At 49.6% G+C, this 140,387-nt stretch overlaps 3 protein-coding genes across 9 annotated transcripts; all 3 read left to right on the top strand.

Annotated features, from left to right (window-relative positions):
* The first annotated feature begins 15,943 nt into the window (after positions 1-15,943).
* Positions 15,944-53,628, top strand: Scube3 (signal peptide, CUB domain and EGF like domain containing 3). Its single transcript, XM_070023922.1, has 22 exons — positions 15,944-16,028; positions 27,146-27,268; positions 28,818-28,943; positions 31,703-31,837; positions 32,828-32,953; positions 33,145-33,261; positions 37,486-37,602; positions 39,418-39,540; positions 39,972-40,088; positions 41,215-41,340; positions 41,630-41,746; positions 41,879-41,983; positions 42,185-42,301; positions 42,686-42,844; positions 43,301-43,516; positions 43,862-44,023; positions 44,231-44,398; positions 45,488-45,649; positions 46,064-46,261; positions 46,725-46,877; positions 46,985-47,064; positions 49,708-53,628. Exons 1-22 carry the CDS (start codon positions 15,944-15,946, stop codon positions 49,855-49,857), a joined length of 2,982 nt encoding a protein of 993 aa, XP_069880023.1. The 3' UTR covers positions 49,858-53,628.
* A 3,218-nt stretch (positions 53,629-56,846) lies between these two features.
* On the top strand, positions 56,847-93,295 carry Znf76 (zinc finger protein 76). 7 transcript variants are annotated; one of them, XM_070023916.1, is made up of 16 exons: positions 56,847-57,150; positions 64,779-64,883; positions 66,034-66,116; positions 77,258-77,426; positions 80,845-80,925; positions 81,038-81,115; positions 83,190-83,389; positions 86,181-86,297; positions 86,545-86,620; positions 87,103-87,228; positions 87,343-87,522; positions 88,277-88,510; positions 88,593-88,756; positions 89,357-89,521; positions 91,652-91,765; positions 92,471-93,295. In XM_070023916.1, the coding sequence occupies exons 4-16, from the start codon at positions 77,354-77,356 to the stop codon at positions 92,573-92,575; spliced, it is 1,713 nt and encodes a 570-aa protein (XP_069880017.1). In that variant the 5' UTR covers positions 56,847-57,150; positions 64,779-64,883; positions 66,034-66,116; positions 77,258-77,353; the 3' UTR covers positions 92,576-93,295. The 7 variants fall into 7 exon arrangements, with proteins under 7 accessions (XP_069880017.1, XP_069880016.1, XP_069880022.1 ...); XM_070023915.1 differs by lacking the exons at positions 64,779-64,883; positions 66,034-66,116 and having other exon boundaries at positions 56,847-57,036; XM_070023921.1 differs by lacking the exons at positions 64,779-64,883; positions 66,034-66,116 and having other exon boundaries at positions 83,277-83,389.
* Positions 93,296-94,864: 1,569 nt separating this feature from the next.
* Positions 94,865-118,115, top strand: Def6 (DEF6 guanine nucleotide exchange factor). The gene is made up of 11 exons (XM_070023913.1): positions 94,865-95,024; positions 105,988-106,128; positions 106,616-106,801; positions 108,519-108,755; positions 108,830-108,976; positions 112,591-112,699; positions 112,847-113,145; positions 114,434-114,600; positions 114,717-114,915; positions 117,255-117,345; positions 117,526-118,115. The coding sequence occupies exons 1-11, from the start codon at positions 94,929-94,931 to the stop codon at positions 117,747-117,749; spliced, it is 1,896 nt and encodes a 631-aa protein (XP_069880014.1). The 5' UTR covers positions 94,865-94,928; the 3' UTR covers positions 117,750-118,115.
* The last annotated feature ends 22,272 nt before the right edge of the window (positions 118,116-140,387 follow it).

The following is a 140,387-nucleotide window of genomic DNA, read 5'->3' as shown; positions in this document are numbered from 1 at the left end:
GAATCCACCTCAGGTCATCAACTGAGTTCAAAACTCAAGTTTCTAGAACCTTGGGTTGCTTCTTTGGGGTTGATTTCATTTTTTATGTATCTTGGAAATAATCATTATACTCCACCTAAACTGCTTTTGTTGCCATCTATATATTATACTTATTTCTTTGGGTATTGATTCCTCAGTGCCATAGTTTATAGTTATGCTATCCAATAGAATAACAACTGGCTAATTAAATATAAATTCATTATTACAATGTAAAATGGGTGCCAAGGGCTCACACCTGTAATCCTAGCTACTCAGGAAGTGGAGCTTCAAGGATCCAGGTTCGAAGCTAGCCAAGGCAGATAAGTCCATGAGACTTTCATCTTCAATAAAGCAGCAAAAAGTCAAAAGTGGAGCTGTGCCTTAAGTGGTAGAGTGCCAGCCTTGAATTAAAAAGCTAAGCAAGAGCAAGAGGCCCTGAGCTGAAACCCCAGTACCAGCACACACACAAAACATCTTTGCAATGCAATGAAATTAAATTAAAAGTTTAGTTGTAACAGCCACATTTCTAGTGCTCACTAGCCATACAAGCTGTGTATTCAAACACAGAACGTCATCATAGAATGAATGTCCTGTAGATTCGAGTTAGCTTAACAGCTCTTCCTATTGTGGTTTTTTTTTTTCCTTTTTTTTAAAAAATCAGTCATGGGGCTTGAACTCTGGGATGGGCCCTATCCCTCAGCTCTTCAGCTCAAGGTGAGCACTCTACCACTTGAGCCACAGCACCACTTCTGGTTTTCTAGTGGTTTATTTGGAGATAACCGTCCCGTGGGCTTTCCTACCTGGGCTGGCTTTGAACCGCAATCCTCAGATCTCAGCCTCCTGAGTAGCTAGGATTACAGGCATAAGCCACCTGTGTCCATCTTTTTTTCCAGTGACATTTGATTCTGCTCATCCTCATTGCAGTGTTCTGTGTCTCCGGTGATGGAGAATGGGGAGGGTCAAGCTGCTCCCCTGGCTGGCTCCCCAGCCCCCCTCTTGGAATGCCTGTAGCTTAGGAGTATTGCTCAGCTCTAGCCCCAACACCTCCAGGCATGTCATGGTGGCCAGCTGCTGAGAACACGTGTTGGGATACCCCCCCAAAGCCCCCCACAGGAAGGGAGCATCTCCAATGTGTTTGAGTCTGTGGTTTCAGCCATGGAAACCCCCAAACCATTTCCCCTCCACAGCCATCTTCTCCTTCACCTGCACTTTCCCACTTGTGCTTCTTTATAGCTGTGATGCTGTTTCATCTTAACCTCTCAGGCAGCCAGGTACAGATGGTTCACCATTGTCCTCTCATACCATAGCTGATTATTCCCATCAATTTTCTGTCATGTTGTGGTCTGAGGCAGGAGAAAGGGTCTCCTGCCAGCTTGACCCCACAGCTTCAGCAATGCCTCTGTGTAAAGCATCACGTAGTTCCAGGTAGACACATTTCACAACCAATGATGAAACACTTGCTGAATGCCCAAAGCCGGACTGGTGTTGGGGCTGGCTGAGGTACCATTTCCCTAGGCTCACCTGAGAGTCCATGAGTCCCAGTCTTGGGGGCTTTGGATGCACAGCACAGCTTAGGGACCAGCCTAAGAAATGGGAGGAGTGGGAGAGACTCAAGTATTCAAGATGGCAGGCTTGTTTGTAGCCAAGGCCCAAATCCCCAGGGTTTCTAAGGGCCGGGTCATTCTGTGAATGACCAGGGCGCTGGCTGGCTGTGGAGATGGGAATGGGGAAGTATCTGAGGGACTTTTTTTCTTTTAGGATTGAAGGAAGATGAGAAATTCCAAAATCCACTGGGGACAAGAAAGATACAATGAGTGCCATTGAATGGCGCTGTAAGATGGCCAGAGGCCTCTCCCTCCCCCAGCAATATCAATTCTGCAAACGCCAGAGATCATAATGGAGCCAGAAAAATTCCCCCACCTAGAGGTTGTTGGATTCTTGTTTTTTTTTTTTTTTTTACTTTTAATTGCTATCCTTCTGAGGGGGCCCCACTTGAGCTTTGAGGAGATATATTTACTGGTTAGATTCGCAGTAATGATTATTATTGTTTCTGTGCAGAAGAATGCACTCATTGTCTCCTGTGAGCTCAGAGTGCTGCATAAACATAACCTCATTTCTCCTCAGATTGGGCAGGTATTGTTAACTCTGTTTTTTCAAAGGACGCGGAGGTTCATTGCGGTCCAGCGCCTTGAGCAAGGCCACACATCGAGAGAGGAAGGCAGGATGGAGCAGACCTCACGCCTCTTCCATTTGAGTCCCAGGACTCTTTTGCACTAGTCTTGGCTCATGTGTCTGTCTGGTCAGTGCCTTCACTTCCCTGGTAGTCAAGAGTTGATTCAAGGCACCCAAGGAGATCAGAGCAGTCAAAGTAACCAACCGAAGACACCAGGGAGCTAGGCACCCATGGCTCATGCCTGTAATCCCTGCTACTCAGGCAGCTGAGAGCTGAAGATCTCAGTTGGAAGCCAGCCCAGGCAGACAAATCAAAGAGATTCTTATCTCCAATTATCCAAGCAAAAAAAACTAGAAGTAGATGTGTGGCTCAGGTGATAGAGCCACAACCCTGAACAAAAACGTCAAATGAGAGTACCAGGCCCTCAGTTCAAGCTCCAGTGCCAACACACACACATGCACACACACACACACACACACACACACACTCACACACACACACACAATCAGAGGAGGAATTGATTCTGGTTCTAGGAGTGTCCATCTGGTTTCCTTTCCACTGTTTCTACAATTTGGGAGACTCTGGCACTTTCCCCCTAATTCTACCCAGACCGAACAGCATATACAGGCCAGCCTGGTCCTTCTGCCCCACCACAGTGTGTGCTACTTGTTCAGCACAGCACCTTTTAGCCATGGTGTCATTCTTTTGGCCTTTGCTTTGGCCATTCCCTTAACCTTGTCCCCAAACACTTCTTGTCCCCCACTCCATCTCCCCAAGAAATCTGCTCTTGACTTTGCAGAGCTGCCCTCTCCCTTCCCAGCTCTGACCAGCCCACCCATCGCTGCTCATCCACAGGGAAATCTGGGGACACAAAGGGGAGCCGGCTAGACATGCCCCTGCCTCCCATGCGTTTGCATTCTAAAGTAAATCATCATTCAGCAAATCAAATATTTACAAGTTGTCCTGAGAGCTTGAAAAGGCCTCCAATAAGTGCCAAAGAAACCAAGCCTTCTCCGGCAGATCCTCCATTCTGTATGTGGGAGACAGAGCTCAGTGGTAGAATACATGCCTAGCGTGCATAAAGCCTCGGGTTCAATACCCAGCATTCACAAGAAAATAAAACAACAGGGCTGGGAAGGTGGCTTAGTGGTAGAGTGCTTGCCTCGCATGCATGAGGCCCTGGGTTTGATTCCTCAGCACCACATAAGCAGAAAAAGGCAGAAGTGGTGCTGTGGCTCAAGTGGTAGAGTGCTAGCCTTGAGCTGAAGAGCTGAGGGACAGCGCCCAGGCCCAGAGTTCAGCCCCCATGACCAACCAGAAAGAAAGAAAGGAAAGGAAAAGAAAAGAAAAAGAAAACAACAAACAACCAGAGTACAGACCCTCAATCTGCCCATATCTGCACCTTCTTCCACAATATGGCTGGGTAGTGAAAGCGGGGCTGGTGAACAAGAACAGACAGGCACAGGATGGTGCTAGCAAAGGAGACAAGAGTACATCACGCAGGGCCTTGAAGGCCACATCTAGCAGATATGGCAAGCTCAGAGCAATGGGAAGGACTACTTTGCTGGGGAGTTGGGTGCATGGGGGAGAGAGGCAGTGCTGGCACTGGAACTCAGGGCTGTGTACTTGCTGGGAAGCGCTCTATCACTTGAGCCACACCTCCAGCTACATTGTCAGGTGTGACACACAATCTGACTTATACTTCACCACCTAGATTCTCCACAGGGCTTAATGGGGAAGAGATGGGGGTGTAATGTTGCTTTCTCCTTCCCTAGGGACATTCGGCAGTGCCTGGTGACGTTTCTAGTTGTCACAACCGAATGGCGGGGGTCGGGGTGGAGTGGGGTGTCCTCTCTTGAGAACAGGAATGCTGTTATACACCCTAAGCACACATGGCAGCCCCCAAACAAATGTCAGTACTGGGATGATCACCGGTGGCTCATGCGTGTCATCCTAGCTACTCAGGAGGCTGAGAGCTGAGGATCCCAGTTCAAAGCCAGTCCAGGCAGAAAAGTCCATGAGATTCTTATCTCCAGTGAGCCAGCAAAAAAGCAGAAGTGGATCTGTGGCTCAAGTATTAAGAGTGCCAGACTTGAGCAAAGAAACCAAGGGAAAGCTTAAAGCTCTACTCACACACACACACACACACACACACACACACACACACACACACACACGTGTGCACGCGCGTGCCAGCAGCACTGAGGTTCTGGAACCAGCCCTAAGGTGATTGGCTGTTGTGGGTGGGAGAGGTGTGTGATCATCAAGCTGTTGCTTCAGCCTCCTTGGAACCTCTGTCCATGGGCCCCCAACTTTCTCCTCTCGGGTCTGGGGTGTCTTGCTCTGGTAGCTAGTTGACCACTGGTCAGTCCAACTCCTTCTCCAAGAAGCTCCCTTCTTGCGACAGTGCTGTGGACCAGAAGTTGGGTTCGGTTGGGTCGGGCTGGTCGAGCAAGCACAAGACCTTCTGGGCATCCCTGTCCAAGGCTATCTGTTCTGGGAGAGAGGATGGGGGCCTAGAGGTCAGCGCCAAGTGTATCCTGGACAGCCATAGTCACAGCCAGCTCCACTCCTGCCGGCTGCTGCCAGCTCGGCTTCTCCCCCATGCCAGGCCCGCACCCGGCCACGAGGATTTCAGCACCAAAGGCATGTTATGCCCTGCACTTCCAGCGAGTTTATGAGTATTTACATCAGCATGTAAACCTATCATTTACGGCCTGGGCATGTAAATCAACACAGAGCTAAAGGGCTTCCCTCCTGCTTCCCCCACACACTTGAGGTTGATTTAGGAGAGTCTCGATTGAGCTATGTGACAGGGGGAGGGCTGGGAATGAGGAAATGTCTCCAAGGCACCCATCTGCTTAGGGGTAGGGCTGGCCAAACAGAGAGTAGGGGGGTTGGGGGAAGTTGGTCTTCTGGGCCGTGTCTCCTACTACCCTTTGGGATACGGGTGGTGATGTTATGGAAATTTTGAAGAAAGCTCTAGAAAACTTCACTCTGGCAACTTGAACATGGGACAGCAGGGGGGTGGGGTGGGGCAAAAGTTTGTAAACAATTTTGTAGACAATTCCCAGGTCTTCTCAAAGCCTAGGTATACAGATACCACATGCTAAATCATACCAGCATGTACATGTTCATTTTAATGGACACCATTCCATCCAGTGGGTTCAAGCACATGCTGAAGCGAATAGGAAAGCATCTCATATAACTTCTGGCTTCCTTGCTAGCCTCTATATAAAACTAGGGCTGGTGGTAGGGAAAGAATAGAGGGAAGAAAGGCAACAGGAGCTAGTTCTAGGCTAATTTGGAACCAAAGGCTGTCTGAGATGCTTGCCAATGGGACTCATTGAGACCTGGGTACCAGATATTTCTTGTCAGCCCAGAGCATCTGATCTTGTTAATGGGTCAATAAAAATTAGGGGGGGGGGGGAACAAAGGCCAAGCCCTGGCAGCTCTTCTGTGAAAGGGAGCAAACTCATAAAGAGCTGTAACTGAGCAAACCAAGGCCTCATTGCCTTTCATTAACTTTAATAGCCCTGGTTAGGTTGTCTTCCAAGGGCTGTGGGCCGCTAGGGAGAAACCCAGCCTGTCCTCACTCGGACTCCCCAGTGCTCCCCAGTGTGAGCCGGGAAGTGGCTGCTCTTGCTACCCCCAGAGGCTGCCTAACCCAGCACCACATCCTGGCTCTCCAGGCAATGAGCCTAGTCCTCCAGGACTAATTCATTCCTGCCAGAGTGGGGAAAGACAGGGACAGGGAGCCTCCAGCAAATCATCTGCAGGCTCCGGCAGGCCACCTGGCCCTGGAGCGCTCACATAGAGGCCCCTCCTGGGGACAGCAAAAGTCCAGCCCCAAGCCCAACCAGGGACCATTGTCAATGCCTACCACACCCCTTTCCCCCTCCTCCTCTACCCCAGACAGGGTCAATGCCAGCAAAGCAGAAAACAAACAAACAGGGCCAGCAGAAAACACATCACCAAACAAACCCGCCTTACATTGTCCTCTGTGGTCGTACAGGGCTTGGAGCCAGAGGCCGCTGGCTTGGAAAAGCCTGGAAGAGAGGAACAGTGCCTTGTATGCCTTGTATTCGGCCCCTGAACAGAGCCTCCCCGCCGCCTCCTCTTCCCCCTTCTCCTCCTTCTCCACCTCTCCTTTCCCTCTACCCATTATTTCTGTCCGGATCACATCTCCTCATGCTCCTTCCCCCCTCCCTTCCCGTGTCCATGATGAAACTCATTCACTGAAAATCAACACATTCTAGATGCATGCAGGGTTCAGAAAATCAGTGGTTTCTACCTTCCTTCCTTTCTGCCTTCTTTCCTTCTCTCCCCCTTTCCTTCCTTCCTTTTTTAAGCCATCCAACCTCATTTCACTTTTCAGAGCTTTTCCCACCCCCCTCAGTACAAATCTCTTCCAGGCCCCACTGGCTCATGCCTGTAATCCCAGCTACTCTCCAAGAGGACTGAGGATGGTGGTTCAAAGCCAACTTGGACAGAAAAGTCTATGAGACCAGAAAAAAAAAAAGCCAGAGGTGAAGGTATGTCTCAGGTGGTAGAGTACTAGCGTACTAGCTTTGAGTGCAAACGCTAAGGGACAGTGCCCAGGCCCTGAGTTCAAGCCTCAGTACTGGCTCGTAAGTAAATAAATATTGATCTGTTTTTTTGGACCACATTCTGAACTCTCCGGAGACACCACACGCACACGCTGCAAGCCCTAATTCCTGCCACCTGCACAGCCCTCACGTTTTCCCCAACTCCGTGTATGGAAATTCAGCGTGTTTTCAAGCACAGCTTTAAACCCAGTCCTCTTTCATGGGTCCATGGCTCCAGATGAAATTAATCTGTCTCCTTTATACTCTTATTTTGTGTTGCCATCTCCATATTTGTATAGTCACCACATATCCCGCTTTATATTCTAATTATTGTTAATGCAAATTTCTCTCCATGTTATAAGCTTGAATGGAGAGACCGTGCCAGCTTTGAATCCCGACATCCCTTAAATCCCTGGCACACGGTAAGGGAACAGTCGATGTCAAACATTAGAAATTGGATCTATGGTTAAGGAAAAACACACCACCAATTCTGCATCTCAGCTTCACCAATGAGACTGTATTTGGTTTTTATCAAAAATGAATATGTAAATTTGTTTGCGGTTCTGGGCCTGGAAGTGGCTCCCAGAGGTCTAATCAAGGACTGCACCTGAGGCTGAGGATGGTATGTTAGATGGTGGCACCTACTGGTGAAGGCTGGAACTGCAGCTTGGGTCAAACTGGCAGAGGTGGATTTCGCAGTGAATTCAAGTGCAGGGGATGTGCAGAGGACTAGAGTAAGTGCCTCTCCATCCTCAGGAGCCCTCTGAGTTAGGGTCTGTGTCTCTGAAGAGATAGTTCTCCAGCCCACTGCAGTTTCCTGAAGACTGAATTCTCCTAGTAAGGAGAAACCAAGAGACCTCAGCCTGACGATGATGATGCCCCCCTTAGTTTTGCCAAGTCAGATGGATGAAGAGAGGTGGCATGAAGAAAAGAGACCCTCTGAGCAGAGTGTCATGACCCACTGCTAGCCCTGGGAGCCAGAGAAAGTGGGGGTGGGGGAACAGAGGATGAAGGGTTCTAGGACAGCCTGGTCAACATAGAGAATTCAAGGCCAGCCTAGGGCTAAATATTGAGAGCATGTCCAACAATGAATGAGTGAATGAATGAAAACAACCTCTAGCAAGAAAAAGAGAGGCAAAAAGTTGTAGATATCAGGGGCTGGGAATGTGGCTGAATGATAGAGTGCTTGCCTAGCACGGGTTTGTTTCCTCAGTACCACATAAACAGAACAAGCCAGAAGTGGTGCTGGGACTCAAGTGGTAGAGTGCTAGCCTTGTGCAAAAGAAGTTCAGAGACAGTGCCCAGGTCATGAGTTCAAGCCCCAGGACTGCCAAAAAAATATTTGTAGCTATTGGTGCCAGCCCCTGACTAGCAAACAGCCCTTCTTCTTCGGGGCTTTCAGTATCTTCAGTCCTAAGGGAGCCTCTCTCTGAAAATCTAATAAAACAATGGGTACCAAGGCTTTGTTTTACAGCAATTCACTTTAGGGGCTACTTGAAGCTGCTTCATTAATAATTTGAGTTTTGTTCAGTACCTCCACCCTGCCTTCCTTTAATTCTAATACCAATGGGAATGGTGTTGGCAGGTGGAGAGATCTTAGCAGCCATTCCTCTGGGAAGGGGAGACAGTCTTAAAGAAACTCTGCTCTCAGCCAAGTGAAGGCACTCATGGGGAGTGTACACTAGCCCCTCCTCTGCCATTGAGAACATGACTGTTAAGGCTTTCACTCGGCAACTAAAGTTTCAACAGTCAAAAGCTTAATCCTGCCAACCTCTCTAATGAGGGATATTTGTATTTGGGACCAAAGGACATAAGGCTTATCTCAAAGGGGTGACTAATGATGAAGATTTAAGCATCAGTAAGAGAGATCTGTGGGGCTGGGAAGGTGGCTCAGTGGTAGAGTGCTTGCCTCGCATGCATGAGGGCCTGGGTTCAATTCCTTAGCACCACATAAGCAGAAAAAAGCCAGAAGTGGCTGTGTGGTTCAAGTGGTAGGGCACTGGGCTTGAGTTCAGTCCCCATGAACAACAACAACAACAAAAGTGATCTTTGATGAGGTAGTGAAGATTTTTTGTGGGGGGGGGGGATTAGGGAGTCAGTCATGGGGCTTGAATTCAAGGCCTGGGCACTGTCCCTGAGCTCTTTTTGCCCAAGGCTAGAGCTCTACCACTTTGAGCCACAGTACCACTTCTGGTTTTTGAGTAGTTAATTGGAGATAAGAGTTCCATGGGGACTTTTCTACCAGGGCTGGTTTCAAACCAAGATCTTCAGATTTCAGCCTCCTGAGTAACTGGAATTATAGGCGTTGAGCTGGTGAGCACCAGGTTGGTCATGGAGAATTCCCTGGGGACTTTAAAGAGTTCCCACTCTGGGTTCTTCCGAGTGGTTCTGCCTCCTAAGCGTTCAGATGGGAGACGCTGATGGGTCTCTTTCTGTCCCCTTTGGCCCCAGGGCCTCTGGCACTCAGGCTAGTTCTTGTCCAGTCTCCAATTCTTCATAACTTTGTGGGAGATCTACTGCTGTGGCTTGGAAGGGGCTAATTCATCTTTGTCTTCCAGAATCTGACTTTTCACTAGAGTCCCCCTGCAGCTCCCAGATGCCCCTGCATCTCCCAGGTCTACTTAACATTTGGTGTCTATACTGCCCTTCCAGTCAACACCTTCTGCTGCCCTTTCTGTCCTTCAGGAAATCCCCAGGCATCCTCAGGCTAGTGGGAGACAGGGACAAGCTCAAAACCTCCTCTTTCGGGTTCCTATGAGTCACTCCTTCCTTCCTTCCTTCCTTCAGCCATTCAACAAATGTTCACTGGGCACTGCGATGTACCAGGCATATGCTTGGGGTGGAAGATTCAGCATTGCCCACAAAGGTTTTGTCTATCGATGGGAGGTAAACAGACCTGGAACAATAGGTCAGGACCACCACTGGGGGTAGATTTCAAGTTCCTCTGAGCCCCAGTCTGCTGGCACAGTATAATGACTTTGTAGATGAGGTGCCATTGACACGGTATCTCAAAAGGGAGAAGCAGTTTACCAGCTGCCAAGTTTATGCCGTGGGCAGGCACGGGGAAGCAAAGTCTGGAAAGACATATGAAATGTCACTGGAGAGAAAGGTTCAGGAACGACACATAGGGCCACAAATTCCATGCTAAGGAGTTAGCCCTTCATGCCGATCGGGCAATGGTTACAGGAGACATTCAAAGGCCTGGACAGTGCCAGCAGTGATAGGACCAAATGTACAGAATGAGAGCTAGAAGGAAAGTAGACTTAGGGCCATGGAGATGGGGGTGCTTGCTGGAGTCACAAGGTCCCCCTGGTGCTCTGAGCTGCGCTCTGCTGGACTCACCCCAAGTCATCAGTAGCAATCTTCCCACAACCTGCAGGCTGGACTGTTAGCCTTCATTCTCTAGGGAAGGAAGTCGATGCATGGCAAGGGGAAAGAAAACAGCTGCAGCTTCTCCCATGAATGGGGCTGGGATTTCATCTTGGGAGTGTCTGGCTGTCCACACAGTCAATATCTTTCCCAGCACCCTGAGTGTCCCTTGGGGAACGTCCCTAGGGAGGTCCTCCTGCAGAAGGCAAAGTGAAGCTATCCAGCCTGGGCGTCGCGTCCCTCCAGCTCACCACTGGCCAGGGGAGGGAGAGCCTGCAGGAAGAAAGAGCCCGGAAAAGGGAACGAAAATTTTTCAAAGGTTTCAGATGACATGAAGAGGTCAAGCTAGACTCGGACAGGCAGGCGGGGGAAGAATGTGGGGACAGGGAAGTTGCTGGAAAGCTTGGGGAGGGGTGTTGGCGGGAACCTGAGCCATGCGGCCCTGCAGCTGAGGGGTGAATGGGAGGCTGTGGGAGGGGGTGGATGGAGCCTGGGACCCAGGAGGATCATGGGGGCTGTCACAAACCTGTAGATTCATGCATGGCCAAAAGGAGGGGACCCCTCTTCCAGCCATGGAGGGGGGACCAAGGGGTAGAGGATACCAAGTGGAGGCCAGAAGTCTTCTGGTTTCTCAGTGACCCAGAGTAAGAGGCCCGGGGTTGGCGGACTTTGGGAAAGCTCTGTTTGGGAGAGCAGCTGTGCCAAAGCAGCAGGGCACAGGCTCTGGGCAGACTGGAGGCGCACCTTGCCACGGGCAGGAGTCTGGCACGCCATGTCGGTGCTGGGGCCAACTGGCAGATTGGAGATTTCTTTATTCCGTCAGGGAAGCAGCTGGGGAGCAGGTGAAGAGGACGCGGTGTCGCCGTGGACGGGAAGGGTCCCTCTTCTAGAGAGCATGGGATGGTGTGTGGCAGTGTGTAAGACAAGTACCACAAGCTGCTTGAGACGGGGAGGAAGAGGAGGAGGAAGAACTGGCAGGGTCCAGGCAGGCAGCTCTGAAGAAGTAATCCAAGTTGCTCAGGAGGCTGAAGATCTTGGTTTGAAGCCAGCCTGTGCAGACAAATCCAAGAGACTCTTACATCCAATTAACCATCAAAAGCCTGCAGTGGAGGTGTGGCTCAAATGGTGGAGTGCCAGTCTTTAGTAAAAAGGCCAAGAGAGTACCAGGCCTTGAGTTCAAGCCCCAGTACCAACACACACACACACACACACACACACACACACAGAATCAGGTGACAAGGATGATGTTTCTAGCTTTGCTTTTAGTGTGACCTTGGGCATGTCATGTGACCAACTGTCAGCTGACAAGGGTGCTGGCTGAAGTCTTCCAGAGCAAGTACTACCCTCCATGTGAAGGTGCTGGTACTGGGTAGCTTGTGGATTCAGAGGCTGAAAAAGGAGAAGAGGCAGCCTATATGCTTGAGAGTCAGGCCTGCCACCAGTCCTGGCTTTGTCCTTTTGTAGTCTGTCATCCTAGGCTAATTAATCTCCCTGAACCTCCATGTTCCCATCAATAAAATGGAGCCCATAAGTCCTGCCTCCAGTCCTATGCTGGCAAGCCTGACACGGTGTGTCCAGGTAAAAAGCCTTTGGTAAGTAGAAGCTATGAAGCTATGAGCCTCAAAGTATGTCTCTGTGTGTGTGAGCCTTCTTAAGGAGAAGGAGCTGCAAGTGAGCGGGAAAGGAAAGCTTACCACCCCCACCCCCGCCACACACACACACACACACACACACACACACACACACACACACACACACGCACGTACCCCAACTCCTGCACTGTCTGCTTGGCAGGTGAATTTCCTTCAGACTCTCCATAATGTGGAGGCCTGTCCACAAAGGTAATGTGCTGGAATGCATGGAATCTTTGGCAGCCTCACAGTAGGAATGTGTGACGGACAGGACCTGTTCACAGTGGTAGGAAGCAAGCCCGCATGGCTGCCCTGACACCCAGCAGCATCAAAGCCTGGCCTGGGCCATGGCTGCCTCTTCCCAGGCTATGATACCTTGACCGTCACACACTGCAGTCTTTGTTCCTTCAGAGAAGCAGCACCAGTAACAATGACCCCCACCCCAATCTCTTGAATGCCTGCTATGGGCCCAGTGGTTTCCATACTTTATCTCACTTAAGTCACATCCTAAGTCTGTGATGCTTTTGTCAGATGGAGAGAGGAATCACACTAAGGTTGAAAAGTTTCCTAGAAGTTACACAAGCAGGAAGGAACTGGACTGAGACTCATCTCTACCACACAGTTGTTTAACTCTAGCGCCCATAGGGTTAGATGCTGATGGAGACCTCACTTTGGAGAGCTTGTGACCATAGCCATTTTCCAGATGAGGCAGTTGAGAAGTGAAATAACTCACCAGGAATAGATAAGTGGCTGGGAAATCGTAGGGCCTGACATTGACCTTGAGGTATTCTAAGTCCAGCTCATCCCTGCTACCCAATAGACTATACTGCTTCTCGAGGTATGATCAAGGCAGAGGCAGGAGGATCAAAAAGTCCAAGGCCACAGCCAAGCACCAGCGGCTCTCGCCTATAATCCTAGCTACTCAGGAGTGTGAACTCTGAAAGATATCCATAGAGAAGTCTCCAGGACTCCCATCTCCAAAATAACCAGCAAAAAAGCTGGGCTGGAGGTATGGCTCACGGGGTGGAGCACCAGCCAAGCAAGCAAATAAAAGGCCCCGAGTTCAATTGCTCTTGAATGTTCAAGGCTCAGAGAACACTGGACACTTGGTCCTGCTGATTGTGCTATGTTGTAAGCTGTGTTATCTCAGTATTCCTTTCGTATCATCTTTAGTTAGTCTCAGGGTAAGTCCACAAGCCCCTGAACATGGTGGACAGGACAATGTGTCCAGTGCTCCAGTTTATAGTGATATAGCATCTGCTTCTCTCACAGAGTACAAAGGGCTGGAAAGGGCTGGGAGAAGGCTCTAGCCAGACTGTGCAGGTGGAGCGGGATGGGGCGGAGAGGAACCCACCTGGTTCCGGAGGAGACAGAAGGAGGACACTAAAGGTAACCAGAGGGGAAGGAGTGGAACCCATTGGGGTATAGTGGCTGAGGGAGCCTCCCACCCAGCAAGCTAGGGCAACAGCCACTTGTGGGGACCAGGGAATCACAACGGGGCTGGAGAGAAGATACCAGAACACCCACCACTGCCCTACAGATGGTTGGAGTTTCTGTCCTCACTCTCAGCACCCAGAAGAGAAGCAGAGAACATTCTCCTCTCCACTTTGGGACCTCCTTAGTTTCTCTGTCTCTCTGTCTCTGTCTCTCTGTCTCTCTGTCTCTGTCCCTCTTATCTCTGACCCTCCTACTCTCCCCTGTGCCCCAGGTAGATCATTGGCACTGTCTGGCAACCTTCAATTCTTTTCTTCTTTTTTTTCCCCCATTTAAAACTGCTGTCTTGTTTGGGGCAAAAAGGATGGCAGGTTTGCACTTGTCCCCCAGCCCTCCGCATAATTGGTGGCAGTAGGCAAAGCGGCCGCAGGGGAGGGGTTTGCCCCTGGAATGAAGAAGGGAGGGAGTCTCAGAATGACAGGGCCCTTGGAGATCACGTGACCCAACCTTTCTGTGGCCTCCACACCATTCCCATGACCTGAGCGCTGGCCTCCCCACCGGCACCTCCCACCCCCACCCGGGGCCTCCGCCTCCTCCCCCAGGGCTTCCTAAGGGCACTGCCCCCCTTTGCAACGCCGACTGAAGCCACCCTGTTGTTTTCTAGATGAGGAAACTGAGGCTTATTGAGATGGAACTTCCCAAAAGTAATCTTTGTCCCAGGATAAGGAACCCCAAACCTCGGTCTGTTTCTGTCTTCCTATTGCGCCCCCCCCCCGCCGCCCACCCCCATCCCCACCCTTCCAGTCCCTAGAAAAGGAAGGTGCGAGCCCTCCCCGGAGGCGGAGGGCGTCCTCTGCGAAGCGCACCCCCACCCCAGTCACGCCGGCTGCCAAGGTCAAGGGTCTGCGCGCCGAGTGGTCTTGGGGGAGCTCTGGCTCGCTGCCCCTTCCTCCTGGGTACCCGGGGCGGCGGTGGGTTCTAACGGTCTCCGGGTCTCCGTCCCGCAGGAGCGCGGCTCTGGGACCTGGTGCCTTTTCGTCTGACCCTAGCCGCACAGCCCTCTCCACACACCTTTCCCCTTGGAGAAGACGCAGAGCCCGTGCACGTTGCGGGGCGGGGTGGGGGTCCCCTCGGCAGTTTGCCTTTTTTACTTTGAGGGGCTGGGCCGCCGCTCGCAGCGCCGGGCAGGCCTGGGGGAGGGCGCGGCGCGCTCTTTGTGTCCCGGGTGGCGGGCGTGGGCAGGGCGGAGGGGTGGCGTTCGCGCCCGTGCGCCACAGGTAGCGAGCGTGGCACGGGGGAACTCACCGCCAGCGCCCGGGGCGGCCCTGGAGCGGGCGGTGTGTGCGTGCGTGCGTGTGCGTGAGTGCATGTGCGTGCTACTTTCTTCCTGGCCGGGCAAGTGGATTCAGACCCAGGTCGGGGAGTAGATCCACCGAGGGCGGGGGGGGGGGGGGGGGTGGTAACTAGGAGGGAGGCCGTCAATGGCCCGGAGCTAGAAATGCCATCTAAGGTTTCGAGGTGCCATGTGGCCGCGTGACGGGCCGTGTCAGTGGGCAAGCCGGGCGCCCGGGCGCCCTCGTCGGCTGCAGCCGACACCTCGCGCGCCCTCTTTGTCTCCCAGCGTCTAGAGGTGCGCGCGTCCGGAGACCCCGGGGGGGGCGCACACCCTCGCTCCCCGGGGGGCGCAGCCGGGCTCCCCCGCGCGCTCTCTCGGGAGAGAGAGGCCCGAGCCCGCGCCGGGTGCTGTTTGGTCTGGAGCGGAGCGGGGCTTGCATTGATCCATTGATTGCGCGCAGGCTGTGCCTGACCCCGGTGCTCCCGGGAAGCCGTCTCCATGGAGACCGGGCCCGCGCCCCCGGCGCGGATTGTAAATTCCTGCCGGCGGCGGCCCGGCAGCCGGGGAGGGGGCCGCGCGCCCGGGCGCAGGGGGGCGGCTGCCAAGCCCAGGCCCCAATTGAAAGAGAAGGAGAAGAGAGAGAGAGAAGGGAGAGGAGAGAGAGAGGGGGGGGGAGAGAGAGAGAGAGAGAGAGAGAGAGAGAGAGAGAGAGAGAGAGAGAGAGAGAGAGAGAGAGAGAGAGAGAGAGAGAGAGAGGAGAAAGGGGGGCACGGAAAAAGGAGGTGGTGGAGAAGGAGGGGGAGGAGGAAGAAACGAAAAGGAGCGAGGAGAGGAGGAGAAAGAGGAGGAGGAGGAGGAGGAGGAGGAGGAGGAGGAGGAGGAGGAGGAGGAGGAGGAGGAGAAAGGCGAAGAAAAAGAGCCGGAGCCGGGAGCCCGGAGCGGGCGGGGGACCCGGAGAAAGGGCGTTCCTGGCGGCGTCTCCCCTCCTCTTTCTCAGGTCCCTCGCCGGGCTCCGGCGCGGCTCCCTGCGGGCGGGCGAAGCTGGGAGCAGGGTGGGATTAGACGGAGCAGCCCCGCCGCCGCCAGCCGAGCCGAGCTTGGAGAGGAAGGCCGGGGTGGGGTGGGGGGGTCCACGGGGTTCCCCTCCGTCAGCCGCTCCGGGCGCCCCTCGCCTGGATCTCCGCCCTCCATCTCCCCCGACGTCGGGCCGGGAGGAGCCGGCAGCATCGGGAGCCTCCCGCCTCGGGCGCCCCGCGATCGCTCGGCGCCCCGCGACTGCAGCCCTCCACCGCCCCCCCCCGGGCCTCCGGCCGGCCCCGGCGGGGCGCCCTCCCCTCCCCCTCCGGCGCGCAGGGGCCCCGGCCCGCTTCCGCCCTCCGGGGGCTCCGCAGCCATGGGCTCGGGGCGCGTGTCCGGGCTCTGCCTGCTCGTCCTGCTGGTTCACGCCCGCGCCGCCCAGCACGGCAAAGCAGCGCAAGGTAAGCCTGGAAAAGAGGGGCGCAGGGCGGGTGAGGGGCGCGGGCCGGGGCGCGATCTCCCCCCCCCCACAGGGGCAGGGCAGGTGCCGGGCAGCGGGCTGCGGCGCTCTCCGAGTGCCCGACACCGGCGAAAAGCCACGGATAGCTGGGGCCGGGTGTGTGTGTGTGCGTGGAAAGTTCTGGGGGGCGGTGGGCACCTCCCAATTCTGCCAGACTTCACTGCCGCCCCCCCTCCACACCCCCACCCCAGCATCTTCGACGAGACTTCTCGTCCTCCCGAGGCAGAATCTCCTCTTCTCCCACACCGTGCCAGAAACTTTAGTCTGTGGCCTGGGGAAGGAGAACTTTTCAGTCTTCGCCCGTACCTCCCTCCCCTCCCTCCTCCCCGCCCCGCCTGCACAGTCAGAGGATTTGAAGTTGCTATCTTATCAGTGGGGGGAAAAATGTTCAAGAAAAATAGGATCTTTGGTGGAAAATCCAGCTCTGTCTCAGTAGGGATGGTAGGGGGTTGAAGAGGAGAATTCTTGTGACTGGCTTGTGGCAAGAATGTCCTGTTTCTGCCCCCCCCCTTTTTTTTTGGAGGGAGAGGGAAACCTCTTTCGTCCAGCATGGCTTTCGTTTCTTATCATAATATTTATTTATTAAGGCCTCGGGGTTTCCAATTCCATTTAAATCCAGGTCAGAGTGGTATTAAAATAACAAAGTAAAATTCCAGGCTGGGGAGCTCTGACAGATCCCTCTAGGAATTAGCGAGACTTCGAGGCCCTCCTCCTACTTCAGTCCCGGACCCAGCCCAAAGCCCATGGCTTGTCCAGTCGCAGGGCTGTGCTGGCAGAATCCGTGCTGGCATCCTTGAGTTCTCTGGGGACAGATAACCCTCTCCCCATTGTGTCCTCACCCAGAAGAGATTTATATGGACAGAAAGAAAACTGCTCCTGGCAAGCTTTTTGCCTATTGTCCCTGGGGCTCCTGAAGCTAAGCTAGCCGGGGTGAGGCGGTGGCTGGGCCAGAAAGAAAGTTGAACTTGGGAGTTGGGAAAGCCTGACTAGTCTGGCAGTCAGGTCTTGGTGTCCCCTCTCTCCTAAAACACTGGCTCTTCAACTAACCCTTCTTACCCCTCCTCTAACCTGCCGGGTAACAGAACCAAACATGGGGGACCCTCAGCTGTCAAAGACCAGACCCCAGCCTCATCCTCTCTCTACCTCAGACAGCCTCTGCTCCAGGTCTGGTTCCAGACAGTTCACCCTCCCTCCCCTCCCCCCCACCCCCACCCCACCCCCACCCTGGGAGCAGCCCCTCTCCTCACTGTGGATTTGCTTGTGTTTTCATAAACAAAGCTGGCTTTTGTAGTGCCTGCTGACTTGCTCATAACATGGAATTAGCTGGGGAGTTCAGTCTGAAGGAAGGAACAGATTTCATGCAGTAATCTAGAGACAAGATAAGGGCCTCTTTCAAGTTGGAGCCAGTGTCTGTAGTGGTCTAGAGAGACCGGGAGTAGGAGCGAGTGGCTGGGGGCTAAAGGAGAAGCAGTGTATCAAAGGGGCCCTAAGGGCAGATGGAGACCCCCTAAAAGGGAAGGTATCATCAAGCAAAGCTCTCGAGCTGAAGATCAGCCCATATTCCAGGAATAAAAGAAGTCAGACTCTCTTCAGGTTACTCCAGGACACCCTCTTTCGCTGGACACCTTACTGGGTGCTGGGTGGGGCGTAGCTGCTGGATGGGGGCTGTCCCCAAGGAACTTACCCACACCTGTTCTGACTGGGCTTGCAAGAACCTACCTGCTTGCTTACTGCCTGCCTTCTTTGCTTTTCTTCTTTACTTTTTTCTTTTTTCCTTACCTTCCTCCCTTCCTCCCTCTCTCTCTTCCTTCTTTCCTTCCCTTTTTTTTTCTTTCTTCTTCCTCCCTCCTGCTGCTTTCCTTTCCCTTTCTTTCTCCCTTCCCCTTCCTTCCCTCTATTCCTTCCCTCCCTCCTTTCCTATTTTCCCTTCCTTCCTGTTCCTGAGTCTAGCTTGGCACAGAGTGGAACCTCTCATTGACCCTGCCATTCAGGAAATCTATAAACTCCCATTTACCAGAGGTTGCTTAACTAATCCACACGCTTGCTGAATTAGAGAGAGAGGTCTTTGGCCCCAAGCTTGCAAGCAGATGCTGTAGGACGGATGGGCAGCCCTGCCAACTTACAGCGTGCTGTGGGCTTCGAGGACACCTCTCTTGCCCTTCAATATATCTTCCAGGTATCATCAGTGCCAGGAGGTGTGCTAAAGGCCACATGCTTTTTAACCATGCTCTAGAAGTCTTTAACATAAAAATACCTTGGAAGAGAGTTACTCTAGCTCTGGGGAAGTCTATGTTGCTGGCCTTTTTTTTTTTTTTTAAACTAGAAAAGCCAAAGTCATGTGGAATGGGATAGTGGGTAGGGACAAGGATGTGAGCTGTAGGTGTAAGGGAATGTGTGTGTGTGTGTGTGTGTGTGTGTGTGTGTGTGTGTGTGTGTGTGTGTGTATGAACATAGCTGGGTGGCTGCGTCTGCTGTAACTTAGTCATTACTGACATGAATGCTGAGTGTGTACGAGTGGGTGTGTCAGCTAGTGGGACTGGACGGGGAGTGAGTGAGCTTGAGGGTACATGGTTTTGAGTGTTTTTCAAGTGCCTGTCTGGTGTATCTTAAAGTAGACAGACAGGATAACCAAGATAATTGTTAACTTAAAAGCATTAATTTGCTTTGCTTTTTTTTTTTTTAAGGTGGGGGCAGCCGTGGTTCAGGAGAGCTAATCCTGGCTGGGGGCTCAGGTTACAGCTGAATGAAAAAGGCTCCCAGCCTCCAGGGAAACTCTGCCTCCGGGCAGACGCTGCGGGAGCCAGCTTGGCCCCTTTTCGTTTTACCTGGTTGTTTTCTCTCCTCATTAGGGATAGAGTTGTGCTCAAGTCATATATTTACTGGTTCCAAGTAACACCATTCCTGGGGCTGAGAGTGTTCATCTGGCGGCAAACAGTGTCTCTCTGTCTCAGCGCGTCTCTCCGGGTCTCTGTCTGGGTGTATGTGTCTCTCTCTCCCCCACCCCTCTTCCTCTTTAATGTGGCTGTTTCCTCTCCTCCCTGCTTCCCTGGGCTCCTGTGGCCAGCTCTTACAGTGAGGGGACTGTTCCTCCTAGCCCCTCCCTCCAAAATATGAAATGAAAACCATAACCGTGGCAGCCGGTGAGGGGTGGCTCCGTGGGTAGCCGGCTATGGCCTGTATCCCATCCGGGCCATACAGGAGAGAGAGAGGGGCGGGGGGGGGGGGGAGAGGAGGCGAGGGAGAGGGAGAGGGGAGGGGAGGGGGGAGGAGATATACCCCACTCTTGGATTCTGATCTTTAATTAGCACACACACACACCCCAAGCCCCATCCCTACTTTCTTTTTTTTTCCAGAAGGGTAGATGGAGGAGGGGACTACTCAGAAATTCCTCAGGAATCCTTTTGACCTCTTCTTCTCTGGGTGACTGGCTCAGGTGGTCGGGGAAAGGAAGCCTGGGGCCCTGAGCGCAGAAACTTTTCCACCCTCACCTCTCACCCTTAAGTGTGTGCAGGGTGGGGTGAGAGGGAGGGGTCTGGAAGACCCTGGGGCCACACTGGCTGCAGGTAGAGCTAGGAGAAAGTTATCAGCAAGCTGCAGACTTGTTTTCTAGAACCTTTTGGAATCCGAGAGCATGAGAACCGGTTTGAGTCATGAGCAGCCAGGACCTGTTGTAAAAGGAGCTGGTCCTGGTGTGAATTTGGGAATGTGAGGTGTGCGTGTGCATGACTCAGTGTGTGTGTGTGTATGTGTGTGTGTGTGTGGTGTGTGTGTGTGTGTGTGTGTGTGTGTGTGTGTGTGTGTGTGTGTGTGTGTGTGTGTGTGTGTACGCCTGTGCTTGCGCGGTGCTCCGGTGAGAGGAAAAAGGAAGTCGGGTAATATGCGTTTTGTTTTCATTGGAGGAGTAAAGTAGAGAAGTGGAATGGCTTGGTCCAGCGCCTTAAGTTGAGGACGGGGGATGGGAATGGATGGCTTTGACCCTCTAGAAAAGATGGAGGTGGAGGATCTGCTGCCTGATCCCACCCCAGTCCCCGCTCCCAGCTCCTGTGTCCCGATGTGGGCCTCCTTGGCCATCCCATGCCTCCAGCACATGACCACCACTTACAAGAAAGAGTCCCTGTCAGGGCTGGAAACTGCAGAGCTGCTGGGAGGCTGGCACTGCCTGCAAGAGGCCCAGACCTGGGGACAGCTTCTGCAGGAGTCTGGGAGCAGGAAGCCTGCTGGCCTTGGGGAGAAGGGGAAAAAGTCAGTCAGGGGTTCCTGGGAGGCATGGCTAGCTATTCCCCTGAGCTAAGAGGGGACATGATTCCTTCTCTGTCTGTAGACTAGCCACACGCCTCCTCCCAGGCCCACACCCTGCCTGACTCTGGTGGTGCTGGGGACCCTGATGCCAGGGGCTTGGACAAATATAGAATCTGAGCATTGGGGCCTCCGAGGAAATTCTCTTCTTCACTTGCAAAACCAGTAGGGCCCCCTTCCTGCTGGAGAGCTCCAGTCCTGTAGCCAGGCCATGCTGGTTACTCAACCAAATGCCAGGCCCTCTCCGCCTGACCCTGCTCCACTTCTTCCTGCTTGGGTTTATGGCACTTGGTTACTTTTCTTCCCAGGGGCCCAAGTACCTGATAGTTCTGTGTCCTTGCGTGGGCATTTGCCCCTGGAAAGAGCCACAGGAGAACCTGCGGTGCTTGTCTTTGTCAATGTCCACCCAACCAATTGGGAGGTTAAGCTGAACTGCCCCATGGCCTGGGGCTCTGTGAATCTGTTCCACCTCACCCTCTTCCCTTTTCCATCAGGGCTCTGCTTTGGGGTAGAAATTGGATGGTATGGTTTACTCGCTGCACAGACAGCATGATGACACCCTAAATAGGGCACTGGGGCCCTTGGCTCACCTATGGTTTTTCCCTGTGGCTGGAAACCATAGCCCTAGAGAGCTCTGGGGTTTGGATTTCAAGCCCTGTGCCAGGAGCTGGCCAGGACTGGCCACTGACAGCGATGAGCTGATGGAGGGACCTGGGCCAGCGCTGCTGGGCTGAAGAGTGATGCAGGATGAAGACACAGACTTAAGGAATGCCTGGCTAAGGGTGGAGTGTGAGGGTATGTGGGCACTGGCAGGGGGAGGAGGGGCTCGAAGGAGGGGCACTTAAAGGGTTGAGCCTGGGGAGCAGGTTTACAGAGAGTACGTCTTTACAAGTTTCTAATTATATTTATTTGGAGCTTTCCTCTGGCGGTTTGAAGCTGTTAACAGCAGGAACCAGTGTCCCTTGTGTTTGTTTTTGTTTCTAACCAGCTGCTCTGCCCCAGTGTAGTGAATCCAAGGGCAGGCGACACCTGCGCACTACCGCCCCACCCACCCCTTCCCTCTTACAACCATGCGTGTCTTGACTCCCTGCCTGGTCCTGCGCCCCGCTTCTGCTTCCCTCTTCTGATGTCCAAATGTTCTGCCTCTGTCTGTTCTAGAAGATAGGTAGTGTAGTTGGAAAACCTGGGTTCTGGCTTCATGCTGGCCATTTGTTCTTTCCTGAGATACCCTCACTCAGCTTCAGTTTTCTCATCTGTCTAATAAGAGATGCTTCCCCTCTCCCCCATGAGGATTGAAGCACCTGAGACTCATTGTCCCCAGCATTCCATCACATAGATCCCATAAGTATGGCCTTTGAGTTTCCTGGGATTGCCCTTCACAGGGAGCAGTTCGTGGGATCGGGGGAGAGTGGAGAAGCTTCATCTCTGAGGGAACAAACATAGGGAGAAAGGATGCCGGACATACAGCTCCCATCCACTCACCCATCCATCTGCTTCGCAGATACTTCCAAAGTGACTTTGATGGATTATTTGTCTTGTTCACGACAGTGCTTGGCATGTTCTAGGTGTTCAGTAGTGTTTGTTTGAATGGCTGGATGCATGTGCAAAACTCCATTCCCTTCAGAAATTCAGAAGCTGTAGCCCTGAGGAGTGTACAGCATTGAGTTCAGCATGAAGCAAGCATCCAGTAGGATCCTGAGGAGACTAATGGAGAGGACCAACAGCCTAACCCGTTTGCAGAGCCCTTACTGTATGCCCGGGCGCCCTGAGGAGCTGAGCACCTGGGTGTGAGCTCTCAATGCTCATGGCAGCCCCCCAGGGAGAATGCTGTGATTCATATTCCAGGAGAGCACACAAGCGCGAGTCTAGACCAGGACCACACAGACTTGGGCAGGCCTGCTGTTTGAACTGCTACTATGTCACTGCAGGACTTTTAAACCATGCTGTCAGGTGGCTAGCTCCCGATTTCTTCCCCATTGGTGCAGGTAAATCATCCACATTCCCGGAGCTGGGGAAGGAAGATAGACAGCAGCTCTGGCCTCCCCTTGAAGGTCCCCTTGTGGTGAGGCTGAGGGGGCCCAGAGACATTTTCAGACCTTCCCAGGCATTCCAGTGTTCAGCCAGAGTTGAGACCACCAGTCTAAGCCAATCCATAGCTAGCAGTGCTGACTGCTTTGCCGGGTTGTGCGCTAGGAGAACGGGCTGAGTGCTCCGCCGAGGCTGCCCAGCCCTCCGCCGAGGCTGCTGGGCGCGTGCGTGCTGTGGGGATCTGTGAGGACAAATTCTGGCTTGGCGATGGTGAGAGGGAGCGCTTGGAAGAATGAGCTGGCAACGGGGAGAGATGTTGGGGATAATTTAGGGTCTTGTTTCACAGTTCTCTGCCTTAGGCCTGTTTTGTTTCAAAAGCTTTCAACCAAACAGTTGAAAGGTCCCTCCTCGACTCTCGTGCCCAGCCAAGTGAGGAAAGCGGAGCCCATTACACGAGAGAGCTTCAAAGGATTCGCAGAGCAACTCAGCAGGAGTTGCAAATAAGTGGAAGCAACTGAGTTGGCCAGGATCAGGAACTTGCCAGAAATGGTTCACTGGGAAAGCTTTAGGGAAGATAAATGTGTATGTGAGGGAGGGGGTGTTTCTCTTGCCAGTACTGGGGCTTGAACTCAGGGCCTAGGCACTGTCCTTTAGTTTTTCACTCAAGGCTGCTGCTCTACCACTTGAAATATAGCTCTCCTTCAGCTTTTTTTTTTTTTTTTGGCGGGGGGGGGGGGGGTGTCCGGTCGTGGGGCCTGAACTCTGGGCCTGGGTGCTGTCCCTCAGCTCTTCAGCTCAAGGCTAGCGCTCTACCACTTGAGCCACAGCACCACTTCTGGCTTTTTTCTTTTTGCTTATGTGGTGCTGAGGAATCGAACCCAAGGCCTCAGGCATGCAAGGCAAGCGCTCTACCACTGAGCCACCTTCCCAGCTCTCTCCTTCAGCTTTTTGATGGTTCATTAAGAATAAGAGTCTCATGGACTTTTCCTACCTGGGCTGGCCTTGAATCACAATCCTCAGATCTCAGCCTCCTGAGTAGCTAGGATTTCAGGCATGAGCCACCAGCACCTGGCTGGGAAGACAGTTTTGAGCCAGATTTGGAGAGTGGCTGGAAGGAGAGGAGTATGTGAGTCCAGTGTGAGTGTGAAGAACACATGTGTGTGTGTGCACGTGTGTGTACACACGTGTGAGGAGAAGAATGGTGAGGTGTTCCAGAGAGAATGGGATTAGGGTGGGGGGAGAAAATCTTCCTAAGCACTCAGCTGGAGAGGGCTAAGTCTGCGGGCAGAGTGATGAGGGAGACAGGTAGGACATCAGGGAAGACTGCAAAAGCCCTGGGCTGAAGGGTCTGAGGTCTCCACCTTTGCTGGGTGCTGCTTCACGGGCCCCTGTAGTACAGGGAGCGTTGACTGGGAGGAAGAGGGAAGAACTGGGAGCCCAGGGAACCTTGATGCAGGCCCTAGTGAAGCATCCGCAGATTCGAGGGGCTTCTGTGTAAATCTCAATGCCTCTGGGCCTTGCCAGGGCTACCCTCTACTTAGAAGTAGAGCAGTGCTGTCCACCGATTGTCCTGTCCACCAACATAGCTACTGGCCACATGTGTCTATGGAGCATTAGGCCTATGGCTGGTTGTGAACTGAGGAGCTGTGTTTTAAGTTAAAATTTAAATAGTTACCTGTGGCTGGTGGCTGGTGGCTGGTGTCTGGTGCCTGGTGCGGTGGATGGGCCCGTGCTCCAGCTTCATCGTCAGAGCTGGCCGTTTCATAGTACCCATCCCAGGCTTTCTGGGTCTGGGACCTGCTGTCTACCTCTTGTCTCCTTTATTAGGCAATTGACACAAATTAATCTCATCAGCTGCTCACACCTCCTATGGAGAGGTTCCGTCATCCTCATTTTAAAGGAGAGGAGCTGGGCATGGAGGTACAAGAGTGTAATCGAGCTACTAAAGAGACACAGGAGGAGGATCAAAGCCTGAGACCAGCCCTAGGCAGAAGCATAAAATCCTGCCTGAGAAGTAGGGGCGTGGCTCGTTCTGGAGCACCTGCCTAGCCAACACGAGGCCTGAGATCCAAAACGTAAATAAAAATTAAAAATGAAGGGAAGGAGATTAAAAGAGAAGAAAGGCTTCCCTAGAGAGTGGTAAAGCTGGAGTTTTAGCTGGGAATGAGTTTTTAATCAGTGCAATTTCATATTAAAGAATAGCCGGTTTAAGCCAGGCGCCGCTGGCTCATACCTGCAATCCTAGCTACTCAGCAGGCTGAGATCTGAGGATCACTGTTCAAAGCCAGCCCGGGCAGGAAACTCTATGAGACTCTTATCTCCAATAAACTACTCAGAAAAAGCTGGAAGTGGTGCTCTGGCTCAAGTGGTAGAGTGCTAGCCTTGCATATAGAGAGGCAAAGGGATAAAGCCCAGGCCTCAGTTCAAGTCCCAGGATTGGGGGGGGAAAAAAATCAAATATCTACCCAGGCAAGCCCCAGTGTTCAAGTTCCAGTACCATCACATACACACACCCACACCCATGTAAATATGTACATACACATATGCATACACAGTTATGTATGTGTGTATATATATGTATTTAGTACCTTAAGGATCTGGATTTATTCAGTCTAGCATAAGGCCTGGGAATCTACATTTTAAGAAAGCCCCACCAATTTTACAGCCCACACACCTCAGTTGGAAGTCAGAGTGGCTTGGTGTCTAAGCCTATGTCTGTTACAGGCAGGATGCTACTTACACAGTCCTTGATTTCCTCATCCACTTGTAGAAACAGATCTTCCTCACACCTTCCCAGTCACGCAGGTTCTGAACCCTGGTTACACAGCAGTGTTACCCGGAAGCTGCAGGGAAAAAAAATACTGAATGCAAGGCCAAGCTCCAGCCCAGACTGGCTGGCCAGAATGTGGGGACTCCGGCATCCCTGGGGGAAGCAGTCTCTCATGTGCAGCCAGGGTTGGGGATGCCCTCACCTTATCTCTGAGGCCCAGGGCAGACTTCACATCTTGTCCACACCTGTTAACTTATCTCTCCTTTTGGCTGGGCGGAGTCACCTGGAGTCACCCCCAATAATGTCTTTCACAAACTCCGTTTCAAATGAGCAAAACATTCTTCCTTATTCACTTCAGCTTCACAGGAACCATACTTTTGCCCTAGAGTTCAGAATCTTTGGCTCAGATGCTTTCCTAGGACCTTTTTTTTTTTTTTTTTTTTTTTTTTTTTTGTCGGTCGTGGGGCTTGAACTCTGGGCCTGGGCGCTGTCCCTCAGCTCTTCAGCTCAAGGCGAGCACTCTACCACTTGAGCTACAGCGCCACTTCCGGTTTTCTGGTGGTTTATTGGAGATAGGAGTCTCATGGTCTTTCTTGCCCGGGCTGGCTTTGAACCGCGATCCTCAGATCTCAGCCTCCTGAGTAGCTAGGATTACAGGCGTGAGCCACCAGCGCCCGGCTTCCTAGGACCTTTTTTAACTAGCCTCACTGTCATGCCAGGTCTGGGGAGGACTCTTTCTTTGGTGTAGCCGTGGGTCCCACAGGAGCTGAGGTGGTGGAGAGCTGGGCTTGCATGCTCAGCTGAGGCAGAGAGGGCTGCACTTAGCATGCTGGGATTCGGGTGGCTGGTGCTCACTCCTGCGAGGTCCTAGTCCCTCTACAGCTGTTGGCAGCTCAGGGATCAAGGAAAATCCGGGATCGAACTTTATTCCTACAAGTTAAATTGAGATCCCTTTGTACAACTACTTAAAGATGATACTGATGATGTTAATAATAAAAAGAACTTTGTGCCTCTAAAATTTCTGGGTGCCAGGGTGACAGATAAAGGGGCAGGCCTTGTTTTTGTTTATTTGTTCTTCTGAGATAATCTTAATAGGTAGCTCAGGCTGACCTCAACACTGGAGATCCTCCTGCCTCAGATTCCTGAGTGCTGGATTACAGACATTCGCCATTGTGCCCTATAGCAACAGGCCTGTTCTAAAGCAGAATTCTGAGGCAGATGAGGAGCCCAGTAATGCCAATCTCCCTTTCTTCATTCTTTAATTACCAGTGACCATTAGACACTTCTACCTTCTGAAGGTCACTACCCCCATGCCACTTCTTCCTCTTCTTCCTCCTCCTCCTTCTGCTGGTGGTCATGGGGCTTGAACTCAAACTTGGGCTCTATCCCTGAGCGATTTCGCTCAAGACTAGTGCTCTACCACTTTGAGCCACAGCTCCACTTCTCATTTTTGAGTAGTTAATTGGGGAGTTTTCTGCCCGAGCTGGCTTCGAACGAACTGTGATCCTCACATCTTGGCCTCCTGAGTAGCTAGGGTTACAGTTGTGAGCCACCTGCGGCTGGCTAAATCTGCTCCTGAGGAGGTAAACCAATTCATACTAGGTTGATGGTTTCTAATCTTGTTAAGTATGTTAGCCAGTCCTGAGGAGTTTTGTTTGTTTTGAAGTCAGGGGAGTGCTCCAAATGACAGTTTAGTTGTCACTTGGGATTAGGCATGCGTGAGGACAGTGGGGGTTCTTTCTGAATTCCTGAAATTATAGTCTGCTCTCTGGGGAAAAGCAAAGGGCTGTGGGAGGAGGCTGGCTATGTTTAGAGAAGAGAGCATTTTGCCCACCTTCAAGCCCCACCCCCATGAGGAAAGGGAGGAGGTGGCTAAGGTGGTAGACTGCTAAAGGCCTGAGTCCAAATCCCCAGCATGGCGGGTAGGAAGGGGAGATTTATGTACCCCATTCTGCCTCTGTCAGATGTAGATGAGTGTGTGGAGGGGACTGACCACTGCCACATTGATGCCATCTGCCAGAACACTCCGCGGTCCTACAAGTGCATCTGCAAGTCCGGCTACACGGGAGATGGCAAGCACTGCAAAGGTGAGGTGGGCAGGGGGGCAGGGGCAGAGCAGGGGCACCACTGCCACAGCCTTGTGCTCACCATACTACAGGACCCTCAAGCCTGCAACCCCCTCTGACTAAGGGTGTGGAGGAAAGGGTCTGCATCTTCTAGAAAGCACGGAGTTCTAATTCACACCAGAGCAAATCCACCATTGAGGCCCTGGTGGAATAGTGCACAGCCATGTAGCTGGCTGGGGTGAGCTGAAGCCTTTACCATTAGATAGAGACAGACAGTATGCCCTAGGGGAAATGCCCCTGTACGTGCACACACATGTGGACACACACACACACACACACACACACACACACACACACACATGCTCATCCTTCTTTCCCTGATCATTAAAGCAATACACACTAATGTAGCCTTGGGATATTATTTAAAAATTATGGAGTATAGGTGGGACTTCAGTGGATATATTTGCTAATTCCTGCTGGCATTGCTTGGTGTCTGGGGAGAGAGGAACTGGTTCCAAAAGGTTATCAGAATTAGAGAATACCTAAGTCCCTGATACAAAATGGCATAGTTTTTGGATATTACATACATAATCCTCCTGTAGACTTTAAATCATCTCTAGATTATTTACATTACCTAGGTTATAGAAGTATCTGGCATACTGTATTGCTTAGGGAATAATGACAAAAAATCTGTACGTATTCAGTAGAGACATAATTTCTAATTTGATTTTTTTTTTTGGTCAGTCATGGGGCTTGAACTCTGGGCCTGGCACTGTCCTTCAGCTCTTCAGCTCAAGGCTAGTGCTCTACCACTTGAGCTACAGCACCACTTCTGATGGTTTACTGGAGATATAGAGTCTCACAGTCTTTCCTGCCCGGGCTGGCTTTGAACCACAATCCTCAGATCTCAGCCTCCTGAGTAGCTAGGATTACAGGCGTGAGCCACTAGTGCCCAGCTCTGAATATTTTCAACTCATGGTTAAGTGAATCCGTAGCTATGGAAACCATGGATACAGACAGCTAACCTGGCAGGAACCGTAACAAGGGTTTTGCCTTTTGACTGAGATTTCATTTTACCCTTTGTGACTCATTCAAAGGAAATTGAGCTGGACTCCAGTAGTACATATCTGTAATCCTGGCTACTCAGGAGGCTGAGATCTGAGGATTATGGTTTGAAGCCAGCCCAAGCAGGGACAGTTAGTGAGACTCTTATTTCCAATTAATCTCTATCACTTGAGCCACAGCTCAAGTGGTAGAGCACTACCTTTGAGCAAAACAAAAAAAAAAGGCTGAGATAATGCCCAGGCCCTGAATTCAAGCCCCAAGACTGGTACCAAAATCACAAATAAAAATCCCCAGCAAAATGGCTTATAGACTATGAATGTAATTGTATACACACACTATCTATCTATCTATCTATCTATCTATCTATCTATCTATCTATCTATCTATCTATCTGTGTATATATATATATTTTTTTTTTTTTTAAAGCAGCCACAAGGCAGAGCCCAGGGGCCAACAGCAAGGTACACTGGTGGGCTTAGCTGTCTCCACTTCTTGTTGCCTGCAGATGTGGATGAGTGTGAACGAGAGGACAACGCAGGCTGTGTGCATGACTGTGTCAACATCCCTGGGAACTACCGCTGCACCTGCTATGATGGGTTCCACCTGGCGCACGATGGTCACAACTGCCTAGGTGAGCGAGGGGGCAGTACTGTTGAACGGGTGTCTTGTTGGGAGCTGGCTTCAGCATTTCCCAGACAAGGAGAAGTGTTCAAAAAGGATCACATTCCTCCAAGAGAACAAGGTCTGGCTGGTGAGGACACCCCTACATCTGGAAAAAGACACCAGGAGAGATGCTGCTAGAAGTACCACAGGGCAAGGGCCAGGAGAGGAGAAGAGTAGGTTTGGCCTCGGTGGGTAAAGCAGGGTGGGAATCTGACTTGGTTCCCGATAGATCTTGATTCTGCCACTTGCTGCCTGTGCGGCCTTGGATGAGTGAGCTAGTCTTTAGGACTCTCAGCTTCTCTGTCTCTGAAGTGGGCGTGGTAATAACCTGCTCAAAGGCTGATGGGTAGAGCATCTCAAGAGGTGTGAAGAGCCCTGTAAAATGATCAGCATCTGAGAGATGTGATCAACAGAAATGGCGAGGATAAGGATGAGAGGCTTCCCTGGCTCTTACAGGCTGGTTTCCTCCCAGCTCTTCCTGCGCTCTCCACGCTCACCTTCTCCACACTCCTGTGGCTTTAGGCTGACCTGATCTCCTGTGTCCTGGCACCTGGATCTGATGTACGGCATCTCTAGGGGACTGAACTCCCTCACCTTTGGTCTCTGTCATTTTGGAAGATTACTACAATCAATTAAATTCTTCCCTAAGCAGAATATCTGGAGCCCATAGCAGAAAAGGGTTTGAGATTTGAACCCTCTCTCAAACTCTCTCTGGTGTCAAAACAGAAACAGGACACTGGAAGCATAGAACAGAAAATGAAGAGACGCCAGAAGCAGAGATGCCTCAAATCAGCCTGGGCCCCACCAACCTCACTAAAGCAGATTGATGACTTGTCCAAGGCCCTGCTTACCCAGGAACCTCCTGAATACCCAGCAGCTTCTAACCGCCATACCCATCCTGGGACTCAGGCCTCCAGTCCCTCCTGGTCCCTTCCCCAGCATGGCCATCTCCCCTGCTACTTCAGCCTCTCCCCTCCCTAGTCACCCCAAGGGGACTCTTGTGAGACTCTTTCAGGAAGAAAAGCTGGGGCACTGGAATAGGACAGGGAGTTCTCACAGAACTGGGAACATCAGCATTGAGTTCTTTAGTTTCCTTTAACCTTTGGAAACAGCGGATTTCTCATCAGATTCCCATGTTTTCAAAAGAAGCAGAAAGAGGGAAAGAGAAGGAATCAGTATGGAAAGGAGCAGGTCAGAGGTCTTTCTTGACCACCTTGAAAAAGCTGTGTATGCTGTAAACCTCAATTTCCCCATGGAGACCTAGAAGAAAGAACTTGGCTAGAGTATCATAGCCTGTACAAGGTTGGAACAGAAGGAAGAAAAATAGAATGTAGGGTGAGATAGAGTAGGAATAGAGGGCTGGGGTGTAGCAAGTGATAGGTAGAAACAAAGACTGCACATGGAAAGCACACTCTGCAGCTTTTCTAACAGGTGCATTTCTTAGGGAAGAGACAACTAGATCTGAGTCCCTTCTGTCCTTGGCCAGAAAAGGAAGACCGGGTTCTAGGCTTCAGCAAGATGGAGAGAGGGTAGATGAGGCCCTCAGAGCCCAGATTCTCACTGCTCCTTTGGCCTCCAGTCTTTCCTGCCTTCTGGGTCAAGTCAAACAGAGGAACTGTGGATGTGGGAGGGAAGGAGCTGGCATGGAGACGGAATCAAAGTGTTGAAGTGGGAGCCCCAGGGTGAGCTTAGCTCTGGGACTTGGGGAATGGTGATTTCTGGGACCTCTTTACCCTCTGCCATCTACGGTGTGGTCTGGCAGCTCTCTCTCCCCACTCCTTTCTGCCAAAACGGCCAGACTTTGTTTTGTTAAACCAAAAATAGGAGAAAAGCTAAGCAATATGGCAGCAAGCCAAGGCATGGGGAGGAGGGGAAGGGTAGAGCCAAGGTCTGTCCACGGAAACAGTCCCTGTCCCAAGAGGAGACAGCATGGGCTGAGACTCAGCTGCCATCCTCTGTGCTCTTTCCTATAACCTCAGCACCATGGCCATAGCTCTAATGACCGGGCCATATCTTGGCTGCTCATTGTAACCAGCCACTACCTCCCTCTCCCCCCGCCCCCCGCTTACCTCTTCCCAATAGATGTGACCCCAATCATCCTCTTGCCCTGGTTCCTTCCCCGATCTCTGCCCTCAGACCCAGTTTCTACCCTGAGGGCCAGAGAGGCAAGTCATCACCAAATGTCTCCTGAGGTCTACTGCTTCGTTCCCAGCTCTGGCCTGTTCACACTTAGGAATATTAGCTGACCATCAAGTGAGAACTGCCTAGCCAAGCTGGGAATGTGGCTCAGTGGTAGAGCGCTTGCCTAGCATGCATGAAGCCCTGGGTTTGATTCCTCAGTCCCACATACACAGAAAAAGCCAGAAGTAGCGCTGTGGCTCAAGTGGTAGAGTGCTAGCCTTGAGCATAAACAGGCTCAGGGACAGTGCCCAGGCCCTGGTTCAAGCCCCAAGATTAGCAAAAAGAAAGGAAAGGAAAGGAAAGAAGGAAAGAGAGAAAGGAAAGAGAGAAAGGAAGGAAGGAAGGAAGGAAGGAGAAAGAGAAAGAAAGAAAGAAAGAAAGAAAGAAAGAAAGAAAGAAAGAAAGAAAGAAAGAAAGGAAGGAAGGAAGGAAGGAAGGAAGGAAGGAAGGAAGAACACTGCCTAGCCTAAGGCGGGACTTCGGTGGAGGGGGAGTTGAGTTGGTGACTGCACCCCATGGACCCCCCCAATCACTTGTCTTGCACAGATGTGGATGAGTGTGCGGAAGGCAATGGCGGCTGTCAGCAGAGTTGTGTCAACATGATGGGCAGCTATGAGTGTCACTGCCGGGAGGGCTTCTTCCTCAGTGACAACCAGCACACTTGCATCCAGCGGCCCGAAGGTCAGCCCGTCCCCCGCTCCCCTGCCCTTCCCGAACTCTGCCACCACCTTCTTGTCCAGCTCACAACGCTGAAACCCCAAGGGCTCCCTGGACAGAGAAACATCTGGTGAAATTGGTTTGGGATGGGGGCTGTGGGGGTTAGAGCTACTTTGGGGTGTTCCCTAGCACAGCCCTGAGACTCCCACTTCTGTGAAAGAGTTCACCCAAGTATCCTCTGTGACCTGGACCAAGAAGGCCGGGTGGAAGAGTTGGGGTATTTGTTGTCTATTTTTGTGGCTCAGCATATGCTCAGCATGCTGCCCTAGTGTGTGGCCAGAACTAAACAGTGTTTGTGGCATCATGATTATCTGTACCAATGATTTCTTCCTCATGTGTGGATTTGATGGCTGTTTCTCTTCCCAGGCTTGAGAGAAGAGATCATGGGTTGGGAATGTGGCTCAGTGGTAGAGTGCTTGCCTAGCATGCAAGAAAGCCCTGGGTTCAATTCCTTAGCACCACATACACAGAAAAACCCTAAAGTGGTGCTTTGGCTCAAGGTAGAATGTTAGCCTTGAGCAAAAAAAGATCAGGGATAGTGCCCAGGCCCTGAGTTCAAGCCCCAGGTCTGGCAAAAAAAAAAAAAAAATGCCAAGAGAGAAGAGAATCATGTCTTAGATGTTTCTAGATCTTTCCTTATTCCCAAGTTCCTAGCATGGTGCTGGACAAGTCTTAGCCACAGTGTGGGTTGTTGGAAAGATAGGGAACCCATGTTCTTTCAGGTGGCTATTAGCACTCATGAAGCCATCACGCCAAATAGCATGGCACCCTGCTCCCTGGCACCCAGCTCTGTGGGCCAGACTGGAAGCCTGGGATGGAGATGGGAAAAGATATGCCCTTCTCCGGGTTGCAACCTTGCAACCTCCTCCACTCCTCCCCATTTCCCAGGTCTCCTCTTTGTTCTAATCCATCTAGGCCTCCAGGGTACAAACAGCATCTTCTCTTCCCTTTTAGAAGGAATGAACTGCATGAACAAGAACCATGGCTGCGCCCACATTTGCCGCGAGACCCCCAAGGGGGGTATTGCCTGTGAATGCCGCCCTGGCTTCGAGCTCACCAAGAACCAACGGGACTGTAAATGTGAGACATTGGGATGGGGGTGGGAGAAGAGGCACATGGGAGAGAGGAGGGGCTTGGGCGGCAAGGGGATGGCGCTGGGAGGAAATGGGGTGTGGGGGAGCTGTCTAGGAAAGAGGGCCCCATTTCCAGTTGTGGAGCCCCGTGAGGCCCTGGAGAAGCGAGCTAACAGGCCTCCTGCCCTCTCTGTGCAGTGACCTGCAACTATGGCAATGGTGGCTGCCAGCACACGTGTGATGACACGGAGCAGGGCCCCCGCTGCGGCTGCCATGTCAAGTTTGTCCTCCATACCGACGGGAAGACATGCATCGGTGGGTGAGGTCAGGGGAGAGCTCAGGCTACCTTGTGATGGGGCTGGGGGGTGGGGCGGGCCCCAGGGAACTGTGGGGAATGAGGAATCCTCCCTCCCATTGCGGGCCCCAGAGGACTGGGGAGGGAATGAAGGCCCAGACAATGCCAGCTCTATGAGGAGCAACGAGACTGAAGGACATACTTGCCCTTCTTCCTCCTTGACCAGCCCATGTGCCTTCCTCCACCTGCCCCGGGAGCCTTACCACACCCTCTTCCTCCCAGGAGGCCATTACCAAACTGGGAATATGACGAGCAAAGGTGCTGGCTGACCAAAGCTGAGGGAGATAAGGCAGGGGAGAGCTGGAGAAATCAGCTGATGAGGCCCTGGTTGGATGGTAGTGGGAGCTGTACCTGTCAGGACTATGTGCAGGATCCAGGGCTCTTTCCTGGAACACCCAGTCCTGAACTGACAAAAAAAAGAAGCGGGGGAGGGGGAGGGTCCTAGCTCCATGTGTCTCCTCTATGCTTTTCCTCCTCACTTGCGCCCCACTCCATCCCATTTCCTTCTCCCTCTGCCTCAGCTCCACCTGTAGCCTGCCCACTGCCTCACCTACTCTAGCTTTCCATCCTTCTCAATAGCTAAACCTTTTATTCCTAGGCCTTAACTCTACCCACTAGCTACCCTAGATGAGCATAATTCCTTACAGTTAGTTCTTAATTCCCTCAGTCTTTAGGTCTTGAGTGCTGAGATGATCCTGGAGCCGTTTAGAGAACATAGGGAGAGCTATGGCTGGGGGTGAGGCTGGATCTTGGACCAGGCAGGGGTGCGCTTGCTCCGTGGGCATAGGGTGTGCATACAGGGCCATCCATCTGGTGGGCTTTGACTGGCTGAGAAAGGAGAACTGTGGGCACAATCCTCTCTGAATTCCTGTGTGTCAGAGATGTGGCATTCAGCTTAAGAACCAACCCCCCTACACACACACACACACACACACACACACACACACACACACACACACACACACACACACACACACACACACACACGAGATCTGTCACCTTCACTGAAGATATTAGGATGGGGGACAGATAAGTACTCTTACAAGGTCCCCTTAGGCATCTGTTACAGAGACATGCTTCTGTAATTGAGAAACCTGCACACCTTCCCTCCCTGCTCCTAAGAGACCTCAAAACATGTTTAGATCTTCATGTTGTCTTCTTGGGCCGGGCTGGTTGTTCTAGCTCCTTTCATTCTTTCCTCACAGGTCTAATTCTGCTTTCAGGCTCCCACCACCCCTTGGACAGTTAGATGTCCCTAGAGTCTTCTCCACCCCCCAAAAATGCATGCAGCTGGAGTGGTAGTTATGGCTCTAATCCTAGCACTTGGGAGGCTAAAGTGGGAGGAAAAAGAGTTTGAGGACAGGCTGGGCTACTCCGTCTTCCCCATTAAAAGACTCTCCTCTAATAAAAAAGAAAAGAGTCAGACAATGGTGGCTCATACTTGTAATCCTTGCTATTCAGGAGGCTGAGGTCTGAAGATTATGGTTGGAAGGCAGACCAGGCAGGAAAGTCTATGAGACTTTTATCTACATGGTTTAAGTGGTAGAGTGTTAACCTTGAGCAAAGGTGCTCAAGGATAGCACCCAGGCCTTGAGTTTAATAATCCCCAAGACCAGTACCAAAAAAAAAAAAAAGAAGCTGCATGTGATCTTTCCCAAAGAAAGCTGGAGGCCTACAGGTCAGAGGCCTAGATTCCTCTCTGGTTTCTTTCTGTTCAGACATGGATGCTTCTCTGAGACCCATTGGGCCCACCATGGCAAGTGAGGCAGAGAAAGCGAGCGAGGGTGCTCTAGAACTTAGCGCTATGTCCTTTCCTGCTTCCTCCCTTGGCTCTGATAGCATGCGGTTCACATGCCCTACATCTCCTTCTCCCTAGCCTTGGTAGAAGATCTCTGTTGTCTGCGCCCAGTGGCGAGGCTGAGCGGGCAGTGTGGGGAACTGAAAAGCTGGGCACCCTTTGAGATCTGGCTGTTCCTAAGACTTGCCTTGCAGGCCAGCTTTGCCCTTGGCATGCTGGGTGGTGTTGAGCCCACAATTGCCTGTCTCTGAGAGTCAGTTTCTCAGGTTTTCAGTCACTGGGGGGAAGCTTGGCTTCTTTGGGAACTTCAGGTAGGAGTGTCATGAGGGTTCCAGGGCTCAAGGTATGGGGCTAGGGGTGTGGGCCTGCTGGGTGGAGGAGGCCTCGGGGGAGGGAAGGCACCTGCCCAGCATCTAAACAGTTTTTTTACAATGTCAAACAGGGGAAAGGCGGCTAGAGCAGCACACCCCCCCTCAGGCCGTTTCTAATGGTAAATATGTCTGCTCTCCGCTTGCTCTCACTGGCTTGCTAGGGGAAGGGCTAACCGCTGGGGCTCCCACTAACTGCATGCCCATCTGAGCCCAGCCCCACTGAGCCTGTCTGCCAGCAGAGCCTCCCCTACCCCCACCCCTGGCAGCCCGGGCACTAGGCCTATCTGGTGATAGCTGGCCTGGGAGCCTTTGTGTTGTCCTGCTCTTCCTCTTCTCTCCCTTTCCTTTCACCTCTGCTCGCTTCTCATCTAGCACCACCTTCTGATATCCCAGGCTCTTCCTAGCCATCTGTCCCAGCTTGCCGCCACCACACAGTCTACGACCCAGCCAGGTCCCTCTTCCCCTGCCATGCCCACTGTGCCACGGAGATGAGGGTGTGGTAGGACGAGATGCCATCCTCTCCGAGGGCCATCTTTCTTGGGTTCTTCCATTCATCAATTCACAATCAGCATCGCCCATCATGCTCCACCTCCTTCCTGGTTACGAGGGTGGCATTGGAGTTCAGGCAGACCAGTGTGTGGTATCGAGTGACGGCTGGTGCACACAAAGCAGGGGCAGCTTATGGTTTTCAGCCTGAGATCAGGAGAGCTGCCCCGCCCAGCTGCCCTGCCCTGAGCAGCCTTGTCCAGCCTCGCCCCTGGTCTCCCTGCTCTTCAGGCTCTTAGGTCAGAGCACTCTTGGGGGAGGAAGCTGGGCTTGGAACCTGAACTCAGGTTCCTTGGGGTCCTGAGAACCTCTAGAGAGACTAAGAGGAAGAGGAGGGGCAGTCCCGCGGGGGTTGTGGACCCGGAGCTGAGCATTTGAGGGCCCAGGATGTTACCTGGGACCCGCAGCGCAAGGCATGCTGTCCTCAGTGGTGACAGGAAGGAGGGCTGAGCATCAGGGACTTTCCTCATTCGTTTCCTGATACTGGGAGCTGCTATCCAAGGCTTCTTTTGGAGGCCTTGGAGTCTCTAATGGGAGAATTCTAGACACCCCCACAATAGGTCTACAATGTCTCACATCCCCATGTCAGGGTCTTGAAGTGATAGGTTTTGTTTTTGTTTCCCCTTGCGTCTCCCTGGCTGCTGGTTAAGGCTGCTTTTCTCTGGCTCGGCTAAGGGAAACCCAGCAGCTGATGGGGAGCATGAAAAGAGACCTCACTGCAATAAGACAGTTGTGTCTTGCTTTTCCTACCCTTCCTGGTCTGGGTTCTTCTCCTTTGGCCTCTCCCCTCCTCTGTGCAAAGGAAAGGAACACAGCAAGGAGCCAGCTTCTCTCCAGGTGGAGCTAACAGCGGGCTGGGAGGAGTTCAGAGGGGACGGCCTAGTATTTGTCTTCTCAGGTGGGCTGGGAGGGCAGTCCCGGAGCTGGGATCTTTCTTTAGAAAGCTGGTCAGGGAGCCAGGGAAGCCAAATGGATGAGCGTCCTTCAACCGTCCTAGGGACCTCCAAACTCCCTCTGCCCGATCCACCCACAGGAAGAGTGTCCCACCATGACCCCAACCCCCCCCCCCGAGCTGGTGGGACAGGGAGGAGGACACCCCTGCCTGTCCCCTCTGATCCCTGGTGACCAGAAGCCCCCTGTACTTAGCTCCCATGGTTCCCTGCTTCCCCCTCCCCCGCCCTGAGCACATTCCTGCCTGACAGCCCTGGCTTGTACCTGCCTCACTGCTGTCCACCTTGTTCCAATCAAGCAGGGGGCAGGGCAGCGGGCTGCTTGGCTGCACTGGTGAGGGGCTGGGGGCTGGGAGCCTCAGCTTCACGCTGCTGTTGCTGCTGCTGCTGCCACCGCCGCTGGAGCACAGGGCGGCCGCAGAGGCCTTCCCTCGGGACCCCTGTGGCCTCTACACCTTGAGGCTCAGAGTCTTCTAAGTGAGTAACCCCCATCCCACCCTCTACCTCTGTCCTCCACAGAGACCTGTGCTGTCAACAATGGAGGCTGCGACAGTAAATGCCACGATGCAGCCACGGGCGTCCACTGTAGCTGCCCTGTGGGCTTCATGCTACAGCCAGACCGGAAGACCTGCAAAGGTAAGGGCTCCAAGGAGGAGGGAGCATGGACAACCCCCAATAAGGGGCTTAAGCTGGGTCCAGAGATGGGGTCGCTAGGAATGGAACCACACCTCCTCCACCCCTGTAACAAGAGCCTAGGATGAGGCCAAGGGGTATCTGGTGTCCCATGCTAGTTCATGGGGCTCAAAGGCGCCTTCTGCCCCTCCTCTCTGTTGCTTCTCTACTCTCCTCCCTGGCTCCCTGGGTGGGGGAAGAGGGTTGTCCCAACCTTCTTAGTCAAAGAATATGTCCTTCACGTTAGTCCCACATTTGTTGGGAGGATACTTGAGTCCCCCAGCCTTTTTTTAGGGGGTGGGGAGAGGAATTGTCAGTCATGGGGCTTGAACTCAGGGCCTAGGCACTGTCCTCGAGCTTTTCTGCTCAAGGCTAGTGCTCTACCACTTTGAGCCACAGCTCCACTTCCAGTTTTCTGGTGATTCATTGGAAATAAGAGTTTTACGGACTTTCCTGCCCAAGCTGGCTTCAACCCGTGATCCTCAGATCTCAGCCTCCTGAATAGTGAGGATTACAGGTGTGAGCCACCTGCACTGGCTATACTTTGTAACCTTAACCCTCTTTCCTCAGACCTTCCCAGTGGGCTCCTGGAAATGACCTCCCTTTATAAAGGCTGTCCAGGCCTAGGGAGAAAAGGACAATAGTCAGGTGCATGGCTACAGGGTTCAGATCCTGGCTCTGCCTCTTCCTAGTTCTGTGACCCTGAGCCACTCGTGTCCTGCCATTGTGTCTTCCTTTCCCTATCATGTTCGCCTTGCCTTGCTGCAATGAGTGTTTTATGTACAAAGTCCTCAGGGGAGAGCTTGGCACTTGCATGTATATTTGTCGTGACAGTAATACAGAGTTGTCCATTCTACTTCTTTTCATCAGCCAGGTCTGAGGGCAGAGGGAGGAGAAAAAGAGAGGGTTGCCATATTGAAAATAGTGATTCATGGGGCCTGTCCCCTAGTCACAAGGAGCTGGGGCTCCTTTGTGTCTTTTGGCCCAACAGCTGTGGGAGGAGGGGAGGGGCTGGGGCAGCAGGTCAGCCAGCCTGAGGAGGAGGGGGAGGAGGAGGAACGAGGTTTCCTGCTGGGAAGGACTGTTGACAGGTATGCCAGGAGTGACGGGCAGGGCTGCCCTCCCTGCCCCTCCCCTCCAGGAGGGGTGAGTAGCCTGGGTCCTGTCTGCCACCAGCTCCAGGAACTTGACCTCAGGAAGGAAGCTGCTCCCGCCCCCCACCCCTTCCCTCTCTAGTGCTGAAAGCTGCCTCAGGCCTGAGTCTCTCCAGACTTCTCCCTGTCCAGCCCCCTGCCTGGCCCCTGCCTCCCCCATCAGCTACCCAGCCTTACCGCCTCTCCTGGAAGTCCTCCCTGCCTGGCCCTGTGCCTGACTCCTCCTCCCTGAAGGCTGCCCCTTTGCAGTGAGTCCTTTGGACTCTCCACCTCTCCTTAGCCCACTACTCAGCATTCTTGACTGGACCTTGGGGACAGGGGTAGGGGACAGGAAGGAGATAGTCCTTCTTGGGCCTAGCCATCAGCTGGAGAGCCTGCCCTGTGGAGCAAATGCCCACCTGTTCACACTGCAGAGGGTTCCCTGGTGGCCTTTGGTCTGGCTCCTGGACCCATCCTTCCGGAAGGAAGGATGTTACTAATTCCCCTGAACAAGGACAATCCAGAGTCAGGAGAGTGGCAGAGGGGCCAGGAGGGGGTAGACGAGGACACTCCTTGCTTTTCTGTGTTCCCTGGAAGGAAGGTATCTACCAACTTCATTCTATTCTCTTCTGCCCTGCTTCCCCAGACATAGACGAGTGCCGGCTGAACAATGGGGGCTGCGACCATCTTTGCCGCAACACAGTGGGCAGCTTCGAATGCAGCTGCAAGAAGGGCTACAAGCTGCTCATCAATGAGAGGAACTGCCAGGGTAAGCAGACCTGGGCCACCATGTTGAAAGGCCCGGGAGAGGTTCTTCCCCAGATAGCTTCAAGTCAGCCAGAGGCCACAGCCTGAGAAACTCAGTAGATGCTGTTTATCGAGTCTCCAGAGGCAGCAGCGCCATGCTGCAGATTGCAGACGGTCCCGCTTCTTTCTGGCGGGCCAGCTACACCCTGGCACACACCGCATGATGAGGGCTGGGGGACAGATTTCTCTCCAGTCGATATCCTGGGCCCAGTGTGGCCGGCCTAACTATACAGATCCAAGGACTCCAAATAGAATGGGCACAGGTTGGCACTGCTCAGTCATCCATCTGTGACTGGGTCATGAGTGGGAGGAGTCAACTCCAGGGGTGCCTCACCTTCACAGGGGTCCAGTGACCCAAAACAGCTTCAGTAACTTACATCCTATCTCTTGCAGATATAGATGAGTGCTCCTTTGATCGAACCTGTGACCACATTTGTGTCAACACGCCAGGAAGCTTCCAGTGTCTCTGCCATCGTGGCTACCTGCTATATGGTGTCACCCACTGTGGCGGTAAGCTAACAAGCTAGCGCCCCTCCCCCCAGTCACCTCAGCCTTTCTCACCTCCTCACCCTCCAGCTGACTGAGACCCCATGTTATTGGCTTATGGCTATGGGCAGTCCCTGGCTGCACATGCCCTGTCTGTATCCGCCATGATGAAATGAAAGGAGTTTAGGCAGCCTTGAAGACCAGTTTTGGAGAACAGCATCCCGTCTCCAAACATCCTGTCTTCTGCCCCATGACTGCCCAGCCCCATCACTCGCCCCAAACTCCCATCCTCAGCTCACCAACAGCCCCACCAGTAGGGAGAAGTGACAGACTTTAAAAGGCTAGTCAGTGTGGACCCTAATCGGTGAATCTTCTGACTGAGGATAGAGATAGGGGAGGAAGTTTGAGTTCCTTTCAGGCCACAAAACGCTGAATTTTTGTTGTTGTTTTAAGAATGTTTTTGGCCGGGCGCCGGTGGGTCATGCCTATAATCCTAGCGACTCAGGAGGCTGAGATCTAGAGGATCACAGTTCAAAGCCAACCCAGAAAGTCCACGAGACTCTTATCTCCAATTAACTCCCAGAAAATCCTAAGTGGTGCTGTGTCTTAAAATGATAGAATGCTAGCCTTGAATGTGAAAGCTCAGGGACAGCACCCAAGGCCCTGAGTTCAAGCCCCCACCAACAAAAAAAAGGAATATTTTGAGTGTGAGGGAAGATGTGATATTGTCCAAAAAGAATATTTAACATGAGATTTACCCTCTTAAAATTTGTTTTGCCTGTCCTGGGACTTGAACTCAGGGCCTGGGCACTGTCCCTGAGTTTCCTTTGCTCAAGGATAGCACTCGACCACTTGAGCCACAGCACCACTTCTGGCTTTTTCTATTTATGTGGTACTGAGGAATTGAACCCAGGCTTTCATGCATGCTAGGCAAGCACTCTACCACTAAGCCATATTCCCAGCCCCCTCTTAACAAAACTTTAAGTGTAAGTATAAGGTATTGTTAACCATAAGGAGATCTTTAGAATGTGCTCCTCTTGCATGACCCAGGATACCTGGAACTCTAACCAAAGGTTCTGGTTCCCTGCCGATACCCTGACTTCTGCTTCCCAAGCACCACAGTTGATTGTCTTCCTGCCCCTTCCCCCAGATGTGGACGAGTGCAGCATCAACCGGGGAGGCTGCCGCTTTGGTTGCATCAACACCCCTGGCAGCTACCAGTGTACCTGTCCAGCCGGCCAGGGCCGCCTGCACTGGAATGGCAAAGATTGTACAGGTGCGCACCGCCCTCTGCTGGCAGGATGTCGCACTGAAATTTCGGAAGAGGGGTGTAGTCTTAGAGAGCGGAGTACCAGTTAGGATATGGGGTTGGGGGAAATGTTTGAAAAAAATGTAATTATCTGTGTTAAGATGTGCAGTTTCTGGTGAATAATCCCTTCGTCAGTCTCCATGGCGTAACTGTAGCTCTGCATGTAGCTGATTCTCTTACACCAGATTCACCAACTGAGGGAGAGGGTGGGAAAGGGATGCGTGCCACCCCCGTCAGGCCTCTCTCCCCCTCCTAGAGCCAGTGAAGTGTCAGGGAAACCCTGGAGCCTCAAAGGCCATGCTCAGCTGCAATCGATCTGGCAAGAAGGACACCTGTGCCCTGACCTGCCCCTCTCGGGCCCGGTTTTTGCCAGGTACATGGGAGGAGGGGATTGAGGGGGTTGGGACCGAAGGGAGAAAATGGCAGTGCCTCTGTTCCCTTGAGATTCCTCCTGCCAGTGGGACTTTAGGGGCAGCTCAGAGTTGTGATAGGCTCCTTTTCTCAGAGTCTGAGAATGGCTTCACAGTGAGCTGTGGCACCCCGAGTCCTAAGGCTGCCCCAGCCCGAGCCGGCCACCCCGGGAATAGCACCAGTTCCAGCCACTGCCATGGTGAGCACTAGCACAGACCACTCTGACCTCTTCCGCCGACCTCTTTCTCTCTGCTCGTCTCCCAGCCTTGCCTTGTCCCTGGGTCACCTTCAGGCTACACCTCTGCTTTAGTGCCCAGCTTTGTAACACCTTCCACAGCAGCCCCCATCCCAGGGCCCCCCCCCTTCCCGACACCATGCTGAGCTTCTGCCATCCCTCTAGAGGCTGCAGCCCTGTCGGTTAAACAGCGGGCCTCCTTCAAGATCAAGGACGCCAAGTGCCGTTTACACCTGCGAAACAAAGGCAAACCGGAGGAGGCCAGCAGAGTCCCAGGGCCAGGTCTGTACTGGGGACCTCACCCTGACGGGCTGTCCAACTACCAAACCCTCACCCCCCCCCCCCCCCCCGCGCTTAGTGAGATCTCATTTAGACCACTCCTCCCACCCTGCAGCGTCTTGCACTGTGCGCAGAGCAGGTGGAAGCAGTTGTAGACAGAGGGCCCACGGAAGTCCCAGGCTATTTCCCTCTAACTAATCTCCCAGACTCAGGGAACCCTGAGAGTTGCATTCAGAGGTCAGGGGAGGCCTATCTGGATTGAGGAGAGGAAGTGAGGAAGAACTTCCCCTATCCCTGGGGCGGGGTTGGGAGGGGGTGAGGAGCAGGGGCGGGGAGGGGGGGAAGGGGAGATCCCAGATGCCCTGGCTAACGAGGCCTCTCCCCCAGGTGGCGCCCCCTGCTCTGACTGCCAGGTTACTTTCATCCATCTCAAGTGTGACTCCTCTCGGAAGGGCAAGGGCCGGAGGGCTCGGACCCCTCCAGGCAAGGAGGTCACCCGACTCACCCTGGAACTGGAGGCAGAAGTGAGAGCTGAAGAAACCACAGGTAGAACTTGGGTGGAGGGCTGCAGGGGAGGGTAGAAGTGGGGAAAACCACAGGCCTCAACAGCCAAAGGAAGGGCTAGGGCCTTACACTCGGGGCAGACCCTGTGTCAACACTGGCCCTCTTACCATGCCCCTCCCAGTCTCCACCTTTGCTTTCTTGCCCATCTGCTCATGCCAGTCTTCTTTTTGTCAGTCATGGGACTTAAACTCGGGGCCTGGGCGCTGTCCCTGAGCTCTTCAACTCAAGGCAAGCCCACTACCACTTGAGCCACAGCTCCATTTCCGGTTTTCTGGTGGTTCATTGGAGATGAGTCTCACAGACTTTCCTGCCCAGGCTGGCTTTGAACTGCGATCCTCAGATCTCAGCCTCCTGAGTAGCTAGGAGGACAGGCGTGAGCCACCGGCACCCGGCTCATGCCAGGCTTTCTTTCCAACTCATACTATGACCCACCACTAGCCAGCTGCGGGTTGCCCTGCCTCCGCCAGCGGATGGAACGACGACTGAAAGGATCCCTGAAGATGCTCAGAAAGTCCATCAACCAGGACCGCTTCCTGCTGCGCCTGGCTGGCCTTGACTACGAACTAGCCCACAAGCCCAGCCTGGCAGCCGGAGAGCGCGCAGAGCCAGCGGAGGCCTGCAGGCCCGGGCAGCACCGCGCTGGGGCCAAGTGTGGTAAGGCAGCTTGTGGAGGAGCAGGGGAGTAGGAAAGGCCCAAAGTAGGGGCCTCCCATCATGGAAGAGAGCAGGACCCTTCCTTCGTGTCTCCAGTGCAATTCTCAAATTATGAGGCAGCCAAGACCCTTCTACCCATTGTCCACCTTTCCTTGGTCCCAGGCTAAACTCATGAGATACCAGGCAGGGCCAGAACATAGACTTGACCTATTTCTCAAAGCACAATTCTGTTCATTCCCTAACGAGAGGAAATCTCCCGAATCTGAGGGAGCGGGAAGGGGAGTCCTAGGCCTGGGGGGTGGGAAATGGGGGGGTGGGTGGCTAGCGCGGCCGACTCTCCCTCAGTCAGCTGCCCGCAGGGAACGTATTACCACGGCCAGATGGAGCAGTGTGTGCCATGCCCAGCGGGCACCTTCCAGGAGAGAGAAGGGCAGCTCTCCTGCGACCTTTGCCCTGGGAGTGATGCCCACGGGCCTCTTGGAGCCACCAACATCACCACGTGTGCAGGTGCCAGGGGAACAAATGATGCAGAGTGGGTTAGGGTGGGCACTGGGGCGCCCATGGGCACGGGATTTCCCACAGGGCAGGCCCAGGCTCCAGGCCACTCACCTAGTTGACATCCTATTTGTATGCTCTGTCCCTCGAGACTGGGTGACCCCATGGGGGTGTCTCAGGACCATCCCCATCAGAGTTGGGCCCTTGGTTTCATTGCAGGTCAGTGCCCACCTGGCCAACACTCTGCAGATGGGTTCAAGCCCTGCCAGCCATGCCCTCGGGGCACCTACCAACCTGAAGCAGGCCGGACCCTGTGTTTCCCATGTGGGGGTGGTCTTACCACCAAGCATGAGGGGGCTGTCTCCTTCCAAGACTGTGATACCAAAGGTGAGTGAGGTAGGGGCTGGGAAGGTAGCTCAGCGGTAGAGTGCATGCCTTGCAAGCATGAGGCCCTGGGTTCGATTCCTCAGCACCACATAAGCAAAAAAGAAAAAAGCCGGAAGTGGCGCTGTGGCTCAAGTGGTAGAACACTAGCCTTGAGCTGAAGAGCTGAAGGACAGCACCCAGACCCAGAGTTCAGGCCCCATGACCGGCAAAAAAAAAAAAAAAAAAAAAAAAGTGAGTGAGGTAGTCACCCTGCTAGAGGACTCCCTGACCCCAGCTGCTATCAGATAGTCTTGAGATACCCCCTCTCTCCCAGGCCCCGCCATGCGAGCAAGAGCACAGTGACATCGCCCCTCTACCCCTCGAAAACAAGAAAACCATCCAAGTCCTGAGAATGTTATCCCACCATCCTCTCCAGACCATGAAGGGCCCATCTGCCCGAGCAAGCACACCAGCCTACTCCTAGAAGCCATCCTGGCCATCTCTCAGGCCAAGCCTGGGGATAAAAATGCTTAGCAGCCAGGTGCCAGTGGCTCACACCTGTAATCCTAGCTATTCAGGAGGCTGAGATCTGAGGATTGCAATTTGAAGCTAGCTGGGGCAGCAAAGTTCATGAAAGCCTTATCTCCAATAAACTACCAAAAGCCAGAAGTGGAGCTGTGGCTCAAGTGATAGAATGCTGGCTTTGAACAAAAGAAGCTCAGGAACAGGGCCCAGGCCCTGAGTTCAAGCTCTAGAACTGGGACCAAAATAACAATCAAAAGAAAAGCAAAAACACCTTAGCAGCCACTGTCCCCTCTGCTTTGGAGAGCTGTGATATATACCCCTGCATACCACAAGTGAGTTCCTAGATAGATTAGACATCATGTCTAGTATCTAAAAGGAAAGGATTGGTGTTGGAGCCAACCACTCTAGAAAGCATGCATTTCCTGAGCTTAAATTCTGACAAGAAAGATTGGAACTCTGGGGGAAGAAAAACTTAGGCGCTTTTAATTTATTTGATGAGCCATCCTGCCACCCTGCCTATTCATCCCATGCCCCAGAGTGCCTCCCTGCCCTCCTTCTCACCTCCTATTGTCCGCTTACCTGCAGTCCAGTGCTCTCCAGGGCACTACTACAACACCAGCATCCATCGGTGTATCCGTTGTGCCATGGGCTCCTACCAGCCAGACTTCCGTCAGAACTTCTGCACTCGCTGTCCTGGAAATACAAGCACTGACTTTGATGGATCCACCAGCGTGGCCCAGTGCAAGAGTATGTGGCAGCCTGAGCTGTGGGACAGGGGGTAGGGACCTGGGACCTATGGACATGGAAAGGAAGGAGGAGTGGCAAACCAACAGGAAACAGGGCTGGTAGGTGGATAGGCACAAAAGCCCCGCCTCTCCCCAACCTACTTGCTCTCTAGGTCAGTTGCTGGGTTGAGCCTTGTAGCCTCCATTCCCTGGAGATGGGTAACAGGGAGGAAGAGCTAAGTAAAGCAAGAAGGAGCAGGTACTTAAAGGGCAGGCAGGAAGGTAAACTCAGAATGTGGAGAGTGGACGATGAACTGGGCTAGTGGCTGCCCATGTGTCTGGACCTCCACTTCAGAACTCTTCCATTTTCTTCAATCTAGTTCCCCCACTGACTTGCCTTCTCTTTCTTGCTCTATCCACCGGGGCTTGGCTGCAGATCGCCAGTGTGGTGGGGAGCTAGGTGAGTTCACTGGCTATATCGAGTCTCCCAACTACCCGGGCAACTACCCAGCCGGCGTGGAGTGCATCTGGAACATCAACCCCCCACCCAAGCGCAAGATTCTTATCGTGGTACCCGAGATCTTCCTGCCATCTGAGGACGAGTGTGGGGACGTCCTCGTCATGAGAAAGAACTGTGGGTGGCTGCAGAGCTGGGCCAGGGAAGGGCAGTCAGAATCTGGTTGGGAGAGAGTGAGTTTGGTACAGGAAGAGCTGGGGCCGCAAAGTCAGGGACTCACGGGAGAGAGATGGTGAGGGACGCTTTAGGGAGAGAAGGGCACGCGAGCAGAAGGGAATGAATGGCAGGGTTCAGTGGAGAGCAGGGGAGAGGAAAGCCAGCGCTGCAACCCAATGCCATCAGTGTGTGACTTTCTAATCCTAGCTCTATTTGCCATTCTGCTCATTTAAATGTCAGAGTTCATACACTGTGTGAGTACTTGGCTATCAGTGGTGGAAGGAACCCAGGAGACCATGGGAGAGGGGTTGGGGGGGGGTGTTGGGGTATACGTACATATTTGGGTGGAGATTTCACCCACATCCACCGCAGGGCTTGGGTAACCTGGCCTGCTGCTCTGCTGATCAGCTGCTTCCCTTGCCAGCCTCCCCATCTTCCATCACCACATATGAGACCTGCCAGACCTACGAGCGGCCCATCGCCTTCACTGCCCGTTCCCGGAAACTCTGGATTAACTTCAAGACGAGTGAGGCCAACAGTGCCCGTGGCTTCCAGATCCCTTATGTGACCTATGACGGTGAGCAGGGGCAGGAGAGGGGAGGTGGATGTGGGAAGGGAGGCTTGGGGTCTCGGGAGAGGAATAGGGGAGCAGGTAGAGCCCCCACAACCATGGTGCCTTTGCAGAGGACTATGAGCAGCTGGTAGAAGACATTGTGCGGGATGGCCGGCTCTATGCTTCTGAAAACCACCAGGAGATCTTAAAGGCAAGTAAATGTTAACAGTGAAGGCTATGTTGATATTAACAATGTGAAGTCACAATGCAGAAGTAACATGCAGAGTGCCAAGATGAGTATACTGTGTGTGTGTGTGTGTGTGTGTGTGTGTGTGTGTGTGGGTGTGTGGGTGTGTGGGTGTGTGTGCCAGTGCCAGTGCCAGTTCTGGGGCTTAGACTCAGAGCCTGGGCACTGTCCTTGTGCTTTTTTGCTCAGAGCTCTGCCACTTGAGCCACAGGTGTACATCCGTGCTTTATTGGAGATAAGAATTTCATGGAATTTCCTGCCCAGGCTAGCTTTGAACTGTGATCCCCAGATCTCAGCCTTCTGAGTAGCTGGGATTACAGGCCTCAGCTGCCAGCACCCAGCAAAACTACAGACTTAACTTTATAGCTATTCTTTGTATGTTATTGCTGCACACGAGTTGTCTTTATTATTAATAACAATATTATCAAAATAAAAGTGTGATGACAAAAATCACTTGGAACTTAAAGACCTCAAGGAACATATACTTTGCAAAAGCTTTTTTCAAATTAAATGAATCTGGGTGCCACGGTGGAAACCTGTAATCCCAGCTATTCAGGAGGCACAGGTGGCAGCATCATTTAAGTCCAGGAGCAACACAGACTGGTATGAAACAAAAAATCAAATATGTCATGGTACTGCAGTTTGTGAAGAAGTGCAGTCCCATACCCAGCCTCCTTGGGCAGGAATGCAGTGGAAGGAGCCTGGAACCTGGCCAGCTCTGCATGTCTCTGGGCATGTCATGGGCAGGTCAGGACAGGCTATAAGAAAAGACCTGAGTGAGCAGCTGGGAATGTGGCTTAGTGGTAGAGTGCTTGCTTAGCATGCATGAAACCCTGGTTCCTTAGTGCCACAGAAAAGGCTGGAAATGGCGCTGTGGCTCAAGTGGTAGAGGACTAACCTTGAAACAAACAAAGCTCAGGGACAGTGTCCAGGCCCTGAGTTCAAGCCCCAGGACTGGGAAAGGAAGGAAGGAAAGAAAAAGGAAAGGAAATGAAAGGAAAGGAAAGAGCTGAGTAAAGTCAAGGGGAGTTAAGGAGGAATATTCCAAGCTAAGGGCCATGACACAGTTAAGAACCTCAAGAAGGCCAGGATGGCACTTCAGAGCAAGAAAGAGTAGAGAGAAAAACAAATGCCACATAGTCTTCCAATGTGTCATGCAAGAGGCTCAGCTTTTACTCTGAATGATAACAGAAACCAGTGGGGCTGAGGATATAACTCAGTGGTAAAGTGAATGGGTGTAGCAAGAAGATTCAATCCTCAGCACCAGAGAGTAAAAATGAAAATAAAGGATAAGCCTAGCTGGGTTCCAGCAGCTCACACCTGTAATCCTAGCTACTTAGGAAGCTGAGATCTGAGGATCATGGTTCAAAGCCAACTTGGGCAGGAAAGTCCATGAAACTCTTTATCTCCAATAAACTCCTAAGAAAAAGCTGAAAGTTGGAAGTGGCGCTGTAGCTCAAGTGGTAAAGTGCTTGCCTTGAGCTGAAGAGCTGAGGGACAGTGCCCAGGCCCAGAGTTCAAACCCCACAACTGACAAAAAAAAAAAAAAAAAGCTGAAAGTGGCACTGTGGCTCAAGTGGCAGGGCACTAGCTTTGAGTACAAAGAGGTTTAGAGACAGCACCCAGGCCCAGAGTTCAAACCCTAGGACTGGCAGAAAGACAGAGGCAGAAACAGAGAGAAAGAAAGAGAGAGAATAAGTCAGGTGCCAGTGGCTCACAATCCTAGCTAGTCAGGAGGCTGAGATCTGAGGATCATGATTCAAAGCTAGCCCATCAGGAGTGTTCATCAGACTCTTATTTCCATTTAAACACAAAAAGCCGGAAGTGTTGTATGGCTCACAGGGTAGAGCACTAGCTTTGATCAAAGGAGCTCAGGGGTAGTGCCCAGCTCTTGAGCTTGAGCCCTAGTACTACTCTCCCCCCTCCTCCGCCCACCCCTGCAAAAATAAATAAATAAATTGTATCCAGTTGTGAAGGCACATGCCTATAATCCCAGTTACTTGAGAAGCTGAAGTGTTGAGATAAATTAACCCCAGGAGTTCAGGACTAGCCTGGACCACAGGGTAGAACCTTGACTTGGAAAAAAAAAAAATTAAAAAAGAAAGAAGGGCAGGAAGGAGCCAAAGAAAGGGAAGGAGGGAAGGAGGAAGGGAGAGAGCAGAAAAAGCGTTTCAAGTAGGAAAAGAGTGAACTAATTAACCACCCCAAGAGTCACTCTGGCTATTGCAAGGAGTACAGTCTAAGAGAGCAAGGAGGCCAGTTAGGAGGCTGGCAATGGTCCAAGTGAGAGATGATGACAGCTTGGCCCAGGGTGGCAACTGTGGAGATGCCGACAGAGGCCAGACCCTGGTTATATTATAACTGTAGAGTCAACAGATTCGTTGTAGTTGTGGGTGAGAAAGAAGAGTCAAGGATGGCTCCACAGATTGGGGGCTTAAGCAGTAGAAGGCTGGAGCTACCATTGGGATTCTAAGAGCAGAGGGTGGGGCTGGTGGTCCAGAGCTGCCTCTGCATAGAGACACGGAGAGGGGCTGCTGGGTGGAGGCTGGTGTTCCTGTTTCCTATCCATGACTCGGAGCTGACACCACTGCCTGCCACCCTCTGCAGGACAAGAAGCTAATCAAGGCCTTCTTTGAGGTGCTGGCCCATCCCCAGAACTACTTCAAGTACACAGAGAAACACAAGGAGATGTTGCCAAAATCCTTCATCAAGCTTCTCCGGTCCAAAGTTTCCAGCTTCCTGAGGCCCTACAAATAGTGCCCACAGCCCAAGGACTCAGATTTTGGAGTCCCCAGACTCCTCAGCCCTCAGAGCTGGCAGCCCCCAACCTTAGACAAGGAACTCTCTCCTCTCTTTGGAGGAAAACTATCACTACACAGACCAGGCACTCTCCCTTTTTGTCTTTCTCACTTCCTTCTCTCTTCCTCCCTTACTCTCTCCCTCTTCTTTCTTCCTCTCTCTCTCTCTCCCTCCCACCCCCTCTCTTTCTCCTTCTCCCCTCTCCGCCCCCACACTGGTCTTCTAGGGAATGGGGATGGGTAAAAAGGGCTTCTTGCCATAAAGGGTTGTGCCTTGCCAGTCAGGAGGCAGAACATCCCCTACTGTGCTTCCCAGGGTTTTTGCCAAAGAAGCCTTTAACTGGCTTAATGCCAGAACGTCTGCAGGGCACACAGTTTGAGCCCTGGGCTGTCCACATAGCTGGCTTTCTTGTCTATACAGCTCCTCACTTTGTTCTGCTGCATGTCTGTCTGCCTGGGATCTACTCCACAAGGGTTTACAAATGGCCCACACCCCTGGGCTGATGGACACTGGCCGAATGAGGACTTGCAGGACATTACCATGTACGCCAGTGCCCTGCTATAGCTCCAGAGAGAAAGACTACAGCTCTGCCAGACAGAAAGCAGGTTTTAAATCATTGCCCAAAAGAATAAAGAGAAAGAAAGAAAAAAGGAAAGATAAAGCAAGCAAGCAAGAAAGAAAGAAAGAAAAAGAAAGAAAAAGGACGAAAAGGAAGGAAGGAACATATTATCTAAAGGGCTAGACTACAGAACAATTGGAAGCCAGCCTCCAACACTAATAGCTTTTCTTGTCTTCCCTGCCCAGCCAAGCCCTCATCCCACCTGAGTGCTCCCTGGGGGAGCCTATTCCCCTTACTTAAATGTTGTCCTTAAAGAAACCTGGCTGTTGCCTGGCCCCAGCCTGGACCTTGCCCCACAGCTGTCTTTCCCTTGTAGCTCCATGTGGCCTGTGGGTTCCACCAAAGAAGACCCCACTCTGCAGCCGGCCTGGAGCTGCCTACCTCTGGCCTTGGGCAGTGGGCAGCAAGAGGAGTATGTGTGCACTTGGCGAGCCTCCTGCCCACCCTGTCCACATCTAATAAGTGCAATCATTTTGAGTCTTTCTGTGTTGTCTAGAGGGAGGGTTTTTGTTTTCTGGGGGGTTTTTTGTTGTTGTTTGTTTCTTTTTCCTTCTTAGAACAACCCTATTTATAGCTGCCCAAGAAAGAAGAAGTGATAGGAATGGAAGAATATCCATTTTGAATCTCATGAACCTTGAGTGCTGGAGCATCTCATCTCTGACCCACCAGTGGCCACCTCCTGTGCTAGCACCCTCAACTGGGCTAACCTGGGACTATAGCTCAGAGGTATCTGCTATGTAGACAGAAATTCTGGAGACCCGATGGAACAGAAAAGAAAGGGACTGTTTGCTAAACCAATCCTGCTTCCCTATGCCACTCCAGGACTTCAGCATGACCCTTGAGATTGTACGGGCAGGTAGGATTGGTCAGTGACTCTATTGCAAGGAGGGGAAACCTCATGTCGTCCTGCTTTCATCGTGATTTCCCTGGTGTGCTCATGGAAGAGGACCAGGCCAAATGCCCAGGGACAGGCCAACTCAGGTTCCCAGGCCAGACAAAGCAGTATGTAGTAACTAAGAACAGGGTGGCTACCCGGGCATGAAGCTGGTGCTGTGCCTGGCACTTGTCACTTCCCACTTAGAGTTCACTTCAAGCCTGTCTCTTGAAGGAAGAAGAATCAAATCAATGCTCAAACTTAGATCCTGCACACTCTACCCTGAATCCAACTGCTGCCTGTAGAATCCTTTTCCATTTGTTCCTTGTAGTTCTCCCAAAGCTGTGGTCCTAGTCAAAGGCTATTGATGATTCCACTGGGCCAGTTAACTGTCCCAGGCTACTGCTCCCCAGGAGAATTGACAGGAAATAAACGGGCCCCTCTCCCCTTCCTCCAATCAGAAACATTCACTGGCTAAAACACAGGCAGCCAATGGCAGAGTTCCATTTCTTGACATGTTAGTTGGGAGTGGAGATCTTCTGTCTTTGTCTCCCCTGGTACTCATTGCAAAGATGTTAAATGGCTACATCCAAGCTGGGGAAATGGTCATTTAGTATAGATGGCTGCACTTTTCAAAAAGCACCATGAAAACTGAATTAACTTTGACCATCCTAATTCTATTAGAAGCATTTAATTTTGGTTCCTCTTTCCCTACCATTTTGCTTCTCTCGTGGAAAGCCAAACTGAGGCTCTGTCCCAAACTTTTAGAGTTTGGCTTCTCTTTTCTCCCTCTTTTTTCCTGTCATACACCATACATACACATAAAAATATATATTCTTCAGTCATTTATGCCATGGCTTGTGGAAAGGGTAGATTACTAGGTTCTTAACTGATATCAAGACAGACTTAGATGAGTAGATGGAAGATTTGCTCTCGTCCAACAAGTATAATTTAGATGATCCAAGTTGGGCATTAAGAATCCAGGCACAGCTGCTGCTGAACCTAAAGAGGAAACTGGTCCTAGGCATCAGACTAGAGGATAAGTGGACTGGATGAGGAGTCAACACTCAGGGACTCTAGGCTTCACAGACAGATGAAAAAGATATTTCCACTGGGAAGTGAGGGGAGTGGGAAGACGGTGTAAATAGGAATCCTTCATGAGCTAACCCAAGGGCCTTCCTGCAGGATTGGGTGCTTGTAGGGTCATGAGACTGTGGGGCCTCATTATACAAAACCTGTCCTGATTGAGTCTGAGCATGGGAAGCTATTTCCATGAGGGCTCCAAGCGTCAGGTGAATTGGAAAGTGATCCAAGTGTTTTGGAAAGGCACTTATATCCTCTGAAGCACTGCAACATCGGTAATTCTCCACCTCTCCCTCTGTATGATCAGGCCAAGCCCATCCCTAAACCTGAGGGAATTCTCAGTCGGGAGAAAACTGTCCAGAGCCCAGACTTGAGCTGCCCACCCCAGGCCTAGAGATCCCCAAAGGCTGGACACTGAACTGTGACTGCTCAGATTCCTCCCAGGATTTGGTCAATTTGTGGTGATGGAAATGCAAATTTCAGTAATACAATCCTGATCTTTGGCCCTAATGAAACTTTTTTTTTTTTTAAACTGAGAAGTGTTCTCCATATGCATGTTTGAGTTAACTGGAATGAGTTAGGAGGTCATTATGTCAGGATGTCAAAAAAAAAAAAAAAACATGGAGCATGCAAACATATGCATCTGCTGCTTAACTACATTCTGACAGTCTCAAACTAAGGGAACAAGACAGTGTGACTGACCACAGGCAGAAACAAACTGTCTGTTTCTTTAGCATGAAAAAAAGTGAAAGGAAACACCTTTAAACTTGATCTTTCCCAAAGGTAGTACAGGCTGTCCTTGGGCCATTATTCAGACTAGGAATCATGTTGGAAAAAATATAACGAGAGGGACAGAGGTCCTGTTCTGTTATCAGCCGATATCTAGATGGCACAAAACTACTGTGCTAGTTGAACTGAAATTTCAGAGAATCGTGTGGAAGGCTTATTTTCTAACAGAAAAAATTGTGTTTATATCTGCCCTCCACTTCTGCCAATATAGCAAGCATCTCTTTACACAATCAACAGTAAACAACAAATGATGCAGTTCCTAGAGTATTTTGCACTTGGGGAAAAATATGTATCTGAACTTGTAAAAATGCGATGTTTGGATTTTGTATTGTCTTTTTTATTATTATTATTATTAAAATACTAAATGAAATTCTTCTGCCTGCCATCTTTTCCTCTCTCAGTAGCTTATCCTAGAACTGTAAATAGAGGAGCAATTGTCTTCTGACTTCCAGCTAAGACTTAACTTTTTTCTTTTTAGGTTCATCTTATTTCTGATTTTAGAACTTAAAAGGCATGTGTGTGTGTGTGTGTGTGTGTGTGTGTAATTTTTATTTTTTTTCATGGGTATTACTGGGATTTGAACTCAGAGCCTTGCCCTCTTGCTTAGCTTTTTGCTCAAGGCTGGCACTCTACTACTTGAGCTACAGCTTTGCTTCCAGCTTTTGGCTGGTTAGTTGGAGATAAGAGACTCAGCTTTATAGTCTCTACAAAGTATTTAAAATGAAAAATTCATGTGTGAACTTGGGGAAAATAAGGGGTATACAGCTCCTCAGAATCTCATTAGACTCATGACTGCAGACGATGGGAGAGGGATGAGCCAACTAATTATGATCTGCAGGGATTTTATTTATTTAGCCAGTCCTGGGACTCAAACTCCGCGCCTGGGCAAATGTTCCTGAGTTCCTTTTTGCTCAAGGCTAGTGCTCTACCACTTGAGCCAGAGTGCCACTTCTGGATTTTTCTGTGATTAATTAGAGAAAATAGTTTTACATGCTTTCCTGCCCAGGCTAGCTTCAAACTGAGATTCTCAGATATCAGTCTCCTGAGTAACTAAGCTTACAGGGGTGAGCCACTGGTGCCCAGCTGCAGGAATGTTTTACTATGGACAAAGGTGGTGGTGGAAGGTTGAAGGGACAAACTTAGGTACACTGGGTCCCATTTCCTTCTGTACAGTTCATGCTGTGACATAAAGCTACTTCATCCTTTATTTTTGTCTATTAAAAAAATCATTTGTCAAACTTCCACCAAAAAGGAACTGAAAGAGCACCATAGTGATCAGATTGTTTGTTTTTGTGCTGAGGTCTTTAAGGATTATTAACCATGAGAATGAGCCATCAACTGCCACTAAGCCTGTAAACTGAGAAATTGATGAGAACTTCCAGTTCCAGCTCCACCCCTACAAATGCTGAGCCAAAACAGATAAGATCAGAACAGTAAGGTGTAAGATTGGGGAGAGGGGCCAGGGTGTTCCAGTTAAGCTTGTCAGACAAAAGAATAGGATCTGTACCTCCAAACCCCCAAAGGCATCCAACTGCTCTAGGCCTCAAGCCCAGTGTATTGTCAATGTTGCTAATTTATTCCCTTCAACACTTATTTTTAATGCAGTGGGAATAAGGGGTATAATCCCAGCACTCAAGAGGCTGAGGCAGGAGGATTGGGAGTTCAAGGCTAACCTAGGCTACATATACCATACGCATTATACATAATACATAGTTGATCACATATCAAGAAAAAAATTTTTTTCAGTTGTGGGGCCTGAACTCTGGGCCTGGGCACTGTCCCTCAGCTCTTCAGCTCAAGGCTAGTGCTATACTACTTGAGCCACAGTGCCACTTCTGGTTTTCTGGTGGTTTATTGGAGATAAGAGTCTCACAGACTTTCCTGCCCAGGTTGGCTTTGAACTGTGATCCTCAGATCTCGGCCTCCTGAGTAGCTAGGATTACAGGCATGAGCCACCAGTGCCCAGCAAGAAAAATATTTTTATTAAGCTAAATGTGTTAGGTTTGGGGAGGAGGGATATATATATATATATATATATATATATATATATATATATGTGTGTGTGTGTGTGTGTGTGTGTGTGTGTATATATATTATGCATATATATATATACACACATACACACATATAAAATGAGTCAAAAAAATTTTGTATGTGTCAGTCAGTCCTGGGGCTTTAACTCAGGGTCTTGGCACTGTCCCTTAGCTTTTTTGCACTTCCACTTGAGCCATAGCTCCACTTTTGGCTTTTTTGGTGGTTAAATGGAGATACATCTCAGGAGAACTTTCTGCCTGGGCTGGCTTCAAATGTCAGTCCTTGGATCTCAGCATCCTGAGAAGCTAGATTACAGGCATGAGTCAATGTTTGAAGGGACAGAGAAGCACAGTTTCTTACCACATTCCTCCCCACGTATCTAAAACCAGTTGTCTCTTACCAAGGCAGTTCTTTACCTGTTTTTTGTTTATTTGTTTGTTTGCTCTCTTTCTCTCCTCTCCTCATCTCTCCCCCTCTTCAGCTTTCCTCCTCTCTCCTTCTCCCTCCCTCTCGGTCTGTCTCTCTCTCTCTAACCCAGTGTTTGTTTTTGAGATGGACACTTGCTCTGCAGCTTATGCTGACCTCAAACTCTTGATACTCCTGTCTCTGCTTCCTAAGTACTGGAATATAGGCATGCACGCCCCCAACCCTTCCTTATTTATGTAGTTAGGTGCATTGTATTTATGTTCGTAGAATAGGTGTAGGCATATGTGTATTTTTTTTTTTTTTTTGGTCGGTTGTGGGGCTTGAACTCTGGGCCTGGGCACTGTCCCTCAGCTCTTCAGCTCAAGGCTAGCGCTCTACCGCTTGAGCCACAGCACCACTTCCGGTTTTCTAGTGGTTTATTGGAGATAAGAGTCTCACAGACTTTCCTGCCCAGGTTGGCTTTGAACTGTGATCCTCAGATCTCAGCCTCCTGAGTAGCTAGGATTACAGGCGTGAGCCACCAGCGCCCGGCTCATGTATTGTATTTTTAAGGACAGCTCACTTTTCGTTTTCTCAGGTTCCTGGAAATGCCCCCCCCCCATTGCAGCCCCTCTGCGCTTAGTTTTGTTCTCCCTGTTCCCAGCCAACCAAGGGGAGCAGCGGTTTTGCGGGCATCAAAGCAGGAAAGCTGCTCAAAGTCCTTTTCAATAACCTGCAATTGCTTCCTCAGAGGGTTAGCTCCAAGGTCAGTAGGCAGTGCCTGCCGACCGCGCCCTTTAAAGGGCCTCCCGACCCAGCCGGCCAGCTCGGGGCGTGGGGTGAACCCCCCGGAGATGCTGCTTTCCTCATAACCTGCGTGTGGTCAGACTCCTGAAGCTCACCTACTCGGGAGCAGGAGGATGTCGCCAGGCCTGTGGGACCGCCCCGCGCCGGCCTCCGGCCTCAGGAGAACGGAGCCCGGGAGCCTGCCAGGTAGCGGTCCCGGTTGCTGTAGTGACTGTGGTGGGCGCGGCGCCCGGGCGCCGACCCGGCGTCGTGACGTCATCGCGCCCTCCCCGGGCGCTCGGCCTCGCGGGCCTGCGTCACGCCGGCGGGGGGCGGGGGAGCGGGGTTCGGCGGGGTTCGGTTCAGAGCCCGGCTACCGGGGCTCTGAGGGGGCCCCGGAACCGGGATAAGGAGGCCCGTCCTCTGCGGCGAAGGGAGGGCGGGGTGGAGCGTGCCCGGTACTTTCCATACGGGTTCCGGGGCGCGGTAGAGGCGCACCGAGAGCGGAGGAAAGCGCGGCGGCCCTGGAACCTGGATATCGCGCGAGGCAAGCCGCGCGCGGGCGGGCGGGCTATGGCGCAGGCGGGTTGCGGGGCCGGCGCTGGTGGCGGGGCCCGGTGCATGGCGGTCTGTCGGCGGAGTCGCCCTCGGGGGCTGTCAGGTTGGTGGCTGCGGGAAGAATGGGTCCACCGTGCTCCAGGCGGGAGGCTGGGCGGGCGCAGGGCCCAGGGAAGGCCCCGAGCCCGTCGTGCCCACCCTCCTCCGGCCCTAGCCCCGCGGCCCGGCCACTGGACGGCGGCCGGGCCTCCCCCCCACCCCCGTCCCTGCCCCTCACCCCCCCCCCCCTTGCGATTCTTACAGGTCTGCCAAACCCCACCCCGTGACCGCTTCCACCTATGTGACCCCACTTCCCAGCCCCTGACCCCAAACCGCACCAGGTGACCCTCAATTCAGTAACTGCTAACCCCGCTCAGGGACCCGCCAACCCAGAGACCCCTGCCCCCTCAGTTCTAATACAGTGACTCACTCGGCTCTAAGATCCCTACATCCCTCCTCAGTGACCCCCAAACTGTCCCAGGTTCCTCACAAAGTTAGTGACTTCTCAAACCTCTTCTGCCAACTCACAAGCCATACTCCAATAGTTTTCCTAATCAGTCGCCTACATAACTCATGATTTTTGCCCTGTAACCTTATAATTCTCAACCCCATGTTATAGTTTTGTCCTACAAACGCCCCACAGTCATCCCTTTCTACCCTTACCCCAGCCCTTCAGAGTCAATCAGCACATGTATTAGTACTGACCCACACCGCACCGTGCTGGTGCTGAGGACGATATTGAGATAAATATGAAGTAGCAGTAACTAGAGACATCAAAAATTCTGGGTTGTGTTGTTCCAGGTTCAGGTTTAGAGAGCCTGCCACTGTTGTGCTTTGGAAAACCTGAGGGAAAGGCCCTTTCTTACCCTGGATTTCAGTTTCTCATCGATATTGTGATATGGTTGGGTTAGATTTCAAGAGTTGCCTTCCATCTGAAACTTTGCAGTTCTCAGTCAAGATAATGATCACAGTCTTGTTTCTATCCCACCCTCAGAAGCTTAGTCTTGTAACCACATGTCAGGGTCTACTTGCTTAATAACTCTTCTCCCGTCATTCCCATGATCCCTATACTCAATACTCATTCCCCTTGCTCAGGCCATCAGTTGCCTTGGTAAAGCAATATAGCTGACAGTTTTAGCTTAGGGCATTGAGGTCATAAATCTAAGTCCCAGCCTAACCTAAGTCTAGCCCTTCAGCTATGAGACTTTTGGCATTACAATTTAGCTTAGTCTCCACTTCTGCTAAGGGAAGATGATAGTGATGCCTGGGGTAACACAGCCAACCCCACTCCTGGCACACAAGGAACCTTTATAGCAGCTGTTTTTACTAAGGACCCCTCAAGCACACACTGAGGATGGGGGTGGGGATTCACTATCCTGAGTGCTAGGGACTTACAGACAGTAAACAATGTGGCCTAAACCAGCCACTACTAACATCTTAGAACTCCAATCTTCGCATCTTGGCTGAGGCCTCTTTTTTTTTTTTTAAACACTGCTATGATACTGCTTTAATGATGATTAGCACACTAAGCATCTCACACTAAGCAAACAAGTTTTACCTTTCAAAAAGCCCAAAAGGTAATGTTATACCCACCATCATTTTCTCTCCTCCCCCCCCCACTTATGGGGGAGGATTGGTTTTAAATGAATGAACTTGAAAAATCACACAGCTAACAGAGCTAGGATTTGAACTCACAGGCTCCAAAAATCCCACCTCACTATCTCCCTTACCTGAATCTCCCTTACCTGAATTACCTGGTTTTCTGCATCAACCTCAGCCCCAGGTTACTTATTTTCTAATCGTTGTTAAGCTCAATACCAACTCATTCCAAGACACAAATACCCTGGGATAGGTGCTTTCTATGTACCCTTTATCCCATTGCTTGGTGTTTTTCTCACCCTACTATTCATGTCTTTTTGCCCCTTAATTCCCTGGGGCCTCTGTACTTTAAATGAGAGGGAAGATACCTTTTTCCTCCCAACTCATAGTTGAGGCTTCTATAACAAAAGACAAATCAAGAGAAAAGCACATAAATGTATTTGATATAACTTTTATGTGACATGAGAGTCTGCAGTAAGGAAATGAAGATCTGAAGAAAAGGTTAATAAACCTGTGTCTTTTTCTGCTAGATTTGGTGGTGAGTGGATAGTTGAGAAGTACTGTGGGATCTAATGATAACAGTTTCCCAAACTGGGGGAAACTGATTGTTCAGCTTCTCTGTGACCCCTTGTTTAAAAATAAAGATGTTCAGGGCTGGGGATATAGCTTAGTGGTAGAGTGCTTGCCTAGCATGCATGAAGCCCTGAGTTCAATTCCTCAGTACCACATACACAGAAAAAGCCAGAAGTGGCACTGTGGCTCAAGTGGTCAAGTGCTAGCCTTGAGCAACAGAAGCTCAGGGACAGTGCTTAGGCCTTGAGTTCAAGCCCCAGGACTGGCTCTAAAAAAAAAAAAAAAAATGTTCCTTTCCTTTGGGTATAGGGAGAGCACCTGGCACATGACAGGCCTTATAATCCGCTTCATGGAAAAGGGAGAAAGATGAGAATGACCTATTCACTGCTGTCATTTTTCTCAAATTGCCATGTTTTGGGGTAGCATTTCTTTGTGTGTATGTGTGCGTGTTCGCATGCACACATGTACATAGGCACCATCTCAAAGGTTTTTTTTTTTTGCTCAAAGCTAGTGCTCTACCATTTGAGCCACAGTTCCACTTCCAGCTTTTTTGGGGGAAGGGGGTAGTTAATTGGAGATCAGAGTCCCATCATGGACTTTCCTGGGCTGGCTTCAAACAGTAAGCCTCAGATCTCAGCCTCCCAAAAAGCTAGTAGTATAGATGTGATCCATTGGTGCCCAGGTGGGGGAGCATGCCTTGAACCAGTTAACCTTAAAAACCTGTCTATATCCTTTGCCCAGACATTCTTGGAGCACCCAGACCTCAGCCCATAATCTCACCTAAAATGTCTGCAGCTTCCCAGACACTTTACCTCCAATCCTCTGATCCATGTAGGTCTCTTATGCCTCTCCCCCAGGAATCCATGTATCCATATTCTGTAAGACCATCTGTCCCAGTGTGTATGGGGTTTGAACTCAGGGACTTGAGTTTGCTAGGCGGGCACTCTGTCTACACTTGAGCTACGCCACAGCCCTTTTTCCTTTAGTTACTTTTTCAAGTAGGATCTCATTTTTGCTCTGGCAACTTGGAGTACAGTCCACTTACCTATTAGCTCCTGCTTAGCTGGAGCTTAGCTGCAAGTCACCACATGGACATTTTCCTTGAAATGGGGTCTCTAGTATATCTTCTGGACACTATTGGCCTTTCTTGTTTATTAGCCTCATCCTGGGATCCTCCTAATCTCTAATTGTTCTTTGTTTAGTGACCTTATGTGCCCAGTTTCAATGAAATGAATCCCTTCTATCTCAACATGAACTCCATCCACAATAACCTATGCATTCCCATTCTAAGGTCTTGCCTCCAGACCCCTGCCCACAAACATCATCTCATGGTGTTTCCTTCATTTTCATCATGAGTTTTTAAGCCAAAATTGTCTATCACCTTCCTTCTCCAGCTTTCTCACAATATCTTCTTTCTCCTTCCCTCTTTTCTCACCATCAGCATCTCTGCAATCTTTGTAACTGATTGCAAAGCAAATCCCTTCCCACGCTGCCCCTGAGCTCTCCTGTGCACCTAGTTAGAGGGGCATGTGAATGACCCTGCTGTTCTCAGACCTTCTCCCATCGGCTAGTAGACTCATTAGCCATTTTGGTTTATCCAAAGACCTGCATCTTTTCTGGGAACTTGTGTTTCTGATAATAAATCACTGCGATCTCTGTTTTTAGGCTATTAGGGAGAATGTTTTTTCCTATTTATGAAGGTACTTGCTGTCTGTACCCTTAGGGTGAGAATGCCTTGAGTGTCAGCATTAGACCGAAGGTTTTCCAAGCTTTTGGCAAGACTTTTGCTCTCCAATCTGCCCCTCCTACTGGAAACTGAATGGTGGGTCAAAAATATGACATTAAAAAATCTTCAACTTGGCTGGGAATGTGGCTTAGTGGGAGAGTGCTTGCCTAGCATGCATGAAGCTATGGGTTCTATTCCTCAGTACCACATTAAAAAAAAAAAAGCTGGAAGTGGTGCTGTGGCTCGTGGTAGAGTGCTAGCCTTGAGCACAGAGAGGCTCAGTGACTGTGCCCAGGCCTTGAGTTCAAGCTCCAGGACTGGCAAAAAATAAAAATTAAAAATCTTCAACTGCCAGGCACAAGTGATTTACACCTGTAATCCTAGCTACTCAGGAGATTGAAGCCAGTTTATCAGGAAAGTCCATGAGACTCTTTCTGCAATGAATTAACAAAAGAGCCAGAAGCAGAGCCGTGGCTCAAGTGGTAGAACACTAGCCTTGAGCAAAAGAAGCTCAGAGACAGAGCCTAGACCCCGAGTTCAAGTCCCAGGACCAACACACAGACACACACACACACAGACACACACAGACACAGACACACACAGACACACACACAGACACACACACAGACACACACACAGACACACACACAGACACACAGACACACAGACACACACACAGACACACACACACACACACACACACACACACACACACACACACACACACACACACACACACACACACACACACACACACACACACACACACACACACACACACACACACACACAACCAAAAGTCTGTTCTGTGGATCACCAACTTCCCAGTCTCTGAAAACGGTACTTATTAGCTATACAAGTACAGCATAGAGGGAAACTTCATTTAGGGAAGGGGTGTGTACCATGGGTCTATAAACTGGGTGGACTTAAAAAGGAGATTTGACTCTGGACTGGTTTTATCTTTCTTAGAGTACAGAACATATTCTGCCTTATACTTTAGTTATTTGTGTATTTTTCTCTTTCCAACCATCCTTATTACTTCCCTGAGAACCCAGTTGCAAGGTTTCCTTTATTTTCTGTTTTTTTTTTTGGCCCTGGGGTTTGAACTCAGGGTCTGGGCAATGTCCCTGTGTCTGAGCTGTTTTGCTCAAGGCTACTGCTCTACCACTTTTGAGTCACAACTTCACTTCTGGATAAGAATCTCGGACTTTCCTGCCTGGCCTGGATTTGAACTGCAATCCTCAGATTTCAGCCCCCTGAGTAGCTAGGATTGCAAGTATGAGTCACCAGTGTCTGGCTGTCTTCTGCCATTTTAATCCTTCTCATATTTAGAATATGAAAAGAATCAGTAAATACTTACTAGATTGGGTTAATTCAACTCAGAAATTCTGAGTCACATGCAAATAAGTAAAAAAAACAGTTCATGGGGCTGGGGAGGTGGCTCAGTGGTAGAGTGTTTGTCTTACATGCATGAGGCCCTGGGTTCAATTCCTCAGCACCACATAAACAGAAAAAGCCAGAAGTAGCGCTATGGCTCAAGCAGCCTTGAGCTGAAGAGCTGAGGGACAGCGCCCAGGCCCAGAGTTCAGGTCCACGGCCAGCAAAAAAAGAAGAAAAAAAAAAACAGTTAATGTCTGTACTTATCTCTGAGCATGATAATTGATAACTCCCTTGATTTAGACAGTCTTCGTTTTTCAGTCATTGTTCTTGTGAAGGAATGAGTAAAAATGGTAGGTTTGTCTTGTCCTGTATAGACCTGTTCTCAAGAAAAACAGCTAAGTGAAATATATTTAGTGAGAGTCAGAGAGGATCACAGAGTAGGGGAAACAAATTGGCAAAATGTTGAAAATTGTTGGGTCCATGAAACTCGATATACTATTTTATTTATTCACTTACTTATTTTGGTGCTGGTCCTGGTGCTTGAAATCAATACCTAGGCACTCTCTCTGAACTTGTTTTCCTCAAAGCTTTTCCTCTACCACTTAAGCCACAGTTCCATTTCTGGCTTTTTGGTAGTTTTTTGAAGATAAGAGTCTCACAGACCTTACTACTCAAGCTAGCTTCAAACTGATCCTCAGATCTCAGCCTCCTGAGCGCCTAGGCTTATTAGGCATAAGCCACAGCACCTGGTTCAGTATACTACTCTTTCTGCTTTTGTATATGTTGAAAATCCATAATAACAAACTTGAGGGTGAGGTAGCTTGATGAACAAGTGGAAATTTAGCTCTATTCCTTGAAAACATCTCAAAGTAAATGAACTGCTGTTACTGCATCAAGACTATTATCTAAGTTAAATAGTATATTTATTCCTTACCTGTGACCTCTTGTTTGTGAGATACCAGTGGGCTAAATTTAAAAATTAGTACTCAGCAGAATTCTGTACCTGGTGGCTTAAGAATTGTAATATCCTAGCAACATGCATTTGTTGCCCTGGGGTTTCTTGCTTCCTAGTACTGGTTTGGTTTCTGATGGAAAATAGATGGACTAGACTTGAGAAGGTGAGACAGTAAGGGTGAATCAGGACCTCCCAAGGGATGGGAAGAGACCACAGCTTAACTAGGCTCTCCACTGACTGGCCTAAGCTTTTAGCTTATTGACAGATTCTAAAGGTGTGAATGTTCAGTCCTTCACAGATCCATTCACTCATTTCTAGAAGTATTTGGAGAATGTTCTGTATCATATACTTTTCTAGGCACCAGAGATAAAGCATTGATCTCATCTATTGGGAAGTGGATGAAGGAGGACAGACAAAATAAACAAGTAAAATGTATACTGAGACAATTAAGTGGAGAAGAGATGCCAAGATTCCAGGTGTTGTGATGTTAAATAGCATGTTCAAGAACCATCTCACTAAAAAGATAACATTTGAGCAAAGACCTGAAAGAAATTAGAGGTGAGCCAAGGATATATATTATGTCAGGGGGAGTTTATTCCATTCTGGGTAAACAGCAAGTTTAGAGGCCCCAAGGCAGGAGTGTGTTTGTTGTGTTAAACATGAGGAAGCCAGCTGGAATGGCTGTGGGGGAGTAAGAGAGGAGATACAGCTGGTGTTCAGTGGGAGTAGATTGAGGGCAGACCATAGGTCTTGGGGGCCACTGGCTTTTATTGTGAATTGTGATGTGCATTTATCCATTAGAGGATTCTGAACAAGTAAGTGACATGTCTGACTTAGGTTCTCCTTCTGGCTTCTGTGTTGAGAATAGGCTGTCATAGGGCAAGAGTAGAGGAGAAACTGATGTGGAGGTGTAAAGCAGTGGTCCAGATGAGAGAAGTTGGTGGCTTGAATCCAAAATAAAGCTGTAGAAGAGTAGATATAGTTCAATACTGATCTACTGATGAACTGAATATAACAAGTAAAGATGTTGAGGATGGCTCCTCATTTTTGGCCTGAGCAAATAAAGGGTGGAACCTATTTTACTAGAATGGAGTGTTCAGAGTAGGGCAGGTTGTGAGAAGAGGGAAATACAGAGCACTTTTGAATATGTTGTTGATAAACAGCTGGATATACAAGTCTACACTGGGTAACAGATGAGAGGGTTCAGTGTCAGGCTGCCCTCTGTTAGTAGGTGTCTGAGCCTTTGGGGGCTCTTCCAGCAGCACTGACTGCCTCTTCAACTGCATTTACCACTTTTGGCTAGAAATGAGCTGTCTTTCTAAGCTGGTCACACTGTAAGAGTTGAACTAGGTGCTTAGGGGCAATCTATCTGTGTACTCTGAACGTTTTGGAAACTGTTTAATACTACATGAGGTAGTAGAATTGGTGGTAAGATTCTTTCTTTCCTTTATTCACTAAGGTAATACCCAGGGAATGTCTGCCATGTACTGGTGCTGTGCCACCCAAGCTTATAATGATGGAGACAATCTACCCCTGGAGCACAACAAATGACCCCTGCTCCCTGGTGAGCTTCACTGGCAAATGCATAGGAACCACGGGGCTAAAATCTGAGATTGGTATGATGTTAGTCAGGTAAAGCTTTTCTTGACATTGGTCTGGGAGGAAACCATGAAATGTAGCTGTGGGGGCAGGGGGAGATGATATTTCAGGTCAGCAAAGGTCCACCAGCTGAGGCTAGGAGAGAGTTCACATGGTGATGTTGGGAAGAGCTGGGAGAGCTCAGTTCCTTCCCCAGTTCCTCTTTTACTCAGCATTTACTCTCTTTCTAGAACCTTTTCTTAAGAAACTGGTAGTTTTATAATAGATGAAATCTGCTCTTATTCAATTAGATCTAATTAATAGTAATTGGAACTGAATTAGGAATCAAATATGAGCTAAACTGCTCAGTTAGCTATGTGACCAATGGCATAATCATTTGGAATCTACATAACCATTCTTTGTTAGGTGCCAATTAAGCTGAAAGGCATGCTCTCCAGGAACTTAAATTATAATCAGTGTGACAGAAAGTAAGAGTGTGCTATCTCCCACTGAAAAGAGTCAAGTGTTGAAGAAAACACATACTGTGGCAATGGAATCCTTTAACTGCATCTGGAAGCTGTCCTCCCTTAGCTGTTTATCCCTGTGTCACTTAGATGTCAGTGTTAATTCAGTAATGACTCATCAGCTGGAGGGATCCATCGCAAGACCCCAGGTAGATGCCTGAATCACTGCATAGTATCAAATCATATATATATATTATATATATATATAGTATATATATGTATACATATATATTCCTATACATATATCCACAAATGTAATGCTTTTTCTTCTTTAAAAAAATTTTTTTGGTCATACTTAGGTCTGAACTCAAGGCCTTGCACTTGTTAGGCAGGTACTCTGTCACTTGAGCCACGCCTCCAGTCCTCCTCTTAATTCAGTACTTACTAAACCTTGGCCATAACTTCTATAGTTTTAGGCAAACAAACATGAATTTTCTTCTCAGCTTTATAGATGGAAACTTTAACAACCTCAGCATATAATTCTCTGTCTTATCAAGAATTTCATTTTCTGTGTCAACATGTGAAGAGCTTCCTTGTTTATATCTACATCTTGTAGAAGTTCTGTATTGAAAGTCTTTATGCTGTTTTCATTCTTTTGCTGTTATTACACAGGTGCATCATCAATAATCTTGGATATATACCATTTTTCACATGTGTCTACCTGTAGACTAGATGTGAAGTTGTTGGATCAGATGGTATGTACTGCATTAATTTTGCTTGATAGTGCCCAACTTCTCTCCAGAGTGTCCCAGTGTGGTCTCCCAACAGTTCATGACTATGTTTCTCACAGCCCCCTAGACATTGCTTGGAGTTAAGAATGTAACAGGGCTGGAAATGTGGCTTAGTGACAGAGTGTTTGCCTAGCATGCATGAAGCCCTGAGTTTGATTCTTCAGTAACACATAAACAGAAAAAGCTGGAAATGGTGCTCTGACTCAAGTGGTAGAGTACTAGCCTTGAGTAAAAGAAACTCAGGGACAGTGCGTAGGCCCTGAGTTCAAGCCCCAGGACTGGCCAAAAAAAAAAAAAAAAAGTAACAGTTTCTCTGGAGATCAATATAAGAAAATGAATCATGTGGTCCTGCTGCCACTTTCTTCCATAAGACAAAACATTTCAAGAATATTTTGAACTATCATTAAAAAACCAAATGTCCACCTCAGGTGGTTGTAGGAAAGAAAGGAAGAAAATCCCTAGAGGGAGAAGTTCCCTGAATCAGTATTTACAGCAGCATGAATTGAATAGGAAGCGTATTTTTCATTGCAGGAACTAGAAGAAAATGAAGGAGGCAATGAGGAAGGCTGTGGCAAAAGTAAAAGAAAGCCTAAGAGGGGAGGGACTGGCAATCAAGCCCTAGGTTTATCACAGAACTGCCTTGCAGTTCAATGCTAGCATCTTTGCTTTAACCATTTTTTAAAAATTGTACTTTTTTTTTTGTTTTTGTTTTTGTTTTTGGTCAGTCGTGGGGCTTGAACTCTGGGCCTGGGTGCTGTCCCTCAGCTCTTCAGCTCAAGGTGAATACTCTACCACTTGAGCCACAGCATCACTTCTGGTTTTTTTGGTGGTTGATTGGAGATAAGACTCTGAAGGACTTTCCTGCCCGGCTGGCTTTGAACCATGATCCTCAGATCTCTGCCTCCTGAGTAGGAAGGATTGCAGGCGTGAGCCCCTGGCGCCACTGCTTTTAGCACAACATTCATTTCTGTTTGGCCTCTTCTGGCCTTGTCCACTTGGAATTGATGTTTATTCAGGTATTACCTGGATGAATGTTAACCGTATGTATTTTTTTCACTTATAATTAATTTGTTAACCCCCCGTGACTCTAGATGTTCTTCATGGTTCTTGTCTGAAACATTTATTCATTTTGTAGCTAACTCTTGTTTTTTGTTTTTGTACATTGTTTTGTGGGATAAATTATGAGGACAGGGTTGTTGAATCTTCAGTTTTTCCCATTGGGGATTAAGCATTGACTATTCTCTTAGGAACCCAGAGCAATCTCCAGTGCGGTCATCAGCAAGGCACATTGGTGTCTGTCTCTCCCTCTTGCCAGCCTCAGGTGTTAGTTGTTGGGTTTTTTTTTTGGTTTTTTTTTTTTAATTAATTGTTTCTTAAGTGGTTTTAAATTTACAGAAAAAAAAACTGAACAGGGCTGGGAAGGTGGCTCAGTGGTAGAGTGCTTGCCTAGCATTCATGAGGCCCTAGGTTCAATTCCTTAGCACCACTTAAGCAGAAAAGGCCAGGAGTGGCACTGTGGCTCAAGTGGTAGAGCACTACCCTTGAGCTGAAGAGCTGAAGGATAGTGCTCAGGCCTAGAGTTCAGGTACCAGGACCAGCAAAAAAAAAAAAAAAAGAGCAGAAGTTCCATACCCCTTTATTATTAACACCTGGTATTGGTAAACCCAAATATGGATAACTAATATGATTACATTAGAGAACCCTAATGTGTACCCTAATATGGATGCATTATTAGTAACTGTCTATAGTTTACATTAGAGCTTCTTCTGTGTTGTATATTCTATGTGTTCACCCTATAAAGTGTCCCCTGTTCCACTAATTGATCTTTTTATTGGCTGTATAGTTTTGCTTTTTCCAGAATGTTGTACGGTTGGAGTCATGTTGTATGTAATCTTTTCCAACTCAACTCTTTCATTTAGCAATATGAGTTTAAGTTTCCTCCATATTATTTTTCATGGCTTAATAGCTCATTTTCTTATTGCTGAGTAAGTATTCCACATAAAAATGTACCATAGTTTGTTTATTGAAGGATATCTTGGTTGCTACTAGTTTTTGGCAGACATGGATTAAACTGCTCAAGCATTTATATTCAGGTTTTTCTGTGGACATAAGTTTTCAGCTCATTGGGGTAAATAGCAAGGAGTATGATCGCTGGATCATATGGTAGAAGTATGTTTCACGTTGTAAGTAACTGCCAAACTGTCTTCCAAAGTGGCTGTTCCACTTTTTTATTCCCCACCAGCAGTGAGTGAGAGTTCCTGTCATTCCACATCCTTTGCCAGCCTTTGACGTCAGTATTCCAGATTTTTATCATCCTAACAGCTACATAGTGCAGTTTTCTAATGACCCAATTTTGATTATCTTTTCATGTGTTTGTTTTTCATATGGATATCTTATTTGGTGATATGTCTTCTAATTTTTTGCCCATTTTAAATTGGGTCCTGACAGCGTGTGCCTGTCTCCCTTCCTTGCCAGCTTTGACTGATGGAGTTTATACTTTAATTTTTGTGTGTGTGTGTGCTGGTACTAGGGCTTGAACTCAGGCCTGTGCACTGACCTTTAGTTTTTTCCCCTCCAGGATAGTGTTTCACCACTTGGGCCACAGCTCCATTCTGGATTTTGCTATTTAACTGGAGATAAGTCTTCAAGCCAGGCGCTGGTGGCTTCCCCTTTAATCCTAGCTACTCAGGAGGCTGAGATCTGAGGATCATGGTTCAAAGCCAGCCCCGGCAGGAAAGTCTGTGAGACTCTTATCTCAATAAATCACTCAGAAAACCAGAAGTGGTGCTGTGGCTCAAGTGGTAGAGCACTTGCTTTGAGCTGAAGAGCTCAGTGACAGTGCCCAGGCGCAGTGCCCACCACTGATTTAAAAAAAAAACAAAAAAAGAGTCTTCAAAGCTGGATCCTCCATCTTAGCCTCCTGACTAGTTAGGGTTACAGGCATGAGCCACCAGTACCTGACTTATACTTTGATTTTTGATAATTTGAGAAGTATATCATTGTGATTATTTTCTTGTTAATTACTGAGAATGAGCCTTTTTATTAATTTATTTTATTGTTATTATAGAGGTGACATACAGAGGGATTACAATTACATGAGTCAGTGTCTTCTGTTCTCTCATTCTCTCCCAGACCCTCCTTCCTATCTCCACCCATGAGTTGTGTAGGTCATATAGTTCATTTTCATCAGTGTCCAGTGAGCTCTACTGCTGTACTTTTTCACCCTTTTTCCCTCAAGTTCTGTACCTTCCCCCGGCCCTTCTGAAGATGTACACTTGAATACGCCATACATAAGGTAAACCAGACAAAATAATCAAAAACAGAATAATCAAAAAATGAGAATAGTTTGGCTTCTTCTTTCTTTGTGTGAATTCCTTGTCCTCCACTTGCCTTATTGTTCTGGCTAGGAATTCCAGAATGATATTGATGAGGAGTAGAGAGAGTGACCATCCTTGCCTTGTTCCTGATTTTAGGAGGAATGATTTTAATTTTCCCTATTCAGTATGATGTTGGCTGCTGGTCATATATAGCCTTTGTTATTTTAAGGAATGAGAATGAACCTTTTTTTTTTTATAGCTTATTAACTGGTTTTCATTTGTGTGGATTCATATTGTAGTCTTACTTGGCCTGTGGGAATTTGGTATTGTTCTTGGAAGCATGTACATGTCTATGTTTTTAACATATTTTATGGTGTGTATTTTTGTTGTTGTTGTTGGTCATGGGGCTTGAACTATGGACCTGGGCGCTGTCCCTCAGCTCTTCAGCTCAAGTCTAGCACTCTACCACTTGAGCACACATTACTTCCAGTTTTCTGGTGATTTATTGGAGATGAGTGTCTCCTGCCTGGGCTGGCTTTGAACTGCCATCCTCAGATCTCAGCCTTCTGAGTAGTTAGGATTACAGGTGTGAGCCACTGGTGCCCGGCTTTTTTAATATATTCATGGATTTTTAAAATATTTTCTCTATTATTAATTAATTAGTTTTTATTTATTTATTTATTTTGGTGCTGGTCCTGGGCTTGAACTTAGGGGCCTAGGCACTGTCCCCGAGCTTTAATGTTCAAGGCTAGTGTTCTACCACTTTGAGCCAGAACTCTACTTCTGACAGGTTTTTTTTTTGGTTTTTTTTTTTTAATTTTGTTTTGTGTGTGTTTGATTAATTGGAGATAAGAGTCTCATGGTCTTCCCTGCCAAGAATGGCTTCAAACTGTGATTCTCAGATCTCAGCCTCCTAGTAGCTTGGATTACAACCATGAGCCACCAGTGCCTGGCTATTAATTTGTTTTTTTAACCAGCTCTTCCTTTCATTTGATTTTTATTTTCCTTCAAAAGTCCAAAATCACTCCACATCCTGGTTAGGATCTTGGTATTATTCCATTTTGATGATAAAAATTTGACCTTTTTATCCCAAGGTGATGTTTTAAATAATAAGCCCGTGCTGATGGAAGATTTCATTTTCAAGCAGCCCTGCTTGACTAGTGGTGACCACAGAATGAAATCCTAATTTGCTTGTTGCTGTAAATATCCTTAGGATATTCCTTCCAAAATGTCTTGGTTCAGGGATTCCTCTCTCTCTCTCTCTCTCTCTCCCTCTCTCTCTCTCTCTCTCTCTCTCTCTCTCTCTCTCTCTCTCTCTCTCTCTCTCTCTCTCATACACACACACACACACATTAAGTAAATGTAGGTTGGAAAAGCAGCCATGATTGCTGTGTTGAATGTTTACAAACTGAGATGTTAAAGTCCACTTAAATGTGCCACTGCAGTTTTTTTTAAGTTACATGTTTTAGTTTAAATGAAAATCTGAAGTAATTAGAGCTCTGTATTTTTATTATCCTTTTGGAATTGGAAATAATCTACTTTGCCTAAATTACTCCCTTTTCTGTGAGTAATTCACATCTATAAAGTTGCAGTAGCCAAATAGGAACCATACTAAAAGCAATCTGAGCTTTTAAGATCAGTGTGTCTTTTGCAAAGAAATATTTAGCTGATGTTTTAAATTTGTATCATGTTAATGCAAGTTTCTGTTATTAATTTCCTGTTTTTTCTTCAGTGTTTAGAAGCCTACAGAACTAAGCTCATTTTACTTGGGTTTTTGTTTGCATTGAAGTCTTTTTTTGTAATAACAAATACTCAATCATTTTACTGCAGTTCTCTGAAACCTGGTTCTAATTTGTTTGCCACTTGTCCCCATCAGCCTTTATCCCTCCCAACCTAATCTTTGTCATTTGAGAGGTTTTCTACATTTGCAACTGAAGTCTTTCTTTCTTCCCTCCTTCCTTCCTTCCTTCCTTCCTTCCTTCCTTCCTTCCTTCCTTCCTTTCTTTCTTTCTTTCTTTCTTTCTTTCTTTTCTTTTCTTTCTTTCTTTCTTTCTTTCTTTCTTTCTTTCTTTCTTTCTTTCTTTCTTTCTTTCTTTCTTTCTTTCTTTCTTTCTTTCTTTCTTTCTTGTCGTGGGGCTTGAACTCAGGGCCTTGGCTGTTCCTGAGCTCTTTTATTCAAGGCTAGTTTTCTACCACTTTGAACTTCAGCTCTTCTCTGGCTTCCTGGTGGTTTATTGGAGATAAGAGTCTCACAGACTTTCCTATCTGGGCTGGCTTTGAACTGTGATCCTCTAGATATTAGCCTTCTGAGTAGCTAGGCTTATAGGGAGCCACTGGCACCTGGCATAAAGTCTTTTTTTTTCTAGTTGAAGTTGCATATTCTCCTCTGTTCAAGCAAATGTTTTATTTTTTAAAGACAGTTGCCCTCTCGGCTGGCTGAGACAGAGTACAAGAAGCCTTGTTCAAGTGTCCAGGGAGTTCTGGTTAGCATAGGTGATGGAATAGTGAACAGGTGCCTGTAGGCAGCACAGTGCAGCGTGAACATGACCAGATTATATGTGAACTGTGGCAAAGTGGAAAAACATAAGTACTAGGGCTGCTCTTCAGTTTCCTTGCTTCTACTTCTCCTTTTTCTGTTTTGAACAGATAGTTTAAACACATCTTGTTTCATAACATCTAATTTTTTAAAATATTACTTCTAATAATTATAATTTATGTTTCACAGTAGGAAACATTGATACATTATGAAGCCATAAACTTATTTTCTGCCTTAGAGTAACAGTAGGTAATTTCATTTTTAAAATGCATCAAATAAAACTGGGGTTGCTGTTTTTCCTGGGTAAGTGAGAAGCGCTCCCCTTTTGTTCAGCCTTTTGTCAATTGGTTTCACACCACTTTCCCCTTCACCCAGCCCTTATCTACCCTGTGTTCAGCTCAGGTCATGGAAAAGCTGGTAAGCCTGGTACCTCGTAGGAGAAAACAGTAGCAGCTTCCCTCCTCGTCTGTCCTTTTTAGAGAGCCAAGGGAGTCTAAAATATCCAATGCAGGTAGGAACTGCTCAAGACAGCTGTCTAGGCCTCAACAAACAAGCCTCTGCCCGGCCACTGTTGTTATATTCAGAATGAGCCATTTAAAGAAGGGCCTGAGAGTTGATGTCTTACAGAGATTAAAAGTAAACAGCAACCAGTCAAGAGGAAAATTGACATCTAACTCATCTTCTCTAATATATTCCACTCTGTACTTAGACTCTGTACTAAGACTCTGCTAAGATTTGATGATATATGCCAGAAATCTCAGCTATTCAGGAGGCGGAAGCAGGAGAATCACAAGTTTGAGACCAGCCTAGACTACATAGCCAGACTCCATCTGTTGGGGGGGGAGGGGTGCGAGAGGGAGGAAGTGAGAGAGAGAATAACAGTAGGACCCAGCCCTGGCAGTCATGGAACATCCCCTTAACACCCTCCTGTCACACACTGTTGGAAGTTAAGGAGATTCAAGGGCAATAGTGGGCTGATTAAGATTTGACTTATGGGTCCTAATGAAGAAAAGTGAGTTGGGACTATTTAGCTTAGATTGAGATCTAGAGGGTTAGGGACTTATTTTCTTTGAGCCTAAAAGAAAGGTGATTTGGGGGCTGGGAAGGTGGCTCAATGGTAGAGTGCTTGCCTTGTATGTATGATGATGCCCTGGGTTCAATTCTTCAGCACCACATTAGCAGACAAAGCTGGAAGTGGTGCTGTGGCTCAAGTGGTAGAGTGCTAGCCTTGAGCTGAAGAGCTGAGGGACAGCGCCCAGGTCCAGAGTTCAGGACCCACAACCAACCAAAAAGAAAAAAGGTGGTTTGGGGGAATATGGCTGCCATTTTTTTTCCCTCTTGTATTATAGGCAGACCAAGAAGAACCAGGAATTAAATGTGAGTAGGATGGAAATTAGTCCACATATATTTAGTGTTTTGACTGCTGACTGTGTAGGTGCTCTAGATATAGAGAAGTCCAGACTTAGAGATATAGAGATATAGAAAGGCCAGCCAGCCTGGTATTGAATCCTGGTTTCTGTGCTTGGTAGCTTTGGGACCTTGGCATACTGCTTTTCCTCTAAGCCTTAGTAATCTCATCTGTAAAATGGGGATTATATACCCACTCCTCCTGGGCTTCTTTTTTTTGTATGTCCTGGCTTGAACTCTGTCCCTCGCCATGCCCCTGAACTTTTGTTCTCAAGGCTGGTAGTCTACCACTTGAGCCACAGCTCCACTTTCAGCTTTTTGGTAGAGATAAGAATCTCATAGGCTTTACTGCCCAAGTTGGCTTGGAACTGTGATTTTCAGATCTCAGCTTCCTGAGTAACTAGAATTACCGGCATCTGGCTTTATATGAGATTTTTAAAAAAGAGTTAATACAGGTAAAGTGGCTTGAACAGTGGCTTATATTGTGATAGAGTTAGCTCACGCAGTGGAGAGGATCATAGGGTCACTTGGGCCACCACTTCGTTTACAGATAAGGAAACAGGCATAAGAGACAAAACAAATAAGAAAATCAAGATGAAACCTCTAGTCTAGAGCTGTTGCCACGGCTTCTTGCTATGTTTTACAAGTACATGTTGCGTCAACATTTCCTTTATGAGGAAAGAGCAAAGCTCATAGCTTCCTTTCCCTCCTTCTTAGAGCCAGTATTTCCTAAGTACATCAATGTGCCAGCACCATGCTAAATACCAATACATATGACCTAATTTAATCTTTATAGCCACCTGGAAAGTAGGTGCCACTGTTGTCCCCCAAGATGTGGTACCCGAGGCTCAGAAAGTTTCACTTGCTTGCCCAAGGCAACAGCTTGCAAGATACAGCCTGGAGGACAAAGCACAGCCTGACTCCAGAGCCTGTGCTCTTAACCACACTACTGATTTTCCTTGCAAAGTTTCCATGGGATGTAGACTTGCTAAATAAAGCCCATCTTTATTACCTACCACGTGGCTGCAAGAGCCACTTGGCCCAGCTTAAGGCTTGGAGTCATTTCCTACCTTTACAACTGAGTCTCTCATATGGTCCTTATTTTCAACACAGTGTGGTTACACTAAAACCAACTACAAAAAAGACTCTCCCTGATCAAGACAATGAAAGCTGAGTGTCAGAGAGCAGACCAAGAGAAGTAAGGACCAGAGCTTTTGTGCAACAGGGACCACTGGGGATTATCAGAGATCTGAGAGAAGTCAGGTCAAATGTCAGACTTCCCACCTTTACTGGTAGCTGCTTACCTTTCATTTCTGTGAGATTCTATTGTAGCTTCAGACTCTCCTCTTCAGAAAAAGATGTAAGCTCACATCCCCCCCAGAAAAGCATTTAGGGGGGTTGACTTCAGGGTTCATGATCTCACAGTTCAAGAGCCACTGAACTGCTGAGCACCAATGGCCCATGCCTATAATCCTAGCTAATCAGGAGGCTGACAGCTGAGAATTGTGTTTAGAGCCAGCCTGGGGAGACAGATCCATGAGACTCTCATCTCCAAACAACCAGTAAAAAGCTAGAAGTGGAGATGTGGCTTAGCTGGTCTTGAATTCATTCCCTGGCAGAGAATTTCATAGCATACTTCGGATAAAATGTCTTGTGTTCAAATCCTTGTCTCATACTAGTTATGCAGCAAGTTACTTGATGTCTTGTGGCTTAACTATAAAATAGGGAACTGGGTGCTGGTGGCTCATGCCTGTAATCCTAACTACTGAAGAGGCTGAGCTCTGAGGATCATGGTTCAAAGCCAGCTGGGCAGGAAAGTCCGTGAGACTCTTATCTTCAGTTAACTGCCAGGAAACCAGAAGTGGGTGCTTGTGGCTCAAAGTGATGGAACACTAGCCCTGAGTGAAAAAGCTCAGGTCAGTGACCAGGCCCTGAGTTCAAGCCCCACAACTGACAAATAAATAAAATATGGAAAGTAAAGGTATAGGATTGCTGCTAACATGTAATTTGCCTAATACATGCTCAGTTCTTCAGAGCATTAACTACCAGAAGTAGTAATATTGCTCCTTGGAGCTTTGTTCATTCAGTAAATGTTTATGGACAGAGTGAATGAATAATCTCAATTGAGATGCCAAGCCTTAGATAGAACATCCAACAGATGGGCTGTAGTAATGCCAGCATATTGATCTATTCAACCCTGAAGGTGCCAAAGCCCCAGCTGGTTTCTTGTGGTTCAAGCAGCAGCATCTGCTATGTAGCATACAAATATGCATTCCATACAAATGAGATGTCAGCCGGGAGGTCATAGGGATCAAGTAGGCAGTCCAGAGTCCATGTCCAGAATTCTGTGGATGGAGGCAAAAAAAGGAATCTGGTGGAACTGGCTTGAACTCAGGGTATGGGCTCTGTCCATTAATTAATTAATTAATTGCTCAAAGCAGGCTCTCTACCTTTTGAGCTACTTTTGGCCTTTTTTTTTTCTTTTGCCAGTCCTGGGTCTTTAACTAAGGGCCTGGGCACTGTCCCTGAGCTTCTTTGCTCAAGGCTAGCACTCTACTGCTTGTGCTAAAACGCCACTTCCAGCTTTTTCTGTTTATGTGGTACTGAGGAGGCAAACCTAGGGTTTCATGAATGCTAGGCAAGCACTCTACCACTAAGCCACATTCCCAGACTTACTTTTGGCTTTTTGGTGGTTAATTGGAGATAAGAGTCTCAGGAACTTTACTGCCCAGGCTGGTTTCAAACCTCAGTCTCAGCCTCCTGAGTAACTAGAATTACATTCATGAGTCACCAATACCCAGCAAAAGAAAATTTAACAAGTTGACTGAGAACAGAAGATATGAGCTTTCTTGTAGGCTTCATGAGTGTGGAGGTCTAAAGCTGGAGGAGGCTTCATGCTACTGGAGGTACCCGAGAACCCAATGAATCACTCTGGGAGGATCTGTGGACAGCCCTCAGGACTATATGCTGGAGAAACCAGGAACAGACTGGAGTCTGAAGTCCTGCCGAGGCAATAGAGATGAAGCAGATAGTATAAGTCTTTCAGGAGTAAGTTTTTCAGGGTGTGAGTGCTAGGAAAAGGTAGTATCCAGGCTTCAGGAACCATAACAGGACCCAGCCTTACCTGCCAGGTGAACTCTGCAGCATGAGAGGAAGTTATCAGAGACTTTATGAGGGAAGTACATTTAGGTTTATACTGTTTTCTAAAAGTCACTTTCAAAGCCAGGTAGAAACAGACAAGAATTTATCCAAGAACATAGGAGACTCTGATAGTTGAAGGATGAGAAGTGACAGTTGCCTGAAATTGATAGCTGAGTTGTAAGGGAAAAGGACTGAAAGATAACACCACTGCTTCTGGGTGGATGGAGGTGTCTGTCATTCTTGGGACAGAGATATTGGGAAAGTAGAACACTTCTGGGGAGCAGGGAGACATTGTATATTCCATTTGTGTTACACATGGGGTATTCCCTGAGAATAACAAGCAATGGCAGTGGTAGATGGGGCTGGGAACAGGAGATATGGGGTCAGCAGAGAGGACCAGCAGCATGTTTGGCTGTCTGTCTCTAATCAGGCTCCCTTGTGAGGGGAGCAAATTTAAAAGTGAGATTTGATCAATGAATTCTTCCTTTACAATTAATTTGATTGGCATACTTCTGTGCTCATCTTTTAAAATTTCTAACTATATATAATATAATATATATATATATATATCCTCAACACTTCATAAAAACTAACATAGTTCTCTATTTTGAAGAATATGCCTTTGTGTTCTTAGCTGGCCTCATTAACTGCATGCACAAGGAGGAAGCTGTGTAACTTTTTATGTGACACTCCATTTTCCTCAGATTTGTGACCCAGAAGGAAATCTCTGACATCAGCTGTGGCTCTCAGTGCTGGCCAGAAGCCAACTTCATGTCTGAGTGCATGAACAACAGTTTGCCATGGAGAGCTTGGGGCTGCAGACGGTGACCCTCAGTGATGGGACGACTGCCTATGTCCAACAAGCTGTCAAAGGTGAGGATTTCCAGGGGATCCTGGAAAATCAAAATCCTACCCCTCAGCCTCTGGCGTGTCTCCCTTGTGCATGAGAACCCTGCATGGTACTTGATGAAAAGGGAACTCTAAAATAAAATGCCAGGATGGGAAGTTGGCTCAGTGGTAGAGTGCTTGCCTCACATGCATGAGGCCCTGGGTTCAATTCCTCAGTACCACAGAAGCAGAAAAAAGCCAGAGGGGCATGAGCCTTGGGTGCTGAGGGACAGCGCCCAGGCCCAGAGTTCAGCCCCCATGACAGACAAAAATAAATAAATAAATAAAAATAAAATAAAATGCCATCCAGGAAAACTAGAAAAGCAGACTACCCTAGCCAAGACCTCTCAACAGCTCAATTCCTTCCATGCAGTGAATAATTCATAAATATATCTGGAGTGGATGAACACAGTATTAGTTGTGGCTTCCTGCTTTTCAGATAGTCTCTGACTAGTTTCTCAGTGCTTCATCTTAATTCAAGCATGTTTATGTACTCAGACAATGTTTTGAGTATCTACCTACATAAGATATTCCTCTAGGTTCAGAATGGGCACCCGCGCAGAGAGCTCATGCTTTTAAGTTTCAGGCACCCATGGATGCCAGAAATAAACATATGGGGTGCACAATTAAATTTGAATTGCAGACAAAGTGCAATTTATATTGCAGATAAAGAAACAACAACAGGTAAACAGTAGGTATGTCCCAAAAATGGCATGGGATACACAGGTATAAAATACAATTCAATCCTGAAAAAAAATAATAAATAATAAACTTAAATCCCCTATCCCTTATCCAAAATGCTTGCAACTGATTATATTTCAGATTTGGAAGGCTTTGTATTTGGAATATTTGTATAGTCTTAACCCGCTGAACATCCCTAATCTGAAATCCACTTAGATTTCAGAGCATTTCAGACTTGAGGCTTTGAGCTTTAAGATGCTTAACCTGTACTAAAAGCAATTTGTCATTTATATGAAATTCAGATTTACCGGGAATCTTGCATTTGATCTAGCAACTCTACCTCCACCTCAAGGACCTTCAAATCAAGATAGGGGTAGGAGAGTTAGAAGAGGGTGTTGTTGAGAGCTAGGCCTGCAAACAAGGACACTCCTTTTTTAATATTTCGTTCCTGCCTGCCTTCTCTCTTCCGTCTCTCCCTCCCTTCCCCCCTTTCTCCCTTCTTCACTTCTTCCCTTCCTCCCTTCTTCATTCTCTCCCTCCCTCCTTCCCTCCTTCCTTATGTTGGTCCTGAGGTTTGAACTCAGGGCCTAAGCACTGTCTCTTAGCTTTTTGTTCAAGGATGGTGCTCTACCATTTAAGACACAATGTCACTTCTGTGATATTGGTGGTTAATTAGAGATAAGAGGCTCATAGACTCTCCTGACCAGGCTGGCTTCAAACCTTGATACTCAGATCTCAGCCTCCTGAGTAAACAGACATGAGTCACCACTGCCCGTCCCTCCCTCCCTCCCTCCTCCTTCCTTCCTTCCTTCCTTCCTTCCTTCCTTCCTTCCTTCCTTCCTTCCTTCTTTCCTTCCTTCCTTCCTTCCTGTTTTGGAGCTAACATACGTCTGTAACACAAGGAGGTTTCATTGTGATATGTACATACATGCACACAGTGTCCTTTGAACAAATTTAGATCTCCACTATGTGTCCATTGCTCTTCTCCTCCTCCCCCCACCCTTTTTCAAATAGCATTTGGTGGGTTTCATTATGCTATATTCATATCAAGACTCATCCTTTCTTACCTGCATTCTCAGGCATGGCTAATGGTATTCCTGTCTTCCCTGTACAACACTGGGCAAAAGCTGCCTCATTCTTACTCTTTTTTAAATTTTATTTTATTGTAAAGATGCTGTACAGAGGGATTACAGTTACTTGAGTAATGAGTACATTTCTTGTCAAGCCTTGTTACCCCCTCTTCATTCTTACTCTTAATTTGACCTTTTCAGGATTCTATGAGCATCATTATCTTTCTGACCACATCGTCATTGCAGCATTGCCCTCCTTCAATCAAATACATTTCCAAAGTAAATTTCTATTCTAAGTTTACAAATGAGGTGTTTATTGATTTCATTTTAAATTGTCTGTTTCCCAATAATAATTAATCTTTTAATTTCATTAGTGAGCTCTTTCCATATTTATGGAGGACTTCTGGGAAAGTTCTTGTCATGAGCTGATTGTATTGTTTTATTCTTTTTTTTTTCCTTGTCAGTCATAGGGCTTGAACTCTGGGCCCAGGCACTATCCCTCAGCTCTTCAGCTTAAGGCTAATGCTCTACCACTTGAGCCACAGCACCACTTCCAGTTTTCTAAGTGGTTTATTGGAGATAAGAGAGTCTCACAGAGCTGGGCGTGGTGGCTCATGCCTGTAATCCTAGCCACTCAGGAGGCTGAGATCTGAGGGTCCAGGTTCAAAGCCAGCCCAGGCAGGAAAGTCCGTGAAACTCTTATCTCCAATAAACCACTCAGAAAAACTCTTAAGTGGCCCTGTAGCTCAAGCGTAGAGTGCTAGCCTTGAGCTGAAGAGCTGAGGGACAGCGCTCAGGCCAGAGTTCAAACCCTACAACTGACCAATAAAAAAAGAGTCTCATGGACTTTCGTGCCGGGGCTGGCTTTGAACCACGATCCTCAGATCTCAGCCTCCTGAGTAGTTAGGATTACAGGCGTGAGCTACCAGCGCCTGGCTTTGTTTTATTCTTTTGAGAATAGCTTTTCTCTAAAACACTTCAGAAACTGAAGCCCTCAGATTTTCCAGCACAGGTCTTGCATATTGCCACAGTGAGAGAGAAGGGACTATTTTGGTTTCATTAGTTGGTGTTATATCTGAATTTCTGCCCTTTTGGTTCTTTTTTGATTTAGGGCATTGTTTTTCATTGGATTGAGTCTAAGCGCAACTTGATGTTAAGTTGAAGTTTGCTGGGCATGGGTAGAATAATAAGGAAGTTGCCCCTCAGTAATGAACAGGAAAGGGTTCTGTTGGAGTAGAAGTTTCCTGCATTGCAGGATTTCTTTACTCTCAGTTCCATTAGGCTTGGATCTAGGAGGAAGGAAGCCAAAGAGCAGCAAATGTTATCTGTGCTTAGACCATAGGCTAGTGGCCTCTACTAAAAACAAGCAGGTCGAGGCTGGGAAGGTGGCTCAGTGGTAGAGCTCTTGCCTTGCATGCATGAGGCCCTGGGTTCGATTCCTCAGCACCACATAAGCAAAAAGAAAAAAGCCAGAAGTGGTGCTGTGGCTCAAGTGGTAGAGTATTAGTCTTGAACTGAAGAGCTGAGGGACAGCGCCCAGGCCCGGAGTTCAGGCCCCATGACCTGACCCAAAAAACAAACAAACAAACAAGCAGGTGTCTCTTAGTGCTCTTTAGGGCCTGGCCCATTTCTGTCTGCTTCTATCTCCACAGGAGAGAAGCTGCTTGAAGGACAAGTGATCCAGCTCGAGGATGGAACTACTGCATACATTCACCAGGTGACCATACAGAAAGGTGAGGGTACTCCAGCACACTCCTGTCATGGGAGGTGCACCTAGCAGCCCCCACGGAGGACCCTTCCATGGCACTGAGTTCCAGAGAAAGGCTGGCATTGCTCTTGTTACAGAATCTCTCTCCTTTGAGGATGGACAGCCTGTGCAGCTGGAAGATGGCAGCGTGGCCTATATACACCGCACACCCAAAGGTAGGGTCAGAGTCATCAGAGATGACAGAGAAGAAGAGAACACAGCACTGGCAGTGCACTGGTATACTCCATCATGGGTGCCACCATCCCCAAGGCACATGCTTCCTTACCTGTACAGAAGCCTTGCCTACCTTCCCTGGAACAGACCCTGGGAGCAGTTTCCTATACCTCTAAGGAGGTGGGGGTCCATATTGGCCTCTATGGTGGCTTTGGCTGCAGCATAGCTACAAAGTCTTAGGGCTTTAAATATAACCTGAGATGTCACCTAAGACCAGGAGAAATAATTTTTGTTGTTGTTGTTGTTGGTCGTTGGGCTTGAACTCTGGGCTTGGGCACTGTCCCTGCACTCTTCAGCTCAAGACGAGCGCTCTATCACTTGAGCCACAGTGTCACTTCTGGTTTTCTAGTAAGAGACTCATGGACTTTCCTGCCTGGGCTGGCTTTGAACCGTGATCCTCAGATCTCACCCTCCTGAGTAGCTAGGATTACAGGCATGAGCCACCGATGCCCAGCTCAGAAGAAAGAAATTCAAGAATGAATCTCCTGCTGGGCACCGGTGGCTCACTCACACCTGTTATCCTAGCTACCCAAGAGTCTGTTTTGAAGCTAGTCTGAGCAGAAAAGTCCATCAACCTCCATCTGCAAAATAACTAGCCCAAAAGCAGTCCTAGCAGTACAGCACAGTCAGCAAGTGGTAGCTGAGCAAGCAAAGCAAGTAGGCTAAGTGAACATGAAATACTGAGTTCAAACCCCTGTACTGGGCTGGGAAGAGTGCTTGCCTTGCATGCCTGAGGCCCTGGGTTCAATTCGTCAGCACCACATAAGCAAAAAGAAAAAAGCCGGAAGTGGCACTGTGGCTCAAGTGGTAGAGCGCTAGCTTTGAGCTGAAGAGCTGAGGGACAGCTCCCAGGCCCAAAGTTCAGGCCCACGACCGGACCAAAAAAAGAAAAAAGAAAAAAGAAAAAAGAAACAAACCCCTGTACTGAAAAAAAAGCTTTTAATATACTATTGAATAACAATTTAGTCCTACAGATAGCTTCTTGGTTCTTTTTTTTTTTTTTTTTTTTCCTTGTTGGTTGTGGGGCTTGAATTCTGGGCCTGGGTGCTGTCCCTGAGCTCAAGGCTACTGCTCCACCACTTTCAGCCACAGAGCCACTTCTGTTTTTCTGGTAGTTAATTGGAGATAAGAGTTTCACAGACTTTCCTGCCCAGGCTGGCTCTGAACTGCAATCCTCAGATCTCAGCCTCATGAGTAGCTAGGATTACAGGTGTGAGCCACCGGCACCTGGGGCTTACAGGTAGATTCTTGGATAACTGCTACACATCAAGGATTTTGGTTCAGAGCATACTACAGAGAACAAACACAGGCCCACAGTGTAGTTGGGGAAGAAGAGTGAAGTAAGCCATCCCTGACATAACCTAGTTCTGAGGTTTTAAACTGGTTTCAAACTCTCAGGGAGAGTTTCTCTGAGGAGGTGCTGCTAGATCTGAGAGCTGAAGGGTAGATGGACTTAGGAGGTGACATAGCTAGGGATAGAGGGACCAGCCAGACAGGACCAGCCTATGCTGACATGGAGCTGATGGGGAAAGAAAGAATGGCACATTCAAGGAACTGCTGGAACTAGAAGACTTGGAGAGAAGATTGAGGGGGTAGAAGGAGGCTGAAATAAAAAATACAGGGTCAGAGTGCTCTGGCCTTGTCAGGATAGGGTTTGGGTCTTTATAGCCTAAGGGAAGCATTTAGACTATTCAGGAAGCTGGGTAACCTATGCATCTTGTGAAAGTCCCTATGGGTGTTACTTGGAAGAGCTAAGAAGGGGTGAGGGGCAAATGATCAGGAAGCCATTGAGATTGTCTTAAGCCAAGATGATGATGGCCTCCTATCAATTTCTCAAAGAAATTGCATCTCCCAATCAGTGGCCAAGGTCATCATAGGAGAGGCCTTCCCAGAAGGAGAGCCAGCAAAAGGGGTGAGAGCCAGGCAAAATTCAAAATCATTTCCAAGTTAAAGCCAGAGTCCTAGATGGATTGCTTCTTCTTGTGTGGCATGGGCTAACCATTGTGTTCCCTGCAGAGGGCTATGACCCCAGCGCCCTGGAAGCTGTCCAGCTGGAAGATGGCTCCACTGCCTATATTCACCACCCTGTCACTGTGCCATCAGACAGCACCATCCTGGCCGTGCAGACAGAGGTGGGCTTGGAGGACCTGGCCACAGAGGATGATGAGGGCTTCCGCACAGACACGGTAGTAGCCCTGGAGCAGTATGCAAGCAAAGTGAGCATGCAGAGCCTACCGCTGCCCATCAGTCAGGACGGTAGGGCTTCTTTGCCCTGCCAAAGACAAGTACTGTCCTGTGCTTGGGCCACTCCCTCGGCTCCTCCACCCCAGCTCCCTGACTTGTGTCTCACATGTCCTTGTTGAAAGTGTACAGCAGAGCCTGGCCAGGGCTACTCACAGCTGTTGACACTTATCCTTGTTTATGCTGTCTTGGCAGAAGAAAGGCTGTAGGAACAGCAGCACCAATGTGATGGGAAGTTAGGCCCAGCCTCACTTTGGTAGCTGTATTAAGCCTCTGTGTTCTTTGGGAAAGCCCCTGCCAATGTCTTTTATTAATTTTCTTATCCACTGAAGTCAAATGTTCTTATATTTGTTGCTTCTCTCTGACTCATTTAGTCATTTGGAAAAATAATTCAGTAGGCAGAGAACTGGACATGTGTAACAGAGTAGCTAAGATTCTTAGAGCATGAGACCCACAGTATCTCCACTGGAAAGGAGAATGGTTCCAGGTCTCTGCTAAGCTATAGTCCTGCCTGAGTGAGGACAGGAGCAGAGAGACCCAGCAGTTTTCCAAATCAAAGTAATCCACCCTGGGCTGGCTGGCCTGTGGATGGATGTGGCAGAGCTTACCCAAAGTTAGGCAGTTCCTTTTATAAAGCAGGAGTGAATATATGGTAGAGAAAAAGAAGAAATTTTTGTGTATTTTCAAAATGAAGCATAGGGCCCAATGCCAGTGGCTCATGCCTATTACCCTAGTTATGCAGGAGGCTGAAATTGGGATCATAATTCCAGGCCAGCCTGGGCAAAAAGCTCATGAGATTTCAATGGAAAGGAAATGTAAATAGTAGGATTGAGGTCCAGGCCAGGCTGGGCAAAAAGCAAGAACCTGTTTTACAAATAACCAGAGCCAAAAGGGCTGGGGGTATAGCTCAAGTGGTAGAGCGCCTACATAGCAAGTATGAAGCCCTGAGTTTAAACCCTTGTGCCACTGGGGGGTAAAAAGGTGCATGAAACTTTATGCAGCAGGCCAGTTTGGATTATGCCCACTCCTGCCCCTGTTCCCTGAGGAATTATAGAGACCAACTTCTGACAGGAAGAGAACTGGACTTTACTTAAATCATGATCTCTAGTTGGGTGTAATGGCCCACACTTATATAATAACACACAAGAGGCTGAGTTAGAGAGATAATGAATTCACTGCTAGCCTGAGCTACATAGCTAGGCCCTGTCTTAGAAAAATAAAGAGAGGAATCATGAGCTCTGAGATCTGTGCTGGCCCTGCCACAGCCTAGTCCAACCTTGGCTGAGCCTCTCCCTCCCAGGCCTGAGCTGTTCTGTGGGAGCAGACTGGAGGAGCTGAAATTGCTTCTGGCCACAATGACTTTCTTTTTTTTTTTTTTTTTGCCAGTTCTGGGGCTTGAACTCAAGGCCTAGGTGCTGTCCCTGAGCTTCTTTTGCTCAAGGTTAGCACTCTACCACTTGAGCCACAGTGCCACTGCCAACTTTTTTTTTTTTTGGGGGGGTCCGGTCATGGCCTGAACTCTGGGCCTGGGCACTGTCCCTCAGCTCTTCAGCTCAAGGCTAACACTCTACCACTTGAGCCACAGCGCCACTTCCGGCTTTTTTTTCTGCTTATGTGGTGCTGAGGAATCGAACCCAGGACCTCATGCATGCAAGGCAAGCACTCTACCACTGAGCCACCTTCCCAGCCCCTACTTCCAACTTGTTCTGAGTAGTTTATTGGAGATAAGAGTCTCACAGACTTTTCTGCCCCAGCTGGCTATGAACCACGATCCTCAGATCTTAGCTCCTAAGTAGCTAGGATTAGTTGTGAGCCACCAGCACCCAGCCCACAATGACCTCTTGATTTCCTCGATTACCTTGGGAACTGGGAGACATTGGAATGTAATATGAGTGTCTGTGGGTCAGCCTGTACTGCCACCTGTAACCCTCCCTCTACCACCATCTGCTTCAGTGTCTGAAATTTTGCCAGCTGCTTGAGCCCCTGACTCAGAGCCTGAGTGAATGGACCTTAGCCTTTTACTCTCACTATTACTTCCAGAACTGTTTCAGAAGCTTCTAGAGAGAACACTGTGATTCCACAGCACCCAAGAAACCCTGATTAAGGGAGTCCTCCCAGTACCTTGCCTAGAAAAGCTAGAGTAGGAAGGGCTCCCTGTGGCCAGAGGTTCTAGGAGTGCCACCTCCAGTGTTGTCTTCAGGAAAGAAGACTGAAGAATCTCTCCATTCTCTGGGCCCTGTGGTAGAACTGAGCCTTCCCATTTTCACACTTCTGGCTGTGGGCACCTTACTCTGGGTCCTTGGCCTGCCAGACAGATGCAATGACGTCCCCATAGCCCTCTCACACTCCTCATGAGCACAGTCTCCCACTAGGAGGAAGGGACCCAGCTGACAGAGGATACTTGTGTCAAGAACCACCTCCTAGGTACATGTGGGGTTTGAGGCACTCACCTTGGTGCCCATCTAGACCACTCTGCTCCCCTGTGACCTTGTACTCTAGGAGATAGCCTTTCTTCAATAGGCATCAAAGTCCCTATGGCATTTAGTCCTCCCTCTAATCAGAAGTGGCACAAGGACGTGCCAACCCTGATTCTCCAAATGTCTGAATGTCTGCTCCTAGCCTGTCTGCCTATGTCTCTGTCCCAGAGGTTCCTGACCATCTCCCCTGTTTATTGGGTCTTAGGCTGCCATCTGAACCTTGTATCCTCTCTCTCCTCTTTCTTCAATGGGGAAAATACATGTAAGAACCCAGGATTTTTTCCTTCAGGTTCTACATGACAACCAGGCCCCCCACAATGGCAAAGGGCAGCAAGTTGGAGACAGAGCATTCCGCTGTGGCTACAAGGGCTGTGGGCGTCTCTATACCACTGCCCATCACTTGAAGGTAAAATGGCAGGAAGCTCTCAGGTCTGCCCTCTTCTGGCCAAGCTGTTTCTCCCTTTCTGCTTTCCTTGGGCTGGCTCCTGCAATCAAAGTTGTGCCTCACCTGCTGGAAAGAAAAGAAACTTCAGCACCAGAGGCTGTGACTCATGCACATTGTAGGACAGAAGACAGTCCGGGGCCCTAAAGGAGAAGGAAAGAGCCCAGCTCAGACCCTTGTTCCTCTGAATTCTGATTATTTGTCCCCACAGGTGCATGAACGAGCACACACAGGCGACCGGCCATACAGGTGTGATTTCCCCAGCTGTGGAAAGGCCTTTGCCACAGGTAACCTGCCTGGAAGGAAACTCAGTATGGACAGCTTCTAATTGAGGGCAGAGGCTTCTAGATTCACGTGAGGGCCTCTAGGACGGAGAAATAGCTGTAAAATACCCTCTCCTGCAGGTGTTCCCTCTGAAGGAACCTCTCCTGTGGAGTGAAAGCTATAGAGGGAGCCAGGACAGAGGTAGAAAGACCCTCTTCTTAGATCTGCTCTGTCAGCTGCCAGCTATAGGCTGCAGGGGGACACTGTATCTCTGGGCTGCCCCTCCAGCCATAGATTCTCCAGGCTCCCTCTCATGCCCGCCTTCTGGAATGCCTCTAAGAGCTGGAAGCAGGCACAGTGGGCTTTTCTACTCAGGCAGGGTGGGACATTGGCTGATCTGAGCCTACAGAGCTTCCCAAACACAGAAGATGGAAAGCCTCCACATGAAGTATGTCACAGAGATCAAGGTTTCTGACAGTTCTCTTCACCCCACCACATGTGACAGGCTATGGGCTGAAGAGCCACGTTCGCACCCATACTGGTGAGAAGCCGTACAAGTGTCCAGAGGAGCTGTGTAGCAAGGCCTTCAAGACCTCGGGAGATCTGCAGAAGCATGTCCGGACCCACACTGGTAGGCTGGGCCCTGCCCGCCTTTCACACCTCCACCTGGAGCCTTGGTGCCATCCCTTCTTGCTCCAGCATGGCTACCCCTTCTGAGCTACCCCTCGCACCACCATCTGCACAGGTGAACGCCCGTTCCGGTGCCCTTTTGAGGGTTGTGGCCGCTCCTTCACCACGTCTAATATCCGCAAGGTACATGTGCGCACCCACACAGGCGAGCGGCCCTACACATGTCCCGAGCCCCACTGCGGCCGTGGCTTCACCAGTGCCACCAACTACAAGAACCACGTGCGCATCCACACAGGTGGGCCAGCTGGCATGCAAGGACCATCCCCTCTTGACACCCTGCCTCCCTCTATTGTAGGCTTCTGGGTTGAGACACTGTCCCAACTCCTGGGCACTCCAGGCTAGTCTGAGGGTGGGTGTCCCCAGAATCACTTTCACTTGCAGTAAGCACCTCCCCTGTTTCCAGTTGGGTCTAGGCAGACATGTATCACTTGCCTTCTGTGGGACACCTCAACTCCTTACCACCTGTGTCCCCCGCTCCAAAATCTCCCCCTCCATCTGAGCTCCTGAAAAGAAGCCAGAATTGGGAATGGGAGAGGAAGTGGAGTGAACAACATACTCACCTCCTCACCTCATCCACTCCGCCTGTGACCACTCACCCTCTCCAGGCCACATCCCTTATTCAGTCTTCTGTGCCCTCTCTTAGTCATATGGCCCCTTCACCCATCACACCTGGCATCAGCCTCTGTCCTTCTCCCTTCTGCCTTGTCACATTCTCAATCCACCTCAACTTTCCAAGCCCCAGTGACTTCACCCCTTCTCTAAACCATAACCCAGCCTTCATACTTCCCCCATTCTCTCTCAGCTCTTCTCTGGGCTCGGAGATCCCATGCCCATGTCCTGCCTGTCTTCCCCAACTGTCCATTCAGAATCTCAGGTCTCAGTCCCTCTCCCTCCCTCTGGCTCTCTGAGCCAACCCTGCCCCCTGCCCCTTCCCCTTAGTTTCCCCCTGCCAGCCCCAGTTCCCACCCCTCACAGCCCAGTGTCCCCAGGGGAGAAGCCATACGTTTGCACGGTGCCAGGCTGCGGGAAGCGTTTCACTGAGTACTCCAGCCTGTACAAGCACCACGTGGTCCACACGCACTGCAAGCCCTACACCTGCAGCACCTGTGGCAAGACCTACCGGCAGACTTCCACTTTGGCCATGCACAAGCGCAGTGCGCACGGAGAGCTGGAGGCCACCGAGGAGAGTGAGCAGGCCCTCTATGAGCAGCAGCAGCTTGAGGGTGAGGGAGGGGAGAGGCGGGAGTGGGCCAGGCCTCCCTGTGGCATCTGGTGGCAGGTAGCAGCCTGGTTCTCTTCTCCTAGCCGCCTCTGCAGCTGAGGAAAGCCCACCACCCAAACAAGCCCACATTGCTTACCTTTCGGAGGTGAAGGAAGAGGGTGATGACATCCCAGCCCAAGTGGCCATGGTGACAGAGGAGGATGGGGCCCCCCAGGTGGCTCTGATCACTCAGGATGGCGCCCAGCAGGTACAGCATTGCGGGGTGGGTGAGGCAGGCCACTCTGCCCGGGGATCCCCAAGTCCTGATGACCCACCTCCATTTAGATTCCCATTTAGCTTTGCCCACCTGGGAGCTGAGGCTGAGGAAATCCTGGAACCCAGCCCCTGCCCCTTCTCTCCCTCCAGCTGTCTCCCCTCTTGGTGTACATTAATCTTTTCCCTCCTGGAGGTCTAGATATGCTTGTCATTTGAATGGGACACTTGGATGTCCTTCTCAAGAAGGGCTGTAGGTACAGGGCCTGGAAGCTTGCCAGCAATGCTAGCCAGCATGCTAACCCTCGATGTAACCTGACTTTGTCCACACCCTCACTATCTAGTGCACCTCTGTCTTCTAGAGTTGTCAGGAGGGCAGAATTAGATGGAGACCTCAGAATGCATACAGTAAGCCACTAATAGTGCACCATTTTCTGCAACCTTAACTCTCTTCTGTTTGCCTGTCCCCTAGCCCTGTGCCTCTGTGACCTGAATCTAACCTTCTAGCTTACTGTAAGCAAAGCTTATGATACCCAAAGGGCTTTCAAATAACCCTCCTATGGCAACCAACTCATCTTCTCCCTCCTGTCGGCAGGTCAGCCTATCCCCAGAGGACCTGCAGGCCCTGGGGAATGCCATCAGTGTGGTGACCCAGCACAGCAGCAGCACCCTCACCATCCCCAGCCATGACAGTGACCTGGCCACATCAGGCACGCATACAGTCACCATGGTCAGCGCTGATGGCACCCAGACACAGCCCGTATGAAGCCTTTTACTTGGGGTTTCTTGTTCTCTCACCTTTCCATGGAGTGGACATTTGTATGAGGCTTGATTAGTCAAGTCTTTACACAGGACAGAGATTGCCCACCAGGAATTGTCTCCCCAGTTTCTCTAGGTCCTCAGAAACTTTCATCTTTTCAAACCTGTAATCTTACCTACTCAGGAGGCTAAGATCTGAAAGATTGCAGTTCAAATCTCTGAGATTCCATCCCTAAAATAAAAAGCAGGGCTGGAGGCATGGCTCAAATGGTGGAACACCAGCCTAGCAAGCACAGAGTCCTGAGTTCAAACCTTTGTACTGCTAGAAAAAGCTTTTGACTAGGGACCAGAGACAGTTTCTACATCTCAGTCTACCCCCATTTGCTTTGCCACCAGAAGCACACTCCTTTTCCAGATTTTAAGATCCATTTTCAACTGAGTGATTAAAATATACTGGACTAGTGCTTATCTAACATGCTTGAAGTCCTGGGTTCAATTCCTCAGTACAACATCAGCAGAAAAAGCCAGAAGTGGCACTGTGGCTCAAGTGGTAGAGTGCTAACCTTGAGTGAAAGAAGCTCAGGGACAGTGCCCAGGCCCTGAGTTCAAACCCCAGGACTGGCCAAAAAGAAAGGAATGTAACAGATTCCTTGGAGATCAGTATAAGAAAATGAATCATAGCCAGGCGCTGGTGGCTCATGCCTGTAATCCTAGCTACTCAGGAGGCTGAGATCTGAGGATCGCGGTTCAAAGCCAGCCCGGGCAGGAGAGCCCGTGAGACTCCTATCTCCAATAACCACCAGAAAACCGGAAGTGGCGCTGTAGCTCAAGTGGTAGAGTGCTCGCCTTGAGTTGAAGAGCTGAGGGACAGCGCCCAGGCTCAGAGTTCAAGCCCCATGACCGACAAAAAAAAAAAAAAAGAAAGAAAATGAATCATGTGATTTACCACCTTCTTCTGTAAGGCAAAACATTTTAAGAATATTTTGTTTTGGGTTTTTTGGGGTTTGTTTTGTTGTCGGTCGTGGGGTTTGAACTCTGGGCACTGTCCCTGTGCTCTTCAGCTCAAGGTGAGCTCTCTACTGCTTGAGCCACAGCGCCACTTCCAGTTTTCTAGTGGTTTATTGGAGATAAGAATCTCACGGACTTTCCAGCCCAGGCTGGCTTTGAACCATGATCCTCAGACCTCAGCCTCTGAGTAGCTAAGATTACTAGGTATGAGCCACCGGTGCCTGGCTCAATTTGACTCTTACGTTGAAGAAAACCCAGCCTCATTTAGCTCAGAGCCCTGAGCTAATTAATCTGGCCCGTGATGATTTTATTCACTCCCTTCTAGTTTGCTCCTATATAGATTTTATTTTTTTCTAACTTGGAATGGGGAGAGGGAGAGTGCATAGGTGAGTGGGTATAAGATCTTCCTTCTGGGGCTGGGAAGGTGGCTCAGTGGTAGAGTGCTTGCCTTGCATGCCTGAGGCCCTGGGTTCGATTCCCCAGCACCACATAAGCAAAAAGAAAAAAAGCCGGAAGTGGTGCTATGGCTCAAGTGGTAGAGCGCTAGCCTTGAGCTGAAGAGCTGAGGCACAGCGCCAGGCCCAGAGTTCAAGCACCATGACCGGACCCCAAAAAAAAAAAAAAAGATCTTCCTTCTGGGGCTGGGAAAGTGACTCAGTGGTAGAGCGCTTGCCTTGCATGCCTGAGGCACTGGGTTCGATTCCTCAGCACCACATAAGCAAAAAGAAAAAAGGCGGAAGTGGTGCTGTGGCTCAAGTGGTAGAGTGCTAGCCTTGAGCTGAAGAGCTGAGGGACAGCGCCCAGGCCCAGAGTTCAGTCCCCACGACCAGCAAAAAAGAGTAAAAAGAAAAAAGAAAAAAATCTTCCTTCTGCTGGGTGCCAGTGGCTCATGCCTGTAATCCTCGCTACTCAGGAAGCTGAGATCTGAGGATCGTAGTTCAAAGCCAGCCTGGGCAGTGTGAGACTCTTATCTCCAATAAACTACTAGAAAACCAGAAGTGGTGCTGTGGCTCAAGTGGTAGAGCACTAGTCTTGAGATGAAGAGCGCAGGGAAAGTGCCCAGGCCCAGAGTTCAAGCCCTACCACTGACAAGAAAAAAAAAAATCTTCCTTCTGGGTTTCAGGTCACAATCATTACCTCTGGGACTGTAGTAGCTGAGGACTCAAGTGTCACATCCCTCTGTCACCAACAGGTGGCGCTGTTGGCTACAGCCAATGGAACGCACATCGCAGTGCAGGTGAGTACAAGTATGGGAGCAAAGGGGAATCCCTTAAAGAAATGGGGGGGGGGCCTGGGAAGGTGGCTCAGTGGTAGAGTGCTTGCCTTGCATGCCTGAGGCCCTGGGTTCGATTCCTCAGCACCACATAAGAAAAAAGCCGGAAGTGGCACTGTGGCTCAAGTGGTCAAGTACTAGCCTTGAGCTGAAGAGCTGAGGGACAGCACCCAGGCCCAGAGTTCAGGCCCCACGACCAGACCAAAAAAAAAAAAAAAGGAGGGGTAGGGCATCTTGAAGATAAGGACATCAATTTCAAAAAGATTCTACCTCAGAAGACAGATCTTTTTCTGCTTGCATCCACATGTCTTGGGCTCTTTCTTGACTAAGGCAGAATGAGAAGGTAACCACAGTCTACCTGTAGGCTGATCCCCTCATCTCTTCCTTCATGTTTCTTCACATGGAGAAAGAAGGCTGAAGTAGATACCCACCAAGGTCTCCAGCCAGCCACTCTTGTGAAAAGCTGGTCTCTCCAACCTGGGGCTAGCCCACCTAGCCTAGTAGGACTCTTTAGTGATGAACTTTTTGTTTATTGGATTCCTGCCAAGTAAAAGCTCAGCATATGGTCCTGGGTAGATGGGAAGAACTCAAAAAGGTAGAGCGCACTTAACCAGAGGATCTAGGAAGAAGGGCCTCACGCATTCCTCCTTTTGCACCCCATCTCTGCAGCTAGAGGAGCAGCAGACCTTGGAGGAGGCCATCAGTGTGGCCACTGCTGCCATGCAGCAAGGGGCAGTGGCCCTGGAGACCACCATGTCAGAGAGCGGCTGCTGAGCCTGAGGGCTGGCTCCCACACCATGCTGGCGGAAGTGCCGCGCTCACAGGCAGCCCTGCCTCCAAGGGCCCTGGCTGTGCCTGGCACATGGAAGGTGGCCACGTAGGTGTCTGGAGAGAGAAGGCAGCCCAAAGTTGGCCTCACTGAAGGGGAAGGGCCCCTGCCTGAGGTGAGGGCCAGGCAGCAGACGCTGAGGAAAACCAGCCTGATCGCTAGGCGGCACTAGGACCTGCTCTCTCCCTTCTGGAAAACACCCATCCCGCATCTGTCCAGTCCCCCTCTCAGGTGGAGATGGGGGCAGTGGGCACTGGCCTCCATGCTGACAGGTCAGGGCCTAACAGGGAAAAGGGCAGATAGCTCTTCAGCCCTGGGCGTTAGGGCAGAGCAGCCCAGCCTTGCCCAGCAATAACACCTCCTGGAGGCAGCCAGGATGTCTGCCACTTGGCACTAGAGATTTCCTGCCACCACAGAATTAATTCCTCAGGGGCCCGTGGCTGGAGCAGAGGTGCCCGGCTCCCCACAACACACCCCAGCTGCTTCCCAATCTCTTTGTGGCAAAAACAGGGAGTGAGTGGCCTGTACATAGACTGCTGGGGGTTGGGTTTCATTTGTTTTGTGGTTTGTTTGTTTTTTTAAATTCCATTTTGATATTTTTTTCCTTCTCTGGGTGGTGGTGGCAAATGGGTGAATGACTATTTAATAAAAGTTCCAAGTTTCCACCTGGTTCTTCCATCCTTGAACTCTTTGCCCTGGTAGCAGGACATGCTGTTTCCCTGGCACAAAACTTGCCCAACCTCCACGGCCTAGTTGTGGGGCTGGCCTGCCTGGGGTCTGGATGGGAGGAGGCCAATGTATGAGTTGCTGCGAGTAGCTTCCTACCCACACCTGAACTTGGGCTCTAGGGTAACAAGCCAGGGCCAGAGGACAGACCAGACTCTGGCACAATTCAGGTCTCAGATGGTTGGGCTGGAAGAGCTCTGGGTTTGGCTGCCTTTTATTGTAGATTGATTTTCTTTTAGCACCTCGGATTGCAAGTTGCTAGAATTTACCAAGGCAGGAGGATCCTTGGTAAAGTGTAGCTCCTCTCCCCACCCCCATTATACACAGTTGCCACAAAAGGGAAAAGCCCCAGGTCAGAGCAGCCAGGGTTATTGGGGTCCTGGCTCCATTACTTAGCTGTGGAGTGAGGAGCACTGGGTGTCAGGGGCTATACTATGGGACTCCAAAGCCATAGTCTGATCCCACTGAAAAGTGAAGGGTAAGGGAAGGCCAGCCCCACAGCAGCAAGGAGTTTGTGTACTTCATGGAAAGGAGCTGTGTGTTTTCCCCCAGCTGGATGGAAGCACTATCAGAACTGGAGGTGCCCTTTTCCCTGGCCCTTTCCTGCCCAAGAATGGAGCCCCTCCTCTAGCCTTGGCATCCTCACAGGGTGCCTACAAACTCCCATCTACTCCTTTTTGTTTTATTTTGTTCTTGTTTGTTTTTAGTCCCATTTAGTCTTGACCCCAGCCCAGTAGAAGCAGAGGGGCTGGGACGTGCCCAAGGGACGGGGTATCTCAGTTACTCTGAGCAGTACCTCTGCTGTGGGTGGGCCTGGCTATCCTCATAGGCTTCTACTCTAAGGCAACTGAAGCGCTGTGCAGAGGCCTTGAATCCCCAGCCTACTCCTGCTGGGACCCCTGTGCTCGGGGTGCTTTTTAGAATCAGTGACCCCCTCAGGAGGAGTGGGGTGCCAGCAAGTCAAATGCCAAGTCTGCTGACCTGGAGCTGTGCCCTGGCCCAGCTCCTCCTCTAGCCTTGTGGCGTCACTTTTGTTTTTTTCCACTTGGGTGGAGCCCCACCACTGAGGCTGTGTCAGGTAGAACTGAAATGCTTCATCCAGAGCCTACTGTGTCCTTAACATCCGGTCTCAGATGTCTCACACCCTGGGACTTGGGCATTTTCCCCCTTCACCAAGAAGAAACTGCTCTGTCAGGTTAAGTAACCCACTTAAGTGGGACCCCATCTGCTGGCTGCAAAGTCAGGATGGCCTTCTTCCCTCAGTGTGCCACCTCTGGTAGCCTGGGAAAGGTGCCAGCAAGCTCAGCAAGGAGGCTTCTAAAAGGCTTCACATACCCGGGGCTCCAGGCCCACCGGAGGCTCCAGCTCGGTGCAGTTGGTCCCTGCTCCCTGGCAGGTAGAGGGACTGGTTGAGCACTGTCAGAGCCACAGCCCAGCAGGGGAGTGAGAGCAAGCAGGCAGGTGGAGCTCTTGCTCTGTACCAGGGCCCCTCTGCGGTCTGCAGCCGTTTGCACTTCCTGAAACCGGATCTTGGTGTCGGAGCCGCCCCCAGGCAGGGCAGGCGCCTCAGCCATGGCCCTGCGCAAGGAGCTGCTCAAGTCCATCTGGTACGCCTTCACTGCCTTGGATGTGGAGAAGAGCGGCAAGGTCTCCAAGTCCCAGCTCAAGGTGAGGGGTACTGGGGGTTCCTGGAGGCCTGCACACTCACACTCACCCCACCAATCCCTGCCACCTGGGACTCGGTGGGCACCCTGCCATCCAGCAGCCCTGGCCTGGAGTAGAAAGCTGGTATGGAGTGATTGGACTCAGTGGCTGCTGCTGCCTGTTGCCGCCTGCTACCCGGGGGCCCCAGTGAGGTCTGTACAGAGCTAGTGCCTGAACCTGGCCCCCTGACTGGTGGGTAGAGGTGGCATCCTGGGGTTTTCAAGGCCGTGAGCCAAGTTATTTCACAGATTCCCTATGGGCTCCCCAGTCATGCTTGGGCCTATACCCTACTCCTCCCTGTTGCTGCCTCCTGGCTTTAAAGAAAGACAGTTAGCTAGACTTGTCAGTCACTTCCTCTGGAGCTGAGAGAGGCATAAAGGACCTCACCCCACTTACAGACCAGGCTGGTAGCTGAGCCTGCATGTGGGACAGAGCTGAGGAGGGAGTGAGGACCAAGGGGCCTGATAGACTGCCACCCAGCTCATCATCCTACACACACACACTACACACACACACAGAGCAGGTTGGGAAACCTACCATAGACCTTGAGATGTGGGGCAGGAAGTAGGTGGAAGCTGTGCACAGGATAGTCCTGTCAGTGGTCCTGAAGTCCATCATCTGGCCATGATAGTGATGGGGAGTTAGTTTCTCTCCATTTCCTCCATCCTTGGCTGGTGCTGCCCTCCCCACCCTCTTTGTGGGGAGGAAGCAAGGTCGTGGGCCACTAGAACAGGGAACACTGCGGGAAGGCACAGTGGCAGTCTCCACTCTCTGGGACCTGCTGTAAGGGTTTGTTCACTCACTGTAAATCACTTCACTGAGTGCTCAGTGTGGATGGCAGACACTAGATTCCAGATGTCTCCACTACCGTCCCACAAAGAGGGGTAAAACCACAACCTCTACTCTTTTTTTTTTTTTTTTTTTTTAATCAGCCGTGGGGCTTGAACTCTGGGCTTAGGCACTGTCCCTCAGCTCTTCAGCTCAAGGTTAGCACTCTACCACTTGAGCCACAGCACCATTTCTGGCTTTTTCTGTTTATGTGGTAGTGCTGAGGAATTGAACCCAGCGCCTCATGCATGCAAAGCAAACACTCTATCACTGAGCCACCTTGAGGTAGGAAAGCTGGGAGGCAAATGGAACACAGTAAGCATGCTCTAGCTTGGCCCAGCACCCATATTACTGAATTTGCCCCGTGAGCTTGGATGCCCCACACTGTGAGCATCCAAGGAATATTTTCTACTTCCCTATAAAGTCCACTGCTGTACATCCTACTTCAATCGCTTTTTTTTGTAGCTCACATTATCTAGTTGAGTCCTGTGTACAGATGAAGAGAAACAGATCAGATACCAAGGTACAGGAATTTTGGGCCCACACTCAAAACTCCCACTCTGTCTCTAATATCTTAGCAGGGCAGTCCTGATGTTCATGCTTCTTGTTTCCAAGGTCTTATTTTCCACCTATTTCCCTGACACCTCCCCAGGCTCTCTGTGTCCCTCAGGTATGGTTCCTCAGTGGTCAGCCATGAGCCAGGAAGGCCTCCTAGCTCATGCCTCTGTGTTTGGGTGACCCCATGCCCACTCCTCCAGCCCCGCAGGTTGAATATTTGTGGGGAGATTCCATGGGTGAGCTTGCGCACTGAACTATTTGCTGTCTTGTACCTCTTTACTGCTCGCACAGAGTCTACCCCCTACAACACCTCTGGTTGCACAGGACTCATGGTGGACTTCACAGAAACTTCTCCTCCAGGAACCTGTGCTAACAGCAGGAATGTCAAGAGACAGATGAGGGCTAGGGTGGAAACGGCAGGGTCCCTGCAGTGGAGGGAAGGTGGCCTGTTGTCATCACTCCCTCCCCGCCCCCCAAGCCTATAACATGGACACTGGAATGGTGAGGCGGGGGGGGGGGGGGGGGCGGAGTAGAGGTAGTGGGCAGTGCCAGAAAGGCAGAGAGAAGAAATGGAGAAGTGGTTAGAAGGCAGGGGAAGAGACAGATGAGACAGATACACCAGCAGGGCCTACTCACTCCCCTACAGACTGGGGGATAGGGGAAAGGTGTCTTGGAGTTAGCTTGCTCTTGCCAAAACGGCTTTTAGCTATGTGTGTCACACATAGTAGAGGGCTGTCTTGGATGTCCTGGGTACCCCAAGATGAGGCCAGAAGAGGAGGAAGTCCTGAGAAAAGCCCAAGGGCTTTGAGAGTGTTTGGGGCAGAAGAGGAAGAGACCAGATGAGCTTTTCCCTCTGAGTCCTTGTAGAAAGTATGACGGCATTTGTCCCGTGGAGTGAGAGCAGTAAAAGTAGACTGTCCAGAGCAGACTTTTTGGTTGTTGTTGTTGTAGGGCTTGAACTCAGCTCAAGGCTAGCACTCTACCATTTGAGCCACAGCGCCACTTCCAGTTTTCTGGTAGTTAATTGGAGTTAAGAGTTTCACATAAGCCGGGCGCTGGTGGCTCACACCTGTAATCCTAGCTACTCAGGAGGCTGAGATCTGAGGATCACGGTTCAAAGCCAGCCCGGGCAGGAGAGACCGTGAGACTCCTATCTCAAATAAACCACCAGAAAACCGGAAGTGGTGCTGTAGCTCAAGTGGTAGAGCGCTCGCCTTGAGCTGAAGAGCTGAGGGACAGCGCCCAGGCCCAGAGTTCAAGCCCCACGACCGACAAAAAAAAAAAAAAAAAAAAAAGTTTCACATAAGTTCTTTCTTGGGCTGGCTTTGAACCACAATTCTCAAATCTCAACCTACTGAATAAACAGGATTACAGGTGTGAGCCACCAGCGCCTGGCCAGAGTGGACTTTTTACACACAAATTTCTTAGGAAGTTTAGGGCTGGTATTTCTTATGGGTTCCCAGAGCCTTCTTTAAGGAACTTAAGGAGTGAGTAGCCAGCCTGACACACAGCTGTAGAAAGAAACCCCTCAGCCGAGGGTTGGGTCTCCCTCCCTGACTGCCAGGCAGTGACTGGATTGCAGATGAGCCCTGAGTGGCTTGGCAAGGATCTTGGGAGGTAGCAAGCCTATTACGTCCCCAGGACAGGCTTGGGGAGGGGGTAGTATACAGAGCATGGTCTCCAAGGCTGCCAAGCTTCTGGCTGACCTTAAAGGAGGGGACAAAACTACCTGCTCCTTGGCAGAAGGAAAGTTAAGAAACCTGCAGGCTGGGGTCATCAGCTTTGCCTCGACCCCTGTGTGCTCTGAGGGTGGTGGGAGGGAGTGATGTATTCACATATGGATCACTTGATCCAGAATCACATACGACTGGACCTGTGACCCACTGGGTGACCTCTGACAACTCACCCTCCATCACTGATCCTCTAGTTTCCTGTCTATAAAGCAAGAAGGTTGAACTGGGGATCACTAAGCCAGCCAGCCAGCCCATAAAAATAACACAAATACTTGCTAGGTGAAGTGGAGCACACCTGTAATCCTAGCACCCAGGAGGCAAAGGCAGGAGGAATCAGTGAGACACTATCTCAATAGACGATAGCTAGCCATGATTGTCCCCTCTCCTCTCTCTTTCCTGGGCCTCCCTCTCTTTTCCTTTGCTGCCCATACCAACCCATAGAGCCCTTTCTTGCTGTCAGTAGGTTACATAGCCAATAAAGAGATTTCCACGTTTGGCAGTAGTTACAAGTGAGTTCCCATGAAAAGGCATTCAGAAATTCTGCAAGGACCTCTCAATTCAAGACTGAGCTTACTCATCTTTCCAGGCCATTGCTCTTTATGGAGCTGTATCTCCTCCTCATCAGCCATCGGTTCAGGATCTGAAAGCTGGAACTACAGAACCAGTCCTTGCTGACTTTATGATCTGCATAGATCTGACACCCACATCTCTCTCCCACAGCCCTGGGGAGTGTGTGTGTGTGGGGGGAATGCCTCCAGAGGAAAGAGTGAATAAATTGTACCTCTCAAAAGTCAATGGCTGCCCACCCAGAAGTCAGAGGCTGCTACGTAGGTTGGGGAGGCTGTGGACATCCTTTCTGGAGGAGTCCAGATGACAGCTTGTGGAAAATACAGCCACCTGGACCCCACCCCTGGAAACTCTGAGTCAGCAGGTCAGGGCAGGGCGGCCATATTTCAGTTCCCTCAGCTGGGGGTGATTCAGATGCTCAGCTCAGTGACCAGGAGGTGTAGAAAGCAGGAACAGGCTTTGGAACCAGATTTTTGCAAGATGCTTGGCCTCTCCAGTCTTGATTTCCTCATCGGAGGATAATAGGAGTTGCTGCCTCTAGGGCTGAGGGTTGGTAGTGATTATCTGCTGCCACTCCTCCACCCTTGTCATTTCCTTTCTAGCATCACCTCCCTTCAACCTGCTCCCCCCAGGCACCGGAAGCCTGCTGCCTCTCTGGAGAGCCCCCAAGTGTCTGGAGCCCTTAACTTCCTCCTCCTCTTCTTCTTCCTCCTCCTCCTCCTCCTCCTGATACACACACAGGGATCAGAGCCTCTGCCTTGGGCTTTTATGGTCCAAAGGCAACAACAAAAAAAGGTGTGATTGAGGAAAACTTGCTAAATAGCCTCTGAGATTGGTGCTGGTGAGTAAAACAAGGAAGTTAGCTGCTCAAGCAGCTACTACAGGGTGGGTGGGAGAGCACATCTCCAACCCTCCCCCTCTCCCCCCCCCCCATCCTAGGGCTTGAACTCTGTCCCTAAGCTCTCTGTGCTCAAGGTTAGCGCTCTACCACTTGAGCCACAGCACCACTTCCAGCTTTTTCTGTTTATGTGGTACTAAGGAATGGAACCCAGGGCTTCATGCATGCTAGGCAAGCACTCTGCCACTAAAGTCCCTTCCCAGCCCCCATCCTCTCTTTGTAGACTGAGAAATGGAGCCCAGGGAGCTGAATTTGCTCAGGAGAGTCACTCCATATCTGTCTGCCTTTTGTAGCTCTTCTATTTCTGCCCAAGAAACATCTGAGTTCATTCCACAGGTAGCTGTTGAACACAGTGGATGCTCAACAGCCCGATGGGCAGACTCATTGATAGAGCAGGGAGTGAGAACACTCTCTGACCCCTGTGGGCTGATGGTATAGACAGGGGAGACAGGAGATAAAATGAATTCTAGGGGCTGAGAAGGTGGCTCAGTGGTAGAGCACTTGCCTTGCATGCATGAGGCCCTAGGTTCGATTCCTCAGAACCACATAAGCAGAAAAAGTCAGAAGTGGCACTGTGGCTCAAGTGTCTGTAGAGTGCTAGCCTTGAGCTGAAGAGCTGAGGGACAGTGCCCAGGCCCAGAGTTCAGGCCCCACAACCGGCAAAAAAAAAAAAAAAAAAAACAAAGAATTTAAAAATATTGACTGTGATGGAAGACAATGCAGGACAAGGAGGGAAATCAAGCAGGAGCAGCTAGCAGTGTGGAATTTACAGGGAACTAGGTTGTAGATTTAATAAGATGACTAGGAAACCTGCTCTGAGAAAGTGACATCTAAATAAAAGAAGTGGAGAGGAGAGAGAGGAGAGGGTGCCAGCTATGCAGTGACCTGGAAGAAGAATGATCCAGGCCGTACGAACAGCAGGTTCAAAGGCTCTTGGCAACAGCAATACCTGGCCTGTTTTGTGATCAGCAAGGAGACCCGAGTGGCTGAAGAGAGTGAGCAGAGAGAGATGAGATCAGAGAATGTGCAGAGGGCCAGGTGACAGGGCCTGGAAGCCTCTGGACAGACTCCAGCTTTTACCCTGAAAACCACTGAGGCACTGAAGTTCAGCTTCAGGAGCAACTTAGAGGACATCCAGCTGTGGAGATGTCATACTGACCTCTGGAGTTGGGTTTGAGGTTAGAGCCTTTACCGTGTCCAAGGAACAAATGAATGCACAACATCTAGACAGGGAACAGCACAAGACTGTGCAATTTAATAACAGGGCAAATTTAATAACAGAGCAAATTACTAACAGTGGATAATGGCACCCTTTAGTGTTTATCCCTATTGTTTTGATTTTTTTTTTGTCATACAGTAGGTGTGGTGGCACATACCTGTAATCCCAACACTCAGGAAATGAAGGCAGGAGGATCTTAAATTGGAGCCCAGCCTAAGCTATAGCAAGAGACCCCCCCTATCTTAAAAGGCAAAATATATATGTCACAAGGATAATATATACTCCAGAGTAGGTCTTGGACTGTGATCCTCCTATTTATACCTCCCAAGTAGCTGGGATAACAAGCATGCACCACCACACCCAACTTGCCAACTATTTGCCTGAACTGGCACTGCATTTTTCCCAACTTCTACCTCCCAAGTTGATGATATTACAGGTGAGAGCCACCAACCACACCCTGCCTGGATTTTTTATTATGAGAGTGAAACATGTTACTGGTTAAAAAAAAAAAAAAGCCAAGAGGGCTGGGAATGTGGCTTAGTAGTAGAGTGTTTGCCTAGCATGCATGAAGCCCTGGGTTCGATTCCTCAGTCCACATACACAGAAAAAGCTGGAAGTGGCGCTGTGGCGCTGTGGCTCAAGTGGTAGAGTGCTAGCCTTGAGCAAACGAAGCTCAGGGACAGTGCACAGTGCTGAGTCCAAGCCCCAGAACTGGCCAAAAAAAAATTCCTAGAGAAGAATGGGATGTTAATGAAGACAAAAGCCCCCTCCCTGGAGTGGCTCTGGGGGGTCTCCCTGATGGGTGAGGCTTCTCCATGGTTTTCTATGAACAAATGCACATCAGGTTGAAATACATGAAATTTCTGCTTTTTTAAAAAACTATTAAAATAGCAGTGTCTTATGGTTCAATCTAATCCTTGCACACAAACTTACTTGAAAAAATATTTCATTCTGCAGCTTGTTTTGTTCACGTTTTGTTCCTGTAGCCTGCAAATATAAATAAGATAAAAACAGCTCACAACTTTTTAACTTTTCATCCTGAGAATTTGAACCCAGAGCTTCACACATTCTAGACCTTCACTCTACCCCACAGTTGTTGTTAAGTTGTACACTGCACATCACACACTGGGCCCAAGGCTTCATCATGGCGGACCAGGATTTATGGCTGCTGCCCAAATAGTAGATAAGGCTCCTGCAGCTGCCCAGACCTGAAGGTCACTCTAAGGGGCTCCTCATGCCTTATATGGTGGTAGCCGCCCCAGACAAATGCCATCCCAAGGTGGTGGGGGGGGGTGGAGGCTGATTATTTACTGCCTTTACTAAACGGGCCTCCTGTTGCCTAGGAAGGGAGCATGCCAAGCTGTGGAGAGGGGAAGGCAGGACTAAGCTATGGGAAGGGAGCTCATTGGGCTAACATTTGGTTTGTCTCCCATTTTCTCACATGTGCCCAATGCTCAAGTAAACATTCTCAGATCCCTTGAGTTTTTGTTTTTATTTAATTTAGTAGTAGTAGTAGTAGTAGTATTTTGCCAGTCCTGAGGCTTGAAATCAAGAGCCTGGGCACTGTCCCTGAGCTGCTTTTTTGCTCAAGGCTAGCACTCTACCACTTGAGCCACAATGACATTTCCAATTTTTTCTGTGTATATAGTAGAGGAATCTAACCAAGGGCTTCATGCAAGGTAGGCAATCACTCTACCCTTCAGCCACATTCCCAGCCCCCCTTCCTTGAGCTTTTGTAGAGTCTGTGAGTGGACATGTCCAGTCAGGGTCATGTCTCTTGTCTGATAGATTCATGCACTCCAGAAAGATGACCAAAATTCATACAGTAGGACACTCCAATCCCCACTTCTATCTGTGATACTTGATATTAGCCATCGATATTGCCTGTGTTTGTGTCAGCAAGATAGAGAGCAGGACTCCCCAGGTAGGAAGGGACCTAGCATTTGCAGGCTTGCGCAGGTTTGGATCTGGCATTCCCTGTGTATTATCTTGCACCCTCCCCTAGTCCCTCTCCACCACCTGTATTAGCCCCACTTTCTTTCTTTCTTTCTTTCTTTCTTTCTTTCTTTCTTTCTTTCTTTCTTTCTTTCTTTCTTTCTTTCTTTCCTTTCTTTCCTTTCTTTCTTTCTTCCATGCTGGTACTGGGGATTGAACTCAGGGCCTGGGTGCTATCCCTGAGCTCTTTTGCTCAAGGCTAGTGTTCTACTACTTGAACCACAGCTCCATTTGTGGCTTTTGGGGGTTAATTGGAGATAAGTCTCTTGGATGTTCCTGCCTGGGCTGGCTTCAAACCTTGATCCTCAGATCTTAGCCTTCTGGATAGCTAGAATTACACATGTGAGTCAATGGCACTGAGCTAGCCCCTGTTTCTTAACAACAAAACCGAGCTCAGAGAGGTGAAGGGACATCCCAAGACCCCACAAACAGAAGGTGAAGGTCTCTGGTCTCCATGTCTCCTCCCTGTGCAGTATAGCCCTTTGACTGGAGCTCTGCAGGAAGGGACACTTTGAAGAGGCAGCAGATAGGAAGTTGTAAAACTTAGAATAACACCTATCACTTCAGAAGTGGTCAGTGTTTGTCACTATTGTTTTCTTGAGTTGGTCACCTTACACCTCAGTGCTAGGTCTTGAGCCAGTGGCACCCCTTAGAGTGGGGGTTTATACTCTAGAACCTCAGACGCATTAGGGCTTTTCTGGATGTAAATGATAGGAACCAAATTCGAAGGGCTTACTTAAAGGAAGCTGGGCACTGGTGGCTCACACCTATAATCCTTGGAGGCTGAAATCCATAGGATCAAGGTCCAAGGTCAGCCCAGGAATACTTGCTAGACTCCTTTTCAACTAATAACTAGGTATAATGGTATAGTTGTCATCTCAGCTATAATTGGAAGCCTAAAATAGGTGGGCCTAGGCAGACAGTGAGACCTTATCTCAAAACAGCCAGGGAAAAAGAAGGCTGAGATTTGTTTCACGTCTATGACTTGATTAGCAAACTTGAGACCCTGAACTCAAACCCTAGTCCTGCCCTCCCTCAAAAATTCATCTCAGGCCAGGCACCAGTGGCTCACGCCTGTATAATCCTAGCTACTCAGGAGGCTGAGATCTGAGGATCATGGTTCAAAACAAGCCAGGACTGGAAAGTCCCTGAGACTCTTATCTCCAATTAACCAGCAGAAAACTGAAGTGGCGTGCTTGGCTTAAAGTGGTGGAGCCCTAGCCTTGAGCTGAAGCTCAGGGACAATGACGAGGCCCAGGGTACAAGCACCACGACCAACCAAAAAAAAAAAAAAAAAAAATCATCTCAAGGTTGAGGCTGGGGATCAGTGGTAGAGTACTTGCATGAGACCGTGGGTCCCATTCCTAGTGTGCATGCGCGCGCGCGCACACACACACACACACACACACACACCTCAGACAGTGGCGCACACACACACACACACACACACACACACCTCCAGACAGTGGCACACACACACACACACACACACACACACACACACACCTCCAGACAGTGGCTAGCACTATATTGTGGAACCTATTTTTATTCAATTCCACTATCTATGATAAATGCTGGAACAGAATTTTCCCCAAGGCCATTTTTTCTTTTTTTTTTTTAAGCCAAATCCTCCTTGTTCAAACTTCAACTCCTTTGTTCTGACATCAAGAATTTGTTCAGGGGCTGGGAAGTTGGCTCAGTGGTAGAGCGCTTGCCTTGCATGCCTGAGGCCCTGGGTTCGATTCCTCAGCACCACATAAGCAAAAAGAAAAAAGTCGGAAGTGGCGCTGTGGCTCAAGTGGTAGGGCACTAGCCTTGAGCTAAAGAGTTGAGGGACAGTGCTCAGGCCCAGAGTTCAGGCCCCACAACCAGACCAAAAAAAAAAAAAAGAATTTGTTCAATAAACTTGTTTTCTTCCTATACACCATCTGATCAACAATACTTCTAAATCTTACTGTCTTCGTCTCATCTTATATTTGCTTTATGTGTGTGTCTGTGTGTCTGTGTGTCTGTGCCAGTCCTAGGGCTTGAACTCAGGGCTTGGCCACTGTCCCTGAACTTTTTTTTACTCAAGGTTAGCTCTTTACCACTAAAACCACAGCTCCACTCCTGGCTTTTTTGGTGCTTACTTGGAGATAAAAGTTAAAAAGGCTAAGTGCCCTCAGCTCACGCCTTTGATCCTAGCTACTCTGGTGGCTAAGATCTGAGGATCCTGATACTCATCTCCAATTCACCAACAGAAAACAGGAAGTTGACCCTGAGGCTTACAGTGGTAGAGAAAGCTAGCCTTGAGCAAAATCACTCAGGGATAGCCTGGAGGACAGGAGTTCAAGCCCCAAGCAAAAAAAAAAAAAAAAGTTTCACAAACTTTTCTGCCTAGGCTGGCTTCCAACTGTGATCCTCAGATCAGAGCCTCCGAAGTAGCTAGCATTACAGGCGTGAGCCACCAGCACCTGGGTCATTTTACCCAGCCCTACTTTGAGCCATCCCTTCCCTTTCCCTGGGCTTGCACACTGCCCCCTGCAGATAGCTCAGCCCCACTTAGGCTTTGGGATGTGGTAAAGCAGGATTGGAACCCCAAGCCCTTGCAGAGTGAGAGCTCTGGGCCAGTCATCGACAGGGCATGAAGTAGTTAGTAGTTCAGCCTCTTCAGCCTGCATCCAGTTCCTCTGTTCATGTGTCCAATGAGAACATGGAAGTGAAGTTCAGCACTTGGCACATAGTCTGTGCATGTTTTTTGGTGGTAGTGGTGGTGGTTGTGGTCGTGGGGCTTGAACTCTGGGCCTGGTCACTGTCTCTAGCTCTTCAGCTCAAGGCCAGAGCTCTACCACTTGAACTACAAGACCATTCTGGCTTTCTGGTGGTTAATTGGAGATAAGAGTCTTATGGACTTTCCATCTAGGGCTGACTTTGAACCATGATCCTCAGATCTCAGCCTCCTGAGTAGCTAGGATTACAGGTGTGAGCCACCACCCCTGGCCTATGTATGTTTTATTCATTGCACTGAAAGGTGTATGCAGAGAGTTCAGCTGGGATGGGTGAGAGGCGGAGGACAAGCAGGAGGGGGAGCAGTCCTTTGGCCTGCTTTTGGTTGGGGTGCAGGAAGACGAACAGCCACTCTTGTCTCAGGTGCTGTCCCACAACCTATACACAGTCCTACACATCCCCCATGACCCTGTGGCCCTGGAGGAGCACTTCCGAGATGACGACGACGGCCCAGTGTCCAGCCAGGGCTACATGCCCTACCTCAACAAGTACATCCTCGACAAGGTGGGGTCTCACTTGGAGAAGTGCCTTGAACCATCCCTGCCTTTCCATCTCCATCGTCATCTCCCAGCCTGCAGTCCCCTCCTGTCCCCTCAACTCACCCTCAGCGTATTTTGTTTCCATCTTAGCCTCACCCTTCCCATGACCTTCCACCCATCTCCCTCCACCTGCCTACTCCTCCCTGCAGCTTCCACCTCTAATGCCTGCCCAGCTCCTCGTCTGAGTCTTTCCTGGTTCTCTGGGCTATGCACCCCTCATCCCCCCCCCGCTCCAGGCGTCCCTACTTTCTCCTTTGGGCTGAAGAGCTAGAGCTTCTCTGTGGCAGATGGCTGTGGTGTGCTGGGATCAGCTCAGGGATTCTGCATGGTTAGTTTTGGTCTTGGCAGAGTGGGGAACAGAGTTCATGGATGACTCCAAGAAACCAAGCTGGAGCCTTGTGTGGTACAGAGTAGAGATGGGGCAGCTGACTGATTTGTGGGCCTGGTGTCAGGTGGAGGAAGGGGCTTTTGTTAAAGAGCACTTTGATGAGCTGTGCTGGACCCTGACGGCCAAGAAGAACTATCGAGTGGACAGCAACGGGAACAGCATGCTCTCCAATCAGGATGCCTTCCGCCTCTGGTGCCTCTTCAACTTCCTGTCTGAGGACAAGTACCCCCTGATCATGGTTCCTGATGAGGTAAGGGTGACAGCAGACCCAGCCCAGCACAATCACGAAGGCCAGATGGCCTTCTGTACCTTCCCATGACCCTTCTCCTCCTTGTCACCCCTGGCCAGTCCTAACGCTGCCCAGTTGTCTCTCCCTACCTAGAACTGCTCATGTTAGACCCAGTGTGCCTTTTTGCAGGAGAACCAAAACTGCTTATCTATTCGAGTTCCTCTAGTCCTCTTTGGAGGATAATGATCTGCAAACTTTATGAAATAGCAGTGTAGATGCCTGAGCATTATGAACATTTTACATCAAATAGCAGGCTCTGAGATACGACAGTAATCTAAGAAGATGCTTTATAAGGAGAAGGGAAACTTTACCAAGACAGGAAGTAAATCTCCAGTTACTCAAGGCGGACAACCAAGTTCAGTCTTGCTTCCAGGTTTTTGTTTGTGTATGTGTTTGTTTGTTTCCTGGAGAGCCAGGGACCAGAGAATCAGGTGCCTGTCTACTCAGCTCAGTATGAAGCCAGGACAGCCCAGGCCTGTCCTGCACCCTCCCTCTTTGGCCTGTTTTTCTCCCTTGCCCACTTGGCCTTCTCCTGACCCTTCAGTCCTCGTGGTGGTTGAATTTAGCGAGTCCTAGCATGCCTAAGTTCTTGTTTATGGGACAGGCAGGAGCCATCTGAGCCCTCAACTGACAGTCCCTCCATTATCCCTACCCCCTAGCTGAGACCCCAGGGTGAAAGTCCTGAAGAGAGTTTCTCAGGAACTGCTGGAGCAGGAGAGCGACTTGTGTCCCTGTCACTCAGGCCAAGTGGACTCTCAGAGGCCCAGAGGCCTCTTGCTGCTGTGATCAGCATGCAGTGAGAACATATTGCAGCAGGATACACCCAGCCACCACTTCCTGTTCCTCTGTAATGGGTTTCCTGTCCTTGCCTGCTTTCCCCCTACTCCTCTACTCCCCTTACCTTCCCACAAGGCAATCCCCTTACCTTCCCCAGGGTTGGGGGTTAGGGTTTAGAATTAGGACTTGAGTAAAAATCAGGAGATTCAAATAGAGTTCTAGCTACACTCAACTTGCTGTGTGATTTAAAACAAGCCACTCTCTTTGGGTCCTAGTTTATAACATTTAAAATCAAGAGTATTGGATGAGGGAGTTCCTTCTCTCCTTCCTTCCTTCCTTGCTTGCTTTCTTGCTTTCTTGCTTTCTTTCCCAGTCCTGGGGCTTGAATTCAGGGCGTGGGCACTGTCCCTGAGCTTCTTTTGCCCAAGGCTAGTGCTCTACCACTTGAACCACAGCAACTACTTCCAGCTTTTTCTGTGTATGTGGTACTGAGGAATCAAACCCAGGGCTTCATGCATGCTAGGCAAGCACTCTACCACTAAGCTGCATTTCCAGCCCATGAAGGAGTTCTTGTACTACTTCTAACACTGATTGGGATTTGCTGCTTCTGCATGATCCCCAACACTCAGCTCCCACCTTCATTCTGCCTTTAGTATAAAATAGGGAGGAATGGGATTAAAGTTAGGGAGCGGGCAAGGATACTTGAGGCAAGGTTGGAGCTCCAGAGTCCCCTCCAAAATGTCTATCCTGGTATGGTACCTGCCAGCTTTTGAGCTTCTGGCCCTTCCACCCACCTATCCCTGGTCACCTCTACTGAGGATCTGAGAGTCATCTGGAGCTCCCCCTGGTGTTGGTGATGGAGAACTACCACCTGCTGTATCACCAGACCTTCCTTCTCCAGGTGGAATACCTGCTGAAGAAGGTGCTTAGCAGCATGAGCCTGGAGGTGGGCTTGAGTGAGCTGGAGGAGCTGCTGGCCCAGGAGGCCCAGGCAGCCCAGACCACTGGTGGGCTCAGCGTCTGGCAGTTGCTGGAGCTCTTCAACTCTGGCCGCTGCCTACGGGGCGTGGGACGGGACACCCTCAGCATAGCCATCCATGAGGTCTACCAGGAGCTCATCCAAGACATCCTGAAGCAGGTCAGTCAAGGTGGGAGCTAGGGGAGGACCACCGGGAGGGTGCAGGAGGCCTCTGACTTGACCTTGGCTGTCAGGGCTACCTGTGGAAACGAGGGCACCTGAGGAGGAATTGGGCAGAACGCTGGTTCCAGCTGCAGCCCAGCTGCCTCTGCTATTTTGGGAGTGAAGAGTGCAAGGAGAAGAGAGGAACCATCCCGCTGGATGCTCACTGCTGCGTGGAGGTGAGGGCACCGATGAAGGGGAGGGGAGCTCCTCGGGGCTCAGAGGGTCCCCAAAGTGGTGTGAATATCAGGGATGGGGGAAGAATGGAGGAAAACCACAGTGACATATGTTTCTGCTTAGATTAGTGCAACCAAAAGTATACCTGAGAGCCCCGAAGCCATTCTCCCCAATCTAGCACTTTTTGTTGTTGTTTGTTTGGTTGTTTTTTTTTGGGGGGGGGTCTGGTTGTGGGGCCTGGACGCTGTCCCTCAGCTCTTCAGATCAAGGCTAGTGCTCTACCACTTGAGCCACAGCGCCACTTCCGGCTTTTTCCTTTTTGCTTATGTGGTGCTGAGGAATCAAACCCAGGGCCTCATGCATGCAAGGCAAGCGCTCTACCACTGAGCCACCTTCCCAGCCCTTTTTTTTTTTTGTCTGTTGTGACCTTGAACTCTGGGCCTGGGCTCTGTCCCTAAGCTCTTCAGCTCAAGGCAAGCACTCTACCACTTGAGCTACAGTGTCACTTCCAGTTTTCTGGTGGTTGATTGGAGATAAGAGTCTCAGAGACTTTCCTGCCCAGGCTGGTTTTGAACTGCAATCCTCAGATCTCAGCTTGTTGAGTAGCTAGGATTACAGGCGTGAGCCACCAGTGCCCAGCTTAGCACTTCTTTGGTGGGTCAAACTCACATCTGTTCTTCATGCATGCTTGGCAAGTACTCTATCAGCCAGCCTGTTGTCAGCATTTTAAAAACTTCAACCTGTCAATCAAATATGGAAGTCATAAATGAATATTGTGGAATTGGCTTGAGGAGATTTCAGATGACATGGCTTAAATCTATTTTCGCAGCAAATATTTCTTTTTTTTTTTTTTTGGTCGGTGGTGGGACTTGAACTCTGGGCCTGGGCGCTGTCCCTCAGCTCTTCAGCTCAAAGCGAGTGCTCTACCACTTGAGCTACAGCGCCACTTCCGGTTTTCTGGTGGTTTATTGGAGATAGGAGTCTCACGGTCTCTCCTGCCCGGGCTGGCTTTGAACCGCGATCCTCAGATCTCAGCCTCCTGAGTAGCTAGGATTACAGGCGTGAGCCACCAGTGCCCAGCCGCAGCAAATATTTCTAAAAATGACTTTTAGAAAGTTTTTCTCCTGCTGGGCACAGGTGACTTACACCCATAATCCTAGCCACTCAGGATTGTGGTTCAAAGCCAGCCTGGGCAAGAAAGTCTGTGACACTCTTATCTCCAATTAACTACAAAAAAGCTGGAAATGGAACTGTGGATCAAAGTGGTAAAGTGCCAGCCTTGAGCACAAAAGCTGACGGACAGTGATCAGGACTGGCACACACACACACACACACACACACACACACACACACACACACACACACATACACACACACACAGAAACACACAAAAAGACCAATTCAGTGGCACTAAATGCATTAAAAATATTATGCTACCATTACTACTTCCTGTTTATTTTTTATTACACCAGACAGAAACTGTATCCATTAAGCAACACCACCTCATTTTCCCCCTTTCCTCAGTCCCTGGCTATCTGCACTTTACTGTCTCTATGAATTACTTGTTTTAAGTACCTTAAATAAATGAAGTTATGGGCTGGGAAGGTGGCTCAGTGATAGAGCGCTTGCCTTGCATGCCTATAGGTCCTGGGTTCGATTCCTCAGTACCACATAAGCAAAAAGGAAAAAGCTGGAAGTGGCGCTGTGGCTCAAGTAGTAGAGCGCTAGCCTTGAGCTGAAGAGCTGAGGGACAGCGCCCAGGCCCAGAGTTCAGGCCCCACGACCGGACCCCCCCAAAAAAAATAATAAGTGAAGTTATACAATATTTGTTCCTCCTTTTCTGTCTGGCTTCTTCTCTTTGTTGATTTGGGGGCTTGAACTCAAGGCCTAGGTGCTGTATTCAAGCTTTCCTGTTCAAAGCTAGTGCTCTACCACTTTGCACCACAGTTCCACTCCAGTTTTCTGGTAGTTAATTGGTGATAAGAGTCTCACGGACTTTCCTGCCTGGGCTGGCTTTGAACTGTGATCCTCAGATCTCAGTATCCTGAATAGCTAGGATTACATGCCTGTGCCACCAGTGCCCGGCTCTGTGTGGCTTCAAGTTTTCAAGATTCATTCAAGTTGTAAAATATGTCAAAATTTCATTGTTATTTTTTGTTTGGTTTCTTTTGTTGTTGTTGTTTGGTTTTTGTTTGTTTTTGCTTGTGCCAGCACTGAGGTTTAAACTCAGGGCCTTGTGCTCTCTGTTAGATTTTTTGCTTAAGGTTAGCACTCTACCACTTGAGACACACTTCCACTTCTGGCTTTTTGCTGATTATTTATAGCTAAGAATCTCTCAAATTTGCCTGCCCAGGCTGGCTTTGGGTTTTATTTTATTTTATTTTTTTGACGGTAATGGGGCCTGAACTCGGCCTGGCGCTGTCCCTCAGCTCTTCAGCTCATGGCTAGTGCTCTACCACTTGAGCCACAGCCCCACTTCTGGCCTTTTCTGCTTATGTGGTACTGAGGAATCAAACCCAGGGCTTCATGCATGCAAGGCAAGTACTCTACCACTGAGCCACCTTCCCAGCTCCCTGGCTTTGAATCTTGATTCTCAGTTCTCAACTTCCTGAGTAGCTAGCATTATAAGCATGAAGCACTGGGTGCCTTGCTTCATTGCTTTTTTTTTTCTTTTTTTTAGTGAGATTAGGTGATTAAATAAATTTCACATATTTCACAGTATTGTGGAGTAGTGATACTTAGATAAAGTCACAAACATATTTTAACCTTCACAAGACAAATTGTCATTATCATGGCTGGCTTCATTGCTTTTTTAAATTATTTTTTTAATTGTGAAAATACTGTACAGAGGGGTTACAATTACATGGGCAAGATAATGAGTACATTTCTTATCAAGCATTGTAGCCTCCTCCTTTGTTTCCCCTTCCTTCATTGCTTTTTTAGGTTTGAGTAATATTTCATTGTATGGCCCTATCATATTTTGCTTATTTGTTGGTGAATGTTTCATTTCCACATTCTTACTACTGTGATAATACTGTTACGTACAAGTTTCTTTGTGGCTATGTATTCATTTCTCACCTAGAAGTGAGATTTCTGGAGCTACTGAATTTTTCTTCAGTGGCTACTTCATTCTCACCATTGGCTCAGAAATATTCTCATCTTTCTCTATTCTTGCCAAGTCTTGTTATTTTACATTTTAGAGAGTCCCAGGCGTGGTAGTGCATGGCTATAATCCTAGCACTTGGGAGGCCTGAGGCAAGAAGTTCTCAAATTCAATGCCAGTCAGGGCAGCATAGCAAAACCTATCTCAAAAAGAAAAAGCATTACCTAAGGCTCGATCCATTGTGGTGGGTGTAGGTACTTACCGAAGTCCAGCCTTGGAAGCATTCACGCATGGAGAATGTGCCAAGCCGGGTGGAAAGATACCAAGATAGAAATGGCCCCACCCAGCCTTCAAAGTGCAAAGAGTTGTGGGGACACAAGTATCCCATAACCAGAAAGATCATCTTCCCACCAGATGTCGGGGTGGGGTGGGGTGGGGAGAGGCCTTAGCTAGGGGGCCGACTCTGGGGCAGAGGTGACCCCACATCACTGAGGTCAGCCTGCCCTCTCCCAGGTGCTGCCCGACCGCGATGGAAAGCGCTGCATGTTTTGTGTGAAGACAGCCAGCCGCACGTACGAGATGAGCGCCTCCGACACGCGCCAGCGCCAGGAGTGGACGGCTGGTGAGTGCGGCTCAGCTGCGGCCTCGCTGGGCTTCAGTGCCTCAGCTACGATCATGCGCTGCCCCGTGGAATCGGGAGAGTGGACCCGAGAGACTCCTTAAAGCCCCCTTTGCAGCTGGACTGACCCCTCTTGGTGCCCCCCTGCAGCCATCCAGACAGCGATCAGACTGCAGGCCGAGGGGAAGATGTCGCTGCATAAGGACTTGAAGCAGAAGCGACGGGAGCAGCGGGAGCAGCGGGAGCAGCGCCGGGCAGCCAAGGAGGAGGAGCTGCTAAGGCTGCAGCAGTTGCAGGAGGAGAAGGAGCGGAAGCTGCAGGAGCTGGAGCTGCTGCAGGAGGCACAGCGGCAGGCGGAGCGGCTGCTGCAGGAGGAGGAAGAGCGCCGCCGCTGCCAGCACCAGGAGCTGCAGCAGATGCTGGAGGGCCAGCTGCGGGAGGCTGAGCAGGTGCGGCCTGGCCCGGGGGCGGGGCCAGGAAAGGGGCGGAGCCCCGGGGCTGGATACTGTCCTGGGCTGGGCCTTGACGGAACGCTGCCATGGGCGGGGCCTGTAAAGTAGGCGGACTCCAGGGGCTGGAGGATGCTGTGGGCGGGGCCTGTAAAGTAGGCGGACCTGGGGGGGGAGCTGGAGGATGCTGTGGAAGGGGTCTCAGGCTGTGGGGTGGGTGGGCAATGGGCGAGGCCATAGACTGAGCTACATTGGGTGGGACCGGAGGCACGGTGTGGGCCTGGGAAGAGGGTGGGGTCTATCAGGCTAGGAGTGCGCGTTTAGAATGAGGAATGAGTTGAGACCCAGCCAAGAAACTTGAAAGATGAGCATGGCCTGTGCCAAGGGCCATCCCTGGCTATGGGATGCTGAGATGAGGGACAGTGGGACCAGAGTTGAGTGACAGGTGTAGAATGGGGGCTTAGTTGAGAGACGGTTTGGGGGTGGACCAAGTAGGTGGGATAGTTGGGACAAAGGTTAAGTCTAGACTTGAGCTGAAATTACAGTGGAACCTGTTTGGATGCTGTAGGATAAGAGGTAGGTGGGACAAGGCATGCAGAGGCAATTAGATCTAGAGATCTGGAGTCTGAGGCACTTGATTCAATCCCAGTTCTGCACTTTTTGTAGCCCTGTGATTCTGGCCAAATGATTACACTTCTTGATGCTCCCTTCACATATCAGTAAATGTACACCCTAGAACTTTGCTCATGGAGGTAGGGAAAGGATTAAATGAAACACTTGTAAGGTGTTCAACACCTTTCAGTTGTTGTAATAATAATTATAGTCACTGCCTTTCGAGTACCCAGCCATAATGTTATGATAACATATAGTCTTTATTAGGGCTGGTACTAGGAAGTGATATTTGTTTTTATGTTATTTAATTGTAACATAACATGTTATTTAATAATAATCGGACTTTTGTGTGTGCAGTGCTAGGAATGGAACCTAGGGCCTTGGACCTATTAGGCAAGCATTCTATCACTGAACGACATCCTTACCCCCTAATTATTACTAAAACCAGTGCTAGGAAGAAAAGAATTTAAGGTGTCTATTCATTGACCATGATCTGGCTCTGTCAAGCTCTCTGACAGGGGTAATGCTAGGAAACATGGATATACAGGATTTTCCTGGACCTTACTGCCGGGTAGTTTGGCAGAACCCTAAGGAAGGGCAGTATAACCCACCCTCCCCACCCCCTACTGCCTTGTTCCCCATTGACCTGGCTCTGTGTTCCCTTCCCCCCCCACAGGCCCGGGCCTCCATGCAGGCTGAGATGGAGCTAAAGAAGGAAGAGGCTGCCCGGCAGCGGCAGCGCATCGAGGAGCTGGAAGAGATGCAGCAGCGGTTACAGGAGGCCCTGCAACTGGAGGTGAAGGCCCGGCGAGATGAGGAGGCTGTGCGCCTCGCCCAGACCAGGTAAACTTGAAGAAAGGACCCCGTGCTGTCTTCCCTCACCCCACCCTCATCTGGCTTTTTGCTGAGCACCTGCTAAGTGCCAGGGCACTCGAGGTCACCTAATGAATGCCTGGCAGACTGCTGGAGGAGGAGGAGGAGAAGCTGAAGCAGTTGATGCAGCTGAAGGAGGAGCAGGAGCGCTACATCGAGCGCGCACAGCAGGAGAAGCAGGAGCTGCAGCAGGAGATGGCGCTGCAGAGCCGCTCCCTGCAGCAGGCGCAGTTGCAGCTGGAGGAGGTGCGGCAGAACCGGCAGAGGGCTGACGAGGACGTGGAGGTGAGTCTGGGAGCACTTGGAGGCTGGTGGAGCGCATGATATCACATAGGTGCCCCAGTCTAGTGGCCTTCCCTGAAACCCTGGCGCCATGGTCAGCTGACTATGTGTCTTAGGGCAAATGGGCTCAATACTCTGAATTTATAGTCTCTCTTCTGGGAAAGCAAACTGGTAATAAATACCCTCCTAACAAAGAAAAAAGTAAGAAAATACAGAAGCTGGGTGGCCTAGGCCTATAATCTTAACTACTCAGGAGGCTGAGACATGAGGATCACAGTTTGAAGCGAGCCCCAGAAGGAAAATCCTTGACATTCTTATCTCCAATTAAGGACACAAAAACAGCTGTGGCTCAAGTGGTAGAGGGCTAGCCTTAAGCAAAAAAAGTTCGGGGGGGGGGTGGGGGGAAGCTGGGAAGGGATGTGAAGGGTAAACAAAGGAGGAGGCTACAATGCTTGATAAGAAATGTACTCATTATCTTGCCCATGTAATTGTAACCCCTCTGTACAGTATGTTCACAAAAAAAAAAAAAAAAGTTCAGGGACAGCTTCTAGGCCCTGAGTTCAAGCTCCAATACCTGTTCCAAAAAAATAAAAAAAAAAGAAGAAAATAGATTATATTTCTGTTTAATAGGTAGTGGTTCTCTCTTCTAAGCCCCTATCTTGTTGTCCTTGTACTTGGACACCACTTCTTGGAGGCTGACTCCCCATAGATGAGGGTTTGTTGTTGCTGTTTTTGTTTTATGTTTCTGATGTTTTAGGACTAAAAGTGTGACTCAAGTGGTAGAATGTAAGGCCTTGAATTCAAACTTAGGCACAGTTAGAATTTTTGAGGTTTTATTCGGGCACCAGTAGCTCATGCCTGTAATCCTAGCTACTCAGGAGGCTAAGATCTGAGGATTGCAGTTCAAAGCCAGCCCAGGCAGGAAAGTCCATGCGACTTATCTCCAGTTAATTACCAGAAAACCAAAAGTGGAGCTGTGACTCAAGGTGATAGAGTGCTAGCTTTAAGTGAAAAAGCTCAGGGAAAGTGTCCAGGTCTTGAGTTCAAGCCCCACAACTGCCAAAAAATAAAAAGAATTGTTGAAATTTTTATTTTCACTAATACTGAACTAAGGTCCTTGAGCTCACTCTGCTCACTTGCTCGTGGCTGTCATTCTACCATTTGAGCATTGGATCCAACTCAGATGGTTAATTGGAGATTGGTGGATGTTTTTGTCTGGGCTAGCTTTGAACCACGATCCTCCTGAGTAGCTAGGATGACAGGTATGAGCCACTTGCTCAGCTATATTGATCATTTTATTTCATGTTGCTGGATTTTGTAATCATTGCAAAAAATAACACCACAGAAATATGTAACATAGGAAAGTTTTTCCTATGTCTACCCTCCACCCCCCAGCCTGGCCAATGCTATGTAAATATTGGAGCAGAAGTTCCCACACTGGATCCTGGGGAGATAGGGTATTGTAGTGGTATGTGTACAGCTCCATCTATGTCTCTGGACATGTCACTTAACATCTTTTAACTTTTTTTCAGTATAGGTTTTTTTGTTTGGTTGGGTTTTTTTGTTGTTGTTGATTGTGGGGCTTGTACTATGGGCCTGGGCACTATCCCTCAGCTCTTCAGCTCAAGGCTAGCACTCTACTACTTGAGCCACAGTGCCACTTCCAACTTTCTGGTGGTTGATTGGAGATAAGAGTCTCATGGACTTTCCTGCCTGGGCTGGCTTTGAGCCGTAGTCCTCAGATCTTATCCTCCTAAGTAGCTAGGATTACAGGCATGAGCCACCGACATCTGGCTTCAGTATAGGTTTTGAACTCAGGGCCTCACACTTCCTAGGCAAGTGCTTTATCACTTGAGCCATTAGCCCCAGACCTTTTTTGCTTTAGTTATTTTTCAGATAATGTCTTAGATTGAGCAAAAATACCAGGGCCGGTCTCAAACTGTGATCTTCCTATCTATGTGTCTCCCTTGTTGCTAGGATTGGAGACATCCATGAACTCCCATACCCTTATATCCAGCTTGTTTGTTGAGATGGGGGTCTTGTTAAGTATTTAGTGCACTAGCTTCAACTGTAGTCCTTCTGTCTCTGCCCCTGAATACTGGCATATACAACCAGGCCCAACATGTTTATTTTTGACCCTGTGGAGATCCATGAGTCTTTTGAAATTGGAGGCAAACAAAGTTTACATTCACATAGAAAACTTTTTTTTAACATACACGCATTCTCCAGGGAAATGATCAGTAGCTTTGGTCACATCCTGAGAGGCTGTGAACATGCAAAGAATAGAATCCCTGCCATGGACTATGGTTCTAACCCATTCTTCACTGGCTCTACCCCAACAGGCTGCCCAGAGGAAGTTGCGCCAAGCCAGCACTAACGTGAAACACTGGAATGTCCAGATGAACAGGCTCATGCACCCAATTGAGCCTGGAGGTAAGAAGGGGTAGACTTTCCTGAGGGTTGGAAAAGAATACAGGAATACCTCCAGATCTCCAGGGCCAGGTAGAACTAAAGGTCACAGATGCTCATCTCCCCGGAGCAGGTTGGTAAGGCCCTCCCTCCTCTCTGTTCCAGTGTCCTTTCCCCCTTATTTGCCTGTCTTCTCTCTGCCAGATAAGCGGCCTGTCACCAGCAGCTCCTTCACAGGCTTCCAGCCCTCTCGGCTTGGCCGCGGGGCCTCATCCCTAAAGCGCCTGACCCGCTGGGGATCCCAGAGCAGTAGGACCCCCTCCCCCAACCGCAGAGAGCAGCACCAGTCCCTCAATGGCCGGGAGGAGACTCCTGCCCCGGCTTCCACCTCTCAGGAAGAGAAATTGGACCCAGCACCAGAAAATTAGCCTCACCTCATCTCTTGTTCTTCCCAACATCATGTCTACCAGAACCTGGCCGCAGCTGGCCGCAGCTGGCCTGTGGACGACACTGACATCTGCTAGGGGAGGGCTCTGAGGTCCTGGTGCCAGGAACTCAGCCCTCCAACTGGAAGCTGATCCAGGATAGAACATGGGTCACCTCTTGTGCCAGCTCCTAGGCCCAGTCCACGGAGGGTACGGGTATGTCGATACTTAAGGCCCTGTGCTTTAGCTCCAAGGACCCAGTGAGCAGGGCTGAGAAAGGCAGTGAACATGCAGACAAGGGCCACCGACCCCAGGCTGCCACCGAGTCGTGGAGGACATATTTCCAAATAAAAAGTGTTGTTGGAATAAGATATTGGCCCAAGTCTGTCCACCTCCCCTGCCTTCCACTCTCACGCTTCCTGGAGACCAGGCACAGGCTTCAGAGGCAGTGGAATTTGCACAATTTGCGCTACTGCCCCCAAAAAGCCCTCTGGTGAAAATTTTTCTTCTGGTTTAAGTGGCTATTGCAAGTCTTAGTAATATGCACCTGATCAGAATAATAAAAATATTATAACCATTGTAGATAAATATGAAACAAATACATCATTACATTGCAAATGCATCTGAAGGAAATGAATGAGTTACTTTCTTACTTCATTAATTCATATATCCATACTTGAATATTACCAAAAAAGAAAAAAGAAAAGAAAGGGAGAAAGGGAAGGAGGGAGGAAGGGAGGGGTAAGCAGGGAAGGAAGGTTCTGAGTTCATCCTCAGCACCAGCACCACAAAAAAAAAAAAAAAAAAAAAAAGGAAATGAATAAAAGTGAGGGCAATCTGAAATCCCAGTTCCTCCTACTTAAAGCTTGGCTTTCCTCTAAATTCCCTCAGTTCTGAGGGTTTTCAGGTCACGTCCCATCCCCAACTCACACTGGCAGCCTTGTTTCATGACACTCCGCTGCCTCATGCCTGCTATTCTGGCTACCCAGGTAAGAGAAAGGCTGGTTCTTCCCCAATTGTGTGTGTGTGTGTGTGTGTGTGTGTGTGTGTGTGTGTGTGTGTGTGTGAGACAAAGACTGGTACAAGGCAGTAGATAGGAGGCCTGGCACAGAAACAGATTTGAGAATAGCCAAAAAAAAAAAAAAAAAGCCTAATTAATTAGACTTTGGTACCTTATTACATAGAGAGCAAAATGAAGGAGTTACAGGTTAACACCCAACTGGAAGAGACAAGTCTTATTGCTGTGGCAACAGCATAAGCCTGGACAGGGGTGGGATAGGAAAGCATAGAGTGAATCTGCTAGGTGTGATGACAAGCTCTGGGTGAGAGCATGATAAAGGGAAAGTGAATCTCCCTATATCTAGTGTCTCTGTCCTCTGTCCTCCAGAGTCTCTGTCCTCTTAGGAAATAAGGTCACTGAGTGAGAGGATATGAGGAAAAAATAAAATGACAAGAGCCATGAGCTAGCTCCAAGGGTTGCCATGAGCAGTAAATTAGCTGGGAAACTGCAAGGTATAGAGTAGATGCTCCATAAGCAGTGTGTGTGTCTGTGTGTGTGTGTGTGTGTGTGTGTGTGTGTACACGCACGCGCGCATGCACATGCCCTAGTACTGGGGCTTGAACTCAGGGGCTGGGCACTATCCTTAGCTTTTTTTTTTTGCTCAAAATTAGTACTCTACTACTTAGCCACAGCTCTGCTTCTGGCTTTTTGGTGGTTAATTAGAAGATGAGTCTTGCAGGCTTTCCTGCCCAGACTGGCTTTGAACCATGAACTTCAGATCTCAGCCTCCTGAGTAGCTAGGATTACAGGTATGAACCATCAGCGCCCAGCTAACAACGTGTTTTGGCTAATTAGCACTTGTTCGTATGCCAAGAGAGTCCTTATCCCTGTGGAAAGGCAGCATTGTCATTTTCTTTGTTCTCCTGTGAAAAGCCAAGTTCAGAGATGCAGAAACACTTGACCAAAGTCAACCCAGCTAGTCAGTGGCAGGGCTGGGCTCTGAACCCAGGCAGTCTGGTGTCAGAGCTTCCTGTTCCTGCCCACATCTCAGTTTTCTGGTGGTTAACTGGAGATAAAGTCTCACAGACTTTCCTGCCCAAATTGGCTTTGAACTATGATCCTGAATTGCTAGGAATACAGGTGTGAGCCACTGGTGCCTGGTTAGTAACTGACATCTTGAGGGGCATTTTTAGGGGGCAAGAAAAGCTAATTTCTAGCTTTTTTTGGCTTCAAGGTTCAAAAATAGCTTATCTTTCTTGAAAATGGAGTGAATGTCTTGTCTCTGATGCTCTCCAAGACACTCATACACTTTGGGAAGACACAGGACAGTACAGCTATTGTGGTTGAGAGTGTAACTCAAGAGGAAGAATACCCGCCTAGCAGAGCTCAGAGTCAAACCCCAGGGCCTCCAAATGAGTGAAGGAAAGAAGGAAAGATTAGAAAAGAAAGGAAGGGGGGCTGGGAAGGTGGCTCAGTGGTAGAGTGCATGCCTTGCATGCCAGAGGCCCTGGGTTCAATTCCTCAGCACCACATAAGCAAAAAGAAAAAAGCCAGAAGTGGCGCTGTGACTCAAGTGGTAGAGTGCTAGCCTTGAGCTGAAGAGCTGAGGGACAGTGCCCAGGCCCAGAATTCAGGCCCTATGACTGGACCCAAAAAAACAAACAAACAAAAACAAATGTTTTATGTGGGAAGAGGTGTAGGCAGTCTCCAGGAAGGTCTGGGTTTCATCTTTAAATTTCTGAACTGTGGTATGGCAACAGTCTGACAGAAGTAGGAGCCCAGAAGCAAAAATACTGAGAATCTAAGTTTCTAGAAATTGGCAGAAATCTTAGGAAAGTTTTGCCTTCTGTAGTACATTTTTACTACAGTCTCAAAGATAAGGCAGATGACATCTAAATTACAAATGAATGTACCTTTGTTTCAAAATGTAGGATTAAAAAAGAGAAGCATAAAGGAGGAAACCACTAGAGTTCTACCATACAGAAAGCTCCGGGTGCCCTGTACTGGTGGTTTACACCCGTAATCCTAGTACTCAGGAGGCTGAAAGCTCAGGATTATGGCTCCTAGTCTGCTCAGGTAGGAAAATTGGTGAAACTCATCTCCAATCAACTACCAAAAAATCTGGGAGTGGAGCTTAAGAGGTAAAACACTAGCCAGGTACCAGTGGCTCACGCCTGTAATCCTAGCTACTCAAGAGGCTGAGATCTAAGGATCACGGTTCAAAGCCAGCCCCAGCAGGAAAGTCTGTGAAACTCTTATCTCCAATAAACCACCAGAAAACCGGAAGTGACCCTGTAGCTCAAGTGGTAGAGCACTAGCCTTGAGCTCAAGAGCACAGGGACTGCAGTCAGGCCCAGAGTTCAAGCCCCACAACCGACAAAAAAAAAAAAAAAAAAAAAAAGAGGTAAAACACTAGCCTTAAGCAAGAAGCTGAGGGACAGAGCCAAGCCCCTGAGTTCAAGCCCTAGGGGACCAGCATTAGAGAACAAAGCCAACTTCTTTTAGACGCTCTTCTTGCTTCTAGGTATCTTCTTTTTCCTTTTTCTTTTTTCTTTTTTGGTGGCACTGGGATTTGGATTTATAGGAATTTATAGGAAGGTGCTCTACCACTTGAACCATACCCCCAGTCCTTTTTGCTTATTTTTTTATGTGTCTGATGGCTTTGTCCAGGGTTAACTTCAGACTATGATCTTCCTATATACAATCTCCCTTGTAGCTGGGATTGCATTTATGTACTGTCTTGACAGCTTATTGAGATGGAGTTTCACTAACTTTTTCACTCAGGCCTGGCCTCAAATCATGTTCTTCCAGATTTCTACCTCCTAAGTAGCTGGGACCTTCTTAAAGTATATTTTAAGGGGCAGCTTGCTAGCAAGTACAAGGCTCTAGTACAAACCCTAGTACCATTAACAAAATAGTAACACTAATAATAATAAGCCAGGCACCGGTGGCTCACACCTGTTTTCTTAGCTACTCAGGAGGCTGAGATCTAAGCATCATGGTTCAAAGCCAGCTTGGGCAAGAAAGTCCTTGAGACTCTTATCTCCAAATAACTGGAGAATACCGGAAGTGGCGCTGTGGCTCAAGTGATAGAATGCTCATCTTGAGCTGAAGAGCTAAGGAACAGTGCGGAGGCCCAGAGTTCAAGCCCCACAACACACACACACACACACACACACACACACACACACACACAGAGAACAACAACAAAAACCGCATAAAACAAAACAATAATAATGTCATCTTGAGGGGCAGATTGGGATAACAGATCCCTTCTAGGTCTTAAAGACTGGGTTAAGAGTGAGAACATGACTGCCAATAGCTCACACTTGCAATTTTAGCTTCTCTGGAGACTGAGAGTTGAAGGATGGAAGTTGGGGGCCAGATCAAGAGAAAAGTTCTGATCTTATCTTGAAAAAAAATCAGCAACAAGTTGATGGTGGAGGTATGGCTCACGTAGAATGACTGCCTAGCAAGTTCTAGGCCTTGAGTTTAAACTCCAGTAACTGCTCCCACCAAAAAATGCAAAAACAGCTCCAGAATTGTCTGCAATAGTAGGAGACAACACTTCCTACTCAGGAGAACAAATGCATTAGATGAAAATATAGGAAGACTGGTGAGAAGTCCAAAACTGTAAGTGTCAAGTTGCAGACATCTCCTGCCCGGGGAAAGCCCTGTTTTGAAAACTTGAGGGTGCCAGGTCTTCAGGCATCTACCACGGGATTACAAATCGGGAGAATTGCTTCTTATGGTAAGTTACACACCTTCTCTGAGCCTGTGTTTCTTCATTGGAAACAAGAGGCGGTCGTACTAGATGACCTCTGTGTTCCCTCCCAGCTTTTTAATTTCCTTTGATGAGACTTGCTGGACTTGTTTGACTGGGGGGGCGGGGCTGGCAGAGGCTCCTCCCTCAGCTGCTGCTCCCGCATCGGACACCAGAGGGCGATGCAGGCGGGTTGTGGTGTGTGTGGAGGGGTGGGACGGAGAGACAGCGTGCGGTGGGCGGAGTTTCGGGTTGGGGAGGGTGGGGTGGAAATCTTCAGACGCCTCGGTGATTGGTCGCTGCCGGGCGGAAGGGGGCGCGGAGGAGGTGGGCCGAGGCGTGGGGCGTGACGTCACGGGGGGCGGGCGGGCAGGGGGGCGGGGCCTGGCCACGGAAGCTGTGACGCCGGCGCGGCCGCCGCGGAGCTGGGGATTAATGGGAAAAGTTTTGGCAGGAGGTGGAGGATTCTGTCGTGGAGGTTGCGGGACGCGGGCGGTGACGCGGGCGGCGGCCAGGACAGGTCAGTCTGGGACGGGGAAGTGGGCAGGCCGGCAGCCGAGGGGAGGCGGCTGGCCGGGCCGAGGCGGCCGGTGGCGCTGGGACTCCAGGCCTGCCCGGCGGGGCGCGGCGCGGCGCGGGGTGGGGACGGTCGGGTCCGGGGACGGCGCTGCCGCCCACACTTCCCAGCGCCCTGACCGGGGCCGCCTCGCGCCTGTCCTTGACCCTGGCGACGCCCCGCCTCGCTGCCCTTGTGGCCCCAGCCCTCGGACCCCCGCGGCTGTGGAGCCCGAATCGCCACCCCCCCCACTGACCCCATCACCCAACTCTGTGCCCCCTCGTGGCTCCGTCTCTTGTCGCACTCTCCTGACCTCTTCTTTCGTCGGGTGTCCCCAAGAGCTCTCGCCCTCTCCCCCGAGGCTCTCCTTGGAGGTCTCTGTCTCCTTGTTACCCTTGTCTCCTGCCTGCCTCCGTCCGCCCATCCTTGCCTTCCTCGCCGTCGTCTGCTCCCCGCTTCCCAGCCCTGTCCCCTGCTTCTCGACTTGCCTGATCCCTCCTCCCTGGGTTACGGCTCTCCGACCTCTTCCTCAGGGTGCTGAGGCTTTTCCAGCCCCGTGCCGGCATCCCTGCCCCTGTACGTGAAGTCTCTTCTTACTTAGCCTGGCCACTTCCGCAGGCCCTAGTTTTGCTCTTCTGTCCGATTTCCATCCAGTAAGCGTCGTCCCCTACATTCTAGTCACCTCCCTAGGACCCCCGCCTCTGCTCCAAGGAGAAGTGAGGGGGCCACAGGCATTACTTTCCTTTCTGTTGGCTGGCTGGCTGGCTGGCTGGGTGGGTGGGTGGGGATGTTGAGTCCCCATTGACTTACAGGGCTGAATGTCTGAGATAAATAGAAGAGCGCAAGTATGTCTGTGGGAGAATTTCCTGGGTTGTTGGAATGGGGCTCTGTCCAATTTGTAGGCTGTGCTCCTCATAGCAGCTTTAATACTTCCTCTTTATGAGTCTGGCGACTTCCAGGAACCCTTGGGGAGAGACCGCGCTGAGTTGGGTGTGTGCCAAGGGTAGCCAGAGTTCTCATCCAACCCTGTTCCCCTTCCAGGAAACAGGATTCTGTGTCTTTTCACTAGGGATATATAGAATACATTTCAACCATAATACCCCACCCTGTCTCTGCCCTCATTGGTACCTTCCACATACCACCCCATCCTGAAGTGTCTAGAAGCTGTGTCCCCAGAGAATGCCGTGGTCCTCAGCCTTCTTCCTCTGTACTAGTTTCCAGAACACTTTTTTTCCTGTTGGAGTTTTTTTGAAATACATTGCTTGCCTGCTAGCCCCAGGGCTGTCAGTCCCTTTTATTATCTATCTGTGGCTTGAACTAATTTCTGATCTGCTCTGGTGTGTCTAGCCGTCAGCCTGAGTGGACCTCTGGGGTCAGTTCCTTTTTTTTTTTGGTCCGGTTGTGGGGCCTGAACTCTGGGCCTGAGCACTGTCCCTCAGCTCTTCAGCTCAAGGCTAGTGCTCTACCACTTGAGCCACAGCGCCACTTCCGGCTTTTTTCTTTTTGCTTATGTGGTGCTGAGGAATCGAACCCAGGGCCTCAGGCATGCAAGGCAAGCGCTCTACCACTGAGCCAACTTCCCAGCCCTCTGGGGTCAGTTTCTGAACAGGCTGTCTTGCAGTCTTTTATCTCCCTCCCTTCCTCCCTTTTTTCCCCCTTTGGGAGTTTAAATTCCTATGAATCCAAGAGGAAGGCTGGCACTGAACCCCATTCCCTGAGCTCTGGTGTGGTCTGAGGTGTCAGGTTGATATCTGCCTGGGCAGGTTGTGGGGTTACCAAGAATCTGAGTTGTCTCTTTGCAGTCATCTTGGGCTGGAGGGGAGCCCATCAACCACCTCAGTGCTGGGACTGAATGCTTAACCTGGAGAAGGTCCTTTGCACCTGCCTGCAGTTGGAGCTCTTTTAATGCCTTTATTATTTAGTTTCAGCTCCGTTATTTGGCCTCAGCCCCTTGGAGAAATCCTCAGGAAATGAAGGGCCCTCTATTTGTGTCCCACCTGAGCTTGGAGGATTCTGAATGTATGACCCGCTCTCCTGTTTAGAAATGATGCCCTATTGTTTCACTGGCTCCAGGTTTCTAGGTCTCCTCTTTTGAGGATCGCACTCCCTGTCTTTGAGCCAAAATTGGACACAGAATTGGTCACAGAACAGGCAATGGCAAAGAGCCAACTGAACCAGCCCAACCAGACCTCATAGTTCTGTAATCTTGTGCACTGACCCTTGGCCATGAAAGCTGCAGGATTGTGGGTGGCTAATTTTGAGCCAGTCCCCTTCTCTCCACTGACCCCTAGACTCCTCCTGCAGCCCTTGGGGAGATTGTGGTAGAGTACACCCTGGGGCATCCTTTCTTCCTGTGGAAACATCCCTCCAGGGTTTTAACGTGTCATTAGAAGAGGCTGAAGGTAAGAGGTGGGCAGGAATTTGGTCCCGTCTCTGGCTCCCCAAAAGGGAACTTGCCTGTTGAGCAGTTTGTTCCTCCCCTGCGTTTGCTCTCAGCAGCGGAGCTCTGCACTGCAGCTCCAGGTAAGAGGGCTCAGGACAGGGCCTTTGCTGGGCCCCAGCAGCCCTGGCTTCTTATAGTTTGTCCACTCTATGCGCACCTGCGTGGGTCATCAACTTTTCAACAGTAACTATTTCAGTGCTTGGGTCAGTTTGCCCCTGCCAAGGGTGGGTAGGCAGACCTCTGGCGGTGTCCACTCCAGGTAACCAACTGCCTGCCCTTCTGTTTGTCCACCTTCCCTTTGCCGCTTCTCTGCTGCTTGTTTGTGTGTGCTTCATCCCACTCAGGAAGACAGCCCTCCCTCAGCGCTCTACCCCTACCTGATCCCTTTTGCGCCTTCCCTGAAGGCCTGGTAAGAGGACAGGCAGTGGGGGCACTGGCCTTCTCTGGAGACATCTCAGCTGCCTGGCAGTTGTGCAAGTTGTCCTCAGAATGCTGGCATGTCCTGGGACAGTGCAGCTGTCTCTGTGGCGTGGCTCCTGTAGCCTCGGCTATATCCTGTCACCAAGGCCCACCTCCCTGGCCACTCCCCAGAGCCTGGGAAGTGGGACTGTGGTAGAAAGCCCAGGAGCGAATCCCACTGTCCAACACGACCCACAGCAGAAACATTCTCTCTTCCTCTACCCATGACTCTGCCCTGCCAGGCCCTGGCTTCTATTATGCCGGAAACCCTGTGCCCAGTGCCCCTGTCTTTGCCATGTCCCAGATTACCCAGTGGCTGTTTCTTGGAGATGGTTTGGTGTCTCTGAATGTTTTTCTTGCCTTTGGAGCCAGCGGTAGTGGCATGGAGCAGCTGGATTCCAGAGTGGCAGAGAAGGGCTAAGTACTTGGCTCAGGCCTGAAGGGAGAAAGTGGCCCTGGACTCAGGTTTCAGACATGTGGGTCTTCCTTGGCAGGTAGTTCCCGGCCCTCCCCTGGCTGGTGACTGGCTATGACTCCGACCTGTCTGTGGGGCTTCACGAAGGAGTCAGGCATGACTCAAGGTGCTTCCATTTATAAGTTGCCACCCATGTTGGGATGTTGAGCACTACCTCGTTCTTACCTTGCCAGCTCCTTCTGCTCCACCCTAGTAAACTCAGCCAAGCGAGTGTCTGCTTGCTTGGAAGTACACAGATAACTTCCAGGATTGGGAAATGATTTGCTGACTCAGGCTCAGAATCACAAGCTCTCGGGATGGGGGCAAGGGAGCATGGAGGAGCTGGCTGCCTCCAGAGAGCTCTGAGCCGGGAGCCGCTTTTCCAGAGCCTCTCAGCTAACACTGTGGATTTCTTTATCTCCTGCAGTGCTGCGTGGCGTTTGGGGCATGCTCGTGGTACTTACTCAGTGGCTTCTGCTCACCAACAGATGAAGACACACTCACTGTAGAGGTAATCCCATTTCCCTAACTCTCACGCCCAAGCATCCAGACTTGGATCCCACTTGATGAGGAAGTAATTGGCTAGGTCTCAGTCCTGGATCTCAGATGCCTGATGTAACAGACACTCATTGATAAGTAGCCAGTCTCTATGGTTTTTCAGGAGCATGGAGATTTTTTTTTAACTCTTGAACCTTCTAAAAAATAAGTTCCACAAAAACAAGGTCTTTGTTTCCTGTTGTGTCTAAGACTCTGCCTGGCACAGAAGAGACACCTGTGTAAATGTTTGTTGAGTGAATAAATATGCTTTCTTCCTGCCTGGAGGGGTAAATAGGATGCTTACCCACTAAGACAATGCCCGTTATTCTCTTTCTCTTATGGAGTTTGTTTTCTTTTCTTTTCTTTTCTTTTCTTTTTTTTTTTTTTCTGGTTGTGGGGCCTGAACTCTGGGCCTGAGCACTGTCCCTCAGCTCTTCAGCTCAAGGCTAGTGCTCTACCACTTGAGCCACAGCGCCACTTCCGGCTTTTTTCTTTTTGCTTATGTGGTGCTGAGGAATCGAACCCAGGGCCTCAGGCATGCAAGGCAAGCGCTCTACCACTGAGCCAACTTCCCAGCCCTTCTTTTCTTTTTTTAAATTGGTCCTGGAGCTTGAACTCGGGGCTTAGGTGCTATCCCTGAGCTTTTATGTTCAAGGTTAGTGCTCTACCACACGAACCACAGCTGGACTTCTGGATTTTCTGGTAGTAATTAGAGATAAGTATCTCATGCACTTTGATGCCCCATCTGGCTTTGAACCACCACCCTCAGATCATAGCCTCCTGAGTAGTTAGAATTTCAGGCGTGAGCCACCTGTGTCTGGTAGAATAAATTTTTTGTTGTTGTTGGTCGTGGAGCTTAGACTTAGGCCTAAGCATTGTCCCTGAGCTCTTCTACTCAAGGCTAGTGCTCTACCACTTTGAGCCACAGTGCCACTTCCAGTTTTCTGGTCTCTGGCTTTAAACCATGATCTTCAGGTCTCAGCCTCCTGAGTAGCTAGTATTACAGGCATGAGCCACCAGTGTCCAGCAGAATAGATATTTTTGAATGCCATGTAACACAGGCACTTGGGAAATGGTAGTGAGAGGCCCATTCCGTCTCTGTCCCCTGAGTCTATGCTCTGTTGGTGCTTGTGAGGCTTGATAAACTTGTGTCTTCCATCTCCTCAGCAGCATTGGAACAATGCTGTGGGCTTCCCTGTTCTCAGGATGCTGGACAGGTTTTACAAGCTCTCAGAAGGAGCGCTCCGGGGAGTTTGAGGTTCATTGTTCTGGAGACTTGGAAGGCTGGGTTTTGGTGGGTCCCTGCTGGGGGTCAGGGGAAACATGGCCTCCTGTTCATTTTAATCTCTGAAGTTTAGTGGATTCAGGAGCTGTTTATGGGCTTCATTTCCCTTTCTCTGCCTTCCACGCCCTGTGGGTTTTCCTGTTGCCATACATGGTGGTAATGCCCACCTGTCCGTTGGTCTTGGGGGTCAGGAAGGTCCAGGGCAGGGAGGAAGAAAGGGAGTGGAGGCTTCTGAGGTCCCCTGCAGGGCTGGGCTGGAGTCCCCAAGCAGGGAGAGCTGCACTGATCTGGCTGGCCTTCATGTGTTCTGCGGAGCACAGTGGCAGCCATTGTATCCATCCTGGACCAGGTCCAGTTCATCCCTGAGCACAGGTTGCAGATCTAGCTAGTTGTTGTACTTGTATGGTACAGGTGAGGCTGTGTTGCTTTGTCATGTTTTTCTGTGTTCATCTCCAGTTCAGGCATCCTCACTAAGGTCCTTCCTGTGGGTGGGGTGCAGTGACTAATGTCTCAGGCTAGTCTAGGGCTGAGGAGCGTAGGAGAGAAGACAGGCAGGGTTTTAGACATTAGAGAGAAGTGGGTGCTCTGAGCATGAAGTGTGAAGAGGGTATGAGCTTAGACAAGCAAGTTATTCCCTGGGGCTAGCTTGTCCCGAAAGAAACCAGGTCTCACCAGATCTCACACTGGTTTGGGAAGAGACATGGTTGGTTTTGAGCTCAGCTTTAGAAGACTGTGAAACAGCCAGTCTCCCTTGTTTCCCTCAAGACACCTTGAACTCAGAGCCTTGTGCATTCACTGGCATTCTCACTAAGCTTTTTTCAGGCGTAGTTGGCACTCTCCTACTTGAGCCATGCCTCCTTACTGAGTGGCTGGGCCCTGATGGCTCATGCCCATAATCCTAGCTTCTCAGGAGGCTGAGATCTGAGGATGGCAGTTCAAAGCCAGCCCAGGCAGGAAAGTCTATGAGACTCTTATCTCCATTTAACCACCAGAAAACTGAAAGTGGAACTGTGGCTCAAAGTAGTAGAGTGCTGGCCTTGAGCAAAAGAACTCAGGAACAGTGCCCAGGCCCTGAGTTCAAACCCCACAACTGACCAAAATAACAAAACAACAATGAAAAATGAACATACTGAGTGTACAACTAATTGATGATAATAAAAATGTGGGAAAAAACTTGAGGATCCCAAGAGATTCAAAGTTAAAACTTAAGAGAAAAAATTACTAATTTATTAATTTCTTATATAATAAGCCCATTACATGTTAATAATGAAATTGTGGGACTGGGGAAATTGTCCAGTTGGTAGAGTTCTTGCCTAGTGTACATGAGGCCCTGAGTTCAGTCTCCAGGTACCACCAAAATGAATGAATAAATGATATTTTAATGAAAAAAATAGGTCCTATTTCCCAGAATTATTGAGAGAAGTGACATTTGATATTTTTGCTAATGTCTTTTGACTAGTCTAATAAATGGTAACTGAATTCTTACACTGCCTTCCATATTCAGTCTCTTATGTATTATTTTTTTTTTTTTGGAGCATAGGTAGAAAATGTGGTTTCACCCTGATAAGTGGTTTAGAAAGGGAAGAGTTGTGGTGTTTTGTTGTTGTTGTTGTTATTGTTGTTATGCCGTTATGCCGTTACTGGGGCTTGAACTCTTACCCTTGGCACTCTCTTAGCTTTTTGCTCAAGGTTGGTGCTATACTACTTGAGCCACCACTCTACTTCAGGCTTTTTAATGGTTAATTGCAGGAAAGTCTCACGGACTTTCCTGCCCAAGCTGGCTTCAACTGTGATCCTTCAGATCTCAGCCTCCTGAGATTACAGGTGTGAGCTGCTAGTGCCTGGCTAGGGGAGTTTTTTATAGCTCTTGGAGATGATTGAGGGTATTCATCTTTGATACTATTACCTAGTAATGTTTTGTTTTGTTGAATATTTATTATGCTGGGGGTTGAACTCCGGGCTTTGTGAATATAGAACACAGAACTACATGCAACCTCACATAACAAGTGGCAGTTTCTTTAAGGTCAGTTTCTTTGTGGAATCCACACTTTAAAAACTTTTTGTACTAAATTTCATTAAAATCCATTGGTCCAAATAAAGTTTAAAAAAAAAAGAAAGGCCATTCATGGGTCTGTTTTGTGCTTTGACAGTGTCTTTTACTTTGAGTTGGCCATTGGGAAGTGTTGGTGTTTCCAAATGTTGACACATGTCATTATATATTTAAAAAGTCATGTTATTTTATATTATCATTGATTGCACATGTCATTTTACAATATCAAAATCATGTTCATGGGTAGTCCATTGATGGAACCCGAAAAGTCTTCATGTGTTGAGAGCTGTTTGGCTTTTCACAGTATGGATACAAAAGCAGGCTCAGCTGGTTCTTGCTTGGAGTCTCTGTTGCTGCAGTGGGATGGAGGCTGGGCAGTGAGTGTCACCTGAAGGGGAAAGTAGAGAAGGGTGGGAGGAGGGGGAAAGAGGAGGAAAAGGAGTCTAAGAAGATGGGCAGCATCACCTGATTGTCTTCCTGCCTCATTGACTGCCACTTGCTGCCGGCTGTTGACCAGCCTCTTCCACATGTCCCCTCCGTGTGCCTCACGGCTGGACAGCTGGGCTCTGAGCGGAGCATCCCCAAGACAGCATATTGAAAGATCCAGGCAGAATGGCAAAGTTTCTCATGGACTAGTCTTGGCAGTCACTCAGTGACCCTTTTGGTCATAGGACCAATTCACAATGAGAGGACTGCACTGTGGTGTAGCTGTGAAGAGCTTGGTCCATTGGGGAAGGAAAGGGGCCTCTTTGGAAACCAGACACTAGTAGTGTCCTTAATGTGAGGTAACCTGTTCTGTAAATGAATTCTTTCCAGGAAAAATGAGTATCTTCTCATCATTCCCATTCCTGAAAACAGCTATCAGGACATTCCTAGAAGATTCCATAGAAAACACTGAGTTTGTACTCTGTTCTTTGGGCAGTGGGGAGCCATTGATAGTTTGGATCAAGGAGTAGTAGTGTTCATATTGCAGAAAGGTAGAATGGAGGCAAAGAGAATGGGTAGACTACTTCAGTGGTTTCTAAGAGAATTCTTCCTCTCATTAAATCTGAGTTTCTCAGGGTGCAGCCAAGTGCACTGATTTTGATCTATGGGCAACACAGATTAAGTACCTGAGGCATGGGAGGGGTGGCCCCTCCCCCATTTAGAGTTATTGATGCATGGAAGATACCAAAGAATTCACCAAAGTTGGGCAATTGCACCTAGGTTTTATTGTTGGGGCACATTAAAAAGTTAAACATAGGCAGGCACAAGTGACTCACGCCTGTAATCCTAGCTTCTCAGGAGGCTGAGATCTGAGGATCACAGTTCAAAGCCAGCCTGGGCAGGAAAAGCAGTGAGACTTTTTTTTTTGTCAATCATGGGACTTGAACTCAGGGCCTGGGCACTACCCCTGAGCTCTTTTGTTCAAGGCTAGCACTCTACCACTTTGATCCACAGTTCCATTTCCATTTTTTTGTTTGTTTTTTGAGTGGTTAATTGGAGATAAGAGTCTCATGGGGGATTTTTCTGCCCAGGCAAGCTTCAAACTGCTTTCCTGAGATCTCAGTTTCCTGAGTAGCTAGGATTATAGGCGTCAGCTGCCAGGGGCAGCTATGAGACTCTTATCTCTCAGGGATAGCACCCAGGCCCTAAGTTCAAGTTCCATGACTGACCAAAAAAAAAAAAAAATTAAACATGAATACTAGCTCCTGGTGGCTCATGCTTGTCATCTTAGCTATTCAGGAGACAGAGATCTGAAGATCACAATTCAAAGCCAGCCCAGGCAGGAAAATCCATGACATTTTTTATTTCTAATAAATAGGCTCAGAGGCTGGGAATATGGCTATAGTGGTAGAGTGCTTGCCTAGCATGCATGAAGCCCCGATTCCTCAGCACCACATACATAGAAAAAGCCAGAAGTGGCACTGTGGCTCAAGTGATAAGCCTTGAGTACAAGAAGCTCAGGGACAGTGCCCAGGCCCTGAGTTCAAGCCCCAGGACTGGCAAAAAAAAAAAAAAAAGGTAAAAGACTAACCTCAGTAGGTGCTGTTTTTCTCTTTTCTGCTGAGCTGAGTATAGCTTGGGGGACAGATGTCTTTTTGAAGCACCCCCTGCCCCATCTCAGGCTGGGGCCCCAGAGGCAGCCTCCTAAGTGGCCACCTCCCCCACTTTGTTGCATAGCCCCTGGCCACAGGGCCGTACCTGACAGCCCCTTCTTTTCCTTTCTAGTCCATTCTTTAGCATCTAACTGGGCCTGGCCCTGTTGCCATCTCAGCAACTCCCCAGAAACCATTACCAAGCTCTCCACAGCTAATGGAAGCCCAGCTTTGAAAGTGCTCTCTCAGGGGGAGAGCACCTCAGGGAGAGGCTTTGGTGCCCTGGGACACACCTGTGCTTAAGCAGTCTTCCCACCTTCCTGCTAGTATTGTAACCTAGATCCAAACAGATCACCAGGCCTCGCATTTGTGATCCTGTAACTCTTGACCCTTTCTACTGCTTTGACACTTCCGGCTCCAGGCTGCATGCCCTCTGAAGTACAGTTACTTGGCTCTACTCCAGCAGCAGGACACGCCAACTTGCTGTCCTGGTAGCAGCGTTGGCTGAGCAGGACGGCTGCCACAGCGTCTGGGGCCTGCCCTTGCCTCAGAGCTGTACTCCCATTTCTAAACAAGCAAGCACAGGGATACTTTCCTCAGTTTCCCTCAATTGCCCGAACCTGTATCATGGAGCTTCTCAGCTCAGCATGGTAAATGTATTGGCTGAGCTGTTGATCTGTCAGGGGGCATCCTGTGTACCATGGGGTGTCAGCACCACCCCCAGATCTCTAGACAGTGCTTCATCCCCCTGATTGAGAGCCACTTGACATTTCCCCTGTAAATACCCACTGGGATCATAGAGGTCATAGAGGAGTGAGCTCCGTGAGGGAGCAGCTACCCCTCCCCCATCCCCTCACTGGGCCCTCCCTTGAGGGCTTTGGGCTGGAGCAAAGCCACAGCCTGTTCCCAAAAGGGAAGACTATGATGGCCACGCCCCACATGCAAAGCCATCTCCAGGCTGGTTGTTTCTCAGACTGCGCTTCTCCCAGGCTTTCAGTGTACAGGAGACTTGCTATGACCTGCCATGCAATATGACCGACGTTGTCAGGTGATCAGGACACCCTGACCTCACACATCTTCCTCTCCAGACCCACATGGGTTCTCAGACCCTTGTCCCAGGCAGTGTTTATTTATTTGTTTATTTGGCCAGTCATGGGGCTTGAACTCTGGGCCTGAGCACTGTCCCTCAGCTCTTCAGCTCAAGGCTAGCTCTCTACCACTTGAGCCACAGTGCCACTTCCGGTTTTCTGGTGGTTTATTAGAGATAAGAGTTTCACGGACTTTCCTGCCTGAGCCAGCTTTGAACCATGATCCTCAGAACTCAGCCTCCTGAGTAGCAAGGATTACAGGCGTGAGCCACTGGCACCCAGCTCCAGGCAGTGTTTCTTTTTTTTTGGGGGGGGGGTGGTCCGGTCGTGGGGCCTGAACTATGGGCCTGGGCACTGTCCCTCAGCTCTTCAGCTCAAGGCTAGCACTCTACCACTTGAGCCAGAGCGCCATTTCCGGCTTTTTTCTTTTTACTTATGTGGTACTGAGGAATGGAACCCAGGGCCTCATGCATCAAGGCAAGTGCTCTACCACTGAGCCACCTTCCCAGCCCCTCCAGGCAGTGTTTCTAAAAGAAAGCTTATCTACCACCCTGGGCTGGCCCACACCATTTCATTGTAGCTCGCCACCCTGTAAAAGCCTTTGGGACAGTGCAGAGACTCATGAGTCCGCGAGGAGTCACTGCTTGATCCTCTGCATGTGTCCTGGGTGAATTCCTAGGGATATATAGGGGTCTATATCCCAGGATATAGGCAAGGAAGATGAGACCCTATCTGAAAAACAAGCTGGGCGTGGCTCAAGTGGTAGAGCACCTGACTAACAAGAGCAAGGCCCTGAGTTCAAGCCCCAGTATTCCCTTATCCTAAAAAAGAAAATAAGAACTAAAAGCAGTTAGAGCAAAAGAAAGACCTGGGCTCGAAGACACCACTGAGGTTCCCTGGCTGATGTCTTCTATGTACGTGACATCTTCCATGTAAGCTTGTTTCCTTCCATGCCCTTCATGTTTGCTTGCTCAGTGATAAGCTAAATAATGTCTCCCAAAGTCACTGAGGCTAGGATTCCTAGACCCTGTGAATATCGTCTTCTTTGACAAGACAGACTGCAGATGTGCAGGTGAGGATCTCAAGAGAGAGCTCATCCTGGATTAGCTGGTGGGCTCTAAATGCAGTTGGAGTCCTTAGAATAGGGCAGTAGAGAGGTCTGACACAGGAGAAAGAAGGTCACTGTGACCTCTGTAGTACGATGAGACAATGCTGGCTTTGAAGACAGTGGAGGGGGCCAAGGAATGTAGTTCTGGATGCCGGAAAAGGCAAGGAAACAGGTTCCCTCTGAGACCTCTGGTGGAAGTGTGTGTCTGCCAACAGGTGGCTTTGGTCCAGTAAAAAGTAGTGTTGGCCTTCTAACCTCCAGAACACTCAGGGGAATAAACATGTTCCATTTTAAGCCTGTAGGTTGGTAATAATTCATTACAATCACCAGAAAACTAATACAGTGTTCACCTGCCTCCAGGCTCAAGTGAGACGCTTAGTTCAAGATGTGCCTTTGGTGGTGCATTGGCCCAGTCTTTCCAAACAACTGGAAGACAATGTGTCATTTTAGGGGTCATTTCAGGGAACCCTCAGAATTTCTTTGGAGCGGGAGGGGGGAAAAGCTTCTCCTACACCTTTAATCAGACCAGTACTGAAGGCTTCCTTTCACCTTGCTTGAAGATCTGGGATTAAGTCTCACACCACTTCCACCTCCCCCTCTCCTCCTCTTCTGTTCACTTATTCAACAGGTATTTATTAGGTACCTCCTGTGTTTCTAGCACAGGGAATAAAAATGTAAAGAAAACAAATATTTAAAAATTCCTGGCTGGGTGCCCATGGCTCATGCTATAATCCTAGCTACTCAGGAGGCTGAGATCTGAGGATCATGGTTCAGAGCCAGCCCAGGAAGGATAGTCCCTGAGACTCTTATCTCTAATAAACCACCAGAAAACTGGAAGTGGTGCTTGTCTTAAAGTGGTAGAGTGCTAGCCTTGAGCTGAAGAGCTCTGGGACAACGACCAGGCCCAGAGTTCAAATCCCACGACCAACCAAAAAACAAATGAAAAAAAACCCCACAAAAATTCCTGCCACTTGTGTGGTAATGTGTGCTTGGGGTCCCAGCTACTCAGGCAGCTGAGGTAGGACAACGCTGGATCCTACTTCAAGCGCAGCCTGACCACATAGTGAGATTCCCATCTCAGAACACAGCTCCTGCCCACAGGGTAGTGGGGTGGGTAAAGGGGACAAACGCATCATGTTATATAGAAAAAATAAAACCCTGACAGTCAGGACCAGTGGCAGGTTTAAATAGATAGAAGTGGGGAGGGGGCTCCCATGGTGGGGAGACGCACAGGTGGGGAGGGAGGGCGGCTACTGCTCCTCCCCCCGTGGGAAGCCCATGGTGTCAAAACACATTTAATGCCATGAACACTACAGTGTAGCTTAGCAACACAGTACATGTGCGCACAAGTTCATTCTCTCTTTCCATCTCTCTCTCTCCTTTTATTTTTATGGAAATAGTGCTTGAACCCAAGGACGTATTCATGCTTGGTCAGCACTCCAGCAAGCAAGCCACAAGCTCTTTTCTTGGCATTTTGCAACTGGGCCAGCCTGTCACGTGATCCTCCCTGGCTCTGCCTTAACTGAGTAGCCGGGATCACCGGGGTGTGCCACCCTACCCTGCTCCCTTCACAGTGTACTTTGGCGTGTGGGTTGTTTACCTTCATGGTTCTCAAGGCTGACTGGGAGCCCAGGCTCACTACTGCCAGCATCTAAAGCGCACATTGATCAAGTGTGGTTCGCTGAGGGCTCTTGCTTACTCTTGCAAATTGAGCAAAGTGAAGTCAAGCCCCTGTCATTTCAGGTCTGTACAAAGGCCCCTCGGCGGAACTCTGCTGATATGTTTGACGACTGGCAGAGACTGGGAGGGGGAGAGTAGGAGGGGATGAAGTCAGAAACTTAAGCCCTGTGAGACCTTTTGCTTCACTTACCCTGCGTTCTTTATCTTCCTCCTCATTTCACCTCTTGATTTTGATGCCTGTGTTCCCTGTGTCCTTCCTGTAGAATATTTGTCACTATCTCAACCGGTAATAGCCAGTTGATTTAGAACATTAGAAGGAAGTAAAGCAACTTCCTATTCCTGAATAGTAAAGGCGGTTCCACTACTGTGCTGGTGTGGGGCAGGTGCTGGGACAGTGGGCTGCTCCCTCCAGGCCGTTCTGTGGGGGGGTCCTCACCTCCTCCCCCTCCCACAGATGCCACCTGAGGCGCTTTCTCAGCCCCCTGATCCACCTCTCCCTCCCTAAGCAATGCCACTCTCTGTCTTTCCCCCAGCCTGGTGGCTGCACATGTGTGGCCTTCCCTATGCCCCCAGCACTGGCGGCCACTGTCCACAGGCTCTGCCTCAGCCTCAGTGGTGGCCTCGCTCCCATGTGGTGTAGATAACTTAGGGGACCCTTTCCTGAGCAGGATCCAGCTCTCCCAGAGCCGCTTTCTCTCCGAGGACAGCAGCTTGAGCCTTGTTCTCTCTGCCTTCAGCTCCCATCGTGCAGAAGCATTGCCTCAGATGATGGTTCTCATGACTGGAACCCTTCAGTGCAGTCAGTCCTCAGTCCAGACGGGCCCATGAGCCACAGGCAAAGGCCATCTCCCCAGAAACTGGCTCTTTGATGGCCTGCATCATCAAGGTGCAGTCCTGGGGCTTGAACTCAGGGCCTGGGTGCTTCTGTGCTCAAAAGGCTAGCCACAGCAACTACTTCCAGCCTTTTCTGTTTATGTGGTATTGAGGAATCGAACCCAGAGTTTCATGCATGCTAGGCAAACACTCTACCACTAAGCCACATTCCCAGCGCAGAGTAGCCTTTTCAAAAAGCAACACCAGTCCCTATCTAGGAAGGCATTCACAGGAACAGCGGGAAAGGTAAGCCGTTCCCAGTTGTTGGCCCTTCCTTGCTAAGCTCAGTGGAGACAGCAGACTTTGAGCTTTGATGGATGTTGGAGGGCTTTTCCCAATTGCTTCCTCCTCACTGCCCTTCCTGTCCTGAGAATCTAGGTAAGGCTCCCTTTTCCTACTTCCTCTTTGGCACCTGTCATGGTGTATTATGATGGAGTTCTTGCTTACATTCTAGACTTCGTGACTGCACAGAGAAGAGCTGGGCTGGTTGTGTCCCCTTTTATCTCAGAGCCAGCCTGTAGGACTCAGGTACAGTGAGTAGTGGGGCTGCGCTCCATGGAATGCACTGTGCTCATCACGTGGCCTAGTCCACACTGCAGCCAGGGGAGGAATCATTCTACGGATGAGGAGACCAAGGCTCAGACTGTGCTTAATGCTGCACGATGTTAAAGAGTTGTAATTTTTGTGTGTGTGCCTGTCCTGGGGCTTGAACTCAGGGCCTGGGTCCTGTCCCTCAGCTTTTTTGCTCAAGGCTCATGTTCTACCACTTGAGCCACACCTCTACTTCCAGCTTTTTGGTTGTTAATTGAAGATAAAAGTCTCATGGTCTTTTCTGTCCAAGCTGGCTTCAAACCGTGATTGTGAAATGTTAGCCTTCAGAGTAGCTAGAACTACAGGCATGAGCCACAGGCACCCAGCAAGAGCTGCGATTTGAACCCAAGTGGTAAAAGTGTGTGTCTTTGCCTATCCCATTACAGGGCCTCAGAGGCAGGCTGACTGGCTAAATCTAATTGTTCCAATTTGGAAAGGACCGTCTTGACTGGCCAGACGGGTGATTTTAGAGAATAGCAGTTGCTTGTTGGTTCCTGAGCAGAAGCAAAATTTTGGCTGGCCTTGAGGCCCCTGCAGAGTCCCATTTGAGGTCATTGGGCAGAGGAGGCCCTGTGAATGTTTGTGTTTAGTGGCTCCCTGGATCTGTTCCAAGACACAGATGCTCTGGAGAACTGTACGGAACTAACCAGCCAACTAGCGGGCCAGGCCTTTCAGGTGGGAGGGCAGGCTCTGTTCCTGGCCCCAGTCAGCAGTTTTAATGTGGGGTAGGAAGAGGGAAAGGTGGCTCTTGGGTGCACCTGTACCTTAGGGAGGGAAAGAGGGTAGCAAGAAGCTGGGGAGGGGGCACACGGGGGGGGAGGGGGGAAGAGAGCTAGGGAAACTGCCTTCATCAGATTCACCCTCGGTCCAAGCTTTATCCTGCAGACTGGCCCCCTCCTCCCTCTTCCTCTTTCCCGCCACCAGCTGGGTGAAAGTTTTGTTCTTGTTTTATAGGGAGGCATAGGCTCAGAGAGGTCAATCAGCATGCTAAGTGGCATAGCCAACAGGTGACAGACCTGGAGTCTGAGCTTTTCGAACCATCTGTTCCTAGTTCAGGAACTGCACTCTTCCTGCCAGTGTCACCCCGGCCCAGAGGCCTGAAGGCTCTTGAGAACCGTGTGTGCAAGTGTGCACCTACCAGCCTGTGTGCGGGCTGAGAGGCCAAAAGCACCAGAGGCCTGTCCCTCTCCATGGCTCGGCCTAGACCTGCAGGGCTGGCTGTGCTCCGGCCAGCAGCGGCATTGTTTGTTTCCTTTCTTGCACCCTGCCACCCCTGGTTTATTTTTAGAGGCCTTTTTCTATTTCAGTTCCCATTTCCTGGCCTGGAGGCAGGGATGGAGTTGGGATCCAGAAAGGGTGGTCATAAGTAGCACCGCCGCAGTGGTTCTGCCGGTCCCTGGGCCCCAGGGACCTTGAAGGACAGCCAGGAGGGAGATGACCACACTCTTGTCCTGGAGCAGAGCAGTGCCTGTGGCGCGCTGTAACTCGACCTCGTTGCCTCTTAGGGTGAGGACTTCGAGGGAATATGGTAGCGCTTCAGAAGAGGCTGCAGGAGCTCAGTTCTGCCACTGCCAGTCCTAACCTATGGCCTCGTGCGGCGGGGGTGGTGACGTGACAAGTGCTGTGTCTTCATTTGATCTGCGCCCAGCTTCGGCCGGGTGTAAGCGCCCACTGAACAGAACCTCCAGACTTTCTGTGAGTGGGTTGGATCCTGAGGCTGCCTCAGGACTCCTCAGGTACTGCATGTGGCAGCTGCCTAAGGCACAATCCTGCCAGCCCCTGCCCAGGCCCTGGAAGAGGCAGGGAGGTATAGTGAGGAATCTGCTAGCTGGAGGGCCGGGGTTTCCATAACCCCTGGCTCTGATTTTGCTCTTGAGCCTAGCTGGGCTTCTGCCCTTGGATGTGCGCTCCAGCATGGTCAAAGCCTGTGTCCTGTGGCCCCTCGTGTGTCTGTGGTCCTCCCAGAGAGGTTTTCCATCCATCCTCTGCCCACACTCCCCGCTACCCCATCTGCTTTCCCTTCCTGGCAGTGCCCAGGCCTCAGTTTACCCTGTGTAGCAGCGGCCACACCACTCTATAGCGCCTCCCTGGGCAGCGGGTAGGAGTGGGGTGTCTGCGCAGTGGTTGGGGTGGGGATGGAGCGCCTGCCTCCTCACATCCATAGCTCAGATTCCATTCCAGAACAACAGCTCTGAGCCAGGGCAAAGAGGGAGGGATTTTGTGGGCAACAGAGTTCCTCCTCTCCGCTTCCTATGAATGAAGTGAGGTATCAGGCCATCTGTGAGGAGGCTGAGTGAAAGTTGGTGTCTCACAATTGGATTTTTGCAGACTGGGCCAGAAGTTGGCACCTAGTGACAGACTAATTTCCATAAGCCATCTGCTCTCTTGAACCTGCCTGGGTCACATCTGTTCCGTGTTCTCTGGCCCAGGGAGACCTCCGTGCTGCCGCAGGCCAGCGTCTTCCTGTTCGTCCTCTCGAAGGCTTCCTCCATGCCTGAGCTATAATTAAGTCCCATGTGAAACCATATCCCTCAGCTGACACACGCTGGTGACCGCAGCCCTGGTCATTGGACAGCGTATCTGGGGTGACTTGGGGGGCTAGTGTCGTGGTCCACAGACAGTCTCAGATAGGTCTGAGGAGGTGGTGTGGCCCACCAGGGATGGGTGGGTCCAGCA

Source organism: Dipodomys merriami, unplaced genomic scaffold (assembly GCF_024711535.1).
Source record: "Dipodomys merriami isolate MVZ:Mamm:240054 unplaced genomic scaffold, mDipMer1.0.p SCAF_16, whole genome shotgun sequence".
Taxonomy (NCBI): domain Eukaryota; kingdom Metazoa; phylum Chordata; class Mammalia; order Rodentia; family Heteromyidae; genus Dipodomys; species Dipodomys merriami.
Note: the sequence above shows the minus strand (reverse complement) of the source record. Positions and strands in the feature narration are given on the sequence as shown.

Coding starts and splice junctions, on each gene's coding strand:
- Scube3 (XM_070023922.1), top strand. CDS start 15,944: ATGGGCTCGGGGCGCGTGTCCGGGCTCTGCCTGCTCGTCCTGCTGGTT. Junction 16,029..27,145: donor GCACGGCAAAGCAGCGCAAG/GTAAGCCTGGAA, acceptor TGCCTCTGTCAG/ATGTAGATGAGTGTGTGGAG. Junction 42,302..42,685: donor CAGCAGAGTCCCAGGGCCAG/GTCTGTACTGGG, acceptor CCTCTCCCCCAG/GTGGCGCCCCCTGCTCTGAC.
- Znf76 (XM_070023915.1), top strand. CDS start 77,354: ATGGAGAGCTTGGGGCTGCAGACGGTGACCCTCAGTGATGGGACGACT. Junction 87,523..88,276: donor CCACGTGCGCATCCACACAG/GTGGGCCAGCTG, acceptor CAGTGTCCCCAG/GGGAGAAGCCATACGTTTGC. Junction 91,766..92,470: donor GAACGCACATCGCAGTGCAG/GTGAGTACAAGT, acceptor CCATCTCTGCAG/CTAGAGGAGCAGCAGACCTT.
- Def6 (XM_070023913.1), top strand. CDS start 94,929: ATGGCCCTGCGCAAGGAGCTGCTCAAGTCCATCTGGTACGCCTTCACT. Junction 95,025..105,987: donor TCTCCAAGTCCCAGCTCAAG/GTGAGGGGTACT, acceptor CTCTTGTCTCAG/GTGCTGTCCCACAACCTATA. Junction 108,756..108,829: donor TCCAAGACATCCTGAAGCAG/GTCAGTCAAGGT, acceptor CTTGGCTGTCAG/GGCTACCTGTGGAAACGAGG.